At 45.3% G+C, this 144,179-nt stretch overlaps 2 protein-coding genes across 3 annotated transcripts in view; both read right to left on the bottom strand.

Moving 5' to 3' along the window:
* The window catches only part of LOC139275237 (proteasomal ATPase-associated factor 1-like), a 36,447-nt gene extending 35,767 nt beyond the window's left edge, over positions 1-680 (bottom strand). Inside the window, exons 1-2 of one of the 2 annotated variants that reach the window (XM_070892416.1) lie at positions 585-680; positions 424-464 (exon numbers count right to left, since the gene is read on the bottom strand). In XM_070892416.1, the coding sequence (XP_070748517.1) occupies positions 424-464; positions 585-634 (91 nt within the window). In that variant the 5' untranslated portion in view covers positions 635-680. The remainder of the gene's footprint in view (positions 1-423; positions 465-584) is intronic. The other variant, XM_070892417.1, reaches the window with a different exon arrangement.
* Positions 681-46,868: 46,188 nt separating this feature from the next.
* On the bottom strand, positions 46,869-114,519 carry mrpl48 (mitochondrial ribosomal protein L48). Its single transcript, XM_070891591.1, has 8 exons — positions 114,408-114,519; positions 111,157-111,212; positions 89,755-89,792; positions 68,273-68,358; positions 65,464-65,633; positions 63,384-63,486; positions 61,185-61,274; positions 46,869-48,415 (listed from the first exon to the last, which is right to left on the bottom strand). Exons 1-8 carry the CDS (start codon positions 114,426-114,428, stop codon positions 48,341-48,343), a joined length of 639 nt encoding a protein of 212 aa, XP_070747692.1. The 5' UTR covers positions 114,429-114,519; the 3' UTR covers positions 46,869-48,340.
* Positions 114,520-144,179: the final 29,660 nt, after the last annotated feature.

The raw sequence follows: 144,179 nt of genomic DNA, 5'->3' as shown, positions 1-144,179 counted from the left end.
GAATCTAGGAATAGGGTAGTGTTAAAGGGGATTAAGATTACTGTTCATGTGGAGGGTAAACACAGTCGGGCCCCCAGTGCGTGTTGTCATTTCCATGTAATTCTGCGAAGAACATCAAGGTGCAGTCTGGATTCATTCCCCAGCACTGAATCAAAGTCTCCAGGACAGGAGAGAGATTAAAAAATGCTGCTGTTATATAGACCACAGAGGGACAGAAACACTCACTGGCTGGTTGCTATTCTCGAACAGCAGGCAAATTAGTGTGCTGGGCAACAAATTGGCTAGCCATATTTATATATTTTTTAAAGGGGGTGGGGCGATGGACAAGGCGGCGAGCTGTGAATCACGCAGTAAATGTTCTTGGCCCTGGGTTTGTGATTATTATTATTTTTAACCACATTAAACTCGGCCTCGGATCCTTACCGGGTATTTTACAGGAAACCCACGCTTCCCTCTCATTCTCCCTGTGTGGATAAAAAAAAACCGAAACGTCATTAAAACCCGCACAAGAGTGAGAGCGCGAGAGATCAAACCGCAAATGACTGTCTTGTTGTTAATCTGGCGCCAGTGGTGCGCTGGATTACCGCAAGGCCCGAGCCCAGTCGCTCTGGATAAAGATCCGGCCTCCTGCCATGGCGACGCCTCACTGCCGGAAACCGCAGTCACTGTCGCAAAGCAGCCCGCCGCTGCACAAGTCCCTCCTGTGCCTCATCCCAGGGGCAGTGTCTGAAATAGTAGCAACCTGCAGTCAGCTGCCACGCTGTCACTCCCAACCCTCTCTCCAAGCGCTGAGAACCAACCAAATAGGCGCGGGTAGAAATGCAAGCCTGTTGTTTATATTCTCCCATCCATTTTTTTTCCCAAAAATATACTTTATTCATATAAAATTTTCACAATACACTGGAAAATAGCTCAGTACCTTGCGGTCAGCAATTCCATACAATTCGTTTGGATGCTGACAGCAGTTCCATACAATGCACTAACGTACATTTCATTTCAAGGTACAGTTTAGTACAATCCGTAAATCAAGTTACATGTTGTACTGTGCAAATAAGGGCATTACATGGAGCAGATGAGAACAGGTTTACATTACATTCCAGGATACACGTTTAGTGAGTTGGTCTTACCGCAGGTAAAGGGTACACAGCCAGATAGGGAATGGATGACCAACAGGAAGAGCAGTGCAAGGGTCCCATGCGGTCATCCCCCTGCAAAACAGATACACCGCTTTGGGTACTCTGAGGGGGATGACTCATCAGGGGAGGGCAGCAGCAGCCAAGTTCATGGCACCGTGGGTGGCTCTGCTGCACAGGAGGGCAAATAAAAGAGTGGGAGAGCTGTAGTGATAGGGGATTCAATTGTAAGGGGACAGGCGTTTCTGCGGCCGCAACCGAGACTCCAGGATGGTATGTTGCCTCCCTGGTGCAAGGATGAAGGATGTCTTGGAGCGGGTGCAAGGCATTCTGAAAAGGGAGGGCGAACAGCCAGTTGTCGTGGGGCATATAGGTACCAACGATGTAGGTAAAAAACAGGATGAGGTTCTAAAAGACGAATTTAGGGAACTAGGAGCTAAATTAAAAAGTAGGACCTCAAAAGTAGTAATCTCAGGATTGCTACCAGTGCCACGTGCTAGTCAGAGTAGGAATCGCAGGATAGCTCAGATGAATACGTGGCTTGAGGAGTGGTGCAGAAGGGAGGAATTCAAATTTCTGGGACATTGGAACCGGTTCTGGGGGAGGTGGGACCAGTACAAACCGGACCGTCTGCACCTGGTCCTAGGGGAAGTGTTTGCTAGTGCTGTTGGGGAGGATGAACTAATATGGCAGGGGGATGGGAACCTATGCAGGGAGACAGAGGGAAGTAGAATGGGGGCAGAAGCAAAAGATAGAAAGAAGAAAAGTAAAAGTGGAGGGCAGAGGAACCTAAGGCAAAAATCAAAAAGGGCCACATTACACCAAAATTCTAAAAGGGCAAAGTGTGTTAGAAAGACAAGCCTGAAGGCTCTGTGCCTCAATGCGAGGAGTATTAGAATTAACTGCGCAGATAGCAGTTAATGGGTATGATGTAATTGGCATCACGGAGACATGGCTCCAGGGTGACCAAGGCTGGGAACTCAACATCCAGGGGTATTCAACATTTAGGAAGGATAGACAGAAAGGAAAAGGAGGCAGGGAGGCAGTGCTGGTTAAAGAGGAAATTAATGCAATAGTAAGAAAGGACATTAGCATGGATGATGTGGAATCGGTATGGGTGGAACTACGGAATACCAAGGGGCAGAAAACGCTAGTGGGAGTTGTGTACAGACCACCAAACAGTTGTAGTGAGGTTGGGGACAGCATCAAACAAGAAATTAGGGATGGGTACAATAACGGTACAGCAGTTACCATGGGTGACTTTAATCTACATATAGATTGGGCTAACCAAACTGGTAGCAATGCGGTGAAGGAGGATTTCCTGGAGTGTATTAGGGATGGTTTTCTAGACCAATATGTCGAGGAACCAACTAGAGGGCTGGCCATCCTAGACTGGGTGATGTGTAATGAGAAAGGACTAATTAGCAATCTTGTTGTGCGAGGCCCCTTGGGGAAGAGTGACCATAACATGTAGAATTCTTTATTAAGATGGAGAGTGACACAGTTAATTCAGAAACTAGGGTCCTGAACTTAAGGAAAGGTAACTTCGATGGTTTGAGGCGTGAATTGGCTAGAATAGACTGGCAAATGATACTTAAAGGGTTGACGGTGGATAGGCAATGGCAAACATTTAAAGATCACATGGATGAACTTTAGCAATTGTACATCCCTGTCTGGAGTAAAAAATAAAATGGAGAAGGTGGCTCAACCGTGGCTAACAAGCGAAATTAAGGATAGTGTTAAATCCAAGGAAGAGGCATATAAATTGGCCAGAAAAAGCAACAAACCTGAGGATTGGGAGAAATTTAGAATTCAGCAGAGGAGGACAAAGGGTTTAATTAAGCGGGGGAAAATAGAGTACGAGAAGAAGCTTGCCGGGAACATAAAAACTGACTGCAAAAGCTTCTATAGATATGTGAAGAGAAAAAGATTAGTGAAGACAAATGTAGGTCCCTTGCAGTCGGATTCAGGTGAAATTATAAGGGGGAACAAAGAAATGGCAGATCAATTGAATAAATACTTTGGCTCTGTCTTCACGAAGGAAGACACAAATAACCTTCCGGAAGTACGAGGGGACCGAGGGTCTAGTGAGAAGGAAGAACTGAAAGATATCCTTATTAGGCGGGAAATTTGTTAGGGAAATTGATGGGATTGAAGGCCGATACATCCCCAGGGCCTGATAATCTGCATCCCAGAGTACTTAAGGAAGTGGCCCTAGAAATAGTGGATGCATTGGTGATCATTTTCCAACAGTCTATCGATTCTGGATCAGTTCCTATGGACTGGAGGGTAGCTAATGTAACACCACTTTTTAAAAAGGGAGGGAGAGGGAAAGCAGGTAATTATAGACTGGTGAGCATGACATCAGTAGTGGGGAAAATGTTGGAATCAATCATTAAGGATGAAATAGCAGCGCATTTGGAAAGCAGTGACAGGATCGGTCCAAGTCAGCATGGATTTATGGAAAGGAAATCATGCTTGACAAATCTTCTGGAATTTTTTGAGGATGTAACTAGTAGAGTGGACAAGGGAGAACCAGTGGATGTGGTGCATTTGGACTTTCAAAAGGCTTTTGACAAGGTCCCACATAAGAGATTGGTGTGCAAAATCAAAGCACATGGTATTGGGGGTAATATACTGACATGGATAGGGAACTGGTTGACAGACAGGAAGCAGAGAGTCGGGATAAACGGGTCCTTTTCAGAATGGCAGGCAGTGACTAGTGAAGTGCCGCAGGGCTCAGTGCTGGGACCCCAGCTACTTACAATATACATCAGTGATTTGGATGAAGGAATTGAGTGTAATATCTCCAAGTTTGCAGATGACACTAAAGTGGGTGCCGGTGTGAGCTGTAAGGGGGACGCTAGGAGGCTGCAGGGTGACTTGGACAGGTTAGGTGAGTGGGCAAATGCATGGCAGATGCAGCATAATGTGGATAAATGTGAGGTTATCCACTTTGGGGGCAAAAACACAAAGACAGAATATTATCTGAATTGTGGCAGATTAGGAAAAGGGGAGGTGCAACGAGACTTGGGTGTCATGGTTCATCAGTCATTGAAAGTTGGCATACAGGTACAGCAGGCGGTGAAGAAGGCAAATGGTATCTTGGCCTTCATAGCTAGTGGATTTGAGTATAGGAGCAGGGAGGTCTTACTGCAGTTGTACAGGGCCTTGGTGAGGCCTCACCTGGAATATTGTGTTCAGTTTTGGTCTCCTAATCTGAGGAAGAATGTTCTTGCTATTGAGGGAGTGCAGCGAAGGTTCACCGAACTGATTCCCGGGATGGCAGGACTGACATATGAGGAGAGACTGGATCAACTGGGCCTTTATTCACTGGAGTTTAGAAGGATGAGAGGGGATCTCATAGAAACATATAAGATTCTGACAGGACGGAACAGGTTAGATGTTGGTAGAATGTTCCCGATGTTGGGAAAGTCCAGAACCAGGGGACACAGTCTTAGGATAAGGGGTAGGCTATTTAGGACTGAGATGAGGAGAAACTTCTTCACTCAGAGAGTTGCTAACCTGTGGAATTCCCTGCCGCAGAGAGTTGTTGATGCCAGTTCATTGGATATATTCAAGAGGGAGTTAGATATGGCCCTTATGGCTAAAGGGATCAAGGGGTACAGAGAGAAAGCAGGAAAGGGGTACCGAGGGAATGATCAGCCATGATCTTATTGAATGGCGGTGCAGGCTCGAAGGGCTGAATGGCCTACTCCTGCACCTATTTTCTATGTTTCTATGTTTCTATTTCAATACCGATCACGAATCACGTTACATGTATCATTGAGCAGATGAAAGCAGTGCACAGAACGGATAGGGATACATTTATATTTCTTTACAGGTTACTACCCTGACCGCTCCGTCCTCGGCCTCTTACACAGTTCCAACAACGCTCAACGCAAGCTCGAGGAATAGCACCTCATCTTTCGATTAGGCACTCTACAGCCTTCTGGACTCAACATCGAGATCAACAATTTCAGACCGTAACCTCTGCCCCTATTTTTTCACATGGCAGCTGTTGATGCTTCTGCCATTCCCAATTACACCACTTCTCGACCCAATATTTGTATCTTTACTTGTCCCATTATCAATTCCTTTTGCTTTGTACAATCATTTAACCTCTCTTGCCTTCCGCTCTATCACTGACCTTCCCTTTTGTTCTTTCCTCCCCTCCCCCCTGAACCTACTTAAAATCTGCTACATCTCTAATTTTTTTCCAATTCTGATGAAAGGTCATCGACATATAATGTTAAATCTGTTTCTCTCTCCACAGATGCTGCCTGACCAGCTGAGTATTTCCAGTATTTTCTGTTTTTATTATCTAAGTGTCAGAGCTGGCAAAATGACATTTATGTTTTTGAAGGTGGCCATTTCAGCAAGGGTTACATAATTTACAAGCTCAAAAAAAAATACTTGTATTTATTTAGCAGCTTTCACAACCACCGGACGTCCCAAACTGCTTTACAGCCAATGAAACATTTTTTGAAGTATAGTCACTGTTGTGATGTAGGAAACTGTTATGTATTGATGCTTGGGGTCAGCACACACCAGAGGGCGCCACTGTCGGAGGTCATTGGGCTGTATGTGCGTGTGCGCGGTCACTGGTATATAAGCGCAGGTACTATGTCACGTGGGTAGTTTGGGCACGAATAAAGTTGGATCAGGTTTACACCTGAGGCAGTTTACAGTAACAAGACTCTTGAGTCATTACTTTGGCGATGAGGTAATTTAAGAACCTTCGCATGTACAATGGGCACTATTGGAATTCTGGAGAGATTCGCGGGTGGCGAGGATTGGGCAGATTTTATCGACTGCCTGGATCAGTATTTTGTGGCCAACAAAATGGAGGGAGAGGCTGACGCAGGGCGGTTTTCCTCACCGTTTGTGGCCTGAAAATTTATGGCCTCATGAAGGACCTTCTCTCGCCTTTATGTCCAACAGACAAAGAGTACGAGGATTTGTGTACGTTGGTGTGTGACCATCTTAAGCCAAAAGAGGGGATCATCATCTCATGCTATCGCTTCTATACACATGTTTGTGCTGAGGATGTGTCGAGATTTTTCGCCGACTTACGACGTCTTGCTGAGCTGTGTAAGTTCGGGAACGTGTTGGAAGACACGTTGCGAGATTTCTTCGTGATAGGCATCAACCATGATGTGATTCTCCAGAAGCTATTGGCCGAAGAGAAGCTGGATTTGAGAAAGGCCACCGCGACTGCCCAGGCACTCATGACGACTGATGATAATTTGAGGCAGATATCATCGAAGAGTCGAAGCTCCGCGGCAGGTACTGTAAACAAGATTGTGTCGTCTTCTGGCAGAGCTGCTTATGGCAGGGCCTACTCGAATGCTTATGTGAAACCTGTAGCTGCTCAGAGTTCGTCAACTGGTACAAATCTGATTTCACCCTGTTGGCGTTGTGGGCAATCATTGGCCTCATCGGTGTCGGTTTAAACACACATACTCCTGTAATGGCTGTTCGAAAGTGGGGCATCTTCAGAGAATGTGCCCACAACTGAGCAAGTGTGCTGCTGCTCATCATATTGTTGATGATGACCAGTCTAGTGCTGGCCCGGATACACAACCCGATGAGGAAGTGTAAGGTCTGTATTCGTTCTTGGCAAAGAGCCAGCTGATAATTGTTAACGTGAAGCTGTATCAATGGAGCTGGACACGGGTGTGAGTCAGTCGATAATGAGTCAAAGGTGAGTCCAGTCAATGTCAAGTTGCGTACCTACACTAAGGAACTCATACCAGTGATTGGCAGTGCAGTAGTCAAGGTGTCATATGATGGTGTGGTTCAAGATCTACCATTATGGATCGTCCCAGGTAATGGTCCAATGCTGTTCGGCAGGAATTGGCTCGAGAAAATCAAGTGGAACTGGAATGATATCAAAGTGTTGTCCTCGGTAGATGGCACTTCGTGTGCTCAAGTGTTGAAGAAGTTTCCTTCTTTGTCTGAACCGAGCATTGGTAATTTTACTGGAGCTAAGGTGCAGATTCACCTGGATTCTGATACAAGGCCTGTCTATCATAAAGCTCAGTCTGTTCCTTACAGGATGAGGGAGAAGGTTGAAATTGAGCTTGACAGACTCCAACGTGAAGGGGTCATATCACCAGTCGAGTTTGACGAGTGGGCCAGTCCTATTGTTCCTGTGTTGAAGAGTGATGGCACTGTCAGGATTTGTGGAGACTACAAGGTTACGATTAACCGATTTTCGAAACAGGATCAGTATCCGTTACCGAAGGCTGATGATCTGTTCGCAATGCTAGCTGGTGGAAAGTCATTCACTAAATTAGATCCGACGTCAGCCTATATGACACAGGAGCATGTCGGCACTTCGAAGAAACTCACCTGCATCAACATCCATAAAGGACTGTTTGTCTACAACAGGTGTCCTTTTGGAATTCGTTCTGCTGCAGCCATATTTCAGAGGAATATGGAAAGTCTACTGAAGTCCGTTCTGAGAACTGTCGTGTTTCAAGATGACATTCTGGTCACAGGTCATGACACTGCTGAATATCTGAACAATCTTGATGAAGTCCTACATCGTCTGGACAAAGTGGGACTCAGGCTGAAACGTTCGAAATGTGTCTTCATGGCACATGAAGTTGAATTCCTGGAGAAGAAGATGGCTGCTGATGGCATCAGGCCTACTGATTCGAAAACCAAGGCCATCAAAAATGCACCCAGGCCTCAGAATGTGATGGAGCTGCGTTCATTTCTTGGGCTACTCAACTACTTTGGTAATTTCTTACCCAGACTGAGCACTTTATTAGAGCCACTGAACATGCTACTCAGAAAAGGCGACAACTGGGTCTGCGGTGCATCTCAAGATAGAGCCTTTGAGAAAGCTAAGAATCTGCTCTGTTCAAATAAGTTGCTTGTTCATTATGATCCGTGTAAGCGTCTTGTATTGGCCTGTGATGCTTCATCATATGGGGTTGGCTGTGTACTCCAACAAGCAAATGAATCGGGTAAGCTACAACCTGTTGCGTATGCTTTGAGAAGTTTGTCAAAAGCGGAAAGAGCTTACAGTATGGTAGAAAAAGAAGCTTTGGCCTGTGTGCATGGGGTCAAAAATGCATCAATACCTGTTTGGTCTTCGTTTTGTACTCGAAACGGATCACAAGCCAGTCATTTCATTGTTTTCGGAAAACAAAGGTATTAATACCAATGCATCATCCTGTATTCAGAGGTGGGCGTTGACACTGTCTGCCTATGATTATGTTATTCGTCATAGATACGGTACTGAGAATTGTGCCGATGCACTGAGCCGGCTGCCTTTGCCCACACTTGATATGGATATGCCTCAACCTGCAGATCTACTGTTAGTAATGGATGCTTTTGAGAGTGAAGGAACTCCTGTCACTGCTCAACAAGTCAGGATCTGGACCAGTCATGACCATTTTTTATCGGTTGTGAAACATTGTGTCCTCAGTGGTGATTGGTTTGCAATACCTATGGAGATGTGTGATGAGACCAAACCGTACAAACCGTCGCAAAGATGAGCTGTCCATTCAGTCAGATTGTTTACTGTGGGATAATCGTGTCATCCTGCCTAAGAAAGGTAGAGAAAAATTTGTATGTGAACTACATATTTCTCATCCCGGTATTGTCATGATGAAAGCCATTGCTAGGTCTCATGTATGGTGGCCTGGAATTGACTTTGATCTGGAATCATGTGTGCATCAGTGCAATACGTGCATGCAGCTAAGTAAAGTTCCAGTGGAATCTCCGCTGAGTCTTTGGTCGTGGCCATCTAAACCATGGTCGAGGATCCACATCGATTTTGCGGGCCCTTTCCTGGGAAAGATGTTTTTTGTTGTGGTGGATGCATATTCAAAGTGGATAGAGTGTATTATTATGACATCCAGTACATTTACAGTTACTATTGAGAGCCTTCGTGTCATGTTTGCTATTGATGGTTTGCCTGACATTATTGTGAGCAACAATGGACCTTGCTTCACAAGTCTTGAGTTTCAGGAGTTCATGAAACTCCATGATATTAGACATGTGAGGTCAGCTCCATTCAAACCTGCTTCTAATGGTCAAACAGAGCGTGCTGTTCAAACGATCAAGCAACATATGAAACGTGTAACTCAGGGTTCACTGCAGACTCGTTTGTCATGTATATTGCTTAGTTACAGGACAAGACCTCATACGCTTACTGGGGTTTCCCCTGCTGAACTACTGATGAAGAGAAATCTCGACCAAGCTTGCTCTTGTTCATCCTGATTTGAATGATTGTGTTGAAAACAGACGTCAAAGTCAGCAATGGTATCATGATCGTGCTGCTGTGTCACGTGACATCTCTGTCAATGATCTGGTTTATGTACTGAACTATGGTCAAGGTCCAAAGTGGATCGCCGGTATTGTTACAGCCAAGGAGGGTAACAGAGTGTTTATTGTCATGCTCAGGAATGGGCAAACATGCAGGAAGCATGTTGATCAGGTCAAACTGCGGCACATGGATGAACTGGTATCGTTTGAAGAAGATGCAGTCAGTGACCAACCAACCAATGTTCATTCATCAGAGGATTCTGCTGTCATTACTGAACCTGAACCTTCAGTCTCTGATGTGGTCATTACCACTCCCATCAGATTGGTTACTTAGCCTTCAGTCACAACTGACTCAGAATGCTCGCCCAGAAGTAAAGTTGAACTGAGACGATCAACTCGTGAGCGGAAAGTTCCAGACCGTCTTAATTTGTAAAGAGACTGATATTAAGATCTTAAAAGTGGGATGTTGTTATGTATTGATGCTTGGGGTCACCAGACACCAGAGTGCACCATTGTCAGAGGTCATCGGGCTGTATGCACGTGTGCGCGGTCACTGGTATATAAGCATGGGTACTATGTCACGCGGGTACTTTGGGCACGAATAAAGTTGGATCAGGTTTACACCTGAGGCAGTTTACAGTAACAAGACTCTTGAGTCATTACAGAAACCTGGCAGCCAATTCGCACACAACAAGCTCCCACAAACAACAATATGATAATGACCAGATAATTTGTTTTTGTTAGTGATGTTGACTGAAGGATAAATATTGACCAGGACACTGGGAATAATTCCCCTGCTCTTTTTTTGAAATAGTGCCATGGGATCTTTTACATCCACCTGAGAGTTATGTTTTTAAGGGTAATATCATGTTAAAATAGGTCACTATTTGTTGTTTTTAGATATGTCTCCCAAGCTTCTCCCCTCCTGTACTGAAGGCCCTGATTCATTAATTCCAACGCATCCAGAACTCTGCTACCTATATCATCCTGCACTATGGTCTATTTTCCTAGTGCCTTGTCCTTGCTGACCTCCACTGAACTACAATAGGTCAATTTCACAATTCTTTTTTGTCTAAATGTTTCTCTGTGGCCTGACGCCATCATCCATCCATTTCCATTTCTATGTCCTCCCTGGCCTTTTCTGTCCTCCACCGGGCCTTCCACTCCAGCAGTCGTCACCGAGCCTAAAGTTATCATATCTCAGCATTCTGAAACTCCCTTCCCAAACACCTCCACCTTGCTGCATCCCTCACGACTTACAAAAGCCTCCTCAAAAGTTGACACTTCAACTGCGCCTTTGGCAACTTCCTCCAACCACCTGCTCAGTATTTGGCCCCTGTTTTTAAAGTAAGGACAAACCAATAAAGGAAAGAAAGACGTGCATTTATCATCATCATCATCATAGGCAGTCCCTCAAAATCGAAGAAGACTTGCTTCCACTCTAAAAGTGGGTTCTTAGGTGACTGAACAGTCCAATATGGGAACCACAGGTGTGACAGACAGTCGCTGAAGGAAAGGGTGGGTGGGGAGTCTGGTTTGCTGCACACTCCTTCTGCTGCCTGCGCCTGTTTTCTGCACACTCTCAGCGACGAGACTCGAGAAGCTCAGCGCCCTCCCGGATGCACCTCCTCCATCTAGGGCGGTCTTTGGCCAGGGTGTCGGTGGGAATGTTGCATTTTATCAAGGAGGCTTTGAGGGTGTCCTTGAAACGTTTCCTCTGCCCACCTTGGGCTCGCTTGCCATATAGGAGTTCATTTATATAGTCCCTTTCATAGCCACAGGATGTCCCAAAGTGCTTTACAGACAATGAAGTACTTTTTGAATTGTAGGCACTGTTGTAATATAGGAAACGTGGCAGCCAATTTGCATACAGCAAGCTCCCACAAACAGCAATATGGCAATGACCAGATAATCTGTTTTAGTGGTATTGGTTGAGAGTAAATATTGGCCAAGACACCGGGGATAACTCCCTTGCACTTCTTCGAAAAACTGCCATGTGATCTTTTACATCCACCTGAGAGGCAGTTGGGGCTTCGCATTAGCATCTCATCTAAAAGATGGCACCTCCGACAGTGCAGCAACAACAACAACAACAATTTGTATTTATATAGCGCCTTTAACGTACTGAAATGTCCCAAGGTGCTTCACAGGAGTATTAAGAGACAAAGGATTTGACACCAAGCCACATAAAGAGAAATTTGGGCAGGTGACCAAAAAGCTTGGTTAAAGAGGTAGGTTTTAAGGAGCGTCTTGAAGGAGGAAAGAGAGGCAGAGAGGTTTAGGCAGGGAATTCCAGAGCTTAGAGCCTAGGCATCAGAAGGCACGGCCATCAATGGTTGAGCGATTATAATCAGGGATGCTCAAGAGGGCAGAATTAGAGGAACGCAGACATCTCGGTGCGTTGTGGGGCTGGAGGAGATTACAGAGGTAGGGAGTGGCGAGGCCATGGAGGGATTTGAAAACAAGGATGAGAATTTTGAAATCGTAGCGTTGTTTAACCGTGAGCCAATGTAGGGTAGCGAGCACAGGGGTGATGGGTGAGCGGGACTTGGTGCAAGTTATGAGATGGGCAGCCGAGTTTTAGAACACGTATAGTTTAGAATGTGCAAGGAGTGCGTTGAAATAGTCAACTCTAGAGGTAACAAATGCATGGATGAGGGCTTCAGTAGCGGATGAACTGAGGCAAGAGCGACGACGGGCGATATTACTGGGGTGGAAATAGGCGGTCTTAGTTATGCTGTGGATATGTAGTCAAAAGCTTAGTTCAGGGTCAAATATGACACCAAGGTTGAGAACAGTGTGGTTCAGCCTCAAACAGAAGTTGGGAAGAGGGATGGAGTCAGTGGCTAGGGAATGGAGTTTGTGGCGGCCCTCAGTACTGCATTGGAGTGTCGTCTCTGATTTAACAGTACTTAGTACAGCTCTTCCTCTCCTCCTCTCTCCAGTGTTGATGTCAGTAGGCCTCTTCTTTCTTTCCTGAAGACTCACTATCTCTCTGGTTTCAGGCAGGCAGGCAGACAGCAATTGCAGCACTTCCTCCACAGGCTCAACTCCCAAGTGGCTAAGCACTCCCATTCAACAGCTCTAGAACTATTTTTGTAAAACATAAAATCAAATGCCCCCTTATTAAAGGGGCACTAGAACTGACAAATTAACAAATTAAACTTTGGAACATTAAACCAATCAAATTAAAATTTGGTTAGTACTTAGTACATACAGTATATTTGCAGTAATTACAAATTTTACTACTGTATTCTTGTCAAAATTTCAAAACAACCAAGATTCTTTTCGTGTACTAACCCTCAACACAAAATGGATCATCAGAACACAATCACTTACCTCTTATGTGGTGAAACTCTATCATGGTGCCTTTGATCATCCTTGTATCTATTAGCTTTAGACTGATTGCTGACCGGGAGAAAGCCAGCTTCAGGTATACCTTTCACAATCCTTTGAGGATATATTAGAGTAAAGGTCATTAAGGACTGTATCTCTCATAATTATATTAGAATGATCAGACATCCACAGATTTTCAATTAAAAAGGATATGTATCCCAACTACTTTGAATAATCTGTGATTTCTATAAATTAACACTTTATCCAACCATCTATTTTTAAAAATTCATTCCTGGGATATGGGCGTCGCTGGCAAGGCCAGTATTTATTGCCCATCCCTAATTGCATTTGAGAAGGAGATGGTGAGCTGCCTTCTTGAACCGCTGCAGTCCGTGAGGTGAGGGTACACCCATAGTGCTGTTAGGGAATGAGTTCCAGGATTTTGACCCAGCAACTATGCAGGAATATTTCCAAGTCAGGATGGTGTGTAACTTGGAGGGGAACTTGGAGGTGATGATGTTCCCATGCGCCTGCTGCCCTTGTCCTTCTAGGTGATAGAGGTCTTGGGTTTGAGAGGTGTTTTCAAAGAAGTCTTGGCGAGTTGCTGCAGTGCATCTTGTAGATGGTACACACTGCAGCCATGGTGCGCTGGTGGTGGAGGGAGTGAATGTTTAAGGTGGTGGATGGGGTGCCAATCAAGCGGGCTGCTTTATCCTGGATGGTGTTGAGTTTCTTGAGTACATGGCATTAGTGAGGATAAACCTGGAGTACTGTGTACAGTTCTGTTCTCCTTACCTAAGGAAAGACATACTTGTCTGAGAGGGAGTGCAATGAAGGTTCACTCGCCTGGTTCCTGGGATGAGGGGATTGCCCAAGAGGAAAGATTGAATAGACTAGGCCTATATTCCCTAGAGTTTAGAAGAGAGGTGATCTAATTGAAACATATAAAATTCTTAAGGGGCTTGACAAGGTTAATGCTGAGATATTTCCCCTGGCTGGGGTGCCACAGGGATCAGTGCTGGGGCCTCAACTATTTACAATCGATATTAATGACTTGGATCAAGGGACCGAGTGTAATGTATCCAAGTTTGCTGATGATACAAAGATGGGTGGGAAAGCAAAGTGTGAGGAGGACACAAAAAATCTGCAAAAGGATATAGACAGGCTAAAATGAGTGGGCAAAAATTTGGCAGATAGAGTATAATGTGGGAAAATGTGAGGTTATCCACTTTGGCAGAAAAAATAGAAAAGCAAATAATAATTTAAATGGAGAAAAATTGCAAAGTGGTGCAGTACAGAGGGACCTGGGGGTCCTTATGCATGAAGCACAAAAATCTAGTGTGCAGGTACAGCAAGTGATCAGGAAGGCAAATGGAATGTTGGCCTTTATTGCAAGGGCGATAGAGTATAAAAGCAGGGAAGTCCTGCTACAACTTTACAGGGTATTGGTGAGGCCACACCTAGAGAACTGCGTACAGTTTTGGAGTTCAGAAGAATGAAAATATCAAAATATATAAGATAATGAGGGGGCTCGACAAAGTGGATGCAGAGAGGGTATTTCCGCTCATAGGGGAAACTAAAACTAGGGGACATAGTCTCAAAATAAGGGGCCGCCCATTTAAAACTTCTCTCAGAGGGTTGTGAATCTGTGGAATTCTCTGCCCCAGAGAGCTGTGGAGGCTGTAGAGAAATATCAGCTTCTGAATATGGATCGTATATAGTATAATGACATTTTAGATGGGAGAGAAGTCCTTGATTACTAATCCATTTGAAAAGGGGGCCTTCAAGCAAAAAAGTTTGAGAATCACTAATCTAGAAAAATCTCCAGGATGCAACTGTTTTTCATAACTCCAAGGTTTTCATTCCTACTAGTCGACCTTGAAATCCATTCAAAATGTTAATCACGCGTTACATGAAGAACTTCATGACATATCGGGTCTATGTTTGCTTTGTGCCAATTTCAATCATGCCCCCTTATCCGACTCTCAAGGATAACTTTTAAGTGGTGCTCCACCCAAACCTCTAGGAATCTTGGAGCTTGGTCACCACAGATGCTGCTGCCGCCCCTCCCACCATTTTAAATATTTTGTGCTCTTCCTTTCACTTTTTGTTTCCTTCTCAGGCAGGTTTCTGAGCTTCTGGGCCTGTAAGCTGCTGTGGCCTTTTAACTACTGCAGCCAAAATTCTCTGGACTCTGGGGAGGTATCAACGGATTGGAGAGCAGCTAATGTAATGCCTCTGTTTAAAAAAGGGGGCAGGCAAAAGGCAGGTAACTATAGGCTGGTTAGTTTAACATCTGTAGTGGGGAAAATGCTTGAAACTATCATTAAGGAAGAAATAGCGGGACATCTGGATAGGAATAGTGCAATCAAGCAGACGCAGCATGGATTCATGAAGGGGAAACCATGTTTAACTAACTTACTGGAATTCTTTGAGGATATAACGAGCATGGTGGATAGAGGTGCACCGATGGATGTGGTGTATTTAGATTTCCAAAAGGCATTCGATAAGGTGCCACACAAAAGGTTACTGCAGAAGATAAAGGTACGCGGAGTCAGAGGAAATGTATTAGCATGGATCGAGAATTGGCTGGCTAACAGAAAGCAGAGAGTCAGGATAAATGGGTCCTTTTCGAGTTGGAAATCGGTGGTTAGTGGTGTGCCACAGGGATTGGTGCTGGGACCACAACTGTTTACAATATACATAGATGACCTAGAAGAGGGGACAGAGTGTAGTGCAACAAAATTTGCAGATGACACAAAGATTAGTGGGAAAGCGGGTTGTGTAGAGGACTCAGAGAGGCTGCAAGGAGATTTGGATAGGTTAAGCGAATGGGCTAAGGTTTGGCAGATGGAATACAATGTCGGAAAGTGTGAGGTCATCCACCTTGGTAAAAAAACCAGTAAAAGGGAATATTATTTGAATGGGGAGAAATTACAACATGCTGTGGTGCAGAGGGACCGGGGGGTCCTTGTGCATGAATCCCAAAAGGTTAGTTTGCAGGTGCAGCAGGTAATCAGGAAGGCAAATGGAATGTTGGCCTTCATTGCGAAAGGGATGGAGTACAAAAGCAGGGAGGTGTTGCTGCAACTGTATAAGGTATTGGTAAGGCTGCACCTGGAGTACTGCGTGCAGTTTTGGTCACCTTACTTAAGGAAGGATATACTAGCTTTGGAAGGGGTACAGAGACGATTCACTAGGCTGATTCGAGAAATGAGGGGGTTACCTTATGATGATAGATTGAGTAGACTGGGTCTTTACTCCTTGGAGTTCAGAAGGATGAGGGGTGATCTTATAGAAACATTTAAAATCATGAAAGGGATAGACAAGATAGAGGCAGAGAGGTTGTTTCCATTGGTGGGGGAGACTAGAACTTGGGGGCACAGTCTCAAAATACGGAGGAGCCAATTTAAAACCGAGTTGAGAAAGAATTTCTTCTCCCAGAGGGTTGTGAATCTGTGGAATTCTCTGCCCAAGGAAGCAGTTGAGGCTGGCTCATTGAATGTTTTCAAGTCAAAGATAGATAGATTTTTAAGCAATAAGGGAATTAAGGGTTACGGGGAGAGGGCGGGTAAGTGGAGCTGAGTCCACGACCAGATCAGCCATGATCTTATTGAATGGCGGAGCAGGCTCGAGGGGCTAGATGGCCTACTCCTGTTCCTAATTCTTATGTTCTTATGTTCAAATTCTATTTCCCTCCCTCCCACTGGTGGAGCAGCAGCTGGGAGCAAGATTCCTGCTTTACACCTGTTTTGCATATCAAATGAGACCACCTTCTCCAGGGAAAATGCTGTTGGCTGCTGACAGAGTCACGTGGGCAGGCCATGTTTCCAATGGGCTCAGGAAAGTCTTGCATAGCCTCTCTATCCTGCGTAATTTACATATCAAACCACCTGGCCGGGATGCACAGGCCATCTGCCTCGAGCCTTCCATTCTGGTAAGAAAAGGCAGTTTTCATTTTCACTTCAGAAATTTGAAAACTGCACAATATGAATTGCAGCAATCTCTCTATTTGTCTTACCTATGTCTCCCGCTTGTACTTTGAAAAGTTCTGTTATGTGAGCAGTGTTATATTAAATGTACATTGTTGTAGTACAATTCTAACAGATCAAGTGCACATTTGGGCTGGATTATCTATCCATTCAGCCCAATGTCCTGGAACATGACATCCTTTTCTCGGACTGATATTACCTAAATGCTATCAACCTGAACAAAAGTAGTCCATTGGGTGTATACAGATGCTGAAGTGGTAACTGTCATCCTTGGATAGGAAATAGTACCAGATCGTTTATTACATAGTGTTATGTATGCCATAAAGGTACAAACTGAGTACTGTTTAACTGAACAAGGTACAACCTTTTTCCTGCTTTATTACGGCCTAAAGTGCCTGACTTTCCCAAAGGCTGGCCTTTTATACCTGAGCAGCACCATGTGCGAAGTGCTCAGTGGCCTCCAACAATGACACCATCTGGTGGCTACAAACAGCATGTACATACATGACAATACCCTCCTCTGAGATCTTATCACAGTCTTTCACAGGTTGAGACTATTGTGTATGGAGAAAGAGTCAGACTGAACACTGTGAGCTCAAAGTAAAGTGTGACCTTAGTCTTTTATTGTAGGTCTCCAGAGTGCCTCTCCAACCAGTGAAGCCTCCTTAAATACCTGTGCTCCCAAGAGATTATGGGATCCCTTGGGACTCCAGGGGATGAGTACTCTGGTGGCTGTACAGTGTAAATACAAGTCCACATATATAACAACACTCCCACCCCCCCAAAGTCAATAGTGTAACTATTTACAATGTGAGTCGATCTGGGGCCCTTCTTGCCCTGGTTGATCGTCTCGGTGTGAAAGCTGGTGTTGTTGAATCATTTGTTGGGCCCTCGCTGGGCTGCTGTGCAGCTGGCCTTGCTGGGCTGCCTGGTGTGTTGTGCCCTGCAGAGCTGCTGTGGATGATGGGTTCTGCTTCGTGGTCAACCGTGGTGCCGGTTGCACTGGTGCGTATGTTGGGGGATCAAAAAAGGTAGGGTCCAAGGTGGGTTGCTCAGGATTGTCCGTGAATCTGAGTTTGGTTTGGTCCAAGTGTTTCCTGTAGATGAGTCTATTTAAAAGTTTGACCCGAAACACCCTGTTCCCCTCTTTGGCCACGACAGTGCTGGGAAGCCACTTGGGACATTGTCCATAATTTAATACAAATACAGGATCATTGATTTCAATCTCGCGTGACACATTTGCGCTATCATGGTATGCACTTTGTTGAAGCCGCCTGCTCTCTACCTGTTCCTGTAGATCAGAGTGAACTAGCGAGAGCCTTGTCTTAAGTGCTCTTTTCATGAGCAGTTCAGCGGGTGGGATCCCAGTGAGTGGGGTATCGTACAGTAGCTAAGCAGGACTCGGGATAGGCGAGTCTGCAGTGAGCCTTCAGTTACCCTCTTCAAGCCTTGCTTTATGGTTTGTGTAAAGTCCTGACCCTGCAGTACAGACTTACACGAGGCATATGCTGAAGTCAAGGTCACTCTGGACCTGCACCTTTATTTCACAGCTCTTGAGTGTCGCACTTGCCTGAGACCTGCCTTTATATACCTGTGTGGAACAGGTATGCAGTGTCTCCTGCAAGTGCACCCCTGGTGGTAAAGTATGCTTGTAATTACAGGTCATATCTAGTTACAGTCATGTATAGCATGGTAAGATACAGTTATATACAGTAGTGTGAGATACATGACAGTTTGCACTGCTCTCTCTGTCTGACCATTGGATGCTGGTTTAAACAGGGCAGATGTGACATGTTTGATCCCGTTATGGGTCATGAATTCTTTGAACTCAGCACTGGTAAAACATGGCCCGTTGTCGCTCACCAGGGCATCGGGTAAGCCGTGTGTGGCAAACATGGCCCGCAGGCTTTCAGTAGTGGCAGCGGACGTGCTAGCCGACATTATCTCACATTCAATCAACTTGGAGTATGCGTCTACAACCACAAGTAACATTTTACCCAAGAATGGGCCTGCATAGTCGACGAGTACCTTGGACCACGGTTTGGAGGGCCAAGACCATAAACTTAGCGGCGCCTCCCTCGGTACATTGCTTAACTGCGAGCATGTATTTCATCTGTGAATGCAGGACTCTAATTCCGCATCGATACCGGGCCACCACACGTGGGATCTGGCTATCGCTTTCATCATTACGATGCCTGGGTGGGTACTGTGGAGGTCATTGATGAAGGTGTCTCTGCCCTTCTTGCCATGTATGTATCCACAATGTAACACCACTGTATTACTGTATACACTCAACCTAGATGCACACCTTGACCACAAGGGGTGAACTTGTGGGAGACACTCCTTACCTGATCACACAGGTATAAAAAGGGAGGTCCCACGCAGGGTCATCATCTTTGGAGTCCTGTGAATAAAGAGTTAAGGTCACAGAGTGACCTTGTCCCCAGAATGTGCCTCGTGTGGTTTCATACTGTAGAGTAAGGACTTTACACTTCTTGGGGACCACTACTTGATTGCCCCACAGAAGGCAGTCTGCCTGTATAGACATTTCACCTTTGCGCCGCTGGAACGGCTTTATCTCTTTCTGCATTTCCACTGGGACACTGGACCAGCTCCCGTGAAGCACACAGCTTTTGACTGGAGATAATAAGGGGTCCTGGCTTGTTCAAGGTTTGATCTGCCGGGCAGTGACGGGTGATTGCTCACTCTCAAATGCTTCCATAACCATGGTTAGATCTGCGGGCTGCGCCATTTCCACCCCCGTAGTGGGCAACGGCAGCCTACTGAGAGCATCGGCGCAGTTTTCTGTGCCTGGCCTATGGCGGATGGCGTAGTTGTATGCGGACAATGTGAGCGCCCATCTCTGGATGCGGGCCGATGCGTGGTATTTATCCCTTTACTCTCGGCAAACAGGGACATAAGTGGCTTATGGTCGTTTCCAATTCGAATTTTAGCCCAAACAGGTATTGATGCATTTTCTTTACCCCATAGACACACACTAACGCTTCTTTTTCAATCATGCTGTAGGCTCTCTCAGCCTTAGACAGACTCCTGGATGCATAAGCAACTGGTTGCAGTTTCCTGAAATCATTAGCTTGTTGCAATACACACCTGACGCCATATGCCGACGCATCACATGCTAGTACCAAACGCTTACATGGATCATACAACACAAGCAATTTGTTTGAGCATAACAATTTTCTTGCTGTTACAAAGGCATTTTCTTGGCTTTTGCCTCAAACGCATTCGCGCCTTTTCGTAGTAAGACACGTAGTGGTTCTAACAGTGTGCTGAGACCCGGTAAGAAGTTACCAAAGTAGTTCAAGAGTCCCAGAACCGACCGCAGCTCCGTCACGTTCTGTGGCCTCAGTGCGTTCTCGATTGCCTCCGTCTTCACATTGGTGGGCCTGATGCCGTCCACTGCAATCCTCCTTCTCAGGAACTCCACTTCAGGCACCAGGAAAACGCACTTTGAGCGTTTTAACCTGAGCCCCACGCAGTTGAGTCGACTAAGAACCTCCTCCAGGTTCTGCAGGTGCTCGACTATGTTCCGACCTGTGACCAAGATGTCGTCCTGGAAGACCGGGTGTGCGGGACTGACTTTAGTAAACTTTCCATGTTTCTCTGGAATATCGCCGCCGCCGATCGGATTCCAAACGAGCATCTGTTATAAACAAAAAGGCCATTGTGCGTGTTGATGCAGGTGAGGGCCTTCGATGATTCCTCCAGTTCCTGCGTCATGTAGGCTGAAGTCAGATCCAGCTTCGTGAACGTCTTTCCTCCCGCCAGCGTTGCAAAGAGGTCGTCGGCTTTTGGTAGTGGGTATTGGTCCAGCAGGGAGAAATGATTGATAGTTACTTTGTAATCGCCACAGATTCTGACGGTGCCGTTTCCCTTGAGGACTGGGACAATAGGTCTGGTCCACTCCCTGAACTCGATCGGTGAAATGATGCCCTCTCTTTGCAGCCGGTCTAGCTCGATCTCTACCCTTTCTCTCATCATGTACGGTACTGCTCTCACCTTGTGATGGATGGGTCGCACCCCCGAAATTAGGTGGATCTTCACTTTTGCTCCTTGGAATTTCCCGATGCCTGGTTCGAGCAGCAAAGGAAATTTGTTTAAGACCTGGGCACACGAAGTGTCGTCAGTGGGCGATAGCGCTCGGATGTCGTCCCAATTCCAGAGTATCTTTCCCAGCCAGCTCCTGCCGAGCAACGTGGGACCATCGTCCGGTACCACCCAGAGTGGTAGCTTGTGCACCTGCTCCATCGTAGGAGACCTTTACGGTAGCACTGTCGATTACAGGAATCAGCTCTTTCGTGTAAGTTCTTAGTTTCGTGCGAACTGTAGTTAAGACTGGCCTTGAGGCCTTGTTGCATCACAACCTTTCGAAAGTCTTTTTTCCCATGATAGACTGACTCGCGCCTGTAGCCAGCTCCATTGAAACTGGGAGTCCATTTAGTTCAACAGTCAGCATTATTGGGGGACAATTTGTGGTGAATGTATGCACCCCATGTACCTCTGCCTCCTCTATCTGAGGCTCTGGTTCATCGTGATCCTCCGTGGATCTGTCCTCCTCTGCAACATGGTGGTTTGCAGGTTTAACAGGCTTAGCAGCTCGCCTGCACACTCGTTGGAGGTGTCCCATTGTTCCACAGCCCTTGCAAATGTACTCTTTGAATCAGCATGAATGGAAACGATGATCACCCCCGCAGCACCAAGGTGTTAATGGTCTTGCATTCATCATGGGACCGGGTGATGGCCTTCATCATCACTACACCAGAATGTGTGCTGTGTAACTCACGCACAAACTTCTCTCTCCCTTTCTTAGGCATTACAACTCGATTGCCCCATGTCATGTATGTAGACCATGTGTACTAACTGTATAGTCACATAAGATGTGCCACCAAAGGGCAATGTGGTGGGAGACCTGAGGGTCACCTGCATAGGTGTGCAGGGCCCAGTATAAAAGGCTGCCTACCATGCTTGTGCCTCACTCTGGAGTTACAATAAATGGGACTAAGGTCACAACAGCTCAAGTACAATACTAGACCTCGCGGAGTCATTCATAAGAGTATTAAAGACATAACAACTGGCGACGTGATTACGAACTTTCACGCAAAAATGACTAATGGTGCATTAGAAAAGTTCTCAGAGGATGAAGATTGGGAAGCCTTTATGGAAAGGCTTGACCAATATTTCGTAGCAAATGACCTGGTAGGCGATGATCCGGCCACGCTGGCAGATAAACGCAGAGCTATCTTGTTGACCAGTTGTGGGCCCGCGGTCTATGGCCTTGTCAGGGACTTGCTTGCACCAGAGAAAACAATGACTAAGTCATACGAGGAGCTGAAAGTGCTAATTCGGGACCAACTCAAACCGAAGGAGAGCATCCTCATAGCCAGGCATCGATTTTATACACACTGCCGCCCCGAGGGCCAGGAAATTGCGCAGTACACTGCCGACCTCAGGAGGCTGGCAGGACTGTGTGAATTCGGCGCATCCCTCGCCGATGCGTTGCGGGACAGCTTCGTAATTGGCATCAGTCATAAGGCCCTTCTTCACAGGCTACTGTCTGCCGAAACCACCGTCACTCTGCAGAAGACCATCAGCATCAGCCAGGCGTTCATGTCCTCAAGCTGCAGCTTAATGACTCACTCTCAGGACTCAAACCCGGCAAGAATGCTGCCTTTCACAGGCAGAACTGTTGAATATGAATCTTCCCAGGCAGAGCGTACAGGCCCCCGCGTCCTTTAACTCAGAGTCTGCCGAGGGGTGCAAACGTAAGTAGCACTTTGCAGAGGTAATCACAGGGCTCATCAGTGTCGGTTCAGAGGCAAAGGCTCCAGCAAATGTGAAAAAGAGCTGTGACTTACCACATGGAAGAGGAGTCAGCAGATGGCTGTGAATCCAGCGCGGATTACGAGGAGATGGCTAGAGAGGCAGCTCAGTCCCAGGACGAAGTGTATGGAGTATATACCTGCACCACAGATTATCCTCCAGTAATAATGGAAGTCGAGATAAATGGCGTTCCAGTCTTCATGGAAGTGGACACGGGGGCGAGTCAGTCAGTAATGAGCCAGGAAGCCTTTGAGAGGCTATGGAACGATCAAGCTGAATGACTCAAGCTGGTCTCGGTTCAGGCAAAGCTGTGCAACTACACCAAGGAACTGATATCAGTTGTTGGTAGTGCGGATGTAAGTGTATCCCATGATGGCGCGGTGCACAATTTACCATTGTGGATTGTTTCAGGTGATGGACCAATGCTACTTGGAAGAAGATGGATGGGGAAGATTCATTGGAACTGGGATCGCTGAGCATGGGGTCGTCGATCGCTGGAGGGATGAAGACTTCATCCCTCTAGCGATCGACGTCCCCCATGTTCAGAGGCAGAGCAAGCCCCCACCTTTGGTTGGACCAGGCACCGGAGAGCAGATCCGCGCAGCCCCCAAGGCACAGACCGCTCATCACGACTGCGTGGTGATGATCCGGTCGAGACGACCCGAACACACCTTCCTGGTTTCAGTGGTAGGACTCCTGGGGAGGAAGATTGGATCCGAGGGCGCCTTCCCAGCTTCAGTGGCGGAATCCCTGAGAAAGAAGATCGCGGCAGTCGACATCATGGACAGGGAAAAGATGGCGTCCAAACCACGAGGTGCAGCGCTAATGGAGCAATGACACGTGGTTCCATGCAAGGAAGACGATTGGAGTAAAAGTAGTAAGGCCATTTTAAAGGAGGCCAGCAACCCGCCATTTTTGAATGAACTGCTTGAAATTGGTAACCAATGTAGAAGTCCAACTGTAATGAGCAAAATGTTGTTGAGCGATGACGGGTGCAAACTGCAATCAGCCAATGTAGTGGGCGAACACGTAACGGTCGTATACAGGTCTAGCGGGCTACTTAATGCTGTAGCCTGCGTCCCCGGGACCAGAACAATGTCTCATAAAGTGTCCCCACAGCTGACAGAAGTAGACAAGCCACAGAGAGCAGAGGCACCGGTAGTGATACCCTGCCTCAGATCGGTTTAATATTGCAGGCACCCGATGGCATGAACCGCCACGGGCCAGAAACAGTAAACTGCGCCTATGCTCGCAGTCGGCTACTGTTGCATACCACCCGGATAGAAAAGGCGCAGCCCACAAACACATTCGCCACCACAGCCATGCCCAAGAGCAAAGGGTCACTCGCAACGGCTCCTCTGAATATGACCTGGACCAGCCAGGATCCCAAGCTAGAGAGTGCTCACAATGGTGCCCTCAAGGAAAGTGAGTCAGCAGTCCCCTGCAAACTGCTAGACAAGATGAGGCAGCCCCACCGTTGCTTAGACGAAACGCTCACTTGCTCAGACCACTTCCCAGGGAGCAGCAGTGACACTGTGCAAAGGAAAAGGACTGGGAGGTCACAGACACATCAGCTGTCTGTGGGCCTGCCCGACACTAAGAGTAACGGCAAGAGTCCTGAGCTCCGGCAACTCGAGCAAAATGAGCTCAGCTCGCCCACAGACCCACTAGCATGGGGCGCTGCACCGCCACCAGACGACCAGGATCTCATCCGGCCGTGCTGGAACTAGACTGTCCTTGTGTACCTTCACTGATATACCTGTACTGATCATGTAAATATACCACACAAAAAGAAACGCAACTGTAATCCACCCAACAAATGTACCAAGATGTAAATGTAAAACCCATGTGATGAACTTGAATACAACTTGCATGTAACGGGCCATTAGCCTGATCTCTGTGTGGGGGAGGAAGAATGGAGTAGTCATGGACTCACAACCAGAAACCACGGGGACCTCCACTGGCAACAAATCTCACTACCAACCCACCCAAGCTAGAAGCAACCTTCCAATGATCAACCAGGAACAGCAAAGCCCAGGTCACCGTCAATGTACGAGTCAATTTGCATTAAAGACTTAGGGGGAAGTGATGACATGTATGTAGACCATGTATACTAACTGTATAGTCACATAAGGTGTGCCACCAGAGGGCACTGCGGTGGGAGACCTGAGGGTCACCTGCATAGGTGTGCAGGGCCCAGTATAAAAGGTTGCCCACCATGCTTGTGCCTTACTCTGGAGTTACAATAAATGGGACTTAGGTCACAACAGCTCAAGTACGATACTAGACCTCGTGGAGTCATTCATAAAAGTATTAAAGACAGAACAGGAAGGTACGGCAATAATCATGGGTAATTTCTGTTATATATGTAAACCTGTAAATACCTTGTTTAACCAACAGAGGGCTCATCCCCTGGAGCCCTAAGGGATCCCACAATCCCTTGAGAGCACCTGTACTTAAGGAGGCCTCACAGGCTGGAGAGGCACTCTGGAGACCTGCAATAAAAGTCTACGGTCACACTTTACTTTGAGCTCACAGTATCTGGTCAGACTCTTTATTCATACACTACAACTGGCGACGAGATACAGATATCAAACCCCACCGCAACGATGCAGTGAACAGTGGGCATCCTGGAGAAATTTTCGGAGGGAGATGATTAGGAAACCTTGGTGGAACGACTCGACCAATACTTCGTGGCCAACCAGCTGAAAGGAGAAGCGAACGCTGCCAAACGAAGGGCGATTCTCCTCACCGTTTGGGGGGCACCAACGTATGGCCTCATGAAAAATCTGCTTGCTCCAGCGAAACCCACAGAAAAATCATATGATGATTTGTGCACACTGGTCCGGGAGCATCTTAACCCGAAAGAAAGCGTTCTGATGGCAAAGTACCGGTTCTACACATGCAAGAGGTCTGAAGGCCAGCAAGTGGCGAGCTATGACGCCGAGTTAAGATGCCTTGCAGGACATTGAGAATTTGAAGGACATTTGGAGCACATGCTCAGGGACTTCTTTGTACTTGGCATTGGCCATGAAGTAATACTTTGCAAACTTTTGACTGTAGAGACCCCAACCTTGAGTAAAGCCATAGCGATAGTCCAGGCGTTCATCGCCACCAGTGACAATACCAAGCATATCTCTCAGCACACGAGTGCTGCTACAAGTACTGTGAACAAAGTAATGTTGTTTTCAAATCGTAAAGTACAGGGCAGGCCCCACATGCCTGCAGCTGCACGTCCGCAAATGTCTCAGAGTCCACCAGCAAGGGTGATGAATGCAAGGCCATTAACACCTTGTTGGCGCTGCGGGGGTGATCACCGTTTCCATTCATGCCGTTTCAAAGGGTACATTTGCAAGGGCTGTGGTACAATGGCATACCTCCAATGTATGTGCAGGCGAGCTACAAACCCTGCTAATCCTGCAAACCACTATGTTGCAGAGGAGGACAGATCCACGGCGGATCACAGTGAACCAGAGCCTCAGACCGAGGAGGCAGAGATATATGGGGTGCACACATATTTACCACAAAGTGTCCCCCAATAATGCTGAAGGTTGAATTAAATGGACTCCCAGTGTCAATGGAGCTGGACACGGGCGCGAGCCAGTCCATTATGAGCAAAAAAACTTCCGATAAATTGTGGTGCAGGAAGGCCTCAAGACCAGTCCTGACTCCCATTCGCACTAAACAGAGAACTTACACAAAGGAACTGATTCACATAATCGGCAGTGCTACTGTAAAGGTCTCCTACGATGGAGCGGTACACAAGTTACCATTCTGGGTGGTACCAGGTGATGGCCCCACGCTGCTCGGCAGGAGCTGGCTGGGAAAGATATGCTGGAACTGGGACGACGTCCGAACGCTCTCGCCCGTCGACGACAATTCGTGTGCCCAGGTCCTAAACAAGTTCCTCTCGCTGTTCGAATCAGGCATCGGGAAATTCCAAGGAGCTAAGGTGCAGATCCACCTAATTCCGGGGGCGCGACCCATCCATCACAAAGCGAGAGCAGTACCGTACATGATGAGAGAGAGGGTGGAGATCGAGCTGGACCGGCTGCAACGAGAGGCATCATTGCGCTGATCGAATTGAACGAGTGGGCCAGTCCAATTGTTCCAGTCCTCAAGGGAGACGACACCATCAGAATCTGTGGTGATTACAAAGTAACTATCGATTCTCCCTGCAGGATCAATACCCACAGATGACCTTTTTGCGATGCTGGCGGGAGGAAAGACGTTCACGAAGCTGGACTTGACCCCGGCCTACATGACGCAGGAGCTGGAGGAAGCATCGAAAGGCCTCACCTGCATCAACACGCACAAGGGTCTCTTCATTTACAATAGATGCCCGTTTGGGATTTGATCAGCCGCGGCGATATTTCAGAGAAACATGGAAAGCTTACTGAAGTCAGTCCCGCACACAGTGGTCGAGCATCTGCAGAACCTGGAGGAGGTTCTTAGTCGGCTTAATCGCTTGGGGCTCAGGTTAAAATGCTTGAAGTGTGTTTTCCTGGTGCCTGAAGTGGAGTTCCGGGGGAGAAGAATCGCGGCGGACGGCGGACGGCGGACGGCCCACCGATGTGATGACGGAGGCAATCGAGAACGCACCGAGGCCACAGAACGTGACGGAGCTGCGGTCATTTCTAGGACTCCTGAACTACTTTGGTAACTTCTTACCGGGTCTCAGCACACTGTTAGAACAACTGCACACCTTACAGCCTAAAGGAGATGAATGGGTATGGGGTAAAAGCCAAGAAAATGCCTTTGTAAAAGCTAGAAAACTGTTATGCTCAAACAAATTGTTTGTGTTGTATGATCCATGTAAGCGTTTGGTACTAGCATGTGATGCGTCGTCATACGGTGTCAGGTGTGTATTGCAACAAGCTAATGATTTTGGGAAATTGCAACTGGTTACTTATGCATCCAGAAGTCTGTCTAAGGCTGAGAGAGCCTACAGCATGATTGAAAAAGAAGCATTAGCGTGTGTTTATAGGGTAAAGAAAATGCATCAATATCTGTTTGGGCTAAAATTTGAATTGGAAACCGACCATAAGCCACTGATATCCCTCTTTTCTGAAAGTAAGGGGATAAATACGAATGCATCAGCCCGCATCCAGAGATGGGCGCTCACGTTGTCCGCATACAACTACGCCATCCGCCACAGGCCAGGCACAGAAAACTGTACTGATGGTCTCAGTAGGCTGCCATTGCCCACCATGGGGGTGGAAATGGCACAGCCCGCAGATTTAGTTACGGTAATGAAAGCATTCGAGAGTGAGCAATCACCTCTTACCGCCTGACAGATTAGAACCTGGACGAGCCAGGATCCCTTACTGTCCTTAGTAAAAAACTGTGTGCTTCACGGGAGCTGGTCCAGTGTCCCATTAGAAATGTAGGAAGAAATAAAGCCATACCAGTGGCGCAAATATGAGATGTCTATACAGGCAGACTGCCTTCTGTGGGGTAATCGGGTAGTGGTACCCAAAAAAGGGCAGGGACACTTTCATTAGTGATCTCCACAGCACCCACCCAGACATTGTAATGATGAAAGCAATAGCCAGATCCCACATGTGGTGGCCCGGTATCGATGTGGACTTAGAGTCCTGTGTGCACAAATGTAACACATGTTACAGTTAAGCAATGCACCCAAGAGGCACCACTAAGTTTATGGTCTTGGCCCTCCAAACTGTGGTGTAGGGTCCATGTCGACTATGCAGGCCCGTTCTAGGGAAAAATGTTCCTAGTGGTTGTAGATGCGTACTTCAAATAGATTAAATGTGAGATAATGTCGGCAAGCACGTCTGCTGCCACCACTGAAAGCCTGCGGGCCATGTTTGCCACGCTCGGCCTACCTGATGTCCTTGTGAGTGACAACAGGCCATGTTTTACCAGTGCCGACTTCAAAGAGTTCATGATCCGAAAATGCCGACTTCAAAGAGTTCATGATCCGAAATGGGATCAAACATGTCACATCTGCCGCACTCAAACCAGCATCCAATGGTCAGGCAGAGAGAGCAGTGCAAACTATCAAGCAGAGCTTGAAGAGGGTAACTGAAGGCTCACTGCAGACTCGTCTATCCCGAGTCCTGCTTCGTTACCGCATGAGACCACACTCACTCACTGAGATCCCACCCGCTGAACTGCTCATGAAAAGGGCACTTAAGACAAGGCTCTCGTTCGTCCACCCTGATCTACATGGAACAGGTAGAGAGCAGGCGGCTTCAACAAAGTACATATCATGATAGTGCAAATGTGTCACGTGAAATTGAAATCAATGATCCTGTATTTGTGCTGAACTATGGACAAGGTCCCAAGTGGCTTCCCAGCACTGTTGTGGCCAAAGAGGGGAGTAGGGTGTTTCGGGTCAAACTTTCAAATGGACTCATCTACAGGAAACACTTGGACCAAACCAAACTCAGATTCACGAACTATCCAGAGCAACCCACATTAGACCCTACCTTTTTTGACCCCTCAACACACACACCAGTGGCAACCGACATAGCGGTTGACCACGAAGTAGAACCCATCACCCGCAGCAGCCCAGCAGGGCTCACCACACCAGGCAGCTCAGCAAGGCCAGCTGCACAGCAGCCCAGCGAGGGCCCAACCAAAGACTCACCAAAACCAGCATTTTCACCGAGGCGATCAACCAGGGAAAGAAAGGCCGCAGATCGACTCATCTTGTAAATAGTTATGCTGTTGACTTTGGGGGGGAAGTGTTGTTATATATGTAAGCCTGTAAATACCTTGTTTAACCACCAGAAGGCTCATCCCCTGGAGTCCCAAGGGATCCCACAATCCCTTGGGAGCACCTATACTTAAGGAGGCCTCACAGGCTGGAGAGGCACACTGGAGACCTGCAATAAAAGACTAAGGTCACACTTTACTTTGAGCTCACAGTTTCTGGTCAGACTCTTTATTCATACACTACAATTTTAATCTTCATATTGATTGGACAAATCAAATTGAGGAAGAGTTCATAGAGTGTATACGGGATGGTTTCCTTGAACAATACCTTGCGGAACCAACCACGGAGCAGGCTATCTTAGATCTGGTACTGTATAATGAGACAGGATTAATAAATGGTCTCATTCATGTCGTTCCAGTCGCATCTGATTTTCTCGAACCAGCTCCTGCCGAGCAGTGTTGGGCCATTGCCTGGAACAATCCACAGTGGTAACTCGTGAACCGGATCGTTATACGACACATTAATTTGTGCACTGCCAATCACCTTTATCAGTTCTTTGGTGTATGTGCACAGCTTGGCGTTAACAGGGCTCAGCCTGGACCTCACAGCCTTAGTATCCCACAGCTTATTAAATGCCCTCTCATTCATGATCGATTGACTCGCCCCCGTGTCCAGTTCCATCGATATCACGTATCCCATTAAACTTCACGTTAATCAAAATTGGTTTACTCTTGGTTATGAAGGAGTACAGTCCATACACTTCCTCCTCTGGCATCTCGGATTGAGTATCCGGATCCGCGCTAGTCTGACTCTCATCCTCCACGTGGTGTGTTACAGCACGCTTGCTCATCTGCGGACACTTGCACTGGAGATGCCCCACTCTCAGACAGCCTTTCAAACTATATTGCTGGTGCCGATAATTTCCCCCACGACGCCAACATGGAGGAGTCGGATACATTCCCGCTGGCGGACTTTGGGCAGCCACAGGTTTCGTGAACGCAGCTGGATAGGCCCTGCCATGTGCTGCTCTGCCGAACGCCAAATCAATTGCATTTACAGTACTTGCCGAGGTTCGGTTCTTCACCGATATTTGCTTTAAACTCCTGTCCATCGTCATACATGATTGAGCGATTTGGATGGGCCTTTTTAAATCCAATTCCTCCACCGCCAGAAGTTTGCGCAGGATCACCTTGTGATTGATACCGATAAAAAAGAAGTCCCGCAGTATGTTTGCCAACACCGTCCCGAACTTGCACGGTTCTGCTAGACGTCCCATCCGATCGAACGTGTGTATAAAACCTGTATCTCGAGATGATGATGCTGTCGTCTGGCTTGAGGTGCTCCCGTACCAATGTACACAACTCCTCGTACGTTTTCTCTGTTGGATCACTAGGCATGAGTAGATTATTTATCAGACCGTAGATCTTTGAACCGCACAGTGAGGAACACGGCCCGGTGCTGATCTGCATTCTCGAGCCCCTTCATTTTGTTGGCCACGAAGTACTGGTTCAAACGGCGCACAAATTCTGCTCAATCTTCTCCCTCCACGAATCGCTCTAAAAATCCAATTGTGCTTATTTTGCAAACAAAGGTTCTTGTATTCTCGTCGCCAAATGTTTTGTATGCAATAAAGATACAAACTGAGTACTGTTTAACTGAACAAGGTACAACCTTGTTCCTGCTTTATTACAGCCCAATAATGCCTGACTCTCAACTCAGTGGCCTCCAACAATGACACCATCTGGTGGCTACAAACACCATGTACATACATGACACATAGTTTTCCTGATTGCAAGCAAAGAAGTAAATACAGAGGGACTTAAAGAAGCACTGTATTTGCATTTTATAAATCACTGAAGGTACAGCAGCTGGTATATCTGCCCCCATAGATTGATAAACAGGAAAATATCATTTCCATAGCATCTAATGCACAGATCTGAACTTCAGTCAGACCAGAGAAGCAATCCTTCCAAACTCTTAGCATATTTTCCACATGCAAAACATATGCTTTTCTTTAGCCCATATACACTTTTCTTCAGTGTTTCAAACAATTAATCCTTAGTGGTCGCACATTTAAAATGGAGATGAGGAGGAATTTCTTCTCTCAGACTGTCGTGAATCGTTGGAATTCTATACCCCACAGAGCTGTTGAGCCTGGGTCATTGAATATATTTACGGTAGAGATAGACAGATTGTTGAACGATAGGGGAGTCAAGGGTTATGGGGAGCGGGCAGGGAAGTGGAGTTGAGCCCATGATCAGATCAGCCATGATCTTATTGAATGGCGGAGCAGGTTTGAGGGGCCAAATGGCCTACTCCTGCTCCTATTTCTTATGTTCTTATGTAGGGACGTACACAAGAATAGCTGAACTTTGTTGGACCAGACTATTTTTCAATCTATAACATTGCTATCCATATTTGATCAGTAGAAGGACAAGAACAGTTGGAAAGTGTGAGGTCATGCATTTTGGCAGAAAAAAATCAAAGAGCAAGTTATTATTTAAATGGAGAAAGATTGCAAAGTGCCGCAGTACAGCGGGACCTGGGGAGTACTTGTGCATGAAACGCAAAAGGATAGTATGCAGGTACAGCAAGTGATCAGGAAGGCCAATGGTATCTTGGCCTTTATTGCAAAGGGGATGGAGTATAAAAGCAGGGAAGTCCTGCTACAGCTATATAAGATATTGTTATGGCCACAGAAATAAACAGTTTCTTAAACGATAAGGGGATAGAAACATAGAAACATAGAAAATAGGTGCAGGAGTAGGCCATTCGGCCCTTCTAGCCTGCACCGCCATTCAATGAGTTCATGGCTGAACATTCAACTTCAGTACCCCATTCCTGCTTTCTCGCCATACCCCTTGATCCCCCTAGCAGTAAGGACCTCATCTAACTCCTTTTTGAATATATTTAGTGAATTGGCCTCAACAACTTTCTGTGGTAGAGAATTCCACAGGTTCACCACTCTCTGGGTGAAGAAGTTCCTCCGCATCTCGGTCCTAAATGGCTTACCCCTTATCCTTAGACTGTGACCCCTGGTTCTGGACTTCCCCAACATTGGGAACATTCTTCCTGCATCTAACCTGTCTAACCCCGTCAGAATTTTATATGTTTCTATGAGGTCCCCTCTCATTCTTCTGAACTCCAGTGAATACAAGCCCAGTTGATCCAGTCTTTCTTGATAGGTCAGTCCCGCCATCCCGGGAATCAGTCTGGTGAACCTTCGCTGCACTCCCTCAATAGCAAGAATGTCCTTCCTCAGGTTAGGAGACCAAAACTGTACACAATACTCCAGGTGTGGCCTCACCAATGCCCTGTACAACTGTAGCAACACCTCCCTGCCCCTGTACTCAAATCCCCTTGCTATGAAGGCCAACATGCCATTTGCTTTCTTAACCGCCTGCTGCACCTGCATGCCAACCTTCAATGACTGATGTACCATGACACCCAGGTCTCTTTGCACCTCCCCTTTTCCTAATCTGTCACCATTCAGATAATAGTCTGTCTCTCTGTTTTTACCACCAAAGTGGATAACCTCACATTTATCCACATTATACTTCATCTGCCATGCATTTGCCCACTCACCTAACCTATCCAAGTCGCTCTGCAGCCTCACAGCATCCTCCTCGCAGCTCACACTGCCACCCAACTTAGTGTCATCCGCAAATTTGGAGATACTACATTTAATCCCCTCATCTAAATCATTAATGTACAGTGTAAACAGCTGGGGCCCCAGCACAGAACCTTGCGGTACCCCACTAGTCACTGCCTGCCATTCTGAAAAGTACCCATTTACTCCTACTCTTTGCTTCCTGTCTGACAACCAGTTCTCAATCCATGTCAGTACACTACCCCCAATCCCATGTGCTCTAACTTTGCACATCAATCTCTTGTGTGGGACCTTGTCGAACGCCTTCTGAAAGTCCAAATATACCACATCAACTGGTTCTCCCTTATCCACTCTACTGGAAACATCCTCAAAAAATTCCAGAAGATTTGTCAAGCATGATTTCCCTTTCACAAATCCATGCTGACTTGGACCTATCATGTCACCTCTTTCCAAATGCACTGCTATGACATCCTTAATAATTGATTCCATCATTTTACCCACTACCGATGTCAGGCTGACCGGTCTATAATTCCCTGTTTTCTCTCTCCCTCCTTTTTTAAAAAGTGGGGTTACATTGGCTACCCTCCACTCCATAGGAACTGATCCAGAGTCAATGGAATGTTGGAAAATGACTGTCAACGCATCCACTATTTCCAAGGCCACCTCCTTAAGTACTCTGGGATGCAGTCCATCAGGCCCTGGGGATTTATCGGCCTTCAATCCCATCAATTTCCCCAACACAATTTCCCGGCTAATAAGGATTTCCCTCAGTTCCTCCTCCTTACTAGACCCCCCGACCCCTTTTATAACCGGAAGTTTGTTCGTGTCCTCCTTCGTGAATACCGAACCAAAGTACTTGTTCAATTGGTCCGCCATTTCTTTGTTCCCCGTTATGACTTCCCCTGATTCTGACAGCAGGGGACCTACGTTTGTCTTTACTAACCTTTTTCTCTTTACATATCTATAGAAACTTTTGCAATCCGTCTTAATGTTCCCTGCAAGCTTCTTCTCATACTCCATTTTCCCTGCCCTAATCAAACCCTTTGTCCTCCTCTGCTGAGTTCTAAATTTCTCCCAGTCCCCAGGTTCGCTGCTATTTCTGGCCAATTTGTATGCCACTTCCTTGGCTTTAATACTATCCCTGATTTCCCTTGATAGCCACGGTTGAGCCACCTTCCCTTTTTTATTTCTATGCCAGACAGGAATGTACAATTGTTGTAGTTCATCCATGCGGTCTCTAAATGTCTGCCATTGCCCATCCACAGTCAACCCCTTAAGTATCATTCGCCAATCCATCTCAGCCAATTCACGCCTCATACCTTCAAAGTTAGCCTTCTTTAAGTTCTGGACCATGGTCTCTGAATTAACTGTTTCATTCTCCATCCTAATGCAGAATTCCACCATATTATGGTCACTCTTCCCCAAGGGGCCTCGCACAACGAGATTGCTAATTAATCCTTTCTCATTACATAACACCCAGTCTAAGATGGCCTCCCCCCTAGTTGGTTTCTCGACATATTGGTCTAAAAAACCATCCCTTATGCACTCCAGAAAATCCTCCTCCACCGTATTGCTTCCAGTTTGGTTAGCCCAATCTATGTGCATATTAAAGTCACCCATTATAACTGCTGCACCTTTATTGCACGCACCCCTAATTTCCTGTTTGATGCCCTCCCCAACATCCCTATTACTGTTTGGAGGTCTGTACACAACTCCCACTAACGTTTTTTGCCCTTTGGTGTTCTGCAGCTCTACCCATATAGATTCCACATCATCCAAGCTAATGTCTTTCCTAACTATTGCATTAATCTCCTCTTTAACCAACAATGCTACCCCACCTCCTTTTCCTTTTATTCTATGGGGAGCGGGCAGGGAAGTGGAGCTGAGTCCATGATCACATCAGCCATGATCTTATTGAATGGTGGAGCATGGCTCGAGGGACCATATGGCCTATGGCCTACTCCTGTTCCTATTTCTTATGTTCTTATGTAACATTTAATTTCAGCAACAAACACCCACATTTAATTGATAGTGTATGTTTTTGTTTCAAAATTATATTTGATTTCTTTTTCTAATGCAATGTTGTCCAAAATGTTAGCCATGAGTTGCATGTGGCTAGTTGAAAATCCAGATGTGGTTAATTGCATTTTTGATCATAGAAACATAGAAACATAGAAAATAGGAGTAGGCCATTCGGCCCTTCGAGCCTGCACTGCCATTCAATAAGATCATGGCTGATCATTCCTTCAGTACCCCTTTCCTGCTTTCTCTCCATACCCCTTGATCCCCTTAACCGTAAAAGCCATATCTAACTCCCTCTTGAATATATCCAATGAACTGGCATCAACATCTCTCTGCGGCAGGGAATTCCACAGGTTAACAACTCTCTGAGTGAAGAAGATTCTCCTCATCTCAGTCCTAAACGGCCTGCCCGTTATCCTAAGACAGTGTCCCCTGGTTCTGGACTTCCCCAACATCGGGAACATTCTTCCTGCATCTAGCTTGTCTAGTCCAGTCAGAATCTTACATGTTTCTATGAGATCCCCTCTCATCCTTCTAAACTCCAGTGAATAAAGGCCCAGTTGATCCAATCTCTCCTCATATGACAGCCCAGCCATCCCTGGAATCAGTCTGGTGAACCTTCGCTGCACTCCTTCAATAGCCAGAACGTCCTTCCTCAGATTAGGAGACCAAAACTGAACACAATATTCCAGGTGGGGCCTCACCAAGGCCCTGTACAACTGCAGCAAGACTTCTCTGCTCCTATACTCAAATCCCCTTGCTATGAAGGCCAACGTACCATTTGCCTTCTTCACTGCCTGCTGTACCTGCATGCCAACTTTCAAAGACTGATGAACCATGACACCCAGGTCTTGCTGCACCTCCCCTTTTCCTAATCTTCCGCCATTCAGATAATATTCTGCCTTCGTGTTTTTGCCCCCAAAGTGGATAACCTCACATTTATCCACATTATACTGCATCTGCCATGTATTAGCCCACTTGCCTAACATGTCCAAGTCACCCTGCAGCCTCTTAGTGTCCTCCTCACAGATCACACCGCCACCAAGTTTAGTGTCATCTGCAAACTTGGAGATATTACACTCAATTTCATCATCTAAATCATTAATATATATTGTAAAGAGCTGGGGTCCCAGCACTGAGTCCTGCGACACTCCACTAGTCACTGCCTGCCTTTCTGAAAAGGACCCGTTAATCCCGACTCTCTGCTTCCTGTCTGCCAACCAGTTCGCTATCCACGTCAGTACATTACCCCCAATACCATGTGCTTTGATTTTGCACACCAATCTCTTGTGTGGGACCTTGTCAAAAGCCTTTTGTAAGTCCAAATACACCACATCCACTGGTTCTCCCTTGTCCACCCTACTAGTTACATCCTCAAAAGCTTCCAGAAGATTTGTCAAGCATGATTTCCCTTTCATAAATCCATGCTGACTTGGACCAATCCTATCACTGCTCTCCAAATGCGCTGCTATTTCATCCTTAATGATCGATTCCAACATTTTCCCCGCCACCGATGTCAGGCTAACTGGTCGATAATTACCCGTCTTCTCTTTCCCTCCTTTTTAAAAAAGTGGTGTTACATTAGCAACCCTCCAGTCCATGGGAACTGATCCAGAGTCGATAGACTGTTGGAAAATTATCACCGATGCATCCACTATTTCTAGGGCCACTTCCTTAAGTACTCTGGGATGTAGACTATCAGGCCCTGGGGATTTATCGGCCTTCAACCCCGTCAATTTCCCTAACACAATTTCCTGCCTAATAAGGATATCCTTCAGTTCCTCCTTCTCACTAGTCCTTCGGACCCCTAGTACATTGGGAAGGTTATTTGTGTCTTCCTTTGTGAAGACAGAACCAAAGTACTTGTTAAATTGGTCTGCCGTTTCTTTGTTCCCCATTATAAATTCATCTGAATCCGACTGCAAGGGACCTACGTTTGTCTTCACTAATCTTTTTCTCTTCACATACCTATAGAAGCTTTTGCAGTCATTTTTTATGTTTCCGGCAAGCTTCTTCTCGTACTCTATTTTCCCCCTCTTAATTAAATCCTTTGTCCTCCTCTGCTGTATTCTAAATTTCTCCCAGTCCTCCGGTTTGCTCCTTTTTCTGGCAATTTGTATGCCTCTTCCTTGGATTTAGCACTATCCTTAATTTCCCTTGTTAGCCACGGTTGAGCCACCTTCCCAGTTTTATTTTTACTCCAGTAAATAAAAATGATTATTGAGCACGTTATCTCAATACTCATTCACACAGTAGATGCATGTGTACTTGAACCTTTTTATGCATTAGATGCTAAAGCGGTAAGACGAAAGCAGAGTGTGCAAGTGTTCTTTGATCATCGTGTGTGCTTTACTCTCTTGGTGACTGCTTATTGGTTATCTGCTAAAATGGTGTGCACCACAGATGAAAACACCAGCTATCATCACCATGGAAACATCAGCAGTATTGTGTGGGGAGGGGAGCTGTCATTGTGGCGAGCTCGACCGATCAGAATAACCACTCCAAGTCAGCGGAGGAAAGCAAATCCAACCAATCTTTTTCTTTCGTATGGAAGTAGCAAAGCAAATCAAATGTCAATATCTAAGTTGGATATCCAGGCCAAAGCTTCCGGTGTAACAGCATGGACATCTTGTAGGCTGCTTGCAAATTTCCTCTGAGGGCAGTGCTCAATGATGTGCTCCAGGGTCTAATTAGGAGCTCTGGTCGCATGATGGGAATACTTTAATCTTCATGTCAGCTGTGGCTCAGTCGGTAGCACGCTCGCCTCTGAGTCAGAAGGTTGTGGGTTCAAGTCCCACTCCGGGAGCTCGAGTATATAAATCTAGGTTGATGGAGTGCACTGTCGGAGGTGCCTACTTTCAGATGAGACGTTAAACCTTGGCCCCATCTGCCCTCTTAGGTGAACGTAAAAGATCCCATGGTACTATTTCGAAGAAGAGCACGGGAGTTATTCCCGTTGTCCTGGCCAATATTTATCCCTCAATCAACATAACAAAAACAGATTAACTGGTCATTATCATATTGCTGTTTGTGGGAGTTTGCTGTGCGCAAGTTGGCTGCCGTGTTTCCCACATTACAACAGTGACTACACTCAAGTACTTCATTAGCTTTGAGATGTCCGGTGGTCATGAAAGACGCTATATAAATGTCCACCTTTTTTTTCCATCTATGGACTAGGTGGCAACATCTACCTTGACCAGCTCTGAGGCCGTTGATGGTTGTCCACTGTTTGCGAGGAAGGTTTGTTTCTCCAGGTTGTACTGTAGGGTCATAAGAACATAAGAAATAGGAACAGGAGTAGGCCATACGGCCCCTTGAGCCTGCTCCGTCATTCAATAAGATCATGGCTGATCTGATCATGGACTCAGCTCCACTTCCCCACCCGCTCCCCATAACCCCTTATCCCCTTATCATTTAAGAAACTGTCTATTTCTGTCTTAAATTTATTCAATGTCCCAGCTTCCACAGCTCTCTGATGCAGCGAATTCCACAGATTTACAACCCTCTGAGAGAAGAAATTTCTCCTCATCTCTGTTTTAAATGGTCAGCCCCTTATTCTAAGATTGTGCCCTCTAGTTCTAGCCTCCCCCATCAGTGGAAACATCCTCTCTGCATCCGCCTTGTCAAGCCTCCTCATAATCTTATACGTTTCGATAAGATCACCTCTCATTCTTCTGAATTCCAATGAGTAGAGGCCCAATCTACTCAACTTTTCCTCATAAGTCAACCCCCTCATCCCCAGAATCAACCTAGTGAACCTTCTCCGAACTGCCTCCAAAGCAAGTATATCCTTTCGTAAATATGGAAATCAAAACTGCACGCAGTATTCCAGGTATGGCCTTACCAATACCTTATATAGCTGTAGTAAGACTTCCGTGCATTTATATTCCATCCCCTTTGCAATAAAGGCCAAGATACCATTGGTCTTCCTGATCACTTGCTGTACCTGCATACTATCCTTTTGTGTTTCATGCACAAGTACCCCCAGGTCCCGCTGTACTGTGGCACTTTGCAATCTTTCTCCATTTAAATAATAACTTGCTCTTTGATTTTTTTCTGCCAAAGTGCATGACCTCACACTTTCCAACATTATACTCCATCTGCCAAATTTTTGCCCACTCACTTAGCTTGTCTATGTCCTTTTGCAGATTTTTCGTGTACTCCTCACACATTGCTTTTCCTTCCATCTTTGTATCATCAGCAAACTTGGCTAAGTTACACTTAGTCCCTTCTTCCAAGTCGTTAATATAGATTGTAAATAGTTGGGGCCCCAACACTGATCCCTGCAGCACCCCACTAGTTACTGGTTACCAATCAGAGAATGAATCATTTATCCCGACTCTCTGTTCTCTGTTAGTTAGCCAATCCTCTATCCATGCTAATACATTATCCCCAACCCTGTGAACTTTTATCTTGTGCAGTAACCTTTTATGTCATCATCATCATAGGCAGTCCCTCGGAATCAAGGAGGACTTGCTTCCACTCCCAAAGTGAGTTCTTTGGTGGCTGAGCAGTCGAATATGAGAGCCACAGACACTGTTACAGGTGGGACAGACATTCGTTGAGGGAAGGTGTGGGTGGGGCTGGTTTGCCGCGCACTCCTTCTGCTGCCTGCGCTTGACCTCTTCACACTCTTTGCGTTGAGACTCGAAGAGCTCAACGTCCTCCCGGATGCACTTTCTCCACCTCAGGCCTTCGGCCAGAGTTTCCCAGGTGTCAGTGGTGATGTCGCCCTTTACCAGGGAGGCTTTGAGGGTGTCCTTGTAACGTTTCCGCTGCCCACCTTTGGCTCATTTACCATAAATGAGCTCCGCATAAAGCATTTGCTTAGGGAGTCTCGTATCTGGCATGTGAACTATGTGGCCTGCCCAACGAAGCTGATCAAGTGTGGTTAGTGCTTCAATACTGGGGATGTTATATGGCACCTTTTATGTGACACCTTGTCAAATGCCTTCTGGAAGTCCAAATACACCGCATCCATTGATTTCCCTTTATCCACCCTATTTGTTACATCCTCAAAGTTCTCCAGCAAATTTGTCAAACATGACTTCCCCTCCATAAATCTATGCTGACTCTGCCCGACCAAATTTTGCTTTTCCAAATGTCCTGCTACTGCTTCTTTAAAAATGGACTCCAACATTTTCCCAACCACAGATGTTAGGCTAACTGGTCTATAGTTTCCTGCTTTTTGTCTGCCTCCTTTTTTAAATAGGAGCGTTACATTTTCAGTTTTCCAATCTGCTGGGACCTCCCCAGAATCCAGGGAATTTTGGTAAATTACAACCAATGCATCCACTATCCCTGTTGCTACTTCTCTTAAGACCCTAGGATGCAAGCCATCAGGTTCAGGTGAATTATCTGCCTTTAGTCCCATTATCTTACTGAGTACTACCCCCTTAGTGATTCTGATTCCTCCCCCCCATAGCCCCTAGACTATCCACTGTCGGAATATTGTTAATGTCCTCTACCGTAAAGACTGATACAAAATATTTTTTCAGAGTTTCTGCCATCTCCATGTTCCCCATTACTAATTCCCCGGTCTCGTCCTCTCAGGGACCAACATTTACTTTAGCCACCCTTTTCCTTTGTATATACCTATAGAAACATTGCTATCTGTTTTTATATTTTGCGCTAGTTTATTTTCATAGTCTATCTTCCTTTCCGTTCCATATGTGGCAGTTCTTCCAACCATTTTGGCATCGATCATCAAGGCTGAATGGAGATCACTGAAGGGCTTCACTGATGGTCCAAAATGGCCTTCTAGATTTGAGACTGGTGGGTGGTAGATTGTTCAAGTCGGCCTGGATCGGCATGTCTTTGTTGGTATAGTGGTTGTATTCTCTGGAGACTGCATATTCGTGGCGTATGTGTGATGGTGCGATGTTTACAAGCACGGGCAGCCAAGGTGTTGGTGTCGATAAAAGTGTACCGGTGATAATTCTCATAGTAGAAATCTGCTGGACATCAATGAATTTGACATGTGGACTTGATAGCCATGCTGGAGAGCAGTACTCCGCTGTAGAATACACCAGGCTAGTGCTGCCGTACGGAGTGCTCCTCATGTGGATCCGCTGAGTTTCTGGATCAAGTTGACCCTACTCTTTAGTTTCTTCTGAAGGTTCTGGAGATATTGTCTATATGATAGGGTGCGATCATGTGTGACTCCTAAATAGGAGTTTTTTTGGCATAGTTTACCGCTGTGCTGCAAAAGGAGATTTTCAAAGCTTGGTTTGCTTGATGGGTGTTGAAGTGGAATATCAAGGTGATAGTCTTTTGCGGGTTTGGCCGGAGTCGCTAGCTGCAGAAGTAGATCTCTATCCTCTGTAAATCACTGGTCAGGATCTCTTCGGTGATGGACAGATTCGTGTTTTGCATGGCCAAGGCAATGTCATCAGCGTATACGCACTTGTGGGACTTTGTTTCGGGCAGATCACTGGTGTAAACGTTGAATAACATGGGTGCCATGACAGAACCCCATGGGAGTCCATTGTTCAATATCCGATATCTGCTCTTTTGGGTACCAGAGAACACACAGAAGCGTCAGTTGCTAAGCATGTAGTTGAGAAGATAGATCGTTGTTCTGCAGGGTAAAATGGTGGAGTGTTTAAAAAGCAGTCCATGCCTCCAGCAAAATTCTAAAGGGGCAAAGTGTGTTAAAAAGACAAGCCTGAAGGCTCTGTGCCTCAATGCGAGGAGTATTCGGAATAAGATGGACGAATTAACTGCGCAGATAGCAGTTAATGGACATGATGTAATTGGCATCACGGAGACATGGCTCCAGGGTGACCAAGGCTGGGAACTCAACATCCAGGGGTATTCAACATTTAGGAAGGATAGACAGAAAGGAAAAGGAGATGGGGTGGCGTTGCTGGTTAAAGAGGAAATTAACGCCATAGTAAGGAAGGACATTAGCTTGGGTGATGTGGAATCGGTATGGGTGGAGCTACGGAATACCAAAGGGCAGGAAATGCTAATGGGAGTTGCGTACAGACCACCAAACAGTAGTAGTGAGGTTGGGGACAGCATCAAACAAGAAATTAGGGATGCCTGCAATAAACGTACAGCAGTTATCATGGGTGACTTTAATCTACATATTGATTGGGCTAACCAAACTGGTAGCAATGCGGTGGAGGAGGATTTACTGGAGTATATTAGGGATGATTTTCTAGACCAATATGTCGAGGAACCAACTAGAGGGCTGGCCATCCTAGACTGGGTGATGTGTAATGAGAAAGACTAATTAGCAATCTTGTTGTGCGAGGCCCCTTGGGGAAGAATGACCATAATATGGTAGAATGCTTTATTAGGATGGAGAGTGACACAGTTAATTCAGAGACTAGGGTCCTAAACTTAAGGAAAGGTAACTGCGATGGTATGAAGTGTAAATTGGCTAGAATAGACTGGCGAGTGATACTTAAAGGGTTGACGGTGGATAGGCAATGGCAAACATTTAAAGATCACATGGATGAACTTCAACAATTGTACATCCCTGTCTGGAGTAAAAATAAAACGGGGACGGTGGCTCAACCGTGGCTAACAAGGGAAATTAAGGATAGTGTTAAATCAAAGGAAGAGGCATATAAATTGACCAGAAAAAGCAGCAAACCTGAGGACTGGGAGAATTTTGTAATACAGCAGAGGAGGACAAAGGGTTTAATTAGGAGGGGGAAAATAGAATATGAGAGGAAGCTTGCTGGGAACATAAAAGCTGACTGCAAAAGCTTCCATAGATATGTGAAGAGAAAAAGATTAGTGAAAACAAACGTAGGTCCCTTGCAGTCAGAATCAGGTGAATTTATAATGGGGAACAAAGAAATGGCGGACCAGTTAAACAAATACTTTGATTCTGTCTTCACGAAGGAAGACACAAATAACCTTCCGGAAATACTAGGGGACCGAGGGTCTAGTGAGAAGGAGGAACTGAAGGAAATCCTTATTAGGTGGGAAATTGTGTTCGGGAAATTGATGAGATTGAAGGCCGATAAATCCCCAGGGCCTGATAGTCTGCATCCCAGACTACTTAAGGAAGTAGCCCTAGAAATAGTGGATGCATTGGTGATCATTTTCCAACAATCTATCGACTCTGGATCGGTTCCTATGGACTGGAGGGTAGCTAAAAGGAGGGAGAGAGAAAACAGGTAATTATAGACCGGTTAGCCTGACATCAGTTGTGGGGAAAATGTTGGAATCAATCATTAAAGATGAAATAGCAGCACATTTGGAAAGCAGTGATGGGATCGGTCCAAGTCAGCATGGATTTAAGAAAGGGAAATCCTGTTTGACAAATCTTCTAGAATATTTTGAGGATGTAACTGGTAGAGTGGACAAGGGAGAACCAGTGGATGAGGTGTATTTGGACTTTCAAAAGGCTTTTGACAAGGTCCCACACAAGAGATTGGTGTGCAAAATTAAAGCACATGGTATTGGCGGTAATGTACTGACATGGATAGAGAATTGGTTGGCAGACAGGCAGCAGAGAGTCGGGATAAATGAGTCCTTTTCAGAATGGCAGGCAGTGACTAGTGGGGTGCCGTAGGGCTCAGTGCTGGGACCCCAGCTATTTACAATATACATTAATGATTTGGATGAGGGAATTGAGTGTATTATCTCCAAGTTTGCAGATGAGACTAAGCTGGGTGGCAGTGTGAGCTGTGAGGAGGACGCTAAAAGGCTGCAGGGTGATTTGGACAGGTTAGGTGAGTGGGCAAACGCGTGCAGATGCAGTATAATGTGGATAAATGTGAGGTTATCCATTTTGGTGGCAAAAATACGAAGGCAGATTATCTGAATGGCGGCAGATTAGGAAAAGGGGAGGTGCAGCGAGACCTGCGTGTCATGGTACATCAGTCATTGAAAGGTGGCATGCAGGTTCAGCAGGCGGTGAAGTAGGCAAATGGTATATTGGCCTTCATAGCTAGGGGATTTGAGTATAGGAGCAGGGAGGTCTTACTGTAATTGTACAGGGCCTTAATGAGGCCTCACCTGGAATATTGTGTTCAGTTTTGGTCTCCTAATCTGAGGAAGGCCATTCTTGCTATTGAGGAAGTGCAGCGAAGGTTCACCAGACTGATTCCCGGGATGGCAGGACTGACATATGAGGAGAGACTGGATCGACTGGGCCTGTATTCACTGGAGTTTAGAAGGATGAGAGTGGATCTCATAGAAACATATAAAATTCTGACGGGATTGGACAGGTTCGATGCAGGAAGAAGGTTCTCGATGTTGGGGAAATCCAGAACCAAGGGACATAGTCTAAGGATTACGGGTAAGCCATTTAGGACTGAGATGAGGAGAAACTTCTTCACTCTTAACCTGTGGAATTCCCTACCGCAGAGAGTTGTTGATGCCAGTTCATTGGATATATTCAAGAGGGAGTTAGATATGGCCCTTACGGCTAAAGGGATCAAGGGATATGGAGAGAAAGCAGGAAAGGGGTACGGAGGTGAATGATCAGCCGTGATCTTATTGAATGGTGGTGCAGGCTCGAAGGGCCGAATGGCCTACTCCTGCACCTATTTTCTACGTTTCTATACTGTGTCATATGCCGCTGACTGGTCCATGAGTGCTACAGCGCTTTTAAGTTGGTGCTGGAAACCTGCTTCAATTTGCATTGTTAAAGCTACCATTTGGCCACAGCAATTGCAGACGCTCCGGAAGCTCGCTTGCTCCTTCAGAATGGTTGGCTCGATGATGGGGGCTAGTCTGTGGAATTGTAGCCTCTCCAACACTTCATAACAAGTGCAACGGAGATCAGGCAGTAGCTGGAGGCTTCGCAAGCATTCCAACCAATAACTAGCAGCTTCAATAGGGCATGTCATGCCAAATAGGGTGCATATCGTGGCGGAGGTGCGATGAATGTTTGTGGCGGAGGCCTGCCCTCACTGCGATATGTGCGCGCACTAGGTCCATGCAGCAGAGCAGGTCTCCAGTCATCGTGGTTAACGCTTGCCATTGGATAAAGGCCTAACTCTGTCAAGCCCGTGTGGTGGCTGATGTGCAACGGTCACCACACGTTAAAAAAACCCACATACAGGCATCTTGCACCCCCTCAATTGGAGTTCAAGAGTGGAACATCGGGTCCTTCATTGAAACATCTGTGAACTCATGTGGAAGCAAGCCATCCTCGTTCGAGGGACCGCCTATGATGATCTTGTTGTGCAAAACAACATTCTCAACAACTTGTATTTATATAGCGCCTTTAATGTAGTGAAAAGCCCCAAGGTGCTTCACAGCAGTATTATGAGATCAAAATATGACACAGAGCCGCATAAGTAGAAATTAGCTCAGGTAACCAAAAGCTTGGTGAAAAGAAGTATGTTTTAAGGAGGAAAGAGATGCAGCAGAGAGGTTTAAGCAGGGAGTTCCAGAGATTGATGCTGAGGCAACAGAAGGCGTGGCCACCAATGGTTGAACGATTATAATCAGGGATGCTCAAGAGGGCAGAATTAGAGTACCGCAGACATCTCGGGGGGTTGTGGGGCTAGAGGAGATTACAGAGATAGGGAGGGGCAAGGCCATGGAGGGATTTGAAAATAAGGATGAGAATTTTGAAATCGAGGCATTGCTTAACCAGAAGCCAATGTCGGTGAGTGAGCACAGGGGTGATGGGTGAGTGGAACTTGTTGCGAACTAGGACACGGGCAGCCGAGTTTTGGATCACCTCCAGTTTACGTAGGGTAGAATGTGGGAGACCAGCCCGGAGTGCGTTGGAATAGTCAACTCTAGAGGTAACAAAGGCACGGATGAGGATTCTCTGCGATTACTCTGATGAAGCCAAAGTACTGCTAGCAATTGTTGGACAAAATCCTAGAAGTCACACTTTGATATGCTGTCTGATAAATTCATGCCAAAATTGCAAACTTTCAATAAGGAAATTTGCACAGAATAGTGGTCAATGTTTGTTAAGTAAATAAACATATAGGAACAGGAGTCGGCCATCCCGCCCCTTGTTTCTGATTCGCCAGATTTGCCATCCAATTAGATTAGGGCCGACTCTGTACCTCAACTCCATTTACCTGCCTTTTTCCATATCCGTTGATACCCTTACTGAAAAGAAAATGAAAATTTCAATTGACCCAGTATCCACAGCCTTTTGGGGAGCAAGTTCCAGATTTTTAATACCCTTTTTGTAAAAGATTGCTCCCTGATTTCACTAAAGCATCATTTATTCACTTTTCAATTCCAACCCCCTTGAGACAGAGGTCAACATTCCATTAGCCTTCTTTAATATTTTTTGTGCAGGTGCTTATAGTAATTTGTGCACATGGACAGCTAAATTCTTTGGCTCTAGTCTCTCAACACAAGAAAATATTCCGATTTGTTTTTCATGGATCAGTAGATGACCTTGCACTTTCCCACACTAAACTCCATCCCATCTTCCTCTCAAACCTAGTATCAAATTCAGTCATATTATGGTCACTATTTGCAAAATGCTCCCTTACCGTCAAATTGTTAACTAATTATGTGAAGTACATTTACCCGAATTGTGTGGAAGGTATTCTACTAAAATTAGTGCATGTGGCTAAAACAGTGTCATAGTAGCAAAGCCTGTGGCTAGTCCGCAAAACTGTTCTACTGCCAGAAATCTCAAATGGACTTTCTCACTACAATGTAATGCTCATATCTGGGAGTAACATTATAAAGGAACATTTCAGATAATTATTTAGCATCTGTAAAGTGTGAAACTATACTGATTGACTACTATTCTACGAATGCTTATATCAAAGCACATTGTTGGAACATCGTGTGGGCAGCATAACTTTTTTGTGAATGCATTGCAGTGACGTACCGAGGATGTAATGTATGGGCAACACCAGCAAACATATGTCTCAGAACAGAACTGGAAGTCTACACACAAGTGGAATTGTAAAGTTGATAGAAAATTAGCCATAATCTGGCCATGTGAACCCTTCAAGGTTGCAATTTAATCTCAGCGATCAGATAATAATTGTAAACTACTCCATTTTTTTGGGTGTCACTTGAGCCCTCTGACTACTTTATTCAATTCTATCCATTTTCCTTTATACACCCATTTCTATTTCACAGCAGTTTTGATGAATAGAACAATTGAAACTAGGGGCTCAAATTTCCCCAGTGATTTGCGCCGTTTTTTTGGTGCAAGCCGCATTTTTTGGCCTCAGTTTAAAAAAAACCCCAAGTTTCCCCGATCAACTTGCACCAGCATAACTCAGTTATGATTTTTTTTAGGTATATTTTTTTTTCAGCCAAAGGGGGCATAACCTGCCACCCGCACCAATTCTAGTCAGTTAGGCAAGTTTGGCCAGCTGAGAGTTACTCCAGTTCTTCTTAAGCCAGCGTATGTGGCCTCTGTAGAAAAACTTTCTGGTGAATTAAGGAAATCGGTGCAGGTAAGTGCAGCAGATGCCCGGACAGCAGCAGCAGGAGAGGTGAGAGGGGAGAGAGGGGGAGGGGAAGCCTTTTGGGTGTAGTTAGGTGCGGGGACTGGGAGGGAGGAGGCTATTCGGCCTGGGATAGGAGCGGGGGAGCGGACAGGGAGGCTACTCGGTCAGGGCTAGGTGCGGGACCGAGAGGAGGCCATTCGGCCTGGGCTAGGTGCGGGGAACGGGACCGGGAGGCCCTTCAGCCTGGGATAGGAGCGGGGATTGGCACAGGGAAGGGACTTTAATAATTTAATGGAGGTAAGTTGCTGCAATGTATTTTAAAGGTGCTTGTGAAGTTGCTGCAATGTATTTGAAGGTGCTTGTGCAGGTTACGAGCTAGCTGTATGTTTCATTTTCCAGCCTCAGCCCGCATTGTGTCCCTGATTACCGTGGCAACCCGATCTTTTTGGCGCATATCAAGGCTCCACCCCCAAAACTAAAGGACAAGCCAGGCTGCGCCAAAATGATGAAATCAAACGGGGAAACTTGGAAATTGTTTTTTTGGTGTACTTGGGGCCCCCCAAAAATGGGCGTAACTCTTCAAGTACGCCCAAAGAAAGCTTTGGGGAAAACTGAGCCCACTGAGTCAGCTGGTTACGTAGCACTTTTAAAAACAGGATATACTGGATTTTATTGTTGCAAGCCCAAAGTTATTAACCACTCTAATCCAACTGATAGTCTATTGCACAATGCTCATCAGCGCAATACTATTTGTGCCTTTCAGATATCCTAATCAGGTTCACATTCAGGAAGCAATGACATGGGCGCCTGTGAACTGTGAGTGAACAATCTCAAGACAAAGTGTCTCTATGGCTGTCTGATTTTTATTAGATTACAAAATATTTTTGAATTTTTTTTATTAAAAACATATTACACAATTCAAGCACACTAGTTTTAGCTGCTTGCTAGTAAATCCTTGAAACAATGATTGTTACATATTATTTTCAATCACAGCTCCCTGAGGTCATCACATAAGGTAGCCTCGGGTTTGGCTGATGAGCTTTGAGCCAAAATGGTCACCTCCCATAGATTTCTTCTCAATTAATCTGTGCTATCAGTCCTTCTAATTCTGGTCGAGCCTTGAACCGGGCATTGAAATCTGCTTCAGTGTGCTGTGAAAACAGTGAAAAGCAATTAATATCTGTCATGTGAAAAATCTGCATTGCATTTTGGAGATCAAGATGAGAGATGGCATCATTCCTTAATAAAAGATCTGGAACATCATCCCTTTCACAACTGAATATTCTGGAACTTTTTTCAGCTTTTTATTTATTTTTCTTATAAAAATTCACCAAAAAATATTCTGCTCGTAAATGATGCATGATATCAACAGGAAGAAAATATTTCAACCGCTTTGCTCAAATCTGTGAATTGAATAGATTTTAATTTTGCTGCAGCAATTCAACTGCAGTCCACAAATTGCTAATCAAAATAAGCACATCGTGGCTCCCCGACCTGCGCGAGGACAGCTCCGCAGGTCGGGCTACAAAAGAGCTGGAGCGGCGTACCACTTCAACCTCCAGCGCGAGCTGCTCCAAGTGTGCGACGATTTTGAAATGGACGTCATCAAAACCCTGATCGCCATTTTGGAGCGTGGGCAGGAACTTCGGCGGGGCCCAGGTACAGAGAGGAGTGGGAAGGTCGGAGCAGATGAGCGGCGAGTGTTTGTGGCGAGATGTGGTGTGTGTTTATGGCGGAGGAGCGGTGAAAGATCGTGGCGGAGGTGCGACAGATGAGGGTACGGGGCCCAGAAGAGCCGAGGGCCCAGGGGCAGCACGAGCCAGTCCACATTGCGATATGTGTGCGCGCTAGGTCCGTGCAGCAGAGCTGGTTTCCAGTCGTCTTGGTTAATCCTTGCCACATGACCAAGACCTAGCTCTGTCAAGCCCGTGTGGTGGCTGGTGTGCAATGGCTACCACATGTTCTAAAAATTCACACAGAGACATCTTCCACCCCCTCAATTGGAGTTCAGGACTGGAACATCGGGTTCTTCATCGAAACACCTGTGAACTCGTGGAAGCAAGTCATCCTCGTTCGAGGGACCGCCTATGATGATGATGATGATGATGATGATGATGATGAATCAAAATAAGTAGTGTTAGAGAAATTAAACAAAAAGAAACCATTTGTCTACTATAATTCCACAAATGCAGCACTGGATTAATTTAATTTTGTTCACATCCTTATCGTCAAGCTCTGGGCACATATAGCTCGGTTCAAATTCTGTCTTGGTGATGGGGAAAATAGTTTTGGTTCTTGTGATGTATAAAGCGTATCCAAGCAGTTTTTTTTTCATGGTTGGGAACTCCTAGGTATGGAGTAGAAGCTTTTTCTCCAGCCCCTATGTAAAGTCCAGAACCAAGCTGTGAGGTGAAAATAGGAGCAGTTGCAGGGAGAGAGAGGGTTTCAGCTTACACTGACCTGCGACTCAACACCTTACAAAGAGAGCCAGCCTCACAACAGGTATATCTCTGCCAAAGCCTCTCATAATGTTCTTGATTAAGCAGTTGGCAATGAACAAGCCTGGTACACAGCATTGGACTTGGATGTCAAGGTGGCTTGTCATGATGCTGAAGGCAGATATGTGTCATATAATTGAAGAGGAAACCCTGGGACCTGGCACAACAGCTGCTGAAAAGGATTATCTAGAAGTTCAGTATGTTCATATGTACAGAGTTCAGTGCCCAGCATGATTGGGTTGTAGCAAGGAAGCAATTGTTGCTGCAGACTCCGCACTTCCAACTCATAGAAGCATCATTCCCTGTGGTATACGATGTCCCCGTGCTGTGATCATGAGGCTGGTCGAAATTCAATCACTAATTTCATGGTGAGTGGCTCACCGTGATAAAGAGTTTCTGGTATCTTGTCTGCCTAGTGATGGGTCAAACCTGCGTGTGAGCGGTCAAGTGACCAACTACAACTATCCTCCTTGGGAGGGTGGAGATGGCAAAAGGGATTTATTTTGGGTTGAGGTGACTCAGAAACAAAACTCATGATGATGGCAGTTTGGAGCTAAGTCAACGATTCATGTTCAGGGATGATCGAGCAAGTAATGGAATCTGATGGGTTTGATCTGTCGCTTGGGGGCTGAGATTCTTTCCACTCTGCTCCAGACAACTCTAGGAACAAATAGGAGGGAGTTAAACAAGGAGCTGAAAGCTCGGTGCTAGTAAGCTGCAGGTTTTTTGTCAGCTAACCTACACACGTGAGGGGGTCTGTAAGCTATGTTAATCTGCAGAAACTCAACTTTAGTAAGTGAGGTGCATCTTTACCTATGTGGAATTTTCAATAGCTTAGTTGTCCAAGCATAGTGATTGGTTTCTACAAGTGTCAGACACCCAGTTGACCAGAGATAAAAAAAATGTTTCATGAATCAATGGAGGAAGTTTCTCCAAAGCCGCAGGGAATCTATCCAGTCAATAACTGAACCACACAGATGAAAACGTCCCAAGTCTAATCTCAGCTCAGATGGCAGTAGGGGTAGTCAGGTGGCCTCAGCATCTCTGCGTTAGGAGGGAAAACTGACCAGGTTTCCTGCTCCTGATCAGCATCTTGCAACCCCTGTTGGAAGTGCATGTGGACAGGAGGACTGGATTGGGCTCCTATGCAATAGGCCATGTAACGAAATAGCCTACCAGCACAATGTCAAGGGTTACAAATTAATCGTGGTTTGGGAAGGTACTTTTGAACTATAGTCGCTATAGTTTTGTAAGCAACATGGCAGCCAATGTGAAAAAAGCAGGGTCTCACAAACAGAAAGTAAAATAGATGCCCAGTTAATCTGGTTTTAGTGCTGTTGGTTGAGGGAAGAATATTAGCCAGGACACGAGGAGAACTTGTTGCTCATCCTTAAATAGTGCCATGGGAACTTTTATATCCACCCTGAACAACCTTAACATCTCATCCGACAATGCTGCAGTCCTTGAGTACTGCAATGAAACATCAACCAAGATCAAGTCCTGGAACATAAAAGACATGAATAATATAACAAGTTTAAAATTAATCTTTATTAGGCTATGAGATTAATTTATGCTAGACAGGAGGATGGTAGCAAGCTGTGTGAGGCCTTGTCCTACAACATTTCTAGTGGATAACTGGAGGTATGTGTGTGTGTGTGTGTGTGTGTGTGTGTGTTCACCATGTTAGACCCCTCCCCCCTCATATGCCGCACATCATTCTTCAGCTGACAGTAATGGAAATGTTTCCAGACTTCTGAATACTCTGCCTTGGAATTGAATGCTAGGAGATATGTTAAAACAGCCTCACTGAGAGAAGCCAAAGTTCAATGGGGTGAACTGACTATGTGGGGAATTTTTTTTTAATAATTTGTTTTTGGGATATAGGCAACACTTCCATGCAGTATTTATTTACCATCCTTCGTTGCCCTGAGGGAATTAAGAGTCAACCATGTAACGTGGGACTGGAATCATGTGTAGGCAAGACCATGTGGGGTGTCAAATTCCATTCCCTCAAGGACATTATTATAGGCAGGAATCTGCTTACAATTCTGTGCAATAGCAAATTGATAAACCTACCTGCTGTGCCACTAGGCTGCAGTTAAGCTGTTAAAATTCAAAATGCAATATAGTAAAGCAGAAACTACTGATTCAATATGTGGCATATATCTCAAGTACCAAGATAATGCTACATACATCACACACTAGCTTGACCCCAAAGTCACAACATCCATTTTGTGTCGTAAAATGGAAGTAAATCTGAGAAGTTTCTCAGGTTTTGAAAAAAAAACTGTAAACATATTTACCAGTTAAAGCAATTTTTAAAAAGGGACATTGCAACAACGGTAATCTACTGTGTATCGAGACAATTTACAACCCCACAAATGGGTGTCGAAAGAGTTAACAGTAGAATTAAGCGTTATCTTGCTTCCCTGGGCAGTCACCATTTGCTTAAGAAACAAACTTGTGACCAGTGCCACATCTACGAATCAATTTTGGGAATGTCAATTTGTTCAGTACTGTTCAAGTCCCCAGAATGTCACTTTACGTCATTTATCTCTTGCTTTGTGTCAGCAAGAATTTAATGACATTGCAAACTCAGAGGTCACATAGAAGCGCCTCTTTTTCTAAGGCTGCACATTTTGAAATACAACTCCCCTAATGGTTGTAACAATTCTGTAAAATGAGGATCATTATAGATACTAACAAGGATAAATCAAATTCTCTCCCAGTGAAAAATAAAAGACGTAGTCTGCAAATGATTAATTTATAGTATAATAATAACAGCAAGAGTTGACGAGGGCAAAGTGCTGGATGTGGTATACATGAACTTTCAGACAGCCTTCGATAAGGTCCCATATAAGAGACTCATGACGAAGGTCAGGGCGAGTTGGGTCAGGACCAAGTCGCAGGACGGATTGAAAGATGAATACAAAACAGAGGGAGGTTTCTTGGACAGGCAAAAAGTGGGAAATGGTGTTCCGCAGAGAACCGTGCTGGGACCACTGTTGTTTACCATATACATAAATGATTTGCACTCAGGAATTGGAGGTACGGTGGTAAAATGTGCAGATGATGCTAATTTGGGAGTATAGATAATAATGAGGAGGATTGCACCAAAATACAGGAAGACATAAACAGGCTTGCAGTGTGCGTGGATAAGTGGCAAATGAAATGCAATACACCAAAGTGTGAAATGGTTTATTTTGGTAGAAGGGATAAGGAGACCATTTCTTTCTTGGCAGATAAGAAACTAAATGGGGTAGAGGAGCAGAAAAATCGGGGAATACAGATACGTAAATCGCTAAATGTCGCAACACAAGTTGATTAAGGCCATAAAGAGTGCAAACAAAGTATTGGGGTTCATATCTAGAGGAATAGAATACAAAAGCAGGGAGGTAATGTTAAATTTAGGATGCATTTATTTGTACTAACTGAATTCTCTGATTAGCTCATGTGATAATAGGGACCAATCAGCAATGGCTCTCCTAGAGGATAAGCCACACACTGAAGTTTCTCTGGATTGTGAAAATGGAACCGCCCAGCCTAACTTTACATATTGTAACAGGATTCATTTGGACTTCAGAAGTCAAAAAGGACACATCCCTCCCCCAGCCTAAGTCCCTTACCCTGGCGCAAGTGCACGACCATAGATGGGGCATTGTGTACGGATTGCTAAAAGGTTTATTAGGTATAAAATGTCAGTGTCGTGATTTCTGCATTTCATCCACTCCAACGATGTCGGGTGTGGGTGTAAAGGAAGTTGGAAGAACGTGATTTGTCTTCCCAGAGTTCCCTCTCTCTCTCCCACCCTCCCCCCCAAACAGGCTCTCCCCTCCCCTCCCCTCCCCCCCCAAACATAAGAACATAAGAACATAAAAATTAGGAACAGGAGTAGGCCATCTAGCCCCTTGAGTCTGCTCTGCCATTCAACAAGATCATGGCTGATCTGGCCGTGGACTCAGCTCCACTTACCCGCCCGCTCCCCATAACCCTTAATTCCCTTATTGGTTATCTATCTGTGATTTGAATACATTCAATGAGCTAGCCTCAACTGCTTCCCTGGGCAGAGAATTCCACAGATTCACAATCCTCGGAGAAGAAATTCTTTCTCAACTCAGTTTTAAATTGGCTCCCCCGTATTTTGAGGCTGTGCCCCCTAGTTCTAGTCTCCCCGACCAGTGGAAACAACCTCTCTGCCTCTATCCTGTCTATCCCCTTCATTATTTTAAATGTTTCTATAAGATCACCCCTCATTCTTCTGAACTCCAACGAGTAAAGACCCAGTCTACTCAATCTATCATCATAAGGTAACCCCCTCATCTCCGGAATCAGCCGAGTGAATCGACTCTGTACCCCTTCCAAAGCTAGTATATCTTTCCTTAAGTAAGGTGACCAAAACTGCACGCAGTACTCCAGGTGCGGCCTCACCAATACCCTATACAGTTGCAGCAGGACCTCCCTGCTTTTGTACTCCATCCCTCTCGCAATGAAGGCCAACATTCCATTCGCCTTCCTGATTACCTGCTGCACCTGCAAACTAACTTTTTGGGATTCATGCACAAGGACCCCCAGGTCCCTCTGCACCTCCGACATTGTATTCCATCTGCCAAACCTTAGCCCATTCGCTTAACCTATCTAAATCTCTTTGCAGCCTCTCTGTGTCCTCTACACAACCCGCTTTCCCACAAATCTTTGTGTCATCTGCAAATTTTGTTACACTACATTCTGTCCCCTCTTCCAGGTCATCTATGTATATGGAAAACAGTTGTGGTCCCAGCACCGATCCCTGTGGTACACCACTAACCACTGATTTCCAATCCGAAAAGGACCCATTTATCCCGACTCTCTGCTTTCTGTTAGCCAGCCAATTCTCGATCCATGCTAATACATTTCCTCTGACTCCGCGTATCTTTATCTTGTGCAGTAACCTTTTGTGTGGCACCTTATCGAATGTCTTTTGGAAATCTAAATACACTACATCCATCGGTACACCTCTATCCACCATGCTCGTTATATCCTCAAAGAATTCCAGTAAATTAATTAAACACGATTTCCCCTTCATGAATCCATGTTGCGTCTGCTTGATTGCACAATTCCTAACTAGATGTCCCGCTATTTCTTCCTTAATGATAGCTTCAAGCATTTTCCCCACTACAGGTGTTAAACTAATCGGCCTACAGTCACCTGCCTTTTGTCTGCCCCCTTTTTTTTTTAAAACAGAGGCGTTACATTAGCTGCTTTCCAATCCGATGGTACCTCCCCAGAGAATTTTGGTAGATTATAACGAATGCATCTGCTATAACTCCCGCCATCTCTTTTAATACCCTGGGATGCATTTCATCAGGACCAGGGGACTTGTCTACCTTGAGTCCCATTATCCTGTCCAGCACTACCCACCTAGTGATAGTGATTATCTCAAGGTCCTCCCTTCCCACATTCCCGTGACCAGCAATTTTTGGCATGGTTTTTGTGTCTTCCACTGTGAAGACCGAAGCAAAATAATTGTTTAAGGTCTCAGCCATTTCCATATTTCCCATTATTAAATCCCCCTTCTCATCTTCTAAGGGACCAACATTTACTTTAGTCACTCTTTTCTGTTTTATATATCGGTAAAAGCTTTTACTATCTGTTTTTATGTTTTGTGCAAGTTTACTTTCGTAATCTATCTTTGCTTTCTTAGTCATTCTTTGCTGTCGTTTAAAATTTTCCCAATCTTCTCGTTTCCCACTAACCTTGGCCACCTTATACGCATTGGTTTTTAATTTGATACTCTCCTTTATTTCCTTGGTTATCCACGGCTGGTTATCCCTTCTCTTACCGCCCTTCTTTTTCAGTGGAATATATTTTTGTTGAGCACTATGAAAGAGCTCCTTAAAAGTCCTCCACTGTTCCTCAATTGTGCCACCATTTAGTCTGTGTTCCCAGTCTCTCTCTCTCACTGCCCCCCCACCCCTCCCCAAACAGGCTTTCTCCCACCCCTCCCCAAACTGGCTCTTTCTCCCACCCCTCCCCAAACAGTCTCTCTCCCACCCCTCCCCAAACAGGCTCTCTCTCCCACCCCTCCCCAAACAGGCTCTCTCTCCCACCCCCCCTCCCCAAACAGGCTCTCTCTCCCACCCCTCCCCAAACAGGCTCTCTCTCTGCCCTCGCCCCCCCCAACCAGGCTCTTTGCCCACCCCCCCCCAAAACAGGCTGTCCTCCACCACCCCCCCCCAACCAGGCCCTCTTCCCCCCCCCGCCCCACCCCCCAACCAGGCTCTCTCTTCCCCCCACCCCCCCAAACCAGGCTCTCTCTCTCCCCCCCCACCCTCCCAAACCAGGCTCTCTCTCTCCCCCCCCACCCTCCCAAACAGGCTCTCTCTTCCACCCCCACCCTAAACTAGGCTCTCTCTCCCACCCCAAACAGGCTCTCTCTCCCCCCCCCGCTCCCCAAACAGGCTCTTTCTCCCACCCCTCCCCAAACAGGCTCTCTCTTCCACCCCCACCCTAAACAGTCTCTCTCCTACCCCTCCCCAAACAGGCTCTCTCTCTGCCACCTCCCCCAACCAGGCTCTCTCTCCTCCCATCCCCCCAAAACAGGCTCTCTCTCTGCCCCCACCCCCAACCAGGCTCTCTCTCCTCCCATCCCCCAAAAACAGGCTCTCTCTCCCCCCCCCGCCGCTTCACCCCGGCTCTCTCTCACCGCCCCCCACCCCACCAAACCAGTCTCTCTCTCTCTCTCACCGCACACCCCCCACCCCTCCGTGGTCACCCGACGGCTCTCTCTGCCACCGCTCTCCCCCCGGCTCAGGGCTCAGCGGGGAGCTCGGGGCTCGATGGCCGGCGGCTCAGCAGGCAACATGGTGTTCAGGATCAGTTACGATGCATGCGCAGTATAGGGTTAGTGTAAATTGTGCTGCGGGGGGGGCGCAGTTGGAGACTATTTGTACTAAATCGCTTCTGCGCATGCGTTGGGAGACGCTTGCGCAGATGCGCAAGTTAGGACAAATAGTCACTGTGTTAAATTTATATAGAACTTTAGTTAGACCACTCTTGGCTGAGAACAAAAACGATATTGAAGCACTGATGAAAGTACAGAAAAGATTTACAAGGATGCAACAATCAAGAAAGATTGAGCAGACTGGGGGTCTATTCTCTGGAAAGGAGAAGACCAAGAGGAGATATGATAGAAGTTTTTTAAATTATGAAGGGGTTCATTAAGGTAGATGTGGAGAAATGATTTTTTACTTGTGGGTCAGTTCAGGACAAGGGGGCATAAATATAAGATAGTCACTAAAAAAACAAATATATATAGGAGGAATTTCTTTACACAGGAGTAGTGAGAATGTGGAACCTGCTAATTCATGGAATGATTGAATCAGATAGCATTGATGCATTTAGGGCTTGATGGCTACGAGGGAGAAGGGAATAGAGGGAAGCGGAGGCAAGGTGGAAATAGATAATGAGGAGGCTCATGTGGAGTATAAACACCAAAATAGACCAGTTGGGTCAAATGGCCTCTTTCTGTGCTGCAATTCTGTATAAATACATCACTAAATCACCATAACAACACAATTTTCTTTCTCTTAAAATCAGATGTATCTACATTGGGACAAGTCACATCTACGTCTCAGGATTTATGCATAAACAACATATACAAAATGGCTAAATGAGCAAACATGCACTAGAGATAGCTAAGCCAGCTATTTTCAAAGATCAAACTCAACTCAAGTTGAGCCAAGAGTTGGCTAATCTCTCTGAATCCAACTCAAGATCAATCAACTTAAAATCAAAGCAGCAGGTTCCTTTGGTAAGGAAGATGGGGAAATGACAGGAGGTGGTTTGGTGGACCATGCACCTAATCTGATCCACGTTTACTCCCATCACACTGGGGTTAATGTTAGACGGTTAGTTTTAAAATTCTACTTGGATTCCTGTACCCAATGGTCTGAGCTCAGGGTTAAATTTAGCAAGTCATTCACAATGTATCTAACCTGATAGTGTAGACGACAGCTCCATAATGATCAATGATGTAATTATATAATAAACTGTTTTTCTCAGCTTTTGATGGTTTCATTAGGTACCGATTACCATCTGGTACTTTGCTCAAGTAGCCATTCTTCATGGCCTAGACAGTATTTGTAGGCTATTCACCATGGGAAGCATCACAGCCAAGCTCGATCCAATCCTCACACATATGCATGTTTCAGCCGCGGTCACTGGGTAGCGACAAGGACCAGGAGCATTGGCTGATTTTTTTCACCTCCTTAATTCAGGGGAGTTGCACCCTGATCTCCCACCCCACTGGAGGTCAAAAACAAGGCAGGAATTGAACTTGGGGCCTTCTAGTGTGTATGGCTCAGCTACAAACTGCCATCACCAACTTACAACAACTTGTGTTTATATAGCGCCTTTAACGTAGTGAAACGTCCCAGGTGCTTCACAGGAGTATTGAGAGATAAAAAATTTGACACCGAGCCGCATCAGTAGAAATTAGCGCAGGTGACCAAAAGCTTTATCAAAGAGGTATGTTTCAAAGAGCTTTTTGAAGGAGGAAAGAGAGGTAGAGAGGCAGAGAGGTTTAGGCAGGGAGTTCCGGAGCTTGGGGCCTAGGCAACAGAAGGCACGGCCACCAATGGTTGAGCAACTATAATCAGGGATGCTCAAGAGGGCAGAATTAGAGGAGTGCAGATATCTCGGGGGGGGGGGGAGGGGTTATGGGGGCTGGAGGAGATTATAGAGATAGGGAGGGTTGAGGCCACGGAGGGATTTGAAAATAAGGATGAGAATTTTGAAATCGAGGCGTTGCATAACCGTAAGCCAATGTAGAGGTCAGCGAACAAAGGGTGATGGGTGAGCAGGACTTGGTGCGAGTTAGGACACCAGCAGCTGAGTTTTGGATCACCTCTAGTTTACGTAGGATAGAATGTGGGAGGCCAGCCAGGAGTGCGTTGGAATAGTCAAGTCTAGAGGTAACAAAGGCTTGGATGAGGGCTTCAGCAGCAGATAAGCTGAGGCAAGGGCAGAGACGAGCGATGTTATGGAGGTGGAAATAGGCGGTCTTAATTATGCTGCGGATATGTAATCGGAAGCTCATTTCAGGGTCAAATATGACACCCAGGTTGCAAACAGTCTGGTTCAGCCTCAGACAAAAGTTGGGGAGAGGGATAGAGTCAGTGGCTAGGGAACGGAGTTTATGGTGGGGACCGAAAATAATGGCTTCGATCTTATGTTTCCCAATATTCAATTGGAGAAAATTTCTGCTCATCCAGAACGGAGCTATTCAGGGAGCTTTAGTCGTCATTTTAACATACAAAAACTACAAGAAAAAAGTTTATTCATCAGTAGCTAGTGTCTACTGAAGTATAAACTTTCTATGACATCCAATATGAAAATTTCTCATGCAATTTTAAAAGTAGGTTGTTCCTGGAACTGAGTCAGCTCAAAAATTCACAATATAGTCCCTGTACCAAGAAATTCCTCATTGTCCCTTTCTCCCCCTTCAGCTTACATTCTCTTTTGTTCCTCTGCAAAACCATCTTTTAAGTATTAACAGTATTCTACTTAAAAAGGATGGTGACATAAGAAATACACATGAACATTTTTTTTAGTAATATATATTGATGTTTACTAAGGCTGAAAGATCAAAAAGACAGTCAACGTCAGGATATATTAGAGGGTTCATTTATTTTTCAAGCTTTCTAGGAATCTTGGTTCAGTTTCTCTATTCTGAACCCAGGGGTTAGACGCCACGTTTTTTCTAATGCACTTCAGCTAAACAGCAAAGTTATTTGTTTAAATAAATTATAAAGGTGTTTCAGTTTCACTTAAAAGTATACAGCAAAATAAAAATTTATAAAACATATTAAGCTTACATAAATGTACAGGGACCCAATGCCACCATGAGTTGAATTACGTTTTATGTTCCTATCTCGTGTTCTAAATTACTGCAGCAGTGCTAATTTCTGATAAGAACCAAACAGCAAAAAGCTGTTGCATTGAAAAGACAAAAACAGATCCCAACTGGTGTGTTAAAAGCCCAAGTGCATGGCAATCAATGCCAACTAGAGGACACCCTTGTGACTACCTCCTACTTAATGTCAGTGCCATTACCTTGTATAATTTCCCTTTGGATTAAAGAATGGCTTCTGAAGCTCTATAATATAACCTTTTCATTGCTGATTATCGGTCAGGAAAGTGGAGTTGAGGTCGATGATCAGCCATGATCTTATTGAATGACGGAGCAGGCTCGAGGGGCCACAGGGCCTACTCCTGCTCTTATTTCTTATGTCCTCAATGCTAGAAATCTATTGCACATGAACACTGTGAGAACTACATATTGATAGCATTTTCACGACTCATATTTAAGACTAATCAATCAGATTTCACCTTTCTGACTTTGTCCTTTTTAAATCTCTCTCCTGTTTTGTTGGGTTCTATTTCTTTTACATCCCCCTTCCCTTTAGATTGTTATTGCTTATTTTTATCTTGTCCTTCTTCTTGGCCATTCTTTCCTTTATCTACACTTTTTCCAACTAATGAATGTGCAACAGGCGGGTCTGAAGAGGATTATAAATAGAGTTGAGAAATCAAATGCAAGAAACATAAAATCTAACGCTCAGTTGCGTTTTAAACACTGAGGTGATATTAAAAGGACTTCACCACACTATACTACAAATGAATCGGTTGATCAATTGTGCCCACAATCTCAGTCAAAATGGAGGGGGTATGGTGCGGAGAGGGAGTGTCAGGCAGACGTCAGATACTTCAGCTCAGGGAGGAAAACCTGACATCCAGGGCCACTCTTCTGCACCGCTAACTGCCTGGTGAAAAGCTCCATCGGCCGAGACCTGGAGCATGTTGTTTTTCTCGCTCAGCAGAGGGAGGCTGAAAGAAGGGAGGAAATAAAACCTTGTGGGGATACCAGCAAAAAGGAAAACAAAATAAATCAACCTGCTGAGAGAAAAAAAAGACTGCATCCGACTTCATAAACATAGGCTGGAAAAAAAATTGCACATTGCTTGAACTACAAAATTAAATGAAAATGCCTGCTTAAGTACAACGATTTCCTGTTGTGGTCATCATTTCATTTAAAACCTCAAGCTGGGTCACAGCCAGATAGAATTTCTGTCCCGTGCTTAAAAATTGCTTACCCACAACCAAGGGATACATGATGAAGAAGGGAGTAGAGGGAAATGAGTACAGGGTGGCATGAGCTAATGCGAGCGGGAGGAGATTTGTGTATAAACACTAGCATAGCCCGGTTAGGCTAAATGACCTGTTTCTGTGCTGTAGATTCTATGAAATTCTATGCACAAAATACGTTGATTAGACCTATTAATGAGAGAGACTTGTGTTGCTTTTGTTTTTTCTTAAACTACAGATATAATATAAAGAGGAAAGAGTAGCTGTGCTTACAGGTTAATTGGACCGTGACACTTACCTCCTTGATGCACAGCTGTACACCTTCCGGCTGATTAGTTTGAAGGACCTCCACGACAATTGGAGCGAGAACAGAACTCAAACCACTAACCTGAAGATTTAAAACATAATTTTTTTTTTTAAACTGTACAAATTCATTTAACCTTTTCCACAATATATAATTATAAAATAAATGACACAAGGTCCCATTTTTTAGATATATTAAGGATACCCCAGACAATCAATCAATGAAGTGTGGGAACAAGATTAATTTATAAGGACCGCTGCCGATCACAAGAGACTGTTAACACTGCTTTCCATCGCATTATAAGTTCCAAAGGTTTGCACCTCATTTTGTTTACATGGAAACTACAGGTTAGCCAAGTAGCAGCTAACCTCGGGCACAGCACATTGTGAGCACGACTAGAATGTAGATCCCACAGCCGAGGACAGCAATCAGCAAAGCAATAAGAGTGTGGAACTATATAGCCAAAATAAGAGAACGCAAGTCAGAGGTGGTCATGCTCAAACATGTATAGTGCTCTCTTCAGACTGTATTATGTCTTGTTCTGGCCATGGAAACATTTAAGCAGTGAAGGTTATTCAAAGAAGAGCAGTAAAACTGGTCCTGGTGTCTGAGATGTGAAGAAAGACTGGGGAAATGGGTTCAAGAAGTGACTACAATCTTACGATTTATGTATTATATAGCAGAATAAGATAGAATTAAATTGTGAGAGCAGGACAAAGGGACACAAGTTCAAACTAGTAAAAAGAGAAAATTAAGACTGATAAGGAAGCTCTTCACTCAAAGTATGATTAATACATGGGCCCGGATATTGCGGCGGTCAAATGGCGCTCACCATTCATTACGCTTACAGCTGCCCACAGACTTTTCATGGGCTTTTGCATGGCAACTTATGATTGACAGCCATTTCAGCGCGGCACGGGGATCTGGGACAACAGCGTGTCTCCTCAACCAATCAAATTGCAGAATCCTCACTGAGACACGCAGAGTCTAAACCAGGAAGTATAAGTCAGAATATTTAATTCAATATAAAATCATGTATAGAAATCAAGAGGGGGAACGAAAGAGTAAAAAAAGTTCTTATTTAAATCTCCAAGAATAATTAAAATCTGAAGGAACGAGACTCCACATTTCTAAAAGTAAATGCCAGAGAGGTTGCTTGGCAGTTATTAAGACTTATCATGTCATTAAAAATTCAGTTACACTAGAATGGACAAGCCTTAAGTTTTTCTGGCATGTTTACTGGGTAAGTACCGCAACGTCACACCCTTCTTGTGTTGGAAGGCCATGTCTCTCGGCGAAGTACCGGTCTAGTGAAGCTTGTGAAGGAGCAGGGTAAGTCAGACAGCAACTTCTGTATTTCCGCGTTTAACTGCGCATGTGTGGACGCCGGAAGTTACTGTCCAACTTACTCCTTAATAACGGTGTTCGCCTCACCGTATTCCTACTGCAAAATCCGGGCCACAGAGTCCAGGATAAAGTAGGAGATGAAAACCCTGGAATCATTTAAAAAACAATTGAATGCTGAAATGGAGGTTGGAACATGAAGGACATTCTGGATGGAGCAACTGTAAAGGGCAAAATGGCCTTCCTCATCCATATTTATCTCATCATATTCTAAATGTGCTAAAGCTGCGATGAATGACCTAACTGCGGCCTATTATAAATGGGAAAGGGTGTTCATAGAATGCAAAAAAGGTGACTGGATCTTGTATTCTCTTCATTATTCGGCATGTCACTCTTCTGCATCCAGTAGCCTCCATTTAAAAAAAGTTAACATTTGCATTTAGAACCAACTTGGATTTCAACTCTTTTAGTGCCAAGAGTGCTAAAACCGATTACTTAGAAAAATCCTATTAAACTTTGTTAAAATGAAATAAATAGCAGCTTTTGAAGATACAATTTATGCTAATGAGTGGTTGGACACAAATTTGTGCTTACAGTTTCCCACATGGCATATTCCTGATTTCAGCAATGCCAAATTAACCTCTTTCTCATAGGGAAAAAAACATACATTATCCAGGACTATTATTGTGAATCCACCAGCAGGCTGCTTGGGAGTCGCAATAGCACAGCATGGGAGCAAAATTCATTTCCATCTTGTGTGCTAATAGAACATATACAGCATAGGAGAAATTTTAAATGGTAAGCATGAGTATTATTTTTAGGAATGCAAATGAAGAAACCACACAATACCTGTACGATTCTCTCATGGGTGTGAATAACACCTTCCACATTCATCTTGGTGCCCTGTTCCTGTAACACAGAGATCTCAGTCGATTTGGTAGGCACTGCATAGCTGTAGGGGGGGGGAGAAAGCAGAAGCACTTCCACATGTTATTTTAACGTTGCAATAAAACTGAACATTTAAAGTAATATTAGAACTGACATCAAAGGATAAATATGATCATTTACTCTCCAATGTTTTTTTTTGGGGGGGAAGGGACAGAGTCAATGAAGACATGTATTGTGTTTTCTGTTTAGGGAGCAAGACTTGGAAAGGAAAAGATTGATGGTTTAATTTTTAATGAGGTTAAAAGGAGAATCTTTTAACCCTTACCCAACACCCTGCTGGAATCCACGACTCTCCCAATTCACTTACAACTGCACTAGCAGACTTCCAAATGGAAAGGCTTTGGCCCTCCATTTGTCACAATACTTCTACAGCCATAAATATGCTCAATCTCACTCCACCTCGGTCCTAAACTCCTCCACTTCTCTTTCCTTAAAGATCTTCCTTAAAATCCAAGGGGGGATCAAGCCTTTGGTTACCCGTCCTAATCTCTACTTCTCTGGCTCAGACCCAGTTTTTTTATTACATTTTTCTTTTGGGCATTTATCTACATTAAGGACTATATAAATACAACAAGGCTACGAGTGTGGATGGAATTCCTGCTGAGGCGCTAAAGTATGGAGCAAAGACGCTGTTGGCGCGGATACATGACCTCATCTCTCTCATCTGGAGGGAGGCGAGTATGCCGAGAGATCTGAGATGCAGTGATTGTGATCATCTTTAAAAAAGGGGACAAGTCCGACTGCGGCAATTACAGGGGAATCCCCCTGCTATCAGCCACTGGGAAAGTTGTCGCTAGAGTTCTCCTCAACCGTCTTCTCCCTGTGGCCGAGGAGGTCCTCCCGGAGTCACAGTGCGGATTTTGTCCCCTACGGGGCACAACGGACATGATCTTTGCGGCGCGACAGCTGCAGGAAAAATGCAGGGAGCAGCGCCCCAACATCTGTCATTGAGCTACAGTACATGGACGACGCCTGCGTCTGCGCACATTCTGAGGCTGAACTCCAGAATATAGTCGACGTATTTACTGAGGCATACGAAAGCATAGGCTTCATGCTAAACATCCGTAAGACAAAGGTCCTCCACCAGCCTGTCCTCGCCGCACAGCACTGCCCCCCAGTCATCAAGATCCACGTGCGGCCCTCGACAATGTGGACCATTTCCCATACCTCGGGAGCCTCTTATCAACAAAAACAGACATTGATGCGGAGATTCAACACTGTCTGCAGTGCGCCAGTGCAGCCTTCGGCCACCTGAGGAAAAGAGTGTTCGAAGATCAGGCCCTCAAATCTACCACTAATCTCATGATCTACAGGGCTGTAGTAATACCCGCCCTCCTGTATGGATCTGAGACATGGACGATGTACAGAAGGCACCTCAAGTCGCTGGAGATATATCACCAACGATGTCTCCGCAAGATCCTACAAATCCCCTGGGAGGACAGACGCACCAACATCCCCAGCATTGAAGCACTGACCACACTCGATCAGCTCTGCTGGGCAGGCCACATAGTCCGCATGCCAGACACGAGACTCCCAAAGCAAGTGCTCTATGCGGAGCTCCTTCACGGCAACTGAGCCAAAGGTGGGCAGCGGAAACGTTACAAGGACACCCTCAAAGCCTCCCTGATAAAGTGCGACATCACCACTGACACCTGGGAGTCCCTGGCCAAAGACCGCCCTAAGTGGAGAGTGTGCATCCGGGAGGGCGCTGAGCACTTTGAGTCTCAATGCCGAGAGCATGCAGGAATCAAACGCAAGCAGTGGAAAGAGCATGCAGCAAACCAGTCCCACCCACCCCTTCCCTCAACGACTATCTGTCCCACCTGTGACAGAGTCTGTGGCTCTCAAAATGGACTGTTCAGTCAACAAAGAACTCACTTCACGATTGGAAACAAGTCTCCCTCGATTCCAAGGGACTGCCTATGATGATGATAAATACAAGTTGTTGTTGACCGCAGATCCATTTCGCATTGTTTGTTACCTTTCCTCCACTTTGATCTTCAGTTGGTTGCAGAGCCTGTGGATGTACTGACTGTAGTGTTCCACAAGAGTCATGTCATAGCCGGTAAGTTGGATATTTAGGACACCATACTCTGTGTCAGTGCCAGTCTTGAGCTGCTTCATCTGTGACTTCTCTCTTTTCTTCCGTGGCTGTTGGAAAAGCAAACAGTCGAAATCTTTGTGTAATTTACACTAAGATTTAAAGGCACTCGGATTCATGAAAGCCTATCGTGATTGGTGTAGAGGGACACTCCAAACCACCAACTGGTAGAACCACCATTTGAGGAGATATTAGGTGCGTCCCCATGCTGAAATCAGGGAGGTTGTGGAAATGGGCTCTCACATTTTATGAGGCTGTGCTGATCATCGTACCGTTTGCGAGGAGTTCCTGGTACCTGTAGAGGGCTCAAATCCACACTCGACAGTTGTCTAATTACCAATCAGTAACTATGCTTCTTGCAGCGAGAAGTAAATTGCATCACTATGGGAGTTGAGTTAACTTCATGGTGATGCACTTTGTTACAGAAGATTGGGTCAATCCTCTGATTCAGGCAGGTCCACAGTACAACAGGCCGGCACTACAGCTGATGCCTGACTAATCAGCTCATTCATTGAATCTCTCACGGGGAACTACAAGTTTTCCCCACTCAGCTCTAGATAACCGAGCAGACCAATGCTTCAATTAGGTAGGGTGGTCCTGGCTGGTTAAACAACAAGAGGCTTGCTTGTAGTTTGTGGAAGTAAGCTGTGCAGTTTTAGCTGGTTAAACTCCATCAGTACTCTTGTTGCACACTTAGGAGTCTCGAAGCCTTCACTATTGTCAACCTCCATTTAAAGGCTCTGGAGTTCAATAAGTGAAGCATGTATGTTTGAGGAGAATGCAATTACTCCAGACTGAAAAAAACTGATATGGTCTCTGCTTCAATCACTAACTCGGGTATTACATTCCACAGCCTTACAACCCTCTGTACAAAACAGCTTCTCCTGCTCTTACAGTTTCTCCTGCTCTTAAGAACATTTGTGGGTTTCTATGTGCATGAGACATCTGGTGAGTAGGGAGGGCCATAAATATTGTTAAAGTTACAGGATTGTATTCAAATGGTCAACTGAATTAAGAAGCTCAGGTGTTGCAGAGTCTTGCAACAGAATGTGCTCCCCAGGTCACAACGATCTTTAATGTTGCTACGTTAAAGACGCTATATAAATAGAAGCTGTTGTTGTTTACGTAAGCAACATTGGGACATCTCTGGCTTGACTCTGGCGGCTCAGATGTCAATGTAACAGGTTGTTAGCAACATAAATAATTATGGTCAAGTCTTTTAGGAGACCTACACTACCAAAAACAAACAACAGTCCAGAAAGAAAAACTAGGTTGTAACAAGAGTTTGAACTGGAAATTCCTCACAGCAACAATTGGCTGGTTTTTAAATTGACATTTCCTGACTTGCATACAGGACCAATACTGACTCGAGGCATTGCTTAACCAGGAGCCAATGTAGGTCAGTGAGCACAGGGGTGGTGGGTGAAAGGGATTTGGTGCGAGGTAGGACATGGGCAGCAGAGTTTTGGGTGACCTCAAGTTTACATAGGATACAACGTGGGAGGCCAGCCGGGAGTGCGTTGGAATAGTCAAGTCAAGAGGTAACAAAGGCATGGATGGGGGTTTCGAGCAACAGATGAACTGAGGTATGGACAGAGGGCTCAATTTTCCCCAGTATTTGCGCCATTCTTTTTGGAGCAGGCTGCTTTTTCTGGCCTAGCTTAAAAATCCCATTTCCCCAATCAATTTGCACTAGCGTAACTCAGTTAGTTATGAATTTTGTATTTTGGTGCAGCAGATGCCCGGACACACTGAAAGAATTGAAAAACACATAGCAGCAACTTACCTCCAACCCCACCCAAAGGCTGTCCGGTCCCATTCGCGGTCCCTGGTTCAGACACACAGTCGAGAGAGAGAGAGAGAGAGAGAGTGGGGGAGTCCCTGGTTACCATAGCAACCCGATCTTTTTGGCGCAGATCAAGGCTCCACCCCCAAAGTTAAAGGTTGGGTTAGGCCACACCAAAATGAAGAGATCCAACGGGGAAACTTACAACACACTTTTTTTTGGCATACTTAGGCCCCAAAAAATCAGGCGTAACTCTTCAAGTACGGCAAAAAATGCTTTGGAGAACATTGAGCCCAGAGTCAGGGGCGATATTACGGAGATGGAAATAGGCGGTCTTATTTGTGGCGCGGATATGTGACACTTCAAAAGTACTTCATTGGCTGTAAAGAGTTTTGGGACGTCCTGCGGTCATGAAAGGCACTATACAAATGCAAGTTCCTTCATTTGCAAGAAGAGAATATTAGTGGGGCAAAATAAAGACCCCACAATTGCTAAAGACAGTATGTAACTGAGCCACACAGAAGGTGCACTTGTGTGGATGTCAGATGAAAACACAATCAGGGCTGTGTATAATGCCCTCCATTCAAATTGCCAGTTACCATTCACTGTCTGTGGTCACACAGGAAGGTGACAATTTGAGTGATGAGCTAGAGGACTGTTGGCGTGATGATGAGACTAAGGGTTAAATCCTTCAGGAGTGGAAGAGAGAAGGCGGCAGTAAATTAGCGAGGGGGAGGAAAGTAAGTCAATACCGGATTTGAACAATACAGGTACTAAATAGCTACCATAAAAATTATCTATTTTAAAACTAAGCCGATTAGTGAATTTTGCAATTAATCATCTCAGTACTGTACCATCTGTGCACTGAATTTAATCCAGACACGCAAACAAGATATTACTTACCACTTCTCTTGGCAGTAGGTATTTATACCTCCCAATCCCATGGGTGGGCATTGACCTGTAATGTCTCTTGCTGGCTACGATACTACCTGTGTACGCAGAATGTAGAATTTATTTGATTAAAATATACTACGAGGTCACACTCTTGAGATGTCTCATCTCCTTGTGCTAGTACAGGGTCAATACAAAATGACAAAGCAATTGAGCCCACTCTTTGAAGACCAACAATAACATTTTTGTACAAAAAAAGCTAACAAAATTTGGATCTACTTGCTTAATTAGAGTTATCTAACATCCTTTGATTCTGTACTTTTGTCTAGGTTTACTTAATAATAGCATAATTTTTTTAATATAAAATCATGTACAGATCATGTAGAGGAAAATATCTAGATGCAAAATAAAGGAATGGATAAAAGGAAAATTTTAAATACTGAAAATCTGAACTATAAACAAAAAAGATCCTGAAATATACAACAGATCAGTGTGTGAAAGGGAAAAAGATAGGTTAATATTTTGGATGGGGCGTTTCATCAGAATTGAAAAGCCTTTAATGCATTTAATGGGCCAACATAGTCTTATACAGTGCTGCGGATGCTGGCAATCTGAAAGAAAACACTCAGCACGTCAAGCAGTATTTGTGGAGAGAGAGAAACAGTTAACATTTCAGGTTGATGACCTTTCGTCGGAACTGATGAAAGGTCATCACTATAGTGTTACAGACATATGATATGGGCCGATGAAACAGGAAGTGATAGAACGTCATAGGATTAGTCAAACAATCGAAGCAAGTTAGCAATGTAAAATACATTTCTAGCAATACTCAACAGGTCTGTTGGTAGATACATTTTGAGTATGGACCCATCATAACTAGAAACTAGTGGGCAACTAAGCCTCTATATAGGATGGAACAAAGCAAAAATGGAGGAATGGGTAGAACAGCAGGAGTCAGGCTCTCTGGCTCCTATCATAAGGAGGCACAAAAAAGGCAACAAATAAGAAAAGGGTGAAAACAACTGAATGATGGAAGTGAATTCAATGAAAGGTAGATGTGAGAAACAGGCAAGAAAATGGGGAAGACAGCAAATGTTTAAAGCTGCTATGGTCTGTGTTCAGAACAGAGGGCTGCAGGGTGCCAAGCAGACGGAGGAAATACTGTTTCTGAAATTTGTGTTGAGCTTGATTGGAACAGTGCAGCAGGCCAAAGAGGGAACGGTGAGAGCAGAAATAGGAGGGGAAATTGAACTAGTGTGTCACGAGGAGGTCAGACAGAATGGCGATGCTCATCACATTGGTCACCCAATCTTTGTTTGGCCTCCCCAGTGTAGAGGAAATTGCGTCGTGGGGCACTGCCATTCTGAGGACAAATCAAATTGCGATCGCCATCCTACAACTTCCATCCAATGATCCAACTCTCATTTCCACCAGATAGGCAGATCCAAATCCAACAACCAGAGGCTATGGAAACCTACATCTTTCCCCAATTAAAAAAAAACTGTTCTTTCTCTCCCCAATGTCACAGATCATTCCCGGTGTAACCCGCTCCAATGTCCTTGTCAATATTGCTAGCAAGCTGACCACTATGAAGAGCAGCCTAGTTTGATCCACCTCCCTGACAGACAAGCCTCATCAATGCAGCTGGTGTTGGATCTTTACTGTGGAACTGGTAGCTATAAAGCAGCACCAGGTCGCATAACAGTAAACAAGTATACTCTGTGCGCCACACAATCGTTAACTAAATTAAAATGGAAGATTTTAAACAAACAAATTTAAAAGCTCAATGATTGTATTCCACAGATTTGAACTTGAGTAACCTATTAGGTTTTGCACCTAAAATGCCTTTTCTGCACCAAACGTTTCTATGTAAAGTTAAATTTGAAACCTGTCAGCTGTAGATAATGAAGGAAAATAGTCTGAGCATTATTTACACAAGTTGTTAATTGGTTCCTTCGCAATTATCTGAATTCTTCTCACTGCTGTTCAGATGCTGAGCTCTCACTCCAGAGGATACGACACATCTGCAAGTGCATTATTGCGATGACATTACTTTCATTCACTCTTTTCCCAAGAGTTAAATTCATCAGAAGTGAAATTAGCTTCTAAGTAGTCACTACCAGACATTATCACTGCTGCAACCACCGCAGTCTCATTTTGACAATAAAGCACTAAAGGTTTATTCATTAAAAAATTAAAAGATCGTGTGTAGTATCGCCCAATGTCAAAGGTTGCACTGCTTATGTCCGTCTCTCTCACACTCACACACATAGGTACAGGAGTCAGCCAGGAGTGGTTAAAACAACTACCGTTAATCAGTCAGAGGTGGTTTTTCCAAGGCTATCCCATCGCTGGTCTCTGTCGCCCAACAGCTCAGATTTAAAATTCTCATTCTTCTGCTTAAATCGGTCCTGATTTATATTTCAAGCTATCTACATTTTGTAACATCCAACTGAGTTCTGCCCTTATATAACTTGTAAGCGTGACCCCCATTGTCCTCCCGAGCCTATTCAGTTGAAATAATTGGTTCTAAATGAACATTACATCCATTGCATTTCCCCCATCTACCATAACGTGTGTTAGCTCCTCGAAGAATTCTTAGAGGTTTGTCAACCAGGAAGGTCCCCTTTCAAAATTTGTGCTGGCTGCTTCTAACTGTTTTCTCTTCATCTAGATACATGGTCATTTCATCCTTAATTAAAGACTCAAATTCTGCCTTCCCCTGGCATGTAATTATCTGGATTAACTCGTCACTTTTAAAAAATCTGGTCCCAAATTACTCTTAAACTCTAACTCAAAATGTTATTTAACGAAAGAAATGTATCTAGTTTGCATATGAATGAGTAACCCTCTTCTGAGTGCTGAGACAGATTTGCTTTCTGAAAATGATTGCCATCTGTCATTATGTGTCACTGGTAGCACCCTCGCCTCTGAGTCAGAAGGTTGTGGGTTCAAGTTCCACTCTAGGAACTTGAGCGAAAAATCTATGCTGAGACTCCAGTGTAGTACTGAGGGAGTGCTGCACTGTTGGAGTTGCCTACTTTTGGACGAGATGTTAAACCGAGGCCCCGTCTGCTCTCTCAGATGGACGTAAAAGATCTCACGGCACTATTTACCAATATTTACCCCTCAATCAACATTACTAACAGATATTTTGGTCATTATCACATTTCTGTGCATGGGAGCTTGCTGTGTGCAAATTGGGTTGCCGCATTTCCTACATTGCAACAGTGACTACACTCCAAACAGTACTTCATTGGCTGTAAAGCACTTTGGGGAGTCCGATGGTCATGAAAGGCGCTGTCTAAATGCAAGTCTTTCTTTATTTCTTTCCCTGCATTATTTTTACAAACCTCAATCAAATCGCCTGAGTCTTTGCGTTTCTAAAGTATACAGATCCAACTCTGGTACGTAAGGTGTTTTAGACTGGGAATTAATCCTACCCTTCTGCACTCTTTCCAAAGCCTCAATATCCTCTATGTGGGACGACCAAAACTGGACACAGTATTCTAACTGAGGCCTATCCAAGGACAAAATGCTTTGTTTTGTACTGAATTGTCTTGTGCATACAACGTAGAACCCTGTTTCCTTTGGTTATACCCTCATGGCATTGGTGAAGGGTCAGTTTTGGGTCCATTACTCGTCAATTTTTATAAACAACCTAGACTCGGGTGTAGGGAACAACATTATAAAGTTTGCAGATGATACAAAACTTGCCACGGTAATAGTGATGAAGATAGTTATAGGCTACAGGATACTCAGGATGGTAAAATGGGCAGATGCATGGCAGATGGAGTTCAATATGAAGAAGTGCAAAGTGATGTACTTTGGGAGGACTAATATGGAAAGACAGTAAACTATAAATGGTACGATTTTGAAAAGTGTAGATGAGCAGAAAGACCTTGGTGTCCATAAACACAAATCCTTAAAGGTGGCAGGGCAACTTGATAAGATGGTTAAAAAAGCATACGGGTTACATGGGTTTATAAATAGAGAAATAGCATATAAAAGCATATGGGTTACTTGGGTTTATAAATAGAGGAACAGAACATAAAATCAAAGATCATGCTTGAACTCTATAAATCACTGGTTAGGCCTCACAGCTGGAGTATTGTGGACAATTCTGGGTACCACACCAGGAAAGATGTAAAGGCTTTAGAAAGGGTACAGAGGAGGTTTACCAGGATGTTACAAGGGTTGAGGGACTTCAGTTATGAGGAGAGGTCGGAAAAGTTAGGACTGTTCTCTTTGGAACAGGGAAGGTTAAGAGGTGAATAGAAGTTTACAAGATGATGAGAGGTTTCGATAGAGTAGTAGGGGAGATGAGGAGCATTTTTTTCACTCAAAGTTGTCAGGATCGAGGAGAATCCACCTGAAAAGGTGGTGGAAGCTGATTCCATAAATAATTTTAAAAGAGAGTTGGACAGGTACTTGAGGATGAGGAAGTTACAGGGTTACAGACAATAAGTGGTAGGGTGTTATGTTAAGCACAGCTGTTCTTTCAAAGCAGCAGCATAGGCACGATGGACCTTCTGCGCTGTAAGTTTCTATGATTCTATTGTGGTAATATCAGAAAGGTTTAAGAAGTTAGTTCAGACCCGAGGTCTAAAAAACTAACAAGCTCTCTTGCACAAAAAAACAAGCAGGCGTTAACCTCAGGGTCAATGAGATAAGGGATGAGATAGAGTGTAACCATCAGGGAAAGTCACAAAATAATAAAGCCAAATGCCAATTAACAAAGCGCCAGCAATTGCTAACGACCGAACAAAAGGTCAGGCTAGAAATAACAAATTGAAGACCAACGGATAGGAGGGAGTCACCCACCATCACAGGGCCAGTTGTGGCCACAGCAGGGGGGTGATATGAAAGATTCCAGAGATCAAATTAATGGTTGCACATGGGAAGGGAGACTCTCAACTTGGTAATAACTTTTGTAGACAGAGACAAGTTGTGATACCAGCAGAATGTCTCTGTATCTTGTATAAACAAGCAGGCAATTAGTGGCAACCTATATGGCTAACAAAGGGGAAAAAAAGATATAAAAATGGACACATTGGGACAGTCCGTAGCTAGAACCCGGGACCAACACTCGACAGAAGCAGGGACCAGGGAAGGAACAGTGTTGGACCAGATTGATCACCCGGGACGTATTGGGTAACTATGAGAGTCTGTCGAGTTAAACAGAGTTGCGTCAAACAGAGTATTTGAGCAGAGTTAGTATCTGTGGCAAGGAAGACCCTTTGGAATGCCTTGTTTGCAGAGTTGAACAGTGTTCAACAGAGTTGAGTTAAAACAGAGTTGAGCAGAGTTAGTATTTGGAATGGACAGAAACACCCTTTGAAACGCCTTTCTGCAGAGTTAAGTCGAGTTAAATTGGATATAAGTAGTGAGTCTTATACTTTTGTATTAAGTAATCGAAGAATTATAGAGTATAAGTAGTGAGTCTTGTACTTTTCCTGTATTAAACGGACACGAACAATACTGTCATTTGTGTAGTGTGTAATTTGGTATTTAACTCGGGTACCGTCGCAGGCAACTACTAGTCACACGATGAGCGAAATTGCCGCTTGCGCAACATTGGCGACCCAGATGGGATGATTTTGAGTTAAAATAAATTAAAATAAGAAAGACACAAGAGAAATGACAGGAAAAGGTGGAACCTCCCAGTCATGGGAAGAGCAGTTTATAAAACCAGACCCTGATCGAGAAGGTCAGGGGATGGCTTGAAACAATGAGCTCCCCCGGATTTCCCAGAGAAAACTCATTCTTTGGCAAAACTAAAAAAGAAAAGAAGAGAAGAGAGTCTAAATGTGTCTTAATGGCAGCATGTTTTGCAGAATTACTTAAGCAGAGAGACCTTAACAAAATTTTACAAAACCAATGGGAGGACGAAAAATCAGGACGTCAGACAGACGTAGGAAAATTGACCGACGAAGTTAAGGGATTGAGGCTTAAATTGGCAGAACATGCGAATCAAATTGAGACGCTCCAAAACGATAAAAAAAACTCCATACGTTGCATCTGACCTCTAGTATCTCTATGGTAGGAAATAACAAGGGAAATGAAGAGGAAATGAGGCAAAAGTGCACAGAGGCTCAAAACCTCAGTAGCTGCAAAAGCAGTTTTAAAAATCTGAAAGCTGACAGCAAGAGTTTTCAGGAAACACTGAAACAAAGTGAGCAGAGGGACCCTGCGGGATCCAAAAGGAAGCACCAAGCATGGCAATGTATATTTGTGTTTCAGGGAAGCATTGTGTTTACGGTAATAAGCCGTCTATTTAAAAGACGAAAAAAATAGAAAAGCATGTCTATGAATCTAAGATGATAGAACATCGAATTTGCTACCATGGATGTTTGAAAAGTAATGAAATGTATTGTGTGTGACGCTTCAGTGTGAATGAATGCTAAAAACCACGTAGATGTTTATTTGTCTGTGTGTCTGTAGTTTTTCAACTGGCACTGGTTAGTGTGAAATTGGTTTGAATTAATTTGGAGTTATTGAGGTTAATTAACCTGTGAAAACCAAACTTTCATTTTGGCCATGATGGAAGTTTGGTTGGTTTAAACTGTGTGAAAACCTCTAGTCACGAACATGAGGCAATCACATATATTTGGTATTTTAAAATAAAAATTCTCTGACCAATTCCAGAATCTGTGACCAGTGGAGAAAAGGGAGTGAATGCTATTATGTGTGGAGTACAGAAGAATTGCAATGAATGCTATTGGTATGCGTGGTGTTGCTTTGCAGATTGCTGGTAACATTGTTAAGTGTTTGTCAAACTTTTAAAATGCATAAAAAAAAGATAACTCTCTGCACCAGACTTCAGAAAGCAACATCTTTTTGCAGAGTTGAATGTGAATATTTTGAGCATTTTTAAGTTTCGAATTTGAGTGGATCAGAAAGGGGATCAGGATTGATGAATTAACCCATTGGGCTGGCACAAAAAAGCCACAATGGAAGTTTTTTTTTCCTTCTAAGCAGGACTACTGATGGGGACAAAAATTGAACTTAAGACTTTGCTTTTTAAAAAAAAAAGCTGATAACATAGGCCTCTCGGGGGTACTGTTACAGCACCATCATGACAAACTCCAACCGGTAGCTTACGCCTCACGCGTCATAACACCAGTGGAAGGAACTTTCCAGCCCTGTGAGAAGAATCTTCTCAGTGTCTTTTGGGCGCTACATAAATTCTCCCCCATAATTGGACTTAGCCCCGTTATTATCTTAATGCCACACTCCCCCATCAAAATGGTGATGGACGGAAATTTCAAGGAAGGCTCAGTCAGTTCCCAGCGAATCGCAACATGGACCCTCCTTCTCCAAGGATGGGACATTACAATCCAGTACCAGCCTAAGGCCACTAATGTAGCTCAAAATATATTGTATCCTCGCGACCCACATCAGTGCGAGTTTCTGACTTCAGGTACCTTAGATGGTCCCTTTCAGTCAGAAAGGGAGGGAGGAAGAGGCAACAGTCACAAAGTCAAATTTAAAACCCACGTTTAATTATAAACGGGCAGCAGTGCACAGGATTCTCAGTAATAAAAATGACCCCGGACAGCAAACAGGCTTTAGAACAGACGCCAATTAAATTAGAAGGGAGTAAAGGAGCTCAAATTGCAGGACTAAGCGCAATCGCCTGCGTAGTCATACACCCAGAAGACTACCCGACGCCTGTCCAAATTTATTCTGACAGCAATTATACATGTAACAGTCTGACTGACTTCCTGCCCATCTGGCAAGCTAGAGGTTTCACCTCTGCAGACGGAAGGCCGCTAGCTACAACCCCACTTTTAAAATTGATTTTTGATACAACCACCTCAAACCAAGGTCCGTACGTCATAACCAAAGTCAAAGCACATGCTAAGAATACCCCCTTAGAGAACCGAATGGCGGACGAACTAGCAAAAGAAGCCCATACAGGTTTCCTATGGGACCCCTTGGAAAACGTAAGAACCACACCAATGGCACTAGTTGCTGTTACCCGCCCGATACTGGACTTGACAGCCAGCCAAGCTACAGACCCTGATCTTAAGAACATACAATTAGGAAACCCAAGTCCCAAACCATACCTAGGGCAAAATTTACAGCTCCACGACGGAGTAGTACTTAGACAGCAAATATGTAGTCCCAGTGTCAGAAAGGGGAGAATTGATTTACCAATGCCAAGATATCAATGGGCATCAAGAAATAGATAAGACCACAGCGAAATTGAAGGAGCTATGCTGGTGGCCTGGAATACAGCAAGAAGTGGAAGGGTATGTCAAAAACTGCCTGATATGTGCTCCGAACAATCAAACACAGTACAAAAACCAGGCAGAATTAGGACATACTAGACAGGGCAAGGGCCCTTGGACTCAACTTCAGGTAGACTATGTAGGACCTTTACCCACCTGTCCTGGTGGTAAGAAATACATCCTAGTAGTAGTGGACGTATTCTCCAAATGTATCGAAGCATTTCCAACTAACAATAATTCATCCGCCACAACCGCAAAAATACTTTATGGAAGAATTGTTCTCCAGATGGGGATTGCCAGAGGGCATTGATTCTGACCAGGGAACACATTTCACGGGACAAGTTATGCAGCAGGTCATGCAATTGGCAGGGGGAAAACAGAAATTCCATATCGCCTACCACCTGGAATCAAGCGGAGTGGTAGAGCGCATGAATCGAACATTAAAAACAATGTTAAGAAAATTAGTACAGCAGAACCACACGTCCTGGAACAAGGTCTTCCCTTATGTATTAATGGCCATCCGAAACACAGTGGTAGCCTCTACAGACTATTCACCCCACGAGCTAATGACAGGAAGCCTTCATGGGATTAGATTTGAATGAGATCCAGAAAACTTCCCTGTCCTCAGAGAAATACATGTCAGACTTGATCAAGTATTTGGAAGCTGCTAGAATAGCAGTGAAATTGGGAAACAAACATAAACAAAGTAAGGCCTACTTTGATGGGAACTAAAAATCGGGGACCAAGTAATGGTAAAAGTACAGAAGGAAGGAACTTTTCTTGCCCCTAAATATACAGGACCATTTAATATAATGGAAAAGGCTAGTGCCTCAGTGTTCAAGATCATGGATGGCCAAGGGAAGTATAAGTGGCACCACCATAACCAGTTAAAACCCTTTGGGAAAATAAACAGTCACATGTACCGCATCAGGGGATTCAGGGGAGACCGAGTTCACTCAGCAGCTAACCCGATTCCAGCCCAAGGTATAATACCCATTTTGCCGTCTACCCAAAATTTAGAGGCCGCAAGTAGTTCAGAGGAAGGAGGTAGTAATTCAGAAGATGACCAGGTACCCGCCCCAGGACACCTGACGAAGCCCACACTTCCCACAATGAAACGGCACCAAGTCCAACAGACGGCTTGTCACAGAATTTCGAAGCTATGAGTCTCACACCTCAGGCCAACTCCCTGACCAGGAGGAGGAAACGAGGATGACAGTTCCCAGAGAGAGAAAGGAACAGTCGCTTGGACTAGAAACCATACAATACCATTGCCTGGCTCTGCGCTGGGTTCGAGGAGATTGAGAAGACCTACTCCGTAAGGATAGCAATTGATACTAGGTTTTATTATCCTACAGGGTGGACCTACATGCCAAAAGTAATCCCATTCCACGAATCAGAACATTTTCTGGACCTGCCCAACGAATGGAGTAATCAGCTGAAATATGGACTAATGATTTTGTGTTTGTGTGTTTGTTTATTACTGTAATTTGCAATGTAATATCCCTATAACTGGGAATGTCCATATATTGAACCAGGACCAAAGGGAGATGTGGTATTACGAGAAGTGGCATACAAATTGGCCAGAAATAGCAGCGAACCCAGGGACTGGGTGAAATTTAGAACTCAGCAGAAGAGGACAAAGGGTTTGATTAGGGCAGGGAAAATGGAGTACAAGAAGAAGCTTGCAGGGAACATTAAGACGGATTGCAAAAGTTTCTATAGATATGTAAAGAGAAAAAGGTTAGTAAAGACAAACGTAGGTCCCCTGCAGTCAGAATCAGGGGAAGTCATAACGGGGAACAAAGAAATGGCAGACCAATTGAACAAGTACTTTGGTTCGGTATTCATTGAGGATGACACAAACAACCTTCCGGATATAAATGGGGTCAGAGGGTCTAGTAAGGAGGAGGAACTAAGGGAAGTCCTTATTAGTCGGGAAATTGTGTTGGGGAAATTGATGGGATTGAAGGCCGATAAATCCCCAGGGCCTGATGGACTGCATCCCAGAGTACTTAAGGAGGTGGCCTTGGAAATAGCGGATGCATTGACAGTCATTTTCCAACATTCCATTGACTCTGGATCAGTTCCTATGGAGTGGAGGGTAGCCAATGTAACCCCACTTTTTAAAAAAGGAGGGAGAGAGAAAACAGTGAATTATAGACCGGTCAGCCTGACCTCAGTAGTGGGTAAAATGATGGAATCAATTATTAAGGATGTCATAGCAGCACATTTGGAAAGAGGTGACATGATAGGTCCAAGTCAGCATGGATTTGTGAAAGGGAAATCATGCTTGACAAATCTTCTGGAATTTTTTGAGGATGTTTCCAGTAGAGTGGACAAGGGAGAACCAGTTGATGTGGTATATTTGGACTTTCAGAAGGCTTTCGACAAGGTCCCACACAAGAGATTAATGTGCAAAGTTAAAGCACATGAATTGAGAACTGGTTGTCAGACAGGAAGCAAAGAGTAGGAGTAAATGGGTACTTTTAAGAATGGCAGGCAGTGACTAGTGGGGTACCACAAGGTTCTGTGCTGGGGCCCCAGCTGTTTACACTGTACATTAATGATTTAGACGAGGGGATTAAATGTAGTATCTCCAAATTTGCGGATGACACTAAGTTGGGTGGCAGTGTGAGCTGCGAGGAGGATGCTATGAGGCTGCAGAGTGACTTGGATAGGTTAGGTGAGTGGGCAAATGCATGGCAGATGAAGTATAATGTGGATAAATGTGAGGTTATCCACTTTGATGGTAAAAACAGAGAGAAAAGAGTATTATCTGAATGGTGACAGATTAGGAAAAGGGGAGGTGCAACGAGACCTGGGTGTCATGGTACATCAGTCATTGAAGGGTGGCATGCAGGTACAGCAGGCGGTTAAGAAAGCAAATGACATGTTGGCCTTCATAGCGAGGGGATTTGAGTACAGGGGCAGGGAGGTGTTGCTACAGTTGTATAGGGCATTGGTGAGGCCACACCTGGAGTATTGTGTACAGTTTTGGTCTCCTAACCTGAGGAAGGACATTCTTGCTATTGAGGGAGTGCAGCGAAGGTTCACCAGACTGATTCCCGGGATGGCAGGACTGACCTATCAAGAAAGACTGGATCAACTGGGCTTGTACTCACTGGAGTTCAGAAGAATGAGAGGGGACCTCATGGAAACGTTTAAAATTCTGATGGGTTTAGACAGGTTAGATGCAGGAAGAATGTTCCCAATGTTGGGGAAGTCCAGAACCAGGGGTCACAGTCCAAGGATAAAGGGTAAGCCATTTAGGACCGAGATGAGGAGAAACTTCTTCACCCAGAGAGTGGTGAACCTGTGGAATTCTCTACCACAGAAAGTTGTTGAGGCCAATTCACTAAATATATTCAAAAAGGAGTTAGATGAAGTCCTTACTACTAGGGTGATCAAGGGGTATGGCGAGAAAGCAGGAATGGGGTACTGAAGTTGCATGTTCAGCCATGAACTCATTGAATGGCGGTGCAGGCTAGAAGGGCCGAATGGCCTACTCCTGCACCTATTTTCTATGTTTCTATGGCAATGTACAGTATGAATTGATACCTGTTGTACTTAACATAAGTAATATTCAGTTACCCAACTGGTGCCCGTACAATTTAAGGAAATTGTATCAGGACTTGACTTCACTACTATTGAGACAAGAAATAGGGCTGAGGGAAACGGAAAGTAAGAGTAAACGGAAAAGAGACATTATAAATGACATAGGTACAGTGTATGGGCAGGAATGTCCACAGTCAATACCTTAGATATTATCAATTTGAACACTAAGATAAAAGGATTGACCGGCCAAGTAAAGCAGGTTTTAAACAGTTGCAATGATAATCAGAGACAGGTAGCGGAGACAGGAAAAGATGGCAGTAAGCTGGAGAAAAGAATGGTCACCATATTAGAAAGCCACGCTCAGACTATCAACCAATTAAATCAATACAGCCAAGAAAACAGAGAACCAAACTCAGGCGCAAGTTTTGTGTAGTATTTATGGAAACTGGATGATAGAACAATTACGGGAAAACCTGCAGGAAGCCAATGAGCGTAAAGTCCCCGCCTGGATTAACAATACCCAAATTCAGAGTCTAACCTCGAATAAGGAACACCATCCTCTAAATGGATGTCAACTGCGAGAACATTAAGGTGTGCTTCAATGAGGAATGCGCCAGGCCAACAGGAACGTCAGCGATTGGAATAATATTGGGGATACCAGTATTCCATAACCAGACCGGCATGACTCTGTTTGACCTAAGGAATGGCGGAACCATACAAGACAGAGTATGGATAGGCCTGACCAAGATGAAATCATATGCGGTAAATCTACCTATGGGAATGACTGGGACCAGTCTGCACCAATGCAGCCGAACTACCCGGACTGTACTCTGTCCATACAAGATCTATCCTACCAACGAGGCCCAGTGTAGTTTCTAGAACAGCACTGCTAAGAACTGTACTCTGACCACGTAGAACGTGAAGGCCCAAACATTCGTCAGGAGTGCTTATTTGAGAAATGGGATTTATTGCTTCACCGCCACCGAAAAGACGTACCATTACGGAACACAAATTTGTCCCATACCCGAATCAAGCTTCTGCACTCACCGTTGATACCTATGAGAATTGGGAACGAGGAAGTTATTAATATTGAAAGAAGAGGACAAGTTAATATCACGGTACAGGAAACCTTGAAACCCCAGTTGGAAACTTACTTTGCCCAAAGTGACATCAACATCCAGTTACAAAAGGAACACTTAACGGAAATCAGACATAAGTTAGATTTGGTCTACAGAATTTACGAAAAAGTGGAAATAAATACTAGAGACATTGAAGCCAAAATTACCCGAATTAAGATCGACACTTGGTGGAACGAGATTTGGAATTGAGGAGAGAATGTGAATATTCACCCCTGGATCAGACTTTTCTCTCATTTTACGGTCATCTTGATAGCAATAATTTTTCTAGCATTGATAATAATAGTAGCATATGGGAGAAAGTTGGTACGTAGATTGGAGTTACCACTGGGATGTGTACAAGTAGGAACAGCATTACAAAATAGACTAAATGGACCCCGTATTGAAGCTGAACCTCTACTGTGATCAAATCATATACATATATATATATGATTGATCAAAGGGAGGAATGTGGAAATATCAGAAAGGTTTAAGAAGTTAGTTCAGACCTGAGGTCTAAAAAACTAACAAGCTCTCTTGCACAAAAAAACAAGCAGGCGTTAACCTCAGGGTCAATGAGATAAGGGATGAGGTAGAGTTGTAACCATCAGGGAAATAATAGTAACCATCAGTCACAAAATAATAAAGCCAAATGCCAATTAACAAAGCTCCAGCAATTGCTAATGACCGAACAAAAGGTCAGGCTAGAAATAACAAATTGAAGACCAATGAAGAGGAGGGAGTCACCCACCATCACAGGACCAGCTGTGGCCACAGCAGCGGGGGTGATAAGAAAGATTCCAGAGATCAAATTAATGGTCGCACACGGGAAGGGAGACTCTCAACTTGGTAATAACTTTTGTAGACAGAGACAAGTTGTGATACCAGCAGAATGTCTCTGTATCTTGTAGAAACAAGCAGGCAATTAGTGGCAACCTATACGGCTAACAAAGGGGCAAAAAAGGTATAAAAATGGACACGTTGGGACAGTCCGTAGCGAGAACCCAAGACTAACATTCGACAGAAGCAGGGACCAGGGAGCAACCCTTGAAGGAACAGTGTCCGGACCGGATTAATCACCCGGGACGTATTGGGTAACTATGAGAGTCTGTAGAGTTAAACAGAGTTGAGTCAAACAGAGTATTTGAGCAGAGTTAGCATCTGTGGCAAGGAACTCCCTTTGGAACACCTTGTTTACAGAGTTGAACAGTGTTCAACAGAGTAGAGTTAAACAGAGTTGAGCAGAGTTAGTATTTGGAGTGGAAAGGAACACCCTTTGAAACGCCTTTCTGCAGAGTTAAGCAGAGTTAAATTGGGTACAAGTGGTGAGTCTTGTACTTTTGTATTAAGTACTCGAAGAATTAGAGTATAAGTAGTGAGTTTTGTACTTTTCCTGTTTTAAACGAACATTAACGATACTGTCATTTGCCTAGTGTGTAATTTGGTATTTAACTCAGGAACCGTCGCAGGCAACAACTAGTCACACGACGAGTGAAATTGCCGCTTGCACAACACTATGGAATAGTTTATCCATATAGACACAGTCTAGTCCCAACATTACTTTAAACATTTCATTAAATCTCCCTGAAACCAATGCTTTTATAAGAGTAAAAATACCCAGTTCTTTAAGTCTGGGTAACCAAAGGTTTTAAACTAGGGATCATTCTACTGGCCCCCCTTTTAACCTTTTCCAGGATGTCTATATCACAAGAACACCAGAAATAGGAGCAGGAGAAGACCATTTGACCCTTCGAGCCTGCTCTGTCATTTAATAAGATCATAGCTGATTTGATCATGGACTCAGCTCCACTTCCCTGCCCGTTCCCCATAACCCTTTATTCCCTTATCGCTCAAAAATCTGTCTATCTCTGCCTTAAATATATTCAATGATCCAGCCTCCACAGCTCTCTGGGGCAGAGAATTCCACAGATTTACAACCCTCTGAGAAGAAATGCCTCCTCATCTCAGTTTTAAATGGGCGGCCCCTTATTCTGAGACTATGCCCCCTCGTTTTAGTTTCCCCTATGAGTGGAAATATACCCTCTGCATCCATCTTGTTCAGCTCTCTCATTATCTTATATGTTTCGATAAGATCACCTCTCATTCTTCTGAACTCCAATGAGTATAGACCCAACCTACTCAACCTATCTTCATAAGTCAACCTCCTCAGCTCCGGAATCAATCTAGTGAACCTTCTCTGAACAACCTCCAATGCAAGTATAGCCTCTCTTAAATACGGAGACCAAAACTGCATGCAGTACTGCAGGTGTGGCCTCACCAATGCCTGTACAGTTGTGGCAGGACATCTCTGCTCTAAAGGCCAACATTCTATTTGCCTTCCTGATTACTTGCTGTACCTGCATACTAACTTTTTGTGTTTCATGTACAAAGACCCCCAGGTCCCTCTGTACTGATGCACTTTGCAATTTTTCTCCATTTAAATTAAAATCTTCTTTTCTATTTTTTCTGCCATTTTCCTACATTATACTCCATCTGCCAAATTTTTGCCCACTCACTTAGCCTGTCTGTATCCATTTACAGATTTTGTGTGTCCTCACAATTTGCTTTCCCATCCATCTTTGTATCATCAGCAAACTTGGTTACAATTACACTCGGACCCTTCAGTTAAGTTATTAATATAGATTGTAAATAGTTGAGGTCCCAGCACCGATCCTTGTGACACCCCACTAGTTACTGTTTGCCAACCGGAAAATGACTCGTTTATCCCGACTCTCTGTTTTCTGTTAGTTAGCCAATCCTCTATCCATGCTAATATATTACCCCCAACCCCGTGAACATTAACCTTTTATGTGGTACTTGATCGAATGCCTTCTGGAAATCCAAATACACCACCTCCACTGGTTCCCCCTTATCCACCCTGTTACATCCTCGAAGAACTCCAGCAAATTTGTCAAACATGATTTCCCTTTCATAAAAGCATGCTGACTCTGTTGGATTGAATTATGCTTTTCCAAATGTCCTGCTACTGCTTCCTTAATAATGGACTCCAGTATTTTCCCAATGACAGATGTTAGGGTAACTGGTCTATAGTTTCCTGCTTTCTGTCTGCCTCCTTTTTTAAATAGGGGTGTTACATTTGCAGTTTTCCAATCCGCTGGGACCTCCCCAGAATCCAGGGAATTTTGGTAGATTCCAACCATTGCATCCACTATCTCTGCAGCCACTTCTTTTAGGACCCGAGGATGCAAGCCATCAGGTCCAGGGGACCTGTCTGCTTTTAGTCCCATTATTTTACCGAGTGCTACTTCTTTAGTGATAGTGATTGTATTAAGTTCCTCCCTCCCTATAGCCCCTTGATTATCCCCTACTGGGATGTTTTTAAGTGTCTTCTACTGTGAAGACTGATACAAAATATTTGTTCAACGTCTCTGACATTTACCTGTTCCCCATTATTAATTCCCCAGTCTCATCCTCTAGGGGACCAACATTTACTTCAGCCACTCTTTTCCTTTTTATGTACCTGTAGAAACTCTTACTATCTGTTTTTATGGGCCCAAGTTTCCACATGATTTGCGCCTGATTTTTAGGAGCAACTGGTGGAGAACGGACTATCTTAGAAATCGCAATTCTCCACATTTTTTTTTCTGCAGTTCTAGTCAGGTAGAACAGTTCTACTTTGGAACAGAATTTTTTCTTCAAAAGGGGGCATGTCCGGCCACTGACGCCTGATTTGAAAGTTTCCACAGTGAAAACGTACACCAAACTAACTTAGAATGGGGCAAGTGAAGATTTTTGTAGAACTGAAAAAAACCTGTTCTACACATTAAAAAATCAGGCGCAGGTTACATAGAAAAAAAAACATAGAAAATAGGTGCAGGAGTAGGCCATTCGGCCCTTCTAGCCTGCACCGCCATTCAATGAGTTCATGGCTGAACATTCAACTTCAGTACCCCATTCCTGCTTTCTCGCCATACCCCTTGATCCCCCTAGTAGTAAGGACCTCATCTAACTCCTTTTTGATAGAAATTAGGCGTCCAGAACGAGGTGGGGGGGGGGGGGCGGGGAGCGGGTGTCGGGTCTGGTCTGGAGGCAGGGGGGGGGGGGGGGGCGGGGAGCGGGTGTCGGGTCTGGTCTGGAGGCAGGGGGGGGGGGGCGGGGAGCGGGTGTCGGGTCTGGTCTGGAGGCGGGGGGGGGGGGCGGGGAGCGGGTGTCGGGTCTGGTCTGGAGGCAGGGGGGGAGGGCGGGGAGCGGGTGTCGGGTCTGGTCTGGAGGCGGGGGGGGGGGGGGGGGAGCGGGTGTCGGGTCTGGTCTGGTCCGGAGGCAGGGGGGGGGGGGGAGAAAGTGGGTGTCGGGTCTGGTCCGGTCCGGAGGCAGGGGGGGGGGGGGGGGGGGGGAGCGGGTGTCGGGTCTGGTCCGGAGGCAAGGGGGGGGGGGGGGGGGGGGAGCGGGTGTCAGGTCTGGCCCACTGTAGCGCGCATGTGCAGAGGTCCCGGCACTGTTTTCAGCGCAGGGACCTGGCTCCGCCCCCCACAGCTCGTGCTGGCTGCGCCGAGGGCCAGAGGACCTGCAGGTAAGTGGAGAATACCGAGGATTTTTTTAGGCGCACTTTGTGACGCGAAAAACGGGCGTCCAGGTCGGGACTGCGCCGTTCTAGGCGCGTGTGGAAACTTGGGCCCTATATTTCTTGCTAGTTTACTTTCATAATCTATCTTCCCTCTCTTTCTCATTTTTTAGTCATTCTTTGCTGGCTTTTAAAAGTTTCCCAATCTTCTGGCCTCCCACTAGTCTTGGCCACATTGTATGCCCTTGTTTTCAATTTGATATCATCCCTTATTTCCTTAGTTAGCCACGGATGGTTATCCCTTCTCTTACAGCCTTTCCTGCTCATTGGAATATATTTCAGTTGAGAGTTATGAAATATCTCCTTAAAATGTCTGCCACTGCTCATCAATCGTCTCACTTTATAATCTATTTTCCCAGTCCATTTTAGCCAACTCTGCCTTCGTACCTTTGTAGTCTCCTTTATTTAAGCTTAGGACATTGGTTAGAAATCCAACTTTCGCACCCTCCAACTGAATTTGAAATTCAACTATGTTATGGTCACTCATTCCTGGAGGATCCTTTACTACGAAATTGTTTATTAATCCTTACACAGTACTAAGATAGCCTGCTCCCTGGTTGTACTGTTCAAGGAAACTACCCCGGATACACTCCATGAAATCTTCCTCAAGGCCACCTTGGCCAATTTGACATGTCCAATCAATGTGAAGGTTAAAAATCATCCATGATTATTGCCGTTCCTTTTTTAGAAGCCTCCATTATTTCTTGATTTATACTCCTTCCAACAGTGTAGCTACTGTTAGGGGGGCCTATAAACTACGCCCACCGGCAACTTGTTCCCCTTAGTTCCATGTCACCTGCCACGTGAGGGGACCAAAACTGAACACTATATTCCGGATGAGGCCGATCTAAAGTCTTGTACAGGGACAGGTACAGGTTCTTTTAGTTTTATAATCAATTTCCCCGCAAAGCACCCTAGTACTCTATTCGCAGTAGCCTCACGGCTATTAGCCGTGTGCCTTCAGAGACTTGTACTATACTGCCTAGATCCTTTTCCTGCTCTAGACTTCAATTCCATACCTAGCATGGTATATTCATGGCTTGACATTAGCTCTATCCACATGCACAACACTCCATGTATCTACATTAAAGGACAACAGCCAAATGTGGGCCCATTTCTCTCATCGCATCTAGATCAGATTGCAGTCTTTTTCTCATCTAGGGTCCCAAACTAGCACATATCTTCCCGTTATCCGCGAACTTGTTGACAGTACCCGCGACACCATCGTGTAGATCATTAATGTAGATCATTTAGAGCAGTGGTCCCAACACGAATGCCTGTGGGACTTCACTAGCAACCATGCAGAACGACTTCCGTTAATAACAATCCTCTGCCTGCACGAACTCAACCAATTCCCGATCCAATCCAGGACTCTATCTTATAAAGTAACCTATTATGCAGCATTTTCTCAAAAGCTTTCTGAAAATCCACATAAATAATGTCAAAAGGGCTGCCTGATTCACCAACCTAGTTACCTCCTCAAAACAAATTCAACTAGGCTGGAGAGACATGATTATTTTTCCAGAGCCCTGTTGCGAGACTAATAATGCCTGCCATGTCCAGATGGTCATACAGGGTATCTCAACAACAACAACAACTTGTATTTATATAACATCTTTATCATAAAACGTTCCAAGGCGCATCACAGGAGCGTTACAAACAAAATTTGACACCGAGCCACACATTGAGATATTAGGGCAGAGAGGCAGGTTTTAAGGAGCTTCTATAATTGTTAATGCCAGTTCATTAGATATATTCAAGTGGGAGTTAGATATGGCCCTTACGGCTAAAGGGATCAAGGGGTATGGAGAGAAAACAGGAAAGGGGTACTGAGGGAATGATCAGCCATGATCTTATTGAATGGTGGTGCAGGCTCGAAGGGCCGAATGGCCTACTCCTGCACCTATTTTCTATGTTTCTATGTTAAAAGGAGCAAAGAGAGACAGAGAGGTTTAGGGAGGAAATTCCAGAGCTTAGGGCCTTGGCAGCTGAAGGCATGGTCGCCAATGGTGGAATGACTAAAACTGTGGATGCTCAAGAGGCCAGAATTGGAGGAGTGCAGATATCTTTGGAGGTTGTAGGGCTGGGGTTGATTACAGAAATAGGGAGGAGGGAGGCCATGGAGTGATTTGAAAACAAGGATGAGAATTTTAAAATCGAAGTGTTGCTTAAACAGGATCCCCACCCAGCAGCCAGCCTGATTGACAGACTTGGCTCCCTGTCGGGCAGGGAACAGTTTACCTGAAAAGGTGGTGGAAGCGGATTCCATAAATCAGAGGCCATAGCTGAGGAGTAAGTACATTTATGGTGCAGAGATTGTAAGGGGGGGGGGGGGGGGGTTTACAGATGATCCCTTCTAACAACTTTCTAATAAGTGAAGTTAAGCTAATGACCTATAATTTCCTGGTTCTGACTTGCTGCCCGTTTTAAATATTGGCCTTCCTCCAATCCATGTCTGTAATGAACCATCAAATACATAAGCCAGGGGGGTTCACTCAACACCACCCCTCCACATCTTGCTTTAAGCAACCAGGGGTGAATGCTATCAGACCCAGCAGCCCTAGTGATTGGAGACCCCAGTTTTCCTGCATTCACTTTGATATCCTCCACTTTAGTGTTAACTGCAACTTGTATTAATAAAAACGAAGAGGGGAATTTTAACCCCCAAACACAGGTGAGTTTGGGACGGGAAGGATGTAAAAATGTTTTAAATCTCAAATCTGAATTCAACCTGCCTCGTACCCGCCCACTTCCAGTTTTAACAGAGGAAGGATGGGGAGCGGCCAACCAACCCGTTTCAGGAGGCAGGTTGCTCCTTTAAATATTTAAATGAGGCTGCACACCTCAGATTTTATGTCCATTTTAGGCTTAACCCTGGCCGGCCGGTCGGGTTTTCCAGGCCTCGGGAAACCTGGCAAATAAAGGGAGGCGAGGACTGCTGCGTTGAAGAGGTATGTGTCTTTCCAGCACTCTTTTGGGCCAGGAGGAGCTTGAACGCTTTACCCCCATCCCACCCAAGCTAACCTGCTTCGCTCCCTGTGATCACAGACCCCCACCCCACCCCACGAGCAGATGCCCCCGTCTCTTTCCTTGATCTCCGACCCCACGTGATCATCCCTGGACCCTACAAGCCACTCAATATCCACCATCCCATCTTGTGATCTCTACCCCAACAGCACGAACTTATCTGCCCCCTGGCTATGACCTCTGTTGCAACGTTCCCTGCCTGACAGGGAGCCAAGCCTGTCAATCAGGCTGGCTTCCAGGCAGGGATCTTGTTTAAAAGAAAAACACACAGGCTGCACATTGCAAACCTTCCCAGTCAAAACTCCACAGCGTTCAAAGAAATACGGACTTCCTTCAACCCCCTTCCCCATCCTCTGCCTGGAAATTCCGCCCCAGTAAATATCGGGGCCGAAGTATATACTGGAGTGAAGTCTGATGCAGAGTAATCATTTAGAACTTTCCTGGGAGCGGACAAGAGTTTGACTTGCAATGTCCTGTAATAGCCCCATGAACTCTTTTATTGCCTTCTGAGCCCCATCATAAAATGTAAGTACAGAACTGATGAGGACATTCTCCTTTAACAAAGAATAATCAACATATCTTCCAGGAAAAGTAGTGAAGGTGAAAATCTGAGAAACTTTTAAAAGATAATTGGATGCTGAAATGAAAGGACTGTAGGATCTGGTGAATGAATTAAGATAGGCCAAATGACAATCCTCATTCATAAGTATCTTGGGACCTTGCAATATGACGCAGAGGCAAGATGCTTTCCCCGAGAGAGGTAAGTGGAGGATGAGTAAGAGCATTCCCCCAACAAATGCCAGGGATCATGGGCAGAATCTGGAAAGATTGCCTAACTTGGAGAAGTGGTGTGGCCCAAGAATTACCAGGGGGACATTAAGTAAATACACTGAAAGGTGTGTATCCTATTCCAAATAAATTGAATCCTTTTGGCAAGACAATATTTTGCAGTAAATCAAATAAAGACTTTCTAACCTGTAAACCACAAAGGAGGCTGTCTGGAGGATGTTAAGCTGAAAAACAAAAAGACCAGTGAAATTCTCGTTTTTTGCTGCAAAGATACAGTTCATTTATATTTTGAAAATCGTAAAAGTTTGATTTGAGGAAAATCTACCTTGCTAAGTTTAAATACTAACAGCTGAGAGGTAAGTTGAAATTATCGTTCATAAACCAAATGGAAAGATATGGTGCAGAAAAGAGGGTAGTTGGTGTACAAACCTGCATCAGCAAAGGATGTCTGTCTTTTCAAAGATAATAGATCGCAGCTTACAAGATAGGTATTCAGCCCATCCATTCAGAATAAAGAAAACCTTAAACTTCTACTGCCCAATCACATCACCCGCCCATCTCCAGCTACCCCATTCTGAAGACCATTCGTTGCTTGATGTTCTTCCCAACATCTGCCCTAAACTTTCCTTTCACCAGTTTTAACCTATGCCCCCTTGTTCTCATATCCTGGCATAGCTTGGATCCAGCGAACAATCATGTGCAGCCTTTACACAACCCAGCACGTGAAAACCCAGGTCGGCAGAAAAACAGGGCGAGGTAAGAGTTAGATTTGCTGGTTCTTTGTAATATTAATTGAAAGCTTGAATTGGACAGATCACAATCTCAGAGTCCTTTCAACCCCGAGCTGAGCTTCCAACACCATAATCTCTCCAGCGTAAAGACGGCCTACTTCCACATCCATATGATGGTCCGCCTCCACCCTTACCTTAAACCACCTGCTTCTGAAACTTTCAGACTTGACTATTCCAATGGTTTCCCAGCTGGCCTCCCATTCTCCATAAACATCAGTTCATTCATCCTGTACCAAGTCACATTCGCTCATCACCTCTGTTCACGCTGGCCAACATTGGCTGCCAGTTCTCTGAACGCCTCAAATTTAATATTCTCATCCTCAGGTTTAAATCACTTCATGGCCTCGCCCTCCCTATTTCCATAACCTACTCCAGCCCTACAAGCCTCTGTGAACTCTGCATTCCTCCGCCTCGCACCACTCCCTAAGCCCCACCATTGGCAGTTGTGCCTACTGCCGTCTAGGCCCCAAGCTCGAGAATCACTTTGCTAAACCTCTCCGCCTTCTCCTACTTTAACACCCGCCTGAGAGCACAGCTCGTTGACCCCCTACATTATCTCCTCCTTTGGCTCGGCGACCATTTTTGTCCGTTTAAGTTCTGTGAAGTGCTTTGGGATGTTTCAGATGTAAAGGTGCTATACAAATCGTTATTTTCTATCATTTTTTAAAAAAAGATGGTGCATTTAGCTTCTGTTTAATTGTTTATTGTTTAATTTCTTATTTTTATAATTCATTTACCAAACACTGTAGTGTTGATGGGGCAATACACCTCTCTGATAACACTATAATGAAAGACGTTCTCAGGGTATTACTTGTCATTCTGTGACTTTACAGTAGAATGCATGAATACATCCTCCCTTCATTCATTCATTCATTCATTCATTCATTCATTCATCTTTTAGGAGGAAAACATTGCACAGAGCAAAACAATAAAATTAGTTGTTCAATGCCCTGTGCCACAAACATGTCAAACTTAGCTCAACACATCAAGTCTCGATCTTAGGTGGAAGAAACATTGCATGGGGGAAAACGGGATAGAAACTTCCTCCAGAAACTTAATTGGACCCAGAAACTTAACTGGATCAGCCATATAAATACTGTGACTACAAGAGCAGGTCAGAGGCTGGGTATTCTGCGACGAGCGACTCGCCTCCTGACTTCCCAAAGCCTTTCCACCATCTACAAGGCACGAGTCAGGAGTGTGATGGAATACTCTCTATTTGCCTGGATGAGTGCAGCTCCAACAACACTCAAGAAACTTGTCACCATCCAGGACAAAGCAGCCCACATGATCAACACCCCATCCACCACCTTAAACATTCACTCCCTCCACCACAATGTGGCTGCAGTGTGTATCATCTACAAAATGCACTGCAGCAACTCACTAAGGCTTCTTCAACAACATCTCCCAAACCCCGACCACTACCACCGAGAAGGACAAGGGCAGCAGGCCCATGCGAACCACACCACCTGCAAGTTCCCCTCCAATTAGAATAAGGGGCCGCCCATTTAAAACCGAGAGAAGGAGAAATTTCTTCTCTTAGAGGGTTGTAAATCTGTGGAATTCGCTGCCTCAGAGAGCTGTGGAATATGGGACATTGAACAAATTTAAGACAGAAACAGACAGTTTCTTAAACGATAAGGGGATAAAGGGTTATGGGGAGCGGGCGGGGAAGTGGAGCTGAGTCTATGATCAGATCAACCATGATCTTATTGAATGGTGGGGCAGGCTCGAGGGGACGTATGGCCGACTCCTGTTCCTACTTTTTTTTTTTTTAAGTCACACATCATCCTCACGTGGATATATCGCCGTTCCTTCATCGTTGCTGGGTCAAAATCCTGGAACTCCCTGCCTAGCAGCTCTGTGGGAGTACCTTCACCACAAGGACTGCAGCAGTTCAAGAAGACGGCTCACCACCTTCTCAAGGGCAATTAGGGATGGGCAATAAATGCTGACCTTATGCGCCGCATAAATCCCGTGAATGAATAAAAGAAAAGTTCCTCAGAGAGAAAGATGGAAGACAATTTAACCCAGATCATAGTCTCACATTTCCAAGCAGTGGTGTGTTGCACAGAGAGTTGGGAGCAAGTTTCCTGTCTTAGCTATGAAGGAAACGTGACACATGAGGACAAGGACCTAAAAGAGGGTGTAATTTACATTTAGTGAGTTGGTCACACCACAGGTAAAGGTTACTCAGGCAGATCGGGAATGGGTGACCATCAGGAAGAGCAGTGGAAGGAAGGTAGTGCAGGGGTCCCCTGCAGTCATCCCCCTCCAAAACAGATACACCGCCTTGGGTGCTGTTGGGGGAAAAGATGACTCATCAGGGGAGGGCAGCAGCAGCCAAGTCCATGGCACTATTGATGGCTCTGCTGCACAGGAGAGCAGGAAAAACAGTGGTGAGCTATAGTGATAGGGGATTCTACTGTAAGGGGAATAGATAAGACGTTTCTGCGGCCACAATCGAGATTCCAGGATGGTATGTTGCCTCCTTGGTGCAAGGGTCAAGGATGTCATGGAGTGGCTGCAGGACATTTTGGAGGGGGAGGGTGAACAGCCAGTTGTGGTGCATATAGGTACCAACGATATAGGTAGAAAACGGGATGAGGTCCTACAAGCTGAACTTAGGGAGCTAGGAGTTAAATTAAAAATTAGGACCTCAAAGGTAATAATCTTAGGATTGCTACCAGTGTCACGTGCTAGTCAGAGTAGGAATCGCAGGATAGCTAAGATGAATACGTGGCTTGAAGAGTGGTGCAGGAGGGAGGGGTTCAAATTCCTGGGACATTGGAACCGGTTCTGGAGGAGGTGGGACCAGTAAAAACTGGACAGTCTGCAGTTGGGCAGGACCGGAACCAATGTCCTAGGGGCAGTGTTTGCTAGTGTTACTGGGGAGGGGTTAAACTAATACAGCAGGGGGATGGGAACCTATGCAGGGAGACAGAGGGAAGTAGAATGGGGGTAGAAGCAAAAGATAGAAATAAGCAAAGTAAAAGTGGAGGGCAGAGAAACCAAAGGCAAAAATCAAAAAGGGCCACATTACAGCAAAATTCTAAAGGGGAAAAGTGTGTTAAAAAGACAAACCTGAAGGCTCTGTGCCTCAATGCGAGGAGTATTCGTAATAAGGTGGACGAATTAACTGCGCAATGACGAATTAACGAATATGATATAATTGGGATTACAGAGGCATGGCTCCAGGGTGACCAAGGCTGGGAACTCAACATGCAGGGGTATTCAACATTCAGGAAGGGTAGACAGAAAGGAAAAGGAGGTGGGGTAGCGTTGCTGGTTAAAGAGGAAATTAACACCATAGTAAGGAAGGATATTAGCTTGGATGATGTGGAATCGGTATGGGTGGAGCTACGGAATACCAAAGGTCAGAAAACGCTAGTGGGAGTTGTGTACAGACCACCAAACAGTAGTAGTGAGGTTGGGGACAGCATCAAACAAGAAATTAGGGATGCGTGTAATAAAGGTACAGCAGTTATCATGGGCGACTTTAATCTATATATAGATTGGGCTAACCAAACTGGTAGCAATACAGTGGAAGAGGATTTCCTGGAGTGTTTAAGGGATGGTTTTCTAGAACAATATGTCAAGGAACCAGCTAGAGGGCTGGCCATCCTAGACTGGTGATGTGTAATGAGAAAGGTCTAATTAACAATCTTGTTGTGCAAGGTCCCCTGGGGAAGAGTGACCATAACATGGTAAATTCTTTATTAGGATGGAGAGTGACACAGGTAATTCAGAGACTAGGGTCCTGAACTTAAGGAAAGGTAACTTTGATGGTATGAGACGTGAATTGGCTAGAATAGACTGGCGAATGATACTTAAAGGGTTGACGGTGGATAGGCAATGGCAAACATTTAAAGATCACATGGATGAACTTCAACAATTGTACATCCCTGTCTGGAGTAAAAATAAAACAGGAAAGGTGGCTCAACCGTGGCTAACAAGGGAAATTAAGGATAGTGTTAAATCCAAGGAAGAGGCATATAAATTGGCCAGTAAAAGCAGCAAACTTGAGGGCTGGGAGAAATTTAGAATTCAGCAGAGGAGTACAAAAGGGTTTAATCAGAAGGGGGAAATAGAATATGAGAGGAAGCTTGCTGGGAACATAAAAACTGACTGCAAAAGCTTCTATCGATACGTGAAGAGAAAAAGATTAGTGAAGACAAATGTAGGTCCCTTGCAGTCAGATTCAGGTGAATTTATAATGGGGAACAAAGAAATGGCAGACCAGTTGAACAAATACTTTGTTTCTGTCTTCACGAAGGAAGACACAAATAACCTTCCGGAAATACTAGGGGACCGAGAGTCTAGTGAGAAGGAGGAACTGAAGGAAATCCTTATGGAGGCGTGAAACCATGCCAAAAATTGCTGGTCACGGGAATGTGGAAAGGGAGGACCTTGAGACAATCACTATCACTAGGGGAGCAGTGCTGGACAGGTTAATGGGACTCAAGGTAGAAATGTCCCCTGGTCCGGATGAAATGCATCCCAGGGTATTAAAAGAGATGGCGGAAGTTATAGCAGATGCATTCGTTATAATCTACCAAAATTCTCTGGACTCTGGGGAGGTACCAGCGGATTGGAAAGCAGCTAATGTAACGCCTCGGTTTAAAAAAGGGGGCAGACAAAAGGCAGGTAACTATAGGCCAGTTAATTTAACATCTGTAATGGGGAAAATTCTTGAAGCTATCGTTAAGGAAGAAATAGCGGGACATCTAGATAGGAATAGTGCAATCAAGCAGATGCAACATGGATTCATGAAGGGGATACGTGAAGAGAAAAATAATTTACTGGAATTCTTTAAGGATATAACGAGCATGGTGGATAGAGGTGCACCGATGGATGTGGTGTATTTAGATTTCCAAAAGGCATTCGATAAGGTGCCACACAAAAGGTTACTGCAGAAGATAAAGGTACGCGGAGTCAGAGGAAATGTATTAGCATGGATCGAGAATTGGCTGGCTAACAGAAAGCAGAGAGTCGGGATAAATGGGTCCTTTTCGGGTTGGAAATCGGTGGTTAGTGGTGTGCCACAGGGATCGGTGCTGGGACCACAACTGTTTACAATATACATAGATGACCTGGAAGAGGGGACAGAGTGTAGTGTAACAAAATTTGCAGATTAGTGGGAAAGCGGGTTATGTAGAGGACACAGAGAGGCTGCAAAGAGATTTAGATAGGTTAAGCGAATGGGCTAAGGTTTGGCAGATGGAATACAATGTCGGAAAATGTGAGGTCATCCACCTTGGAAAAAAAAACAGTAAAAGGGATTATTATTTGAATAGGGAGAAAGTACAACATGCTGCGGTGCAAAGAGACCTGGGGGTCCTTGTACATGAAACTCTTTTGAGTTTACCTGCAAAACATAAAGACATTAAACGGTGCCACCCGACCTGGGTGACACTCCAGACATTTACAAGGCCCTTTTTTTTTTTTCCCCCTTTTTTTTTTTGGCACTAGAATCACAATTTTCCCCAGTGCCCCCTATAAAAGGAGAGGGGGACACTAAAAGCACTGGCAATTAAAACAAATTAAACTTTAAAATGTAAAATCAAATTAAAATTTGGTTGCCGGGCGTGATGATGCACTCCAGTCCCTCCGGTGCCCACCTCTCGCGGAAGGCCGCGAGCGTACCGGTGGACACCGCGTGCTCCATCTCCAAGGACACCCTGGACCGGATGTAAGAGCGGAAGAGAGGCAGGCAGTCAGGTTGAACGACCCCCTCGACCGCCCGCTGCCTGGACCGGCTGATGGCACCCTTGGCCGTGCCCAGGAGCAGTCCTACGAGGAGGCCTTCGGACCTACCCGCTCCCCTCCGCACAGGGTGCCCAAAGATCAGGAGAGTGGGACTGAAGTGCAGCCAGAATTTCAGGAGCAGCCCCTTCAAATAGTGGAACAGGGGCTGCAACCTTGTGCATTCAATAAAAACATGGAACACGGACTCCTCCAGACCGCAGAAATTGCAGGCGGCCTGGGAGCCCGTGAACCGGCTTAAAAATTTATTGCACGGCACTGCTCCGTGCACCACCCTCCAGGCCAAGTCCCCGATGAATAGTGGGAGGACCCCTGCGTAGAGTGCCCTCCATCGGGGACCCCCGCCTCCTCCGGACGGCAAGATGGTACGCCATGGCGTGTCCGGACGGCCAGCGAGGATGGCAAAGTTGAGGGTGTGCAGGAGCAGCCCGTACAGGAAACCCCTCCGCGCGGAACTGAAAGGCACGGAGGGGATTTCCCCGAGGCGGCTCAAGTTGTGAGGCGCCGGCCCCCGAGGGAGGTTCCGGGGTTTGGCGCCGATGAGGAATTCCGTCCGGACGGGGGTCAGTTCGGACGGGATCTCCCCACGTGCTTGAGCCTCCTCGATACACCTAACGGAGTCAGGGCCCAGAGCTGTTTTTAGCGACTCGATGGCATCGGCCGCGTGGCGGACGTTGGCAGAATTTAGGCGCCGCGCCAGCGTGTCTGGCGCCATCCAGCCCGCTCCTCCGCCATCGAGCAGGTCCCTGACCCTGGTCACCTCACCAGCCACAGCCCTCTCTTCCGACCGCCACATAAAACCTCGGCCGTGGAGGTACGGATTCCCGAGCAGCGGTTCCTGCAGGACGGCCGCCACTCCAGCCGGCGGAGAGCTGCGCTTGGTGGAGACTTTGTTCCAGACCCTGATGAGTTCCCTGTAAAAGACAGGCAGCTCCCGGAGGGCGGTCCTGGCACCCCCCAAGTTCACAAACAGGAGCTGCGTGTCATAATTGAGGTCGAGCTGCTGGCGGAAGAAATACCTCGCCAGAGCACACCACCTAGGAGGGGGCTCGACGTAAAGGTATCTCTGCAGGGTCTGAAGACGGAAAGTCGCGAGCTGGGCGCTGACGCACACCAACGACTGACCGCCCTCCTCAAGCGGGAGACTCAGGACCGCGGCAGAGACCCAGTGCTTCCTGTTGTTCCAGAAGAAGTCCACCAGCTTCTTCTGTATCTTGGCGACAAACGCAGGGGGAGGGGTCAAAGTGACCAGCCGGTACCACAACATTGCGGCCACCAGCTGGTTTATGACTAGCGCTCGACCCCTGTAGGACAGCACTCGGAGCAGTCCTGTCCAGCGCCCTAGGCGAGCGGCGACCTTGGCCTCCAGCTCCTGCCAGTTCGCCTCCTTGTGCATGAATCCCAAAAAAGTTAGTTTGCAGGTGCAGCAGGTGATCAGGAAGGCGAATGGAATGTTGGCCTTCATTGCGAGAGGGATGGAGTACAAAAGCAGGGAGGTCTGCTGCAACTGTATAGGGTATTAGTGAGGCGGCACCTGGAGTACTGCGTGCAGTTTTGGTCACCTTACTTAAGGAAGGATATACTAGCTTTGAAGGGGGTACAGAGACGATTCACTAGGCTGATTCCGGAGATGAGAGGGTTACCTTATGATGATAGATTGAGCAGACTGGGTCTTTACTCGTTGGAGTTCAGAAGGATGAGGGGTGATCTTATAGAAACATTCAAAATAATGAAAGGGATAGACAAGATCAAGGCAGAGAGGTTGTTTCCACTGGTCGGGAAGACTAGAACTAGGGGGCACAGCCTCAAAATACGGGGGAGCCAATTTAAGAGTTAAGAAGGAATTTCTTCTCCCAGAGGGTTGTGAATCTGTGGAATTCTCTTCCCAAGGATGCAGTTGAGGCTAGCTCATTGAATGTATTCAAATCACAGATAGATAGATTTTTAACCAATAAGGGAATTAAGGGTTATGGGGAGCTGAGTCCACGGCCAGATCAGCCATGATCTTGTTGAATGGCGGAGCAGGCTCGAGGGGCTAGATGGCCTACTCCCGTTCCTAATTCTTATGTTCTTATGAAATTGAGTTAGGAAAATTGATGGGATTGAAGGCCGATAAATCTCCGGGGTCTGATGGTCTGCATCCGAGAGTACTTAAGGAAGTGGCCCTAGAAATAGTGGATGCATTAGTGATCATTTTTCAACAGTCTACCGACTCTGGAGCAGTTCCTATGGACTGGAGGGTAGCTGATGTAACACCACTTTTTAAAAAAGGAGGGAGAGAGAAAACGGGTAATTATAGACTGGTTAGCCTGACATCAGTAGTGGGAAAAATGTTGGAATCAATTATTAAAGATGAAATAGCAGCGCATTTGGAAAGCAGTGACAAGATCGGTCCAAGTCAGCATGGATTTATGAAAGGGAAATCATGCTTGACAAATCTTCTCGAATTTTTTGAGGATGTAACTAGTAGAGTGGACAAGGGAGAACCAGTGGATGTGGTGTATTTGGACTTTCAAAAGACCTTTGACAAGGTCCCACACAAGAGATTGGTGTGCAAAATTAAAACACATGGTATTGGGGGTAAAGTATTGACGTGGATAGAGAACTGGTTGGCAGACAGGAAGCAGAGAGTCGGGATTAACAGGTCCTTTTCAGAATGGCAGGCAGTAACTGGTGGGGTGCCGCAGGGCTCAGTGCTGGGACCCGAGCTATTTACAATATACATTAATGATTTAGGTGAAGGAATTGAGTAATATCTCCAAGTTTGCAGATGACACTAAGCTGGGTGGCAGTGTGAGTTGTGAGGAGGATGCTAAGAGGCTGCAGGGTGACTTGGACAGGTTAGGTGAGTGGGCAAATGCATAGCAGATGCAGTATAATGTGGATAAATGTGAGGTTTCCACTTTGGTGGCAAAAACACGAAGGCAGAATATTATCTGAATGACGGCAGATTAGGAAAAGGGGAGGTGCAACAAGACCTGGGTGTCATGGTACATCAGTCATTGAAAGTTGGCATGCAGGTACAGCAGACGGTGATAAAGGCAAATGGTATGTTGGCCTTCATAGCTAGGGGATTTGAGTATAGGAGCAGGGAGGTCTTACTGCAGTTGTACAGGGCCTTGGTGAAGCCTCACCTGGAATATTGTGTTCAGTTTTGGTCTCTTAATCTGAGGAAGGACGTTCTTGCTATTGAGGGATTGCAGCGAAGGTTCACCAGACTGATTCCCGGGATGGCAGGACTGACATATGAGGAGAGACTGGATCGACTGAGCCTGTATTCACTGGAGTTTAGAAGGATGAGAGGGGATCTCATAGAAACATAAAATTCTGACTGGACTGGACAGGTTAAATGCAGGAAGAATGTTCCCGATGTTGGGGAAGTCCAGAACCAGGGCTCACAGTCTAAGGAGTAAGCCATTTAGGACCGAGATGAGGAGAAACTTCTTCAGTCAAGAGAGTTGTTAACCTGTGGAATTCCCTACTGTCGAGAGTTGTTGATACCAGTTCGTTGGATATATTCAAGAGGGAGTTAGATATGGCCCTTACGGCTAAAGGGATCAAGGGGTATGGAGAGAAAGCAGGAAAGGGGTACAGAGGTGAATGATCGGCCAAGATCTTATTGAATGTGGTGCAGGCTCGAAGGGCCGAATGGCTTCCTCCTGCACCTATTTTCTATGTTTCTATGTAATTCAATAAATAAGTGATTCTGGTGCATATTTTACAGGAAGGATGTGATTGCACTAGAAAGGGTAGAGGAGATTTACGAGGATGTTGCCAGGTCTGAAAAATTGTAGCTGAGAGAAAAGATTGGATCGGCTGGGATTGTTTTCCTTGGAACAGAGGCGGCTGAGGGGAGATTTAATTAAGTGTATAAAATTATGAGGGGCCTAGATAGAGTGGATAGGATGGATCTATTTCCCTTAGCAGAGGGGTCAATAACCAGCTGCATTAAAGTAGTTGGTAGAAAGATTCGAGGGGAGATGAGGAAAAATGTTTCATCCAGAGGGTGGTGGGGGTCCGGAACGCACTGCCTGAAAGGATGGTGGAGGCAGAAACCCTCATCACATTTAAAAAGTACTTGGATATGCACTTAAATAACCGTCGGCTCATTTTGAGGGAGGAGAGCATGCCGGGAGATCTCAGAGATGCAGTGATTGTGACCATTTTTTAAAAGGGGGACAAGTCCGACTGCAGCAACTACAGAGGAATCTCCCTGCTTTCAGCCACTGGGAAAGTTGTTGCTCAAGTTCTCCTCAATCGTCTTCTCCCCGTGGCCAAGGAGCTCCTCACGGAATCACAATGCGGATTTCGTCCCCTGCGGGGCACAACAGACATGATCTTTGCAGCGCAACAATTGCAGGAAAAATGCAGGGAGCAGCGCCAGCCCTTATACATGACCTTTTTCAATCTTACAAAGGCCTTTGACACTGTCAACTGTGAGGGTCTATGGAGCGTCCTCCTCCATTTTGGATACCCCCAAGAGTTTGTCAACATCCTTCGCCTGCTTCACGATGACATGCAGGCCATGATCCTTACCAACGGATCCATTACAGACCCAATCCACGTCCAGACCGAGGTCAAACAGGGCTGCGTCATCGCCCCAACCCTCTTCTCAATCTTCCTCGCCGCCATGCTCCACCTCACAATCAACAAGCTCTTTGCTGGAGTGGAACTAAACTACAGAACCAGTGGGAAGCTGTTTAACTTACGCCGCCTCCAGGACAGGTCCAAGATCACTCCAACCTCTGTCGTTGAGCTGCAGTATGTGGACGATGCCTGCGTCTGTGCACTTTCAGAAGCTGAACTCCAGGATATAGTCAATGTATTCACTAAGGCATATGAAAGCATGGGCCTTGCGCTTAACATCCGTAAGACAAAGGTCCTTCACCAGCCTGTCATCGCCTCACAGCACTGCCCTCCAATCATCAAGATCCACGGCGTGGCCCTGGACAATGTGGACCATTTCCCATATCTCGGGAGCCTCTTATCAACAAAGGCAGACATTGATGCGGAGATTCAACATCGCCTCCAGTGCGCCAGCGCAGCCTTCAGCCACCTGCGGAAAAGGGTGTTTGAAGACCAGGCCCTCAAATCTACCACCAAGCTCATGGTCTAAGGGCTGTAGTAATACCCGCCCTCCTGTATGGATCTGAGGCATGGACGATGTACAGAAGGCACCTCAAGTCGCTGGAGATATATCACCAACGATGTCTCTGCAAGATCCTGCAAATCTCCTGGGAGGGCAGGCGCACCAACATCAGTGTCCTCGGCCAGGCTAACATCCCCAGTATTGAAGCACAGACCACACTCGATCACCTTCGCTGGGCAGGCCACATAGTACGCATGCCAGATACGAGATTCCCTAAGCAAATGCTTTATGCGGAGCTCCTTCATGATAAATAAGCCAAAGGAGGACAGTGGAAACGTTATAAGGACACCCTCAAAGTCACCCTGGTAAAGTGCGACATCACCACTGACACCTGGGAGACCCTAGCCACAGACCGCACGAGGTGGAGAAAGTGCATCTGGGAGGACGTTGAGCTCTTCGAGTCTCAACACAAAGAGCATGAAGAGGCCAAGCACAGGCAGCGGAAGGAGCATGTGGCAAACCAGCCTCACCGACCCCTTCCCTCGACGAATGTCTGTCCCACCTGCAACAGGGTTTGAGGCTCCCGTATCAGACTGTTCAGCCATCAAAGAACTCACTTAGGGAGTGGATGCAAGTCCTCCTCGATTCCGAGGGACTGCCTGTGATGTCTATGAAAGAGCCGTCACCTACAGGGCTACGGACCTAGTGCTGGAAGGTGCGATTAGGCTAAGTAGCTCTTTTTCGACTGACTGCGAGACGAAGGGCCAAATGGCCTCCTTCTGTGTGGTAATATTCACCATACTTGGTCTCTACAATGACTGTGCGGTGGTCACTGCTACCAATGTGGTGACCAGAACTGCATGCAGTACTCAAGCTGTGGCCTAACTAGTGTTATATACAGTTCTAGCATAACTTCCTTGCTCTTGCATTCTATGCCTTGACTAATAAAGGAAAGAATTGGGACAGCTGTCCCGCAGATTAGTTAAGCAACAGCCTGACATAGTCATACTCACAGAATCATACCTTCCAGCCAATGTCCCAGACTCCTCCATCACCATCCCTGGGTATGTCCTGTCCCACCGGCAGGACAGATCCACCAGGGGTGACAGCACAGTGGTATACGGGAGAGAGGGAGTGGCCTTGGGAGTACTCAACATTGAATCCGGACTCTGTGAAATCTCATGGCTTCAAGCATGGGCAAGGAGACCTTCTGCTGATTACCTCCTACCGCTCTCCCTCAGCTGATGCATTAGTACTCCTCCATGTTGAACACCACTTGGAAAAAGCACTGAGTAGCAAGGGCACTGAATGTACTCTGGGTGGGGGACTTCAATGTCCACCAGCAAGAGTGGCTCGGTAGCACCACTACTGAACAAGCCCTGAAGAACATAGCTGCCAGACTGGGCCTGTAGCAGGTGGCGAGAGAACCGACACAAGTATAAAACCTACTTGACCTCGTCCTCACCAATCTACCTGTCACAGATGCATCTGTTCATGACAGCATTGGTAGCAGTGACCACCGCACAGTCATTGTGGAGACCAAGCCCCGTCTTCACACTGAGGACACCTTCCATCGTGTTGTGTGGCACTACCACCGTGCTAAATGTGATAGATTCAGAAAAGATCAAGCAGCTCAAAACTAGGCACCTATGATGTGCTGTGGGCCATCAGCAGCAAAAGAATTGTATCCTACCACAATTGTAACCTCATGGCCCAGCATATCCTTCACTCTACCATTACTATCAAGCCAGGGGAGCAACCCTGGTTCAAAGAAGAGTGTAGAAGAGCATGCCAGGCGTACCAAAAATGAGGTGCCAACCTGGGGAATCTGCAACACAGGACTACATGCATGTTAAAAAGCTTAGCGATCCCACAACCAACGGATCAGACTAAGGCTCTGTAGTCCTGCCACATCCAGTTGTGAATGGTGGTGGACCATTAAACAACTAACGGGAGAAGGAAGCTCCATGAATATCCCCATCCTCAATAATGGCAGAGCCCAGCAGGTGGGTGCAAAAAGACACGGTTGAGGCGTTTACAACCATCTTTAGCCAGAAGTGCCGAGTGAATGATCCACACTGGCCTCCTGAGGTCCCTACCATCACAGAAGCCAGTCTTCGGCCAATTCGATTCACTCCACGTGATATAAAGAAACGGCTGAGCACACTGGACACAGCAAAGGCTACGGGCCTCGACAACATCCTGGCTGTTGTGCTGAAGACTTGTGCTCCAGAACCAGTCACACCTCTAGCCAAGCTGTTCCAGTACAGCTCCAACACTGGCATCTATCCGACAACATGCAAAAATTTGGCAGATGGAGTATAATGTTGGAAAATGTGAGGTCATGCACTTTGGCAGAAAAAAATCAAAGAGCAAGTAATTATTTAATTGGAGAAAGATTGCAAAGTGCTGCACTACAGCGGGACCTGGGGGTACTTGTGCATGAAACACAAAAGGTTAGTATGCAGTTACAGCAAGTGATCAGGAAGGCCAATGGAATCTTGGCCTTTATTGCAAAGGGGATGGAGTATAAAAGCAGGGAAGTCTTGCTACAGTTGTACAGGGTATTGGTGAGGGCACACCTGGAATACTGTGTGCAGTTTTGGTTTCCATATTTACGAAAGGATATACTTGCTTTGGAGGCAGTTCAGAGAAGGTTCACAAGGTTGATTCCAGAGATGAGGGGGTTGACTTATGGAGGAAAGGTTGAGTAGGTTGGGCCTCTACTCATTGGAATTCAGAAGAATGAGAGGTGATCTTATCGAAACGTACAAGATTATGAGGGGGTTTGACAAGGTGGATGAAGAGAGGATGTTTCCACTGATAGGGGAGACTAAAACTAGAGGGCATAATCTTAGAATAAGGGGATGCCCATTTAAAACTGAGATGAGGAGAAATTTCTTCTCTGAGGGTTGTGAATCTGTGGAACTCGCTGTCTCAGAGAGTTGGGACATTGAATAAATTTAAGACAGAAATAGACAGTTTCTTAAACGATAAGGGAATAAGGGTTATGGAGAGAAGGCAGGGAAGTGGACCCGAGTCCATGATCGGATCAGCATGATCATATTAAATGGCAGAACAGGCTCGAGGGGCTGTATGGTCTTCTCCTGCTCCTATTTCTTATGTTCTTATGTTCTTAAATCCAATCCAGCCAATCTACTCTGAATCATCAGCAAAGTGATGGAAGGTGTCGACAACAGTGTTATCATGTGGCATTTACGCACCAATAACATGCTCACCGATGCCCAGTTTGGGTTCCGCCAGGACCGCTCGGCTCCAAACGTCATTACTGCCTTGGTCCAAACATGGACAAAAGAGCTGAATTCCAGAGGAGGAGGTGAGGTGAGAGTGACTGAACTTGACATCAAGGCAATATTTGACCGAGTGTGGCATCAAGGAGCCCTAGTAAAACTGAAGTCAATGGGAATCAGGGGGAAACCTCTCCATTGGCTGGAGTCATACCTAGCACAAAGGAAGATGGTTGTGGTGGTTGGAGGTCAATCATCACAGCTCCAGGATATTGCTGCAGGAGTTCCTCAGGGCAGTGTCCTCGGCACAACCATCTTCAGCTGCTTCGCCAATGAGCTTCCATCCATCGCAAGGTCAGAAGTGGGTATGTTCGCTGATGACTGCACAGTGTTCAGTGCCATTCACAACTCCTCAGATAACGAATCAGTCCATGCCCGCATGCAGCAAGACTTGGACGACATTCAGGCTTGGGCTGATAAGTGGCAAGTAACATTTGCGCCACACAAGTGCCAGGCAACGACTATCTCCAACAACAAGAGTCTAACCACCGCCCCTTGACATTCAACAGCATTACCATCGCCAAATCTCCCACCATCAACATCGGCGGGGGGGGGGGTTACCATTGACCAGAAACTTAACTGGACCAGCCACATAAATACTGTGGCAACAAAAGCAGGTCAGAAGCTGGGTATTCTGTGGCGAGTGTTTCATCTCCTGACTCCCCAAAGCCTTTCCACCATCTATAAGCACAAGTCACAAGTGTGATGGAATGCTCTCCACTTGCCTGGATGAGTGCAGCTCCAACAACACTATAGAAGCTCGACACCATCCAGGGCAAAGCACCTGCTTGATTATCACCCCATCCACCACCTTAAACAGTCACTCCCTCCACCATCAGTGCACTGTGGCTGCAGTGTGTACCATCTACAAGATGCACTGCAGCAAGTCACCAAGGCTTCTTCAACAGCACCTCCCAAACTCGCGACTTCTACCACCTAGAAGGACAAGGGCAGCAGGCACATGGGAACACTACCACCTGCACGTCCCCCTTCGTCACACACCATCCTAACTTGGAAATGCATTGCAGTTCCTTCATCATCGTTCAAAATCCTGGCACTCCCTCCCTAATAGCACTGTGGGAGTACCTTCACCACACGGACTGCAGCAGTTCAAGGTGGAGGCTCACCAACATCTTTTCAAGGGCAATTAGGGATGGGCAATAAATGCCGGCCTTACCAGCTACACCCACATCCCATGAACGAATAAAAAAAAAAAATCCGTTTGCTTTTTTTAATGACCTTATCAACCTTTCCTGCTATCTTTAAGGATCTGTGGACATACACTCCAAGGTCAAAGAAACATAGAAAATAGGTGTAGGAGTAGGCCATTCGGCCCTTCGAGCCTGCACCACCATTCAATAAGATCATGGCTGATCATTCACCTCAGTACCCCTTTCCTGCTTTCTCTCCATACCCCTTGATCCCTTTAGCTGTAAGGGCCATATCGAACTCTTTCTTGAATATATCCAATGAACTGGCATGAACAACTCTCTGCGACAGGGAATTCCACAGGTTAACAACTCTCTGCGTGAAGAAGTTTCTCCTCACCTCAGTCCTAAATGGCCTACCCCTTATCCTAAGACTGTGTCCCGTGGTTCTGGACTACCACAACATCGGGAACATTCTTCCCGCATCTAACCTGTCCCATCCTGTCAGAATCTTATACGTTTCTATGAGATCCCCTCTCATCCTTCTAAACTCCAGTGTATAAAGGCCCAGTTGATCCAGTCTCTCCTCATATGTCAGTCCAGCCATCCATGGAATCAGTCTGGTGAACCTTCGCTGCACTCCCTTCCTCAGATTAGGAGACCAAAACTGAACACAATATTCCAGGTGAGGCCTCACCAAGCCCCTGTACAATTGCAGTAAGACCTCTCTGCTCCTATACTCCAATCCACTAGCTATGAAGGCCAACATAACATTTGCCTTCTTCACCGCTGCATCTGCATACCAACTTTCAATGACGGATGAACCATGACACCCAGGTCTCGTTGCACCTCCCCTTTTCCTAATCTGCCGCCGTTCAGATTATATTCTGCCTTCGTGTTTTTGCCACCAAAGTGGATAACCTCACATTTATCTACATTATACTGCATCTGCCATGCATTTGCCCACTCACCTAACCTGTCCAAATCACCCTGCAGCCTCTTAGCATCCTCCTCGCAGCTCACACCGCCACCCAGTTTAGTGTCATCTGCAAACTTGGAGATATTACACTCAATTCCTTCATCCAAATCATTAATTAATATTGTAAAGAGCTGGGGTCCCTGCACCGATCCCTGCGGCACTCCACTAGTCACTGCCTCCCATTCCGAAAAGGACCTGTTTATCCCGACTCTCTGCTTTCTGTCTGCCAACGAATTCTCTATCCACACCAGTACATTACCCCCAATACCATGTGCTTTGATTTTTCACATCAATCTCTTATGTGGACCTTGTCAAAGGCCTTTTGAAAGTCCAAATACACCACATCCACTGGTTCTCCCTTGTCCACTCTACTAGTTAGTTACATCCTCAAAAAATTCCAGAAGATTTGTCAAGCATGATTTCCCTTTCATAAATCCATGCTGACTTGGACCGATCCTGTCACTGCTCTGCAAATGCGCTGCTATTTCATCCTTAATAATTGATTCCAATATTTTCCCCACTATTAATGTCAGGCTAAGCGGTCTATAATTACCTGTTTTCTCTCTCCCTCCTTTTCTAAAAAGTGGTGTTACATTAGCTACCCTCCAGTCCATAGGAACTGCTCCAGAATCGATAGACTGTTGGCAAATGATCACCAATGCATCCACTATTTCTAGGGCCACTTCCCTAAGTACTCTGGGATGCAGACAATCAGGTCTCAGGGATTTATCAGCCTTCAATCCCATCAATTTCCCCAACACAATTTCCCGTCTAATAAGGGTATCCTTCAGTTCCTCCTTCTCACTAGACCCTCGGTCCCTTAGTACCTCCGGAACGTTATTTGTGTCTTCCTTTGTGAAGTCAGAACCAAAGTATTTGTTCAATTGGTCTGCCATTTCTTTGTTCCCCATTATAATTTCACCTGAGTCCGACTGCAAGGGACCTACGTTTGTCTTCACTAATCTTTTTCTCTTTACATAACTATAGAAGCTTTTGCAGAGCAAAGCCTCTGTTTCTCCACACCTCTCAGTATCCTCCCATATATTGTGTAATCCCTTGCCTCGTTGTCCCTCCCCAAATGCATTACCTCACTTTTCTGGATTGAGTTCCATTTTCCACTTTCCTGTCCAGCTAACCAGTTCATCGATATCCTCCTGCAGTCTAAAGCTTTCCTCCTCATTGTCAACCACACGGCTAATTTTTGTATCATTTGCAAACGTCTTTATCGTGCCCCCTACATTTAAGCCTAAATCATTAATATAGACAACAAAAAACAAAGGACCAAGTACTGAGCCCTGTGGAACCTCACTGGAAACAGCTTTCCAGTCGCAAAAACGCCTGTTCACCATTACTCTTTGCTTCCTACCTCAGAGCCAATTTGCCACTCTCCCTTGGATCCCATGGGCTTTTACTTTTTTGATCACCCTGCCATATGGGACCTTGTTAAAAACCTTGCTAAAATCCATGTAGACTACAACAACTGCAGTCACCTCATCGACCCTCCTTGTTACCTTCTCAAAAAAGTCAATCAAGTTAGTCAGACACGATCTTCCCTTAACATATCTGAGAATGTGTAAAGAAGGGTTGCGAATGTGGTAGATGCATAGAGAATGTGGCAAAAGGATGGAGATAGGGAATCATGGGAAAATAGCTAAAGAAATGTCAAGATGCAGACAACTGCAGAATCGACAGAAAAAAAAGGGGTTACCAAGAGTTGAGGTTGAGATTAAACACGGGTCATGAGAAAGACGCAAGGCGGCACAAAGAAAGAAAGCAATCCTAGATAGGAGGGGAAAAGTAATGGCTTTTACTGATAAGGAGGAAGGGAAACTAATTGGGTTCTTTACTGATAAGGGAAGACAGTGTAGCGAAGCTATAACTAACCTGACCCTGACACCAGCCCTAATTGGGAGACTTTCTTGCCTGCCATTGGACGTACTCGGGGGGGGGGGGGGGGGGGGGGGGGGGAGGCAGAAAGGGATTGGATAGACCAAATGCTAATCAAATGTATTCTGTTTTGAAAATGTATAACTGTTGTTGTTTCGCGCTGAAAAAGGGCTTGTCCAGAGGAAGGTAAACTGGCTCTGATTGAGAGTGTTCCTTTGTCTTGACAAGTCCCGGCCGGAGAATCTTCAATAAAGGTCTTTTACAGAAAAGGCAAGAAGGTGTTCGCATCAGTGTATTCGCTGAAACAGATTGAGGGAAAAAGAATCCGTATTAACATATCCATGCTGACTGTCCTTGATTATAATCTGTGTCTTTCTAAATGAAGGTTTATACTGTCCCTCAGAATTGATTCCAATAATTTGCCCACCACCGAGGTTAAACTAACTGGCCTGTAATTACTCGGTTTACCCCTTCCTCCCTTTTTAAACAATGGTACAACGTTAGCAGTTCTCCAATCCTCTGGCCCAACTCCTGTCGCCAGGAGGATTGGAAAATGATGGTCAGAGCCTCTGCAAATTCCTCCCTTGCTTCTTTTAATAGCCTAGTATATATTTCATCCGGTGCTGGCAATTTATCTACTTTCAAAGATGCTGAATCCCTTAAAACTTCCTCCCCTACCATGTTTATCCCATCCAATATTTCACTCTCTTCCTCCTTAACTTCAACGTTGGCATCATCCCCCTCTTTTGGAGACAGCTGCAAAGTATTGGTTCAGTACCTTATCCACATCCTCTGCCTCCACACATAAATCACCATTTTGGTCCCTAATAGGCCATACTCTTTCCTTAATTATCCTCTTGCTCTTTATGTAATTATAAAACATGTTTGGGTTTTCTTTGATTCTACTTGCCAGTATTTTTTCATGCCTCTTTTTGCTTTCTTAATTTCCTTCTTAGCTTCACCCCTACACTTTCTATACTCTTCCAGACTTTCTGCAGTATTGAGCTCTCGATATCTGATATAAGCTTCCCTTTTTTGCCTTATCTTACCCTGTATGCACCTTGTCATCCAGGGGGCTCTTAATTTGGCAGTTCTACCCTTTTTCTTTGTGGGAACATCTATATCCTGAACTCCATGTTTCTCCCTCATGAATGCCTCCTATTGCTCTGACGTTTACCTTCAAGTAACTGTCTCCAGTCCACTTTTGCTAAATCACTTCTCAACCTAGCAAAATTAGCCTTCCCCCAATTTAGAACCTTTACTCCTATTTTATCTTTGTCCTCATCCATAGTTATGCTAAAACTAACTGAATTATGATCACTACCACAAAAATGCTCTCCCACTGATACTCCTTCCATCTGCCCATCTTGTAGTGGATCTTGTCCACTAAAAAACCTCTCGAATGAAACTGTTTTATTTCAAAACTTGAATATTAAACAAAAACATTATTCTTTAATCTAAAAAGTGCTGGGTAGAAGTGAATAGGTGTTTGACATTAAACACACTGGAAAAATAGGTCACTTACCAAACATTCCATTTCAAACATGATTCTTTTTAAAGATTAAAAAAAATCCCTTATTGCAAAGATCAAAGTGTGCAAATAGATTGGTTAAAAATTAACACTGTTCTCTACTCAGTGCTACTGGTTCTTGTTAATCCCAGAGCAAATAAATAGAGCCCAAGTGCAGCAACGTTTACCACATAAAGTTCTGACGGGTTTAGACAGGTTAGATGCAGGAAGAATGTTCCCAATATTGGGGAAGTCCAGGACCAGGGGTCACAGTCTAAGGATAAGGGGTAAGCCATTTAGGACCGAGATGAGGAGAAACTTCTTCACCCAGAGAGTGGTGAACCTGTGGAATTTTCTACCACAGAAAGTTGTTGAGGCCAATTCACTAAATATATTCAAAAAGGAGTTAGATGAAGTCCTTACTACTAGGGGGATCAAGGGGTATGGCAAGAAAGCAGGAATGGGGTACTGAAGTTGCATGTTCAGCCATGAGCTCATTGAATGGCAGTGCAGGCTAGAAGGGCCGAATGGCCTACTCCTGCACCTATTTTCTATGTTTCTATATAAAACTTGCACAATTATGGAGTTGCGTCATTATCAAAAAAGATAAGCTCTTCTAAAAAGGAGAGCCTGATTTGACATTGGAAATTCTAGAACTAGGGGTCATAGTCTCAGGATAAGGGGTCAGCTTAGCACAGAGAGGGGGAGAAATTTCTTCATTTAGTAGGTTGTGAATCTTTGGAATTTTCTACCACAGAGAGCTGTGGGATGCTCAGTCGTTGAGTATATTCAAGAATGAGATTGATAGATTTTTGGACATAGGGGAATCAAGGAATATGGGAATAGCGAGGGAAAGTGGAGTTGAGGTAGAAGATCAGCCATGATCTTGCTGAATGGTGGAGCAGGCTTGAAGGGCCAAATGGCCTACTCCTGCTCCTATTTATTATGTTAATTGAACAAACAAGTTTTCTTATTCAGTAGTAAAATAAAAATAAGTTCCAGGTGAAGGGGGAGGGGGTGGGGGGGGGGGGAGAAACATAACAAAGGTGATACTATTTTAGAACAAATTGGTAAATTATGGGTTTCACACCCCCACTTCACAATCCCTACCTGAAGACTGTAGCAGCAGCTTGGTTTAAGAGTGTTTCAGTTCTTACACACAGGATCTGCAAGCAAGGTGCGAAATTATATGGTGAGAAATGCAGTGAAATCAAAAGTTTAACTGCCTTATAAATCTGAAACCAACTGCACTTATTACAATTAACCAGCCACAGTTTGGTGGCATCATAAGAACATAAGAAATAGGAGCAGGAGTAAGCCATTTTGCCCCTCAAGCCTGCTTCGTCATTCAATAAGATCATAGAATCATAGAAGTTTACAGCACAGGAGGAGGTCATTTCAGCCCATCGTGCTGGCCAACAAGAAGCTATCCAGCCTAATTCCACTTCCCGCTCTAGGTCCATAACCCTGCAGGTTACAGCACTTCAGGTGCACATCCAAGTCCTTTAAAATGTGGTAAGGGTTTCTGCCTCTACCACCCTTTCAGGCAGTGAGTTCCAGACCCCCACAACCCTCTGTGTGAAAAAAGTTCCCCTCAAATCCCCTCTAAACCTTCTGCCGTTTACATTAAATTTACGTCCTCTGGTTGTTGACCCCTCTGCTAAGGAAAATAGGCCTTTTCTATCCACTATATCTCGGCCCCTCATAATTTTATACAGCTCAATGAGGTCTCCTCTCAGCTTCCTCTGTTCAAATGAAAACAAATCCAGCCTATTCAATCTGTCCTCATAGCTTAGATTCTCCATTCCCGACAACATCCTTGCTAATCTCCTCTGTACCCTCTCCAGTGCAATCACGTCCTTCCTGTAATGCGGTGACCAGAACTGCACGCAGTACTCCAGCTGTGGCCTAACCAGCGTTTTAAACAGTTCAAGCATAACCCCTCTGCTCTTGTATTCTATGCCTCAGCTAATAAAGGCAAGCATTCTGTATGCCCTACCACCTTATCTACCTGGCCTGCTACTTTCAAGGATCTGTGGACATGCACTCCAAGGTCCCTTTGTTCCTCTACACTTCTCAGTATCCTACCACTTAATGTGTATTCCCTTTCCTTGTTAGCCCTCCCCAAATGTATTACCTTACACTTCTTTGGATTAAATTCAATTTACCACTGTTCTTCCCACCTGACCAGTTGATTGATATTTTCCTGCAGTCCACAGCTTTCTTCTTATCACACAGCCTATTTTTGTATCATCTGCAAATTTCTTAATCATACCCCCAATATTCATATCTAGATCATTGATGTATACCACAAAAAGCAAAGGAACTAGTACTGAGCCCTGCGGAACCCCACTGGATACATCCTTCCAGTTGCAAAAACATCCATCAATCATTACCCTTTGCTTCCTGGCTCTGAGCCAAATTTGGATCCCATAGGCTTTTACTTTTGTGTCCAGTCTGCCATGTGGGACCTTATCAAAAGCTTTGCTAAAATCCATATACACTACATCATACACTTTGCCTTCATCAACCCTCCTTGTTACCTCCTAAAAAAATGTAATCAGTTAGTATGAAATGGAAAAAAAAAGTTAAACGAGAAGAGTGAGTTTTCTTTCCTTGCTACTTTCTCTCCGGAAGATATTAATTCCTTGCTGGCGTGGAGACCCATGGGCAACAGTGACCCCCAGTACCTCAATCAAGTGTCCATTATTTATACGTGAGTCAACAGCCTATTCAATTCTGGCTATCATCACAATCAAGTCCACTCCGGTGCTCATCCATCATTAAAATACACTGACAGCAAAGTTCTATATAGCAATTAAGAGCAGGAACCCTGGTTGAATTTTTTTATTACAAATTATTATTGAGGCCAGTTGAGCATCTCTACTGCTCCCCAGCAGAGACACAAGATCTTCCTGCTCTGTATGGCGCAGTTACTCATCGAGATAAATTCAGAACCATCAGATAAACAGAAGAACATAAGAATTAGGAACAGGAGTAGGCCATCTAGCCCCTCGAGCCTGCTCCGCCATTCAATAAGATCATGGCTGATCTGGTCGTGGACTCAGCTCCACTTACCCGCCCTCTCCCCGTAACCCTTAATTCCCTTATTGGTTAAAAATCTATCTATCTTTGACTTGAAAACATTCAATGAGCTAGCCTTAACTGCTTTCTTGGGCAGAGAATTCCACAGATTCACAACCATCTGGGAGAAGAAATTCTTTCTCAACTCGGTTTTAAATTGGCTCCTCCGTATTTTGAGGCTGTGCCCCCTAGTTCTAGTCTCCCCGACCAATGGAAACAACCTCTCTGCCTCTATCTTGTCTATCCCTTTCATGATTTTAAATGTTTCTATAAGATCACCCCTCATCCTTCTGAACTCCAAGGAGTAAAGACCCAGTCTACTCAATCTATCATCATAAGGTAACCCCCTCATTTCTGGAATCAGCCTAGTGAATCGTTTCTGTACCCCTTCCAAAGCTAGTATATCCTTCCTTAAGTAAGGTGACCAAAACTGCACGCAGTACTCTAGGTGCGGCCTTACCAATACCAATAAGTAGAGTTGATCTAATTGTGAAAGTTCGCCAATTCAAAGTAACGAGATTTTATTACACAAGAAAAAATAAACAATGAAGAATGAACGGCAACCTCGTCGAAAGAAATGTGCACCGAGAAACACAACAAACCTATTCTAAAGAAATGTGTTGAATTATGCTGTGCACCGAGAAACACAGGAACAAAACCTGTCATATGTCATGCATTAGGAGCAAGACTCACTCATTCTGGTAAAATATAATCTATTTTGTTCTATGTCAGACCTTAAAAAAATACTAATACTATTTTTGAATGGGCTGTTTGGAAATATCGAATATATAAACTGTATGTATGCCACTCAGCCCTGTTTTATGATGTACATACATCAAAGTTCTTCAGATTTTCATCGGCAGCAATGTAAACATCAGATGTTCATTTTCTTGTTCATTTCTAGACTTGACAAAAAGGTTTTCACGGAAAAATTGGGCAAAATCATAGAACACCAGTAAAGTTCACCTCATCGCCCATCCCATTAAATTGAAAAAAAACTGAGTGAGGATGAAACAGTGGCTTTGCTTATAACCTAACCTTAACTCCGGACCATTTTCAGAATGTTGTTGCCAACGCTGAGAAACGCATTAATTTTAATAAACCCAAACCCTGGCCTTGGCTCTGCCCCCATCTCACACACACTGGAGGCTCAAGCTGTGTATTCACAGGACTGAGACTAACTGGTACACACACACACACACTGCAACCACATCTGGTTTACAGGGATCCTAAAACTCCCCTTCGCGTAAAATAATAATGGTTTTGCTGTAAATCACCTTCGTTAGAACAGGATGCATGGTCGAGACAGTTTAAATAAAATTACAGCTCCAGGTCCTGCACACAAACCTCTCCCGGAAACCCGCTCTGAAATCTCGCACCGCGACATCAAACCCCAAGAACATGCGTTCCGGCTCCAGTGCAAGTCGCAAAAGGCTTTCAGATTTAAAAAAATATATACTGGTAACAAAAATTAATCATATATTTCATGGAGAAATTTGATTGAATCGTAAGAAGTAAATAAATATGTTGAACAAGAGATTTTTTTTTAAGGGGAGGAAACAAATTTATTTTAGATAGATATGTTTGTCCTTTTGTTGACATGATAGTGGGGAGAAAAGACCAACCAAACCTATCATTATACAATTAGTTCCAAAGAAACCCATGCTTTTGTGAAAAAAATAGTCATTACTGCGTGTCTCTTTTTAAAAGAAAAGTAGCTCTATTCATTTAATGAGTTGAATCTATTGTTGCTTATCTATTAAATCATTCATTATATAACTCTTTTAGGAGTCTACCTGCAAAACATAAACAACATTAAACTGTGCCACCCGACCTGGGTGACACAGCAGACATTTTCAAGGCCCCTTTTTTTTTTTTTTGTTTGGGGCGCTAAAATCAAATTTTTCCAGTGCCCCCTATAAAAGGAGAGGGGGACACTAAAAACACCGGCAATTAAAACAAGTTAAACTTTAAAACGTAAAATCAAATTAAAATTTGGTTGCCGGGCGTGATGATGCACTCCAGTCCCTCCGGTGCCCACCTCTCGCGGAAGGCCGCGAGCGTACCGGTGGACACCGCGTGCTCCATCTCCAAGGACACCCTGGACCGGATGTAAGAGCGGAAGAGAGGCAGGCAGTCAGGTTGAACGACCCCCTCGACCGCCCGCTGCCTGGACCGGCTGATGGCACCCTTGGCCGTGCCCAGGAGCAGTCCTACGAGGAGGCCTTCGGACCTACCCGCTCCCCTCCGCACAGGGTGCCCAAAGATCAGGAGAGTGGGACTGAAGTGCAGCCAGAATTTCAGGAGCAGCCCCTTCAAATAATAAAACAGGGGCTGCAACCTCGTGCATTCCATAAAAACATGGAACACGGACTCCATCATTCATTATATATCTATTATAAGGGAGTGGCCATCTGGTTATTTTGAGACATGAACATCAAGCAAGAAAAAATTCTATTTTTTGGCTGCCTCATTTAAAATAGGCAGTTTGCAGGCAATGCCTAGGTGGACTCACAGACTTATGGCACATTGCTACAAGCATTTGCAGAACATTTTCTGCAACTTATTTAAATAACACCAACACGTATTTATATAATACCTTTAACGTAGTAAAACATCCCAAGCAACGTTCCCTAGCCAGTCCCATGCATTCTGGGATCGGCTTTTGCAATGTTTATGCGCAAAAGTATGAATAGGCTGCGTGGCCCCTTCGCGCGCCCCCAAGAATTATCACGGGAAACATTGGTCTCTAGACGCTTCACAGGAGTGTTATAAAACAAAATTTAACACTGAGCCACATAAGGAGATATATGGGAAAATGACCAAAACCTTTGTTAAGAGGTAGATTTTAAAGAGAGTTTTAAAGGAGGATAGAGAGGTGGATGTATTTTATCGTCTCTTGAACACTCTTAGTTCAAATTAGCTCTATTTTGGAGATCTCAGACAGACATGTGAAGGTTAAAATGGCCTTCCTCATCAGACAAGCAGCTTTCTTAAATCCAGGACTCTAGACCTCCTAGCTAGAGGGACTATACATTATATTGTTACAGTGGAGAGGTTTAGGAGGGAACTCCAGTTAGGGCCTTGGCAGCTGAAGGCACGGCCATCAATGGTGGGGCGATTGAAATCAGGAATGTTCAAGAGGCCAGAATTAGAGGGGTGCAGATATCTTGGGGGTTGTAGGGTTGGAGGTGATTACAGAGATAGGGAGGGCTGAGGCCATAGAAGTAATGTTCCCATTAAGCTGCACGGCCAGACAGCGATCTGGAGGTTCCGTGCAGGCCATTTGCCGGCTTTATCATGGGAAAAATCGTGCATGTATGGAGATTCGAATGGGCCGCACAGCCCATTAAAGGGGCTATGCACCCAAAAAAATAGAGGGAACTTTGCATGGAGGAATTTGAAAGCAAGAATGAGAATTATAAAATCGAGTCATTGCTTAACCAGAAGCCACTAAAGGTCAGCGAGTACAGGTGTGAATGGGACTTGGTGCGAGTTAGGACACAGGAAGCCAAGATGACCTCAGTTTACGGAGGGTATAATGTGGGAGGCCAGCCAGGAGTGTATTGGAATAGCCTCATTTAGAGGTAACAAAGGCATGGATAAGGGTTTCAGCACAGATGAGCTGAGGCCGGGACGGAGTCAGGCAATGTTCTGGAGGTAGAAATAGGCGGTCTTAGTGATGGCACCGATATTCTCAGAAACTCATCTCAGGGTCAAATATGACACCAAGTGTGGTTCAGCCTCAGAACGTTGCCAAGGAGAGGGGTGGAGTTGCTGGCTAGGGAACAGAGTTTGTGAAGGAGATCAAAGACAATGGCTTTGGTCTTCCCAATATTTAGTTGGAGGAAATTTCTGCACATCCAGTACTAGATGTCAGACAAGCTGTCTGACAATTTATTTAGCATCAAGGTTGGAGGTGTGGGTGTTGTTGAGCATTGGACATTGGAACCCGTTCTGGAGGAAGTGGGACCAGTACAAACCGGACGGTCTGTACTTGGGCAGGACCGGAACTAATGTCCTAGGGGGAGTGTTTGCTAGTGCTGTTAGGGACGTTTAAACTAATATGGCAGGGGGATGGGAACCTACGCAGGGAGACAGAGAGAAATAAAATGTAGGCAGAAGCAAAAGATAGAAAAGAGAATAGTAAAAATGGAGGGCAGAGAAACCCAAGGCAAAAATCAAAAAGGTCCACATTACAGCAAAATTCTTAAGGGACAAAGAGTGTTAAAAATACAAGCCTGAAGGCTCTGTGCCTCAATGCGAGGAGTATTCGTAATAAGGTGGATGAATTAACTGCGCAGGCAGCTATTAATGATTATGATCTAATTGGGATTACGGAGACATGGCTCCAGGGTGACCAAGGCTGGGAACTCAACATCCAGGGTTATTCAACATTCAGGAGGGATAGACAGAAAGGAAAAGGAGGTGGGGTAGCGTTGCTGGTTAAAGAGGAAATTAACGCAATAGTAAGAAAGGACATTAGCTTAGATGATGTGGAATCTGTATGGGTAGAGCTGCGGAATACCAAAGGGCAGAAAACGCTAGTGGGAGTTGTATACAGACCATTAAACAGTAGTAGTGAGGTTGGGGACAGCATCAAACAAGAAATTAGGGATGCGTGCAATAAAGGTACAGCAGTTATCATGGGCGACTTTAAGCTACATATAGATTGTGCTAACCAAGCTAGTAGAAATGCGGTGGAGCAGAATTTCCTGGAGTGTATTAGGGATGGCTTTCTAGATCAATATGTCAAGGAACCAACTAGAGGGCTGGCCATCCTAGACTGGGTCTTGTGTAATGAGAGAGGACTAATTAGCAATCTTGTTGTGTGAGGCTCCCTGGGGAAGAATGACCATAATATGGTAGAATTATTTATTAAGATAGAGAGTGACACAGTTAATTCAGAGACTAGGGTCCTGAACTTAAGGAAAGGTAACTTCGATGGTATGAGACATGAATTGGCTAGAATAGACTGGCAAATGATACTTAAAGGATTGACAGTGGATAGGCAATGGCAGACATTTATAGATCACATGGATGAACTTCAACAATTGTACATCCCTGTCTGGAGTAAAAATAAAATGGGGAAGGGAGCTCAACCGTGGCTAACAAGGGAAATTAGGGATAGTGTTAAATCCAAGGAAGAGGCATATAAATTGGCTAGAAAAAGTCGGCGAATCTGACTCTGGGAGAAATTTAGAATTCAGCAGAGGAGGACAAAGGGTTTAATTAGGAAGAGGAACATAGAGTATGACAGGAAACTTGCAGGGAACATAAAAACTGACTGTAAAAGCTTCTATTGATATGTGAAGAGAAAAAGATTAGTGAAGACCAATGTAGGTTTTTTGCAGTCAGAATCAAGTGAAGTTATAATGGGGAACAAAGAAATGGCAGACCAATTCAACAAATACTTTGGATCTGTCTTCACTAGGGAAGACACAAATAACCTTCCGGAAATACTAGGGGTTCGAGGGTCTAGCGAAAAGGAGGAACTGAAGGAAATCCTTATTAGTCAGGAAATTGTGTTAGGGAAATTGATGGGATTGAAGGCCGATAAATCCCCAAGGCCTGATAGGCTGCATCCCAGAGTACTTAAGGAAGTAGCCCTAGAAATAGTCGCTGCATTGGTGATCATTTTCCAATATTCTATTGACTCTGGATCAGTTCCTATGGACTGGAGGGTAGCTAATGGAACACCACTTTTTAAAAAAGGAGGGAAAGAGAAAACAGGGAATTATAGACCAGTTAGCCTGACATCGGTGGTGGGGAAAATGTTGGAATCAATTATTAAAGATGAAATAGCAGCGCATTTGGAAAGCAGTGACAGGATCGGTCCAAGTCAGCATGGATTTATGAAAGTGAAATCATGCTTGACAAATCTTCTGGAATTTTTGAAGATGTAACTAGTAGAGTGGACAAGGGAGAATCAGTGGATGAGGTGTATTTGGACTTTCAAAAGGCTTTTGACAAGGTCCCACACAAGAGATTAGTGTGCAAAATTAAAGCACATGATATTGGGGGTAGTGTATTGACGTGGATAGAAAACTGGTTGGCAGATAGGAAGCGGAGAGTCGGAATAAAGGGTCCTTTTCAGAATGGCAGGCAGTGACTAGTGGGGTGCTGCAGGGTTCAGTGCTGGGACCCCAGCTATTTACAATATACATCAATGATTTGGATGAAGGAATTGAATGTAATATCTCCAAGTTTGCAGATGACACTAAGCTGAGTGGCGGTGTGAGCTGTGAGGAGGATGCTAAGAGGCTGCAGGGTGACTTGGACAGGTTAGGTGAGTGGGCAAATGCATGGCAGATCCAGTATAATGTGGATAAATGTGAGGTTATCCACTTTGGTGGCAAAAACAAGAAGACAGAATATTATCTGAATGTTGACAAATTAGGAAAAGGGGAGGTGCAACGAGACCTGGGTGTCATGGTACATCAGTCATTGAAGGTTGGCATGCAGGTACAGCAGGCAGTGAAGAAGGCAAATGGCATGTTGACCTTCATAGCTAGAGGATTTAAGTATAGGAGCAGGAAGGTCTTACTGCAGTTGTACAGAGCTTTGGTGAGGCCACACCTAAAATATTGTGTTCAGTTTTGATCTCCTAATCTCAGGAAGGACATTCTTGCTATTGAGGGAGTGCAGCAAAGGTTCACCAGACTGATTCCTGGGATGGCAAGACTGACATATGAGGAGAGACTGGATCAACTGGGCTAATATCCACTGGAGTTCAGAAGAATGAGAGGGAGTCTCATGGAAACATATAAAATTCTGACGGGATTGGACAGGTTAGAGGCAGGAAGAATGTTCCCGTTGCTGGGGAGTTCCAGAACCAGGGGTCACAGTCTAATAATAAGGGGTAAGCCACTTAGGACCAAGATGAGGAGAAAGTTCTTCATTCAGAGAGTGGTTACCTGTGGAATTCTCTACCGCAGAAAGTTGTTGAGGCCAGTTCGTTGGATATATTCAAAAGGGAGTTAGATATGGCCCTTACTGCCAAAGGGATCAAGGGGTATGGAGAGAAAGCAGGAAAGGGGTACTGAGGTTGAATGATCAGCCATGATCATATTGAATGGCGGTGCAGGCTCGAAGGGCCGAATGGCCTGCTTGTGCACCGATTTCTATGTTTCTGTGACATCTCGCAACAACATTTTGTTCACAATCTGAATCGGTTTGTTGCATTGATTGCCATGCATACAATGTCTCTTTAAGTTCAGTTGGTTGCAGGTCTTCTTTAAGAGAACCCTGCTGGCTTTACCCCAATCAAATCCTTTGTTAGACACCACGTGTTGGTCCCTGAGCATTGCACCTCATGATATGGCCGCGGCCCTCTTTTTTTTCAGCCACGTTGCACCTTGCTGCAGCAGGGACGCCAACGTGCCTCTGTCCTCGAGGTCGAGTGCCTTGATCCTTCTCTCCTGCGATTCTGCCACAAAAGCTGGAAGAGGAAGTGTGAATTCGATCTTCCTCCCCAGGAGTCCTGCCACTGGAGCCGGGAAGGTACTTTTAGGTTGTTCCGGTTGGATCATTGCCACACAGTCGTGATGGACGGTCAGTGCCTCAGGTGCTGCGCTGGTCTGTTCTCTGGTGTCTGGCCCAAGCGAAGGTGAGGTTTTGCTCTGCCTCTGAGCACGGGGAATTTGATTGCTAGAGAGAAGAGGCCTTCCCATTTCCACTGGATCTTCCCCATCCATCTTCTTCCGAGTAGCGTTGGACCATCACCTGCAACAATCCACAGAGGTAACTTGTGCACCGCGCCATTATGGATTTCATTTACATCTGCACTACCAAGGACTGGGATCAGCTCCTTGGTGTAGGTGCGCAACTTTTCCTGTACTGGAACCAGCTCGGGTCGTTTTTCGTTCCATTGCCTCTCAAAGGCATCCTGGCTCATTACTGACTGGCTCGCTCCCGTGTCCACTTCCATGAAGACTGGAACACCGTTTATCTCGATTTCCATCTTCACTGGAGGACAATTGGTGGTGCAGGTATACAATCCATACATTTTTTCTTGGGGCTGAGCTGCCTCTCTGGCCAAATCATCATACTCCCCGCTGGATTCAAAGTCATCTACCGACTCCTCTGCTAGACGGTGAGACGTGTTTCTTTTACACATACGCTGAAGGTGGCCCTTCGTGTTACAGGCTTTGCTTACCTACTCAGCAAATCGACACTGGTGAGCCCTATGATTTCCTCCGCAACGCCAGCATGGTGCTCCTCGATTAGCACCCCTCGACGGACTCTGAGTCCTGGAACCCTGAGGTCTGTGTTCTCTGCCCTGGGCAGAGCCACGTTCTTCAGTCTTGCCTGTGAAAGGCACCATTCTGTGTACAGTACTTGCCGGGTTTGAGTCCACAGGATGAATAATTTGCTTGGTGCTGCAGGTCGAGGTCATGAATGCCTGACTGATACTGATGGCCTTCTGCAGGTTGACTGTGGTGTCGGCAGATAATAGCTTGTGAAGGAGGCCCTCGTGGTCAATTCCCACAATGAAAATGTCTCGCAAAGCTTCGGTGAGGTGCCTGCCGAAATCACACGGTGCTGCAAGTCTCCTGAGGTCGGCAGCATATTTTGCAATCTCCTGGCCCTCAGGTCTGCGGTGAGTGTAGAATCTGTGCCTGGCCGTGAGGATGCTCTCTTTTGGTTTTAGTTGGTTACGAATTAGTTCAGTCACCTCATCGTATGTCCTATCCTTGGCCTTCATGGGAGCCAGAAAGTCCCTGATGAGGCGGTAGACCTCGGGCCCACAACTGGTCAGCAGGATATCCTTGCGCTTCTCCGCCAATATGTCCGTCTCCCCTGCCAGGTCGTTTGCTACAAAATATTGCTCGAGCCTTTCCGTGAAGGCATCCCAATCATCACCCTCTGTGAAGTCTTTTAGTGTGCCATAGGTAGCCATAATCACGTGAAAGTCCGTATTCTCATTGCGAGTTGTTATGTCTGTAATGCACTTATGAATGACTCCACGAGGCAATGTGTTGTACTCAAACTGTAGTGACCTTGGTCCTTGATTCGTAACTCTAGAGTAACTCCAAACTGTTGGGCAGCCTTTTATACTGGGCCCTGCACACCTTTGTAGGTGACCCTTAGGTCTCCCACCTCAGTGCCCTCTGGCTTACAGCCTCTGCCACAGGAACAGGAAACCCCGGTCTCCACCAGTTGCACCCTCTAGTGGTGCCAGCATAGTATATACACAGTGTAAACCTTATTGAGAGTACATCAGGTAACAAGTTTCCATCTTATGCAACTTTACAGTGACTACACAGAGCGTATATCTATAGTCTGCATATATAACAAGAAACATAGAAAATAGGTGCAGGAGTAGGCCATTTGGCCCATCGAGCCTGCACCGCCATTCAATAATATCATGGCTGATCATTCCTTCAGTACCCCTTTCCTGCTTTCTCTCCAGGAAGGATAGAATAAAAGGAAAAGGAGGTGGGGTAGCATTGCTGGTTAAAGAGGAGATTAATGCAATAGTTAGGAAAGACATTAGCTTGGATGATGTGGAATCTATATGGGTAGAGCTGCAGAACACCAAAGGGCAAAAAACGTTAGTGGGAGTTGTGTACAGACCTCCAAACAGTAATAGGGATGTTGGGGAGGGCATCAAACAGGAAATTAGGGGTGCATGCAATAAAGGTGTAGCAGTTATAATGGGTGACTTTAATATGCACATAGATTGGGCTAGCCAAACTGGAAGCAATACGGTGGAGGAGGATTTCCTGGAGTGCATAAGGGATGGTTTTCTAGACCAATATGTTGAGGAACCAACTAGGGGGGAGGCCATCTTAGACTGGGTGTTGTGTAATGAGAGAGGATTAATTAGCAATCTCATTGTGCGAGGCCCCTTGGGGAAGAGTGACCATAATATGGTGGAATTCTGCATTAGGATGGAGAATGAAACAGTAAATTCAGAGACCATGGTCCAGAACTTAAAGAAGGGTAACTTTGAAGGTATGAGGCGTGAATTGGCTAGGATAGATTGGCGAATGATACTTAGGGGGTTGACTGTGGATGGGCAATGGCAGACATTTAGAGACCGCATGGATGAATTACAACAATTGTACATTCCTGTCTGGCGTAAAAATAAAAAAGGGAAGGTGGCTCAACCGTGGCTATCTAGGGAAATCAGGGATAGTATTAAAGCCAAGGAAGTGGCATACAAATTGGCCAGAAATAGCAGCGAACCTGGGGACTGGGAGAAATTTAGAACTCAGCAGAGGAGGACAAAGGGTTTGATTAGGGCAGGGAAAATGGAGTACGAGAAGAAGCTTGCAGGGAACATTAAGATGGATTGTAAAAGTTTCTATAGGTATGTAAAGAGAAAAAGGTTAGTAAAGACAAACGTAGGTCCTCTGCAGTCAGAATCAGGGGAAGTCATAACGGGGAACAAAGAAATGGCAGACCAATTGAACAAGTACTTTGGTTCGGTATTCACTAAGGAGGATACAAACAACCTTCCGGATATAAAAGGGGTCAGAGGGTCTAGTAAGGAGGGGGAACTGAGGGAAATCTTTATTAGTCGGGAAATTGTGTTGGGGAAATTGATGGAATTGAAGGCCGATAAATCCCCAGGGCCTGATGGACTGCATCCCAGAGTACTTAAGGAGGTGGCCTTGGAAATAGCGGATGCATTGACAGTCATTTTCCAACATTCCATTGACTCTGGATCAGTTCCTATGGAGTGGAGGGTAGCCAATGTAACCCCACTTTTTAAAAAAGGAGGGAGAGAGAAAACAGTGAATTATAGACCGGTCAGCCTGACCTCAGTAGTGGGTAAAATTATGGAATCAATTATTAAGGATGTCATAGCAGTGCATCTGGAAAATGGTGACATGATAGGTCCAAGTCAGCCTGGATTTGTGAAAGGGAGATCATGCTTGACAAATCTTCTGGAATTTTTTTAGGATGTTTCCAGTAAAGTGGACAAAGGAGAACCAGTTGATGTGGTATATTTGGACTTTCAGAAGGCTTTCGACAAGGTCCCACACAAGAGATTAATGTGCAAAGTTAAAGCACATGGGATTGGGGGTAGTGTGCTGACGTGGATTGAGAACTGGTTGTCAGACAGGAAGCAAAGAGTAGGAGTAAATGGGTACTTTTCAGAATGGCAGGCAGTGACTAGTGGGGTGCCGCAAGGTTCTGTGCTGGGGCCCCAGCTGTTTACATTGTACATTAATGATTTAGACGAGGGGATTAAATGCAGTATCTCCAAATTTGCGGATGACACTAAGTTGGGTGGCAGTGTGAGCTGCGAGGAGGATGCTATTAGACTGCAGAGTGACTTGGATAGGTTAGGTGAGTGGGCAAATGCATGGCAGATGAAGTATAATGTGGATAAATGTGAGGTTATCCACTTTGGTGGTAAAAACAGAGAGACAGACTATTATCTGAATGGTGACAGATTAGGAAAAGGGAAGGTGCAACGAGACCTGGGTGTCATGGTACATCAGTCATTGAAGGTTAGCATGCAGTTACAGCAGGCAGTTAAGAAAGCAAATGGAATGTTGGCCTTCATAGCGAGGGGATTTGAATACAGGGGCAGGGAGCTGTTGCTACAGTTGTACAGGGCCTTGGTGAGGCCACACCTGGAGTATTGTGTACAGTTTTGGTCTCCTAACTTGAGGAAGGACATTCTTGCTATTGAGGGAGTGCAGCGAAGATTCACCAGACTGACTCCCGGGATGACGGGACTGACCTATCAAGAAAGACTGGATCAACTGGGCTTGTATTCACTGGAGTTCAGAAGAATGAGAGGGGACCTCATGGAAACGTTTAAAATTCTGATGGGTTTAGACAGGTTAGATGCAGGAAGAATGTTCCCAATGTTGGGGAAGTCCAGAACCAGGGGTCACAGTCTGAGGATAAGGGGTAAGCCATTTAGGACCGAGATGAGGAGAAACTTCTTCACCCAGAGAGTGGTGAACCTGTGGAATTCTCTATCACAGAAAGTAGTTGAGGCCAATTCACTAAATATATTCAAAAGGGAGTTAGATGAAGTCCTTACAACTCGGGGGATCAAGGGTTATGGCGAGAAAGCAGGAATGGGGTACTGAAGTTTCATGTTCAGCCATGAACTCATTGAATGGCGGTGCAGGCTAGAAGGGCTGAATGGCCTGCTCCTGCACCTATTTTCTATGTTTCTATGTTTCTATACCCCTTGATCCCTTTAGCCGTAAGGGCCATATCTAACTCCCTCTTGAATATATCCAGTGAACTGACATCAACAACTCTCTGCGGCAGGGAATTCCACATGTTAACAACTCTCTGAGTGAAGAAGTTTCTCCTCATCTCAGTCCTAAATGGCCTACCCCTTATCCTAAGACTATGTCCCCTGGTTCTGGACATCCCCAACATTAGGAACATTCTTCCCGCATCTAACCTGTCCTGTCCCGTCAGAATCTTATATGTTTCTATGAGATCCCCTCTCATCCTTCTAAACTCCAGTGAATAAAGGCCCAGTTGATCCAGTCTCTCCTCATATGACAGCCCAGCCATCCCTGGAATCAGTCTGGTGAACCTTCGCTGCACTCCCTCAACAGCAAGAACGTCCTTCCTCAGACTAGGAGACCAAAACTGAACACAATATTCCAGGTGAGGCCTCACTAAGGCCCTGTACAACTGCATTAAGACCTCCCTGCTTCTATATTCAAATCCCCTAGCTATGAAGGCTTACATACCATTTGCCTTCTTTATCACCTGCTGTTCCTGTGTGCCCACTTTCAGTGACTGATGAACCATGACACCCAGGTCTCGTTGCACCTCCCCTTTTCCTAATCTGCCGCCATTCAGATAATATTCTGCCTTCGTGTTTTTGCCCCCAAAATGGATAACCTCACATTTATCCACATTATACTGCATCTGCCATGCATTTGTCCACTCATCTAACCTGTCCAAGTCGCCCTGCAGCCTCTTAGCATCCTCCTCACAGCTCACACCGCCACCCAGTTTAGTGTCATCTGCAAACTTGGAGATATTACACTCTATTCCTTCATCCAAATCGTTAATGTATATTGTAAAGAGCTGAGGTCCCAGCACTGAGCCCTGCGGTACTCCACTAGTCACTGCCTGCTATTCTGAAAAGGACCCATTTATCCCGACTCTCTGCTTCCTGTCTGCCAACCAGTTCCCTATCCACGTCAGTATATTACTCCCAATACCATGTGCTTTGATTTTGCACAACAATCTCTTGTGTGGGACCTTGTCAAAAGCCTTTTGAAAGTCCAAATACACCACATCCATTGGTTCTCCCTTGTCCACTCTGCTAGTTACATCCTCAAAAAATTCCAGAAGATTCGTCAAGCATGATTTCCCTTTCATAAATCCATGCTGACTTCATCCGATCCTGTCACTGCTTTCCAAATGCGCTGCTATTTCATCCTTCATGATTGATTCCAACATTTTCCCCACTACTGATGTCAGGCTAACCGGTCTATAATTGCCCGTTTTCTCTCTCCCTCCTTTTTTTAAAAGTGGTGTTCCATTAGCTACCCTCCAGTCCATGGGAACAGATCCAGAGTCGATAGACTGTTGGAAAATGATCACCAATGCATCCACTATTTCTAGGGCCACTTCCTTAAGTACTCTGGGATGCAGACTATCAGGCCCCGGGGATTTATCGGCCTTCAATCCCATTAATTTCCTTAACACAATTTCCCGCCTAATAAGGATATCCTTCAGTTCCTCCTTCTCACTAGACTCACTGTCCCCTTGTACCTTCGGAAGGTTATTTGTATCTTCCTTCGTGAAGACAGAACCGAAGTACTGGTTCAATTGGTCTGCCATTTCTTTGTTCCCCATTATAATTTCACCTGAATCCGACTGCAAGGGACCTACGTTTGTCTTTACTAATCTTTTTCTCTTCACATATTTATAGAAGCTTTTGCAGTCAGTTTTTATATTCCCTGCAAGCTTCCTCTGGTACTCTATTTTTCCCCGTTTAATTAAACCCTTAGTCCTCCTCTTTTGAATTCTAAATTTCTCCCAGTCCTCAGGTTTGTTGCCTTTTCTAGCCAATTTATATGCCTCTTCCTTGGCTTTAACACTATCCTTAATTTCCTTTGTTAGCCATGGTTGAGTGACCTTCCCAGTTTTATTTTTACTCCAGACAGGGATGTACATTTGCTGATGTTCATTCATGTGATCTTTAAATGTTTGCCATCGCTTATTCACCGTCAACCCTTTGAGTATCGTTTGCCAGTCTATTCTAGCCAATTCACGCCTAATACCGTCGAAGTTACCTTTCCTTAAGTTCAGGACCCTAGTTTCTGAATTAACTTTGTCACTCTCCATCTTAATAAGGAATTCTACCATATTATGGTCACTTTTCCCCAAGGGGCCTCGCACAACAAGATTGCTAATTAGTCCCTTCTCATTACACAACACCCAGTCTAGGATGGCCAGGTCCCTGGTTGGTTCCTCGACATATTGGTCTAGAAAACCATCCCTAATACACTCCAGGAAATCCTCCTCTACCGCATTGCTACCAGTTAGGTTAGCCCAATCAATGTGTAGATTAATGTTGCCCATGATTACTGCTGTACCTTTATTGCACACATCCTTTATTTCTTGTTTGATGCTGTCCCCAACCTCACTACTAATATTCTTGTGGTCTATACACAACTCCCACTAGCGTTTTCTGTCCTTTGGAATTCCGCAGCTCCACCCATACCGATTCCACATCATCCAGGCTAATGTCCTTCCTTACAATTGCATTGATTTCATCTTTAACCAGCAACGCCACCCCGCCTCCTTTTCCTTTCTGTCTATCCTTCCTAAATGCTGAATACCCTTAGATGTTGAGTTCCCAGACTTGGACCCCCTGGAGCCAAGTCTCCGTGATGCCAATCACATCGTATCCGTTAACTGCTATCTGCGCAGTAAATTCATCCACCTTATTCCGAATACTCCTCGCATTGAGGCACAGAGCCTTCAGGCTTGTTTTTTTTAACACACTTTGCCCCTTTAGAATTTAGCTGTAATGTGGCCCTTTTTGTTTTTTGCCTTGGGTTTCTCTGCCCTCCACTTTTACTCATCTCCTTTCTATATTTTGCTTCTGACTCCATTTTATTTCTCTCTGTCTCCCAGCATAGGTTCCCATCCCCCTGCCATATTAGTTTAACTCCTCCCCAACAGCACTAGCAAACACTCCCCCTTGGACATTGGTTCCGGTCATGCCCAGGTGCAGACCGTCCGGTTTATACTGGTTCCACCTCCCCCAGAACCGGTTCCGATGTCCCATAAATTTGAATCCCTCCCTTCTGCACCACTCCTCAAGCCACGTATTCATCTGAGCTATCCTGCGAATCCTACTCTGACTAGCACGTGACACTGGTAGAAATCCTGAGATTACTACTTTTGAGGTCCTACTTTTTAATTTGGCTCCTGGCTCCCTAAATTCGCTTCGTAGCACCTCATCCTGTTTTTTTACCTATGTCATTGGTACCTATATGCATCACGACAACTGGCTGTTCACCCTCCCTTTTCACAATGTCCTGCCCCGCTCCGAGACATCCTTGACCCTTGCACCAGGGAGGCAACATACCATCCTGGAGTCTCGGTTGCGGCTGCAGAAACGCCTATCTATTCCCCTTACAATTGAATCCCCTATCACTATCGCTCTCCCACTCTTTTTCCTGCCTCCTGTGCAGCAGAGCCACCCACGGTGCCATGAACTTGGCTGCTGCTGCCCTCACCTGATGAGTCATCCCCCTCAACAGTACTCAGAGCGGTGTATCTGTTTTGCAGGGGGATGACTGCAGTGGACTCCTGCACTACCTTCCTTGCTCTACTCTTCCTGTTGGTCAACCCATTCCCCATCTGGCTGTATACCTTTTACCTGTGGTGTGACCAACTCGCTAAACGTGCTATTCACGTCAGTACAGGAAGTAGGGTTGGATGGGGGAAGGGGGATCTGGGTTGAGACCGATATAAGGAAATGATCAGAGATGGCCTTATCTGTGATTTACACAATGGGAGTAGCAAGGCCATGTGAGATGGTAAGGTCAAGGGAGTGGCTGTTAATATGGATTGGGGAGCTTACATGGAGGGAGAGAATAAGGGCAGATGGGAGGGCAGTGAACTCAGAGGAGGGAGAACATGATGAATTGAAGAGAAAGTTGAAGTTGCTCGGTGCAGAGGCCGAGGGAGGAAAGCAGTGAAGATATCTCAGTGAGAAAATGTTTATGGTACTTGGGTGGATCGTAGAGAACAAGGATTTTAAATGAGAGGTGAGCGGATGGAAAAAGACAAGGTCGGCGAGAGCAGGTAAATGAACAGTATTTAGTGCAAAATAATATAGGTTACATTAATTATGAACTTTACTATTCTCAATATACATCAAATACAATAAAAAATACTTCCCATGAGCGATCTTTCAACGTAACAAGATCCCTGAAAATGGTTACTTCATGCATGGTAAAAGGCTACCATGAAGTAAAACGAGCCCTGGGGTAATCCAGTGTCACCTTTACTGGTTCAATTAAAATGAGGCAAAACACGTGTGCACACCCATTTCCAATGCATTGTAGGTGAAGACAAGGCAGCTATGTAAATTAAGTTTTCAAGACCTGAAGTGACGTCACTCTGGCCTCAATCTCTATTATCTCCCTTAAAACTGAGCTGAGGAGAAATTTCTTCTCTCAGAGGGTTGTAAATCTGTGGAATTCTCTGCCCCAGAGAGCTGTGGAGGCTGGGTTATTGAATATATTTAAAGCGAAAATAGACAGATTTTTGAGCACGAGGGGAATAAAGGACTATGGGGAGCGGGCAGGGAAGTGGAACTGAGTCCATGATCAGATCAGCCATGATCAGATCAGCCATAATCTTATTGAATAGCGGAAGAGGCTCGAGGGGCCAAATGGCCTACTCCTGTTCCTATTTCTTATGTTCTTATGTAACATTGGTCACAGAGCATGTGCTAACATCGCCTGCATAAACTGAGTGGTCTCAGCTGCTAGATTGTATCTGAAATGCACAGTTGCTTAAAGAGATAACATGTCAGGAAGAGCAGTGCAAGAAAGATAGTGCAGGGGTCCCCTGTGGTCATCCCCCTGCAAAACAGATACACTGCTTTGAGTACTGTTGGGGGGGATGACTCATCAGGGGAGGGCAGCAGCAGCCAAGTTCATGGCACCGTAGGTGGCTCTGCTGCAAAGGAGGGCAGGAAAAAGATTGGGAGCACGATAGTGATAGGGGATTCGATGGTGAGGGGAATAGATAGGCGTTTCTGCGGACGCAACCGAGACTCCAGGATGGTATGTTGCCTCCCTGGTGCAAGGGTCAAGGATGTCTCAGAGCGGGTGCAGGACATTCTGAAATGGGAGGGAGAACAGCCAGTTGTCGTGGTGCACATTGGTACCAACGACATAGGTAAAAAAAGGGATGAGGTCCTACGAAAAGAATTTAAGGAGCTAGGAGCTAAATTAAAAAGTAGGACCTCAAAAGTAGTAATCTCGGGATTGCTACCAGTGCCACGTGCTAGTCAGAGTAGGAATCGCAGGATAGCGCAGATGAATACATGGCTTGAGCAGTGGTGCAGCAGGGAGGGATTCAAATTCTTGGGGCATTGGAACCGGTTCTGGGGGAGGTGGGACCAGTACAAACCGGACGGTCTGCACCTGGGCAGGACCGGAACCAATGTCCTAGGGGGAGTGTTTGCTAGTGCTGTTGGGGAGGAGTTAAACTAATATTGCAGGGGGATGGGAACCTATGCAAGGAGACAGAGGGAGACAAAAATGAGGCAAAAGCAAAAGACAGAAAGGAGATGAGGAAAAGTGGAGGGCAGAGAAACCCAAGGCAAAGAACAAAAAGGGCCACTGTACAGCAAAATTCTAAAAGGACAAAGGGTGTTAAAAAAGCAAGCCTGAAGGCTTTGTGTCTTAATGCAAGGAGTATCCACAATAAGGTGGATGAATTAACTGTGCAAATAGATGTTAACAAATATGATGTGATTGGGATTACAGAGACGTGGCTCCAGGATGATCAGGGCTGGGAACTCAACATCCAGGGGTATTCAACATTCAGGAAGGATAGAATAAAAGGAAAAGGAGGTGGGGTAGCATTGCTGGTTAAAGAGGAGATTAATGCAATAGTTAGGAAAGACATTAGCTTGGATGATGTGGAATCTATATGGGTAGAGCTGCAGAACACCAAAGGGCAAAAATCGTTAGTGGGAGTTGTGTACAGACCTCCAAACAGTCGAAGTGATGTTGGGGAGGGCATCAAACAGGAAATTAGGGGTGCATGCAATAAAGGTGCATATGTAAAGAGAAAAAGGTTAGTAAAGACAAACGTAGGTCCCCTGCAGTCAGAATCAGGGGAAGTCATAACGGGGAACAAAGAAATGGCAGACCAATTGAACAAGTATTTTGGTTCGGTATTCACTAAGGAGGACACAAACAATCTTCCGGATATAAAAGGGGTCAGAGGGTCTAGTAAGGAGGAGGAACTGAGGGAAATCCTTATTAGTCGGGAAATTGTGTTGGGGAAATTGATGGGATTGAAGGCCGATAAATCCCCAGGGCCTGATGGACTGCATCCCAGAGTACTGAAGGAGGTGGCCTTGGAAATAGCGGATGCATTGACAGTCATTTTCCAACATTCCATTGACTCTGGATCAGTTCCTATGGAGTGGAGGGTAGCCAATGTAACCCCACTTTTTAAAAAAGGAGGGAGAGAGAAAACAGGGAATTATAGACCGGTCAGCCTGACCTCAGTAGTGGGTAAAATGATGGAATCAATTATTAAGGATGTCATAGCAGCGCATTTGGAAAATGGTGACATGATAGGTCCAAGTCAGCATGGATTTGTGAAAGGGAGATCATGCTTGACAAATCTTCTGGAATTTTTTGAGGATGTTTCCAATAAAGTGGACAAAGGAGTACCAGTTGATGTGGTATATTTGGACTTTCAGAAGGCTTTCGACAAGGTCCCACACAGGAGATTAATGTGCAAAGTTAAAGCACATGGGATTGGGGGTAGTGTGCTGACGTGGATTGAGAACTGGTTGTCAGACAGGAAGCAAAGAGTAGGAGTAAATTGGTACTTTTCGGAATGGCAGGCAGTGACTAGTGGGGTACCGCAAGGTTCTGTGCTGGGGCCCCAGTTGTTTACACTGTACATTAATGATTTAGATGAGGGGATTAAATGTAGTATCTCCAAATTTGCGGATGACACTAAGTTGGGTGGCAGTGTGAGCTGCGAGAAGGATGCTATGAGGCTGCAGAGTGACTTGGATAGGTTAGGTGAGTGGGCAAATGCGTGGCAGATGAAGTATAATGTGGATAAATGTGAGGTTATCCACTTTGGTGGTAAAAACAGAGAGACAGACTATTATCTGAATGGTGACAGATTAGGAAAAGGGAAGGTGCAACGAGACCTGGGTGTCATGGTACATCAGTCATTGAAGGTTGGCATGCAGGTACAGCAGGCGGTTAAGAAAGCAAATGGCATGTTGGCCTTCATAGCGAGGGGATTTGAGTACAGGGGCAGGGAGGTGTTGCTACAGTTGTACAGGGCCTTGGTGAGGCCACACCTGGAGTATTGTGTACAGTTTTGGTCTCCTAACTTGAGGAAGGACATTCTTGCTATTGAGGGAGTGCAGCGAAGATTCACCAGACTAATTCCCGGGATGGTGGGACTGACCTATCAAGAAAGACTGGATCAACTGGGCTTGTATTCACTGGAGTTCAGAAGAGTGAGAGGGGACCTCATAGAAACGTTTAAAATTCTGACGGGTTTGGACAGGTTGGATGCAGGAAGAATGTTCCCAATGTTGGGGAAGTCCAGAACCAGGGGTCACAGTCTAAGGATAAGGGGTAAGCCATTTAGGACCGAGATAAGGAGAAACTTCTTCACCCAGAGAGTGGTGAACCTGTGGCATTCTCTACCACAGAAAGTAGTTGAGGCCAATTCACTAAATATATTCAAAAGGGAGTTAGATGAAGTCCTTACTACTCGGGGGATCAAGGGCTATGGCGTGAAAGCAGGAAGGGGGTACTGAAGTTTCATGTTCAGCCATGAACTTGTTGAATGGCGGTGCAGGCTAGAAGGGCTGAATGGCCTGCTCCTGCACCTATTTTCTATGTTTCTATGTTTCTATGTCAACCTCTGAGCAGTTAGGAACCAAAGCTGTTAAGTGTCCAAGAGCTTTTAAAGAGAATTTGGGAACTACATACAAGTTTCTGCTCTCACCATTCCCTATAGCACAATGGGTGACCCATTTGGAATCCCATTGAATATTTGGTAATTGAAGAGGAGGAGGTCTGGAAAGAACGTTTCAATGCCAAGGAAGTGAGGCAAGGAAGTACGAAGAGCTCCTACTTGATATCACTCTGTTAACCGGACATATTGGACACAAAGGAACCTCACAAAGGAGCAATGCCTTTGGAGCCACTAATTCACTCGGGAGACCGAGACACAGTTGTGCATCATGCTACAGGAGAAACTAAACCAAACTCCAGGGCGGACACCATGCGGGCTTTGGTAGTGAAGGCTGCCGTGAAGTTTTCCAGGGGGCCACTGGGGACATCAGTAGCATCAGTCAAAAGGCTTGGTGGGCAACTGTATCACATATGTGAATCTGAGGCCACCGACGAGAAGGGTCACGGGTTCAATTCCTGAGTTAGCTGTTGGCAGGGGTATAATGGGGCATTAGAACTACACTCAATATCACAGGGCTAGGAAAGGAAATATTGGTCAGGTGCCCAGTGTCTGATTACTATCTAGTGATCATGGCTCTATAACCTGTGTGGACATCAATTGAGGACAAGATCAGACTTTACTTTGATTCCTCCTCCTCCCTCGCACACAATTTGCCCCACTTGCTTGCCAACACTCAAGTCCAAATTAATATATTTTCGGAGTTGCTGGGATTTGTGAAGTTAACATGAGTCACTATCTGCAGTTGAAGGGGAAGGGCAGAAACTTGGCAGTGCTTTAAAACATAAAAAGTGTTCTGTAGAAAGATGAGGATGCAATAGACATTCACTTAAGAGAATTAAATAGACAGCAGAAGACTGCTAATTTAACATTTTGTGTCTTTTAATCTTTATTGCTGTATGGTATTTCTTGTCACTGTTCAAATTTCTCTTGGAGTTAATTTGTATAAATAAAAATCCTTATTTTAAGTTTATGTGAGTTGTTACGATGTCACAGTTAAAGGTGGCTGCATACCTTAGGCCAACCAAACAAGATGATGTCATGTGTTTTTGTCTTCCATGGTAGGGCTGTGGGGAGAGGTAATCAGCTAAACCTGCCACATAGCAGCCAAAAGAGACTGCTTGGAGTGTCAGCCCTTTTGACAGTTTGCGGAAGGATTAAAACAGTCTTACCCTATCAATGCAACACCAATAGAAAATTGAACAGTTAAAAGGAGTATTATATAACAGACAATAAACATTTATATTTATATTTTGAAATGAGGGTCTACTAAACAGATTTTCAAGCCAGAGTCCAAACGGGATGGTAGGGAGTGCACAAGGCCAGCAGTTTTCTGTTAGTAATTTGTCTATATTTTTTGACTTACAAGTATGTTTATCTTCTTTTGCTCTATACTAATAAAATACATTTTCTGCAGTGAAAGCACTGTTTTCCTTAGGATGGGTGGCACTGTCTTTCAGAAGTTAGGAGGAAGGCATCCAGGAATATGTTACTACAGGCATGAGATTTACTAGAGGGTTCAAAGACAGAATCTATTTGGTTAGAATTAAGGAGCAATAGAGGTGCTATTACGATGCTGGGTGTATATTATAGGCCACCAAATAGTGGTAAGGAGAGAGAGGTGCAAATTTGCAGGCAAATTTCAGAAAAATGCAAGAACGTTAGAGTAGTGATAATGGGGGAATTCAATTATCCTAATATAGATGGGGAAAATAACAATGTAAAAGGTTAAAGAAAGGGAGGAATTCCTGAAATGTGTGCAAGAGAAATTTCTTAATCAGTATATTTCCAGCCCAACGTGGACGGAAGCAGTACTGGATCTAGTTCTAAGGAATGAACTCGAGCAAGTGGAGCATGTTTCAGTGGGAGAGCATTTGGGAAACAGTGATCATAATATCATTAGGTTTAGGATAGTTATGAAAAAGACAAGCAAAAATCAAATGTGATAATACTCAACTGGAGCAGGGCTAAGTTCAGTGAGTTGAAGAGGGATCTAGCCCAGGTGGATTGGAACAACAGATTGGCTGGTAAAGCAGTAAACATGCAATGGGAGGCCTTCAAAGAAGAGATAGTTTGGGTACAGACTAGACACATTCCCAAAATGGGAAAAGGAAAGGAAGGATATCCAAAGTTAGAGCTCCCTGGATGATTAAAATATAGAGATTAAAATGAAACATAAAAGGAGGGTTATGTTAAATGTTGGGTTCATAATTCAGTAGATAACCAAGCTGAATACAAAAAGTACAGGGGAGGATTGAAAATTAGATAAGAGTGACAAAGAGAGTGTATGAGAATAGGTTAGCGGGCAATATAAAAGGGAACCCAAAAGTGGTTTCATAAATATAGAAATAGACATAGAAACATAGAAATATAGAAAATAGGTGCAGGAGTAGGCCATGCGGCCCTTCAAGCCTGCACCGCCATTCAATGAGTTCATGGCTGAACATGCAACTTCAGTACCCCATTCCTGCTTTCTCGCCATACCCCTTGATCCCCCTAGTAGTAAGGACTACATCTAACTCCTTTTTGAATATATTTAGTGAATTGGCCTCAACAACTTTCTTTGGTCGAGAATTCCACAGGTTCACCACTCTCTGGGTGAAGAAGTTTCTCCTCATCTCGGTCCTAAATGGCTTACCCCTTATCCTTAGACTGTGACTCCTGGTTCTGCACTTCCCCAACATTGGGAACATTCTTCCTGCATCTAACCTGTCTAACCCTTCAGAATTTTAAACGTTTCTATGAGATCCCCTCTCATTCTTCTGAACTCCAGTGAATACAAGCCCAGTTGATCCAGTCTTTCTTGATAGGTCAGTCCCGCCATCCCGGGAATCAGTCTGGTGAACCTTCGCTGCACTCCCTCAATAGCAAGAATAGTGAAAGGGTAGTCAAAAAGAAAGGGTGGGGCCAATTATGGACCAAAAATGAGATCTTCTTGTGGCTGCACAGGGCATGGCTCAGGTAATAAATGAGTGTTTTGCATCTGTCTTCAATAAAAAAAGAGGATGCTGCCAATGTCACAAGTAAAGGAGGATGTAGTAGAGAAAGTAGATAGGATAAAAATAGAAAAAGAGGAGGTCCTAAAAAGGTTGGCAGTGCTCAAAGTAGAAAAGTCCATTTGGAATGCATCCTAGGTTGCTCAGGGAAGTAAGGGTGGAAATTGCAGCAGCTCTGGCCACAATCTCTCAATCCTCCTTGGATTTGCCAGAGGACTGAAGGATTGCAAATTTTATACCTGTGTTCAAAAAAGGGGAGAGGGATAAACCCAGAACTACAGGCCAGTCAGCCTAACATCGAAGGTGGGAAAACTTGGGATAAAATGAATTGGCAATTGGAAAAATATGTATTAATAAATTAAAGCCAGCAGGATTTGTTAAAGGCAAATCGTGTTTGACTAACTTGATCGAGTTCTTTGAGTAACGGAGAGGGTTGATGAGGGTAGTGCGGTTGTTTTTTTTTATTCATAAGAACATAAGAAATAGGAACAGGAGTAGGCCATACGGCCCCTCGAGCCCGCTCCTCCATTCAATAAGATCATGGCTGATCTGATCATGGACTCAGCTCCACCTCCCTGCCCGCTCCTCAGAACCCTTTATCCCCTTATCGTTTAAGAAACTGTCTATTTCTGTCTTAAATTTATTCAATGTCCCAGCTTCCATATCTCTCTGAGGCAGCGAATTCCACAGATTTATAACCCTCTGAGAGAAGAAATTCCTCCTCATCTCTGTTTTAAATGAGCGGCCCCTTATTCTAAGATCATGTCCTCTAGTTCTAGTCTCCCCCATCAGTGGAAACTTCCTCTCTGCATCCACCTTGTCAAACCCCCTCATAATCTTATATGTTTCGATAAGATCACCTCTCAGGCGGCAAGCTGTTCACCAAGTTGGACCTCACTTCGGCCTACATGACCCAGGAACTGGCCGAAGAATCCAAGCTACTGACCACCATCACCACACACAAGGGGCTGTTTGTCTACAACAGGTGTCCATTTGGCATTCGTTCAGCAGCCGCTATCTTTCAGAGGAACATGGAAAGCCTGCTCAAATCCATCCCGGAACAATCGTATTTCAGGACGACATCCTTATCACGGGTCGAGACACCGAGGAACACCTCCACAACCTGGAGGAGGTGCTACGCCGACTGGACTGGGTAGGCCTGCGACTAAAGAAGTCCAAGTGTGTGTTTTTGGCCCCAGAGGTCCAGTTTTTGGGCAGGAGGGTTGCCGCAGATGGGATCCGGCCTACCGAATCCAAAAAGGCGGCGATCCGTCGCGCACCCAGGCCTGGCAACACATCAGAGTTGCGTTCATTTCGGGGACTATTGAACTATTTCGGGAACTTTCTACAGAACTTAAGTACATTGCTGGAGCCGCTACACGTGCTCCTGAGTAAGGGTTGCGATTGGTTTTGGGGGCACTGTCAGAAATGGGCTTTCAATTGGGCGAGGAACCTGCTTTGTTCTATTAAGTTATTGACCCTGTACGACCCCTGTAAGAAATTGGTTTTGACATGCGATGAATCATCTTATTGGGTTGGGTGCGTGTTGCAGCAAAGTAATGATGAGGGCCAACTCCAACCTGTGGCTTATGCCTCCAGGTCACTCTCCCAAGCAGAAAGGGGGTATGGGATGGTTGAAAAGGAAGCACTCGCATGTGTCTACGGGGTGAAAAAGATGCACCAGTACCTTTTTGGCAGAAGGTTCGCGTTAGAAACGGACCACAAGCCGTTAACATCCCTGCTGTCCGACAGAAAAGCTGTCAATGCCAATGCATCAGCTCGCATACAGCGATGGGCTCTCACGCTGGCTGCATATGACTACACAATACGGCACCGGCCAGGCACCGAAAATTGCGCTGAAGCGCTCAGCAGACTTCCACTGGCCACCACTGAGGGGGCAGCAGAGCAAAGCGCGGAGATGGTCATGGCTGTCGATGCCTTTGACAGCGCAGGCTCCCCCATCACAGCCCACTGTCATGTATCTTACATTATTATATATAACTGTATCATAACATGCTATACATGACTGTAATAAGATATGACCTGTAACCACCAGCATACCTTACCACCACGGGTGCACTTGCAAGAGACAGGTATATAAGGACAGGTCTCAGGCAAGTGCAGCATTCCAGAGCTGTGAAATAAAGGTGCAGGTCCAGAGTGACCTTGACTTCACTACATGCCTCGTGTGAATCTGTACTGAGGGGACAGGACTTTACAGTGGCGACGGGTTACGGGATTACAGAATCCACAGAATGGCGAACAATGGGTCAGATGAAAAGTACAATGCGGGAGACAATTGGGAGGACTTTATAGAAAGGCTCCAGCAAAGCTTTGTAACCAAAGACCGGTTGGGCGACGGTAAGGCAGACAAGAGAAGAGCCTCCAAGAGAAGGCAAAAAAGAAGTAGAAAGAAACAGAAAGGTGACGTCACAGCCAAGGGGGTAAGTGATTGGCTGGTGATTGGTGAGTAGTTTTTCTTTTTTCTCTTCTATAACAGTGAGTAAACTTTAGCATTGTTGTTGCCAATTTAAATGTATCTAAGGGTTAAGTCATGGCAGGGGAGCTCGGTCACGTGATATGCTCCTCCTGTACCATGTGGGAACTCGGGGAGACTTCCGGTGTCCCTGACGACTACATCTGCGGGAAGTGTATCCGCCTCCAGCTCCTGACGGACCGCGTTGCGGAATTGGAGCTGAGGGTGGATTCACTCTGGAGCATCCACGATGCTGAGAATGACGTGAGTAGCACGTGTAGCGAGTTGGTCTTACCGCAGGAGAAGGGTCCACAGCCAGCTAGGGAATGGAAGACCAGCAGGAAGAGTAGTGCAAGGAAGGTACTGCAGGGGTCCCCTGTGGTCATCCCCCTGCAAAACAGATACACTGCTTTGAATACTGTTGAGGGAGATGACTCATCAGGGGAGGGCAGCAGCAGCCAAGTTCATGGTACCGTGGCAGGCTCTGTTGCACAGGAGGGCAGGAAAAAGAGTGGGAGACTGATAGTGACAGGGGATTCAATTGTGAGGGGAATAGATAGGCGTTTCTGCGGCCGCAACCGAGACTCCAGGATGGTATGTTGCCTCCCTGGTGCAAGGGTCAAGGATGTCTCGGAGCGGGTGCAGGACATTCTAAAAAATGGAGGGAGAAGAGCCAGTTGTCGTGGTGCACATTGGTACCAACGACATAGGTAAAAAAAGGGATGAGGTCCTACGAAACGAATTTAAGGAGCTAGGAGCTAAATTAAAAAGTAGGACCTCAAAAGTAGTAATCTCGGGATTGCTACCAGTGCCACGTGCTAGTCAGAGTAGGAATCGCAGGATAGCGCAGATGAATACGTGGCTTGAGCAGTGGTGCAGCAGGGAGGGATTCAAATTCCTGGGGCATTGGAACCGGTTCTGGGGGAGGTGGGACCAGTACAAACCGGACGGTCTGCACCTGGGCAGGACCGGAACCAATGTCCTCCTGGGAGTGTTTGCTAGTGCTGTTGGGGAGGAGTTAAACTAATATGGCAGGGGGATGGGAACCAATGCAGGGAGACAGAGGGAAACAAAAAGGAGACAAAAGCAAAAGACAGAAAGGAGATGAGGAAAAGTGGAAGGCAGAGAAACCCAAGGCAAAGAACAAAAAGGGCCACTGTACAGTAAAATTCTAAAAGGACAAAGGGTGTTAAAAAAACAAGCCTGAAAGCTTTGTGTCTTAATGCAAGGAGTATCCGTAATAAAGTGGATGAATTAACTGTGCAAATAGATGTTAACAAATATGATGTGATTGGGATTACAGAGACGTGGCTCCAGGATGATCAGGGCTGGGACTCAACATCCAGGGGTATTCAACATTCAGGAAGGATAGAACAAAAGGAAAAGGAGGTGGGGTAGCATTGCTGGTTAAAGAGGAGATTAATGCAATAGTTAGGAAGGATATTAGCTTGGATGATGTGGAATCTATATGGGTAGAGCTGCAGAACACCAAAGGGCAAAAATCGTTAGTGGGAGTTGTGTACAGACCTCCAAACAGTCGAAGTGATGTTGGGGAGGGCATCAAACAGGAAATTAGGGGTGCATGCAATAAAGATGCAGCAGTTATAATGGGTGACTTTAATATGCACATAGATTGGGCTAACCAAACTGGAAGCAATATGGTGGAGGAGGATTTCCTGGCGTGCATAAGGGATGGTTTTCTAGACCAATATGTCGAGGAACCAACTAGGGGGGAGGCCATCTTAGATTGGGTGTTGTGTAATGAGAGAGGATTAATTAGCAATCTCATTGTGCGAGGCCCCTTGGGGAAGAGTGACCATAATATGGTGGAATTCTGCATTAGGATGGAGAATGAAACAGTTAATTCAGAGACCATGGTCCAGAACTTAAAGAAGGGTAACTTTGAAGGTATGAGGCGCGAATTGGCTGGGATAGATTGGCGAACGATACTTAGGGGGTTGACTGTGGATGGGCAATGGCAGACATTTAGAGACTGCATGGATGAACTACAACAATTGTACATTCCTGTCTGGCGTAAAAATAAAAAAGGGAAGGTGGCTCAACCGTGGCTATCAAGGGAAATCAGGGATAGTATTAAAGCCAAGGAAGTGGCATACAAATTGGCCAGAAATAGCAGCGAACCCGGGGACTGGGAGAAATTTAGAACTCAGCAGAGGAGGACAAAGGGTTTGATTAGGGTAGGGAAAATGGAGTACGAGAAGAAGCTTGCAGGGAACATTAAGATGGATTGCAAAAGTTTCTATCGATATGTAAAGAGAAAAAGGTTAGTAAAGACAAATGTAGGTCCCCTGCAGTCAGAATCAGGGGAAGTCATAACGGGGAACAAAGAAATGGCAGACCAATTGAACAAGTATTTCGGTTCGGTATTCACTAAGGAGGACACAAACAACCTTCCGGATATAAAAGGGGTCAGAGGGTCTAGTAAGGAGGAGGAACTGAGGGAAATCCTTATTAGTCGGGAAATTGTGTTGGAGAAATTGATGGGATTGAAGGCCGATAAATCCCCAGGGCCTGATGGACTGCATCCCAGAGTACTTAAGGAGGTGGCCTTGGAAATAGCGGATGCATTGACAGTCATTTTCCAACATTCCATTGACTCTGGATCAGTTCCTATCGAGTGGAGGGTAGCCAATGTAACCCCACTTTTTAAAAAAGGAGGGTGAGAGAAAACAGGGAATTATAGACCGGTCAGCCTGACCTCAGTAGTGGGTAAAATGATGGAATCAATTATTAAGGATGTCATAGCAGCGCATTTGGAAAGAGGTGACATGATAGGTCCAAGTCAGCATGGATTTGTGAAAGGGAAATCATGCTTGACAAATCTTCTGGAATTTTTTGAGGATGTTTCCAGTAGAGTGGACAAGGGAGAACCAGTTGATGTTGTATATTTGGACTTTCAGAAGGCTTTCGACAAGGTCCCACACAAGAGATTAATGTGCAAAGTTAAAGCACATGGGATTGGGGGTAGTGTGCGGACATGGATTGAGAACTGGTTGTCAGACAGGAAGCAAAGAGTAGGATTAAATGGGTACTTTTAAGAATGGCAGGCAGTGACTAGTGGGGTACCGCAAGGTTCTGTGCTGGGGCCCCAGCTGTTTACACTGTACATTAATGATTTAGACGAGGGGATTAAATGTAGTATCTCCAAATTTGCGGATGACACTAAGTTAGGTGGCAGTGTGAGCTGCGAGGAGGATGCTATGAGGCTGCAGAGCGACTTGGATAGGTTAGGTGAGTGGACAAATGCATGGCAGATGAAGTATAATGTGGATAAATGTGAGGTTATCCACTTTGGTGGTAAAAACAGAGAGATCGACTATTATCTGAATGGTGACAGATTAGGAAAAGGGGAGGTGCAAAGAGACCTGGGTGTCATGCAACATCAGTCATTGAAGGTTGGCATGCAGGTGCAGCAGGCGGTTAAGAAAGCAAATGGCATGTTGGCCTTCATAGCGAGGGGATTTGAGTACAGCGGCAGGGAGGTGTTGCAGCAGTTGTACAGGGCCTTGGTGAGGCCACACCTGAAGTATTATGTACAGTTTTGGTCTCCTAACTTGAGGAAGGACATTCTTGCTATTGAGGGAGTGCAGCGAAGGTTCACCAGACTGATTCCTGGGATGGCGGGACTGACCTATCAAGAAAGACTGGATCAACTGGGCTTGTATTCACTGGAGTTCAGAAGAATGAGAAGGGACCTCATAGAAACGTTTAAAATTCTGATGGGTTCAGACAGGTTAGATGCAGGAAGAATGTTCCCAATGTTGGGGAAGTGCAGAACCAGGGGTCACAGTCTAAGGATAAGGGGTAAGCCATTTAGGACCGAGATGAGGAGAAACTTCTTCACCCAGAGAGTGGTGAACCTGTGGAATTCTGTACCACAGAAAGTTGTTGAGGCCAATTCACTAAATAAATTCAAAAAGGAGTTGGATGAAGTCCTTACTACTAGGGGGATCAAGGCGTATGGCGAGAAAGCAGGAATGGAGTACTGAAGTTGCATGTTCAACCATGAACTCATTGAATGGCGGTGCAGGCTAGAAGGGCCGAATGGCCTACTCCTGCACCTATTTTCTATGTTTCTGTGTAAGAGCCCATCTCTTGACCAGCTGTGGCTCGAAAACATATGCTTTAATGAAGGATCTGTTGGCACCCGAGAAACCAGCAAGCAAGTCGTTTGAAGAATTGAGCACACTGGTAAGAGACCACCTGTAGTCAGCAAGCAGCCTACACATGGAAAGACACAGGTTCGACAACGACAGACGCTGCGTGGGCCAGAGCATACCCGACTTCGTGGCGGAACTTCGGAGGTTGGCTAGTTTATGTGAGTTCTCCGATGAACTGAGGAGAGAAATGCTGAGAGACTTTTTCATTGAAGGAATAGGCCACGCAGGCATATTCCGAAAGCCCATAGAAACCAAGAACCTGACCTTAGAGGCAGCAGCACTGGTTGCACAGACATTCTTGGTACGGGAAGAAGAAACGAGGTTGATTTACAATGCAGGTACATAGAAACATAGAAACATAGAAAATAGGTGCAGGAGTAGGCCATTCGGCCCTTCTAGCCTGCGACAACTAACGAAATAATGGAACAAGGAGTTCACAGCATTAGACAAGCTGCTACCCCCACACACAGACAAAACCGGGAGAACAGGCTTTCGACAGCAAGCAGTGGCAACAGAAGCCATCAAGGGCCACAGGAACGGCCGTTCATACCTCATCAACCCACAATGCGAGCAATCAACTACAAACTGAGAGAAGCTCAAGAGAGATCAGCCAGACGTGCTCATTATTTGCAAGCAGTCTGTGCTGGAGGTGTGGGGGTGGGCACTCATCAAGGGGATGTCGATTTCAGCAGGCTGTTTGCAGAAATTGTGAATATACAGGGCATTTGGCCCGCATGTGCAAAAAAACGGCATCTCGGCTGGTATACGAATGGGATGGGTCGGAAAGCGGACCAGAAGACGGTGGGGACAGTACCCGAGACACTGATGTACAGCGGGTCAACACGATCAATGGCCGCTGCTCCTACGACAGGACGCCTCCTATAATGATGAGGGTCCTACTCAACGGGATATCTGTCAACATGGAGCTGGATACGGGAGCGAGTCAATCTCTCATGGGCGCTCAACAATTTGAACAATTGTGGCCGCATAAAAGAGACAGACCAAAACTCACAAGGGTCAACACCAAACTAAGGACCTATACCAAAGAAATCGTACCAGTCCTCGGCAGCGCCATGCTCTCTGCCACACACAAAGGGACAGTGAACCGACTTCCCCTGTGGATTGTCCCCGGAGACCCCCAGCACTGCCGGGGAGAAGCTGGCTGGCATAACTAAACTGGAAATGGGATGATGTCCATGCCATGTCATTAGAGGAACGGACCTCCTGCTC

Source organism: Pristiophorus japonicus, chromosome 10 (assembly GCF_044704955.1).
Source record: "Pristiophorus japonicus isolate sPriJap1 chromosome 10, sPriJap1.hap1, whole genome shotgun sequence".
Lineage (NCBI taxonomy): Eukaryota > Metazoa > Chordata > Chondrichthyes > Pristiophoridae > Pristiophorus > Pristiophorus japonicus.
Note: the sequence above shows the minus strand (reverse complement) of the source record. Positions and strands in the feature narration are given on the sequence as shown.

What these genes read in the sequence shown, in the direction of transcription:
- mrpl48 (XM_070891591.1), bottom strand. Translation starts at nt 114,428, where the DNA reads ATGCATCCTGTTCTAACGAAG. An exon ending in GCTGCTGCTACAGTCTTCAG is followed by an intron (nt 89,793 to 111,156) that starts GTAGGGATTGTG and finishes TTTGTTTTTCAG; the next exon opens with CTTAACATCCTCCAGACAGC. An exon ending in GCCTCCTTTGTGGTTTACAG is followed by an intron (nt 68,359 to 89,754) that starts GTTAGAAAGTCT and finishes CTGCGTACACAG; the next exon opens with GTAGTATCGTAGCCAGCAAG.